Source organism: Ovis aries, chromosome 22, assembly GCF_016772045.2.
Source record: "Ovis aries strain OAR_USU_Benz2616 breed Rambouillet chromosome 22, ARS-UI_Ramb_v3.0, whole genome shotgun sequence".
In the NCBI taxonomy this organism is placed as follows: domain Eukaryota; kingdom Metazoa; phylum Chordata; class Mammalia; order Artiodactyla; family Bovidae; genus Ovis; species Ovis aries.
Genome location: NC_056075.1, coordinates 50942348 through 51079163, shown reverse-complemented (window position 1 = coordinate 51079163; position 136816 = coordinate 50942348). Strand labels below are relative to the sequence as shown.

The following is a 136816-nucleotide window of genomic DNA, read 5'->3' as shown; positions in this document are numbered from 1 at the left end:
CGGGTCGCGCGCTCAGCCGAGAGTCCTGCAGGGGGCGCTGCTGTTTCACACGGCAAATCGGGACGAGGTTTCGGTTTGCGGGGGAAAGAGGGTGGAGCCGGAGAGGATGTCCCCGCCCACCGGGGTAAGCCCCACCCCTCCTCCCGCCGGCCCCGCCCCCTCGCGGAGGCGCGCTCCGTCCCTGGGCGCTCAGTTTCCCGGCCCGGCCCCGCGGGAGGACGGGGGCACCACGTCCGCGCGGCCGAAGCGCCGCCTAGGAGGAGGCTCTGGAGAGGCCAGGGCCTCGGGAAAGCCGCCCGCCCGCCCGCCGGCCTCCCACTGGGTCGAGGCGGCGCTGCCCCGCGCCCTCGGCCGGCCTCCGGAGCGCGGACGCCGGGGGGAGGACAGAGTGGACGCGGCCGCTCTCCCACCGCCCCCAGCACGCAGGCGCCCCTTCCGGAAGCGGTTTCTGTCCCCGGTAGACGAGCTCTGACCCACGGGCTCCACCCCGGAGCCCACCCAGGCCAAGCCTGCCCCCCGCCCGATCCTCGGGCGCCCCGGCTCCGTGGCCGCCGCTGTGTATCCGGAGGGTCGGTTCTGAGCCGTAGGGAGGCGACGGGGCAGCACCGAGCTCCCCCGTGAGGTGAACACATCTCCACGTTCTTCATTTAAACTTTTTAAAGTGGAAATACACAGTCGACACCAGCTCCTCTTTCGGCCACGCAGGACCTGACAGGGAAGCGCAGAGGTGAAGCCACAGAAAGGGAACAACAGTCTGAGTCTCCTCCGCTGCGGACAGGCTCCTCGGGCTTCGGGAGCCACGGGATGTTCACGGGGACAGAATCCAGACGGCACCGCGCCGCCGCCGCCCCTGGGCGAACCTGCCGGACGCCAGGTGGCCAGCGAGCCAGCCGTCTGGAGGCCGAAAGAGGGCGCCCGGCACTGCGGAGTGGCCCCGGCGACCTCGCCAAACTGAGCGGGCTTCGTGAGGCGCAAGACGGGCTAACTTTTGACTCTCTTGCAGAACTGGGCTCCGAGGACTTGGGCCTGGACGCCGTGGGCACCAAGCGTCTGATCGCGGCTCATATGGAGGATGGGGGCAGCTCCTGGCGGGAGGGAGGAGTCCCAAGGGCCTGAGCAGGGAAAACTCCTATGGGAGGGGAAGCCCCAGGCCTGGGAGAAACGCCCCACCTGCCAAAGGAGTACACTGATGGATGGCTCTCCTCCCAGACCCGCCCCAACTCCCAACCCAGCCTGGGGGAGGGCCCCTGTACACACTCCTGGGGACTTCAGTGCCCCCGTGCCTATGGTCTCGGGGGGCTCCCCTGCTCTACACCTGGAGACCTCAGCAGGCCTGGCTGTGCCTGCTCGCCCGGCGCAGCTGCTCCGGGGAAGCCAGTCCACTGGGCCGAAGCTGCCGCAAAGGATGGAGGCGGGAGGCAGCGCCACTCACAACCTGGCTCTGGACAAATGGTGGGGCTGGGAACTGGGCCCAGCTAGCTGGGTGGGACCAGCCGAACACAGGGTTCTGCAGGGCTGGGCTGCACATACAAGCTCAGGAGGTGGGTTTACCTGGATGACCCAAATCCCCCTCCCCAGATAAACAGCACCTGCTGCTGCTGCTGCTGCGTCGCTTCAGTCGTGTCCGACTCTGTGCGACTCCATAGACGGCAGCCCACCAGGCTCCACATGCTCTGCAGGGGCTCACTCTGGTCACAGGAGCTGCCCCCAGATTTGAGTGGCAAGAAGGAAGGGGCCTGCTGGCACAGGGCAAGGACACGTCTGTGCCCGGCTCCTGGCAAGGGCCGAGAGGAAGGACAGCGTCTCCTGAGCTGCTCTGCTGGGCCGCTGCCCCGCGTGCCCTGCCCCCGCCTCCCAATCCTCCGGATAGCCAGGAGGGTGCAGGGGCTGCTCTACAAGCCCTCGGTCCTCGTCCCGGTGCCTGCAGCACTTCTCTCCTCACTGGATGTGGCCACGTCCCTGGTGCGAAGCTGGCCTCAGGGAAGTGGGTGGCGAGATGTGGGGGCTGGTGCTCCGTGGGGAGGCTGCCAGTCAGCCAGCCCTGTCTCCCCCAACCCTGGCCGGCCTGAGTCTTCCCCCTCCACGCCACCGGCAGACGGATACGGGGCGCGTCCTAGTTGACCCGCAGGGCACTGCTGCAGGAACCCATCCAGGGAGCCGCACCCTCAGGCAAACAAGGCCCTGCTGGCAGCTGGATCCAGCCCCCAGCCCTGAAGGCTTTGGAACGGACAGGGCGAGTCTGCAGCCTGGGCCTCTGAGGGTGCTGGCAACCAAGGCTGCCCCCCTGCCCACGTTGGCCCGCCTGGCTGCCTCGCTTCAAGATTAACACCCCAATCCCACCCTCAAGCACTCTTGGGCTTAGCAGGGAGCAGGGGCCGGGCCAGCGTGGTCCTTTACCTGGTGGGGTGAGGGTTGGAATTTAAATCCTTAGCCATGTCAGGTGGGGTGTCTCCTGAGATGACTGCAGGATGTCCTCTGAGTCACATGTGCCCGGGGTGCCCCCAGGATGCTCATGGACAGGCTCCTGAGCGCAGCTGTGGACGTGGGTGTCCCGCCACCGTGACAGCAGCCGAGCTGTGGGTGCTCGGAGTCCCTGGGCCGGCCGCGGTGCCTCCCCAGCCTCGTAAAGGGAGTGAGCCGCAGCTCCTGACTGCTCCAGGCGCACAGAACCTGCGGGACAGGTACCTGCTAGGTCATAGAGCCTCAATCCCCAGCCCTTGGGCCAGTACCGGTGCCACCCGTTAGAACTGGGTGGTACAGCAGGAGATGAGCGGCAGCTGGACGCGGGCAAAGCTCACCTGCCGCTCCCAATCCCTCACGGTACTGCCCGAATCAGCCTCCTCTGTGCAAAACCTGTCTTCCCCGGAACTGGTTCTGCGTCCAAAAAGGGTGGGGATCACTGGCTTAGATGAAGGGGAACGTTTGCTGGGAATTACTGCTGCTGCTGCTGCTCAGTCGCTTCAGTCGTGTCCGACTCTGTGCAACCCCATAGACGGCAGCCCACCAGGCTCCCCCGTCCCTAGGATTCTCCAGGCAAGAACACTGGAGTGGGTTGCCATTTCCTTCTCCAATGCATGAAAGTGAAGAGTGAACGTGAAGTCGCTCAGTCGTGTCTGACTCTTAGCGACCCCATGGACTGCAGCCCACCAGGCTCCTCTGCCCATGGGATTTTCCAGGCAAGAGTGCTGGAGTGGGGAATTACTGCATTGAGTAATGTCGGGCATTAACATGCACCATACCTTTCAAAACCGCTTTAGCATCTCTTCACTTCTGATCTTTCAGGGCCAGTCCACTGGCCTTTGGCCTCACAGGGCACCATCTGCCACAACCCCACCCCAGGTCTGCTGGGTGACCCCTTCTCTTAGGGGACCCATCTCTTACGGACACCCTTCCCGGCCCCACCCCGACCTCTCCTCTCGGGTCAGACGGCCCCTCCCTCCAGCGCGTGTGTGTAGACTCTCCTCACCTGGCTCTTGTCCCCTGGGGTCTCCCCTCCCCTCCGTCTACCCCGGGCAGCTCCGAGACAGCTGTTGCCCCATGGGGCCTCGGCTTCCTTACGCCTCCTCGGGGCCCAGGTGACTGGGTACGGGTGTGGCAGTGGCTCTGGGCCACTGGCCCCCAAGCCCCGGTGGCAGCCGACCTCCCACTGCACCAGCAGGGGCTGGTGGGGCGAGCGGGGGCTGGTCACCTGTGATCTGCAGCCGTCTACACGCCAGGGCCCTGAGGCTGTGACTCAGCCCTCGACCAGTCAACTTCCCACAGCAGCCCAGCTGTCTGAATTCTTGGACCCACTGGGCTCTCACCATCACCAACAGGCCGTGACTAGCGCCGGCGAGTGAGGCCCCCTCCCCTGCCCACGCCCCCCGAGGCCGGGAGGTCCCATGTGGCTCCGGCGCTGGCCCCGGTCCCAGCTCTCCTGTGCCCCGAGGGGCTCAGTCAGGGCTTTGGCCACCACGCCCCTCGCCCCCCTCGTGGGAGCCAAGAGGGCGAATCTGTGCCTCTAGTGGGGAGAACAGAGGTCGTGCCTCAGGGTACAGTGGCCACGTCCCACCCAAGCAGGGCGGTGGTCTGGGGGCGCCATCAGTTCCCGGGCTGCAGGTGTGGAGCCAGGCAATGGGCTGCCCCTGAGGACTGGCTCACGTCTGTCTGGGCCTCCCTGTCAGCTGGGTGGGCGCCTCCCCCAGGCCCCTTCCTTCCTAGGGCGTCACGTCGGAGAGCTTCCTGCTGCTGTGCCGGGGGCCCCAGTCCCGGGCTGGCCCCTCCGTCCCACCCACAGAGGCGGCAGCAGGGCAAGCCAAGTGGACAGGCAGGGGGGGCGGACCCCCGCCTCCCCCCTCCTCTCACCGTCCCTGCTCCAGTCAGCAGCTCAGAAGCGAGTCCCATGCCTGGGGACCCCCACGGCATCTCCTTGGCAGGTGGGGACCCCGCCACCCTCTGGCCTCGTGAAGACCTCTGGTTGGAAGGGCTGGGCCAGGCAGGGGCGCATGGTGAGGCCCTCAGATGGACAGACAGACTAGAAGGCATCACCCACAGCCAGACCCTGTGGCCTTGCAGCGGTCCCCCCAAGACAGAATGAGAGTGATGAGGGGGTGGGTCCCCCGTCAGTCTGAGGGACTCCGAAAGGGACCCCGGGTGACCCTGGAGGGAACCTTGATGAAGGTCTAACTCCAGGCCCTGGTCTTTGGTGAAACAGGTTCTGAAGCTAGGAAGCTGGAATCAACGGCACTGAAACAAGAGTTTCATGTGAGGCTGAACGTGGAGCTCTGAGCACATGAAGTTAAGTTGGATAATTTGGTGTCCCAGTCGCACAGGCCACGTGAGGCTGGTGGCGGCCGGGCTGGACGTCTAGAACGTCCTGGGCTTGGGGTCTCAACATGCAATCAGGGGGACGCGTTCGCTCTGTAACACTCAGCCCTGTGGTTTTTGGCAGACAAATTGGTCTAGCGCAGAACAGGGGAGGGAGGAAGGCAGCGCTATTGTGCCTCTTGGCACACCCCCTCCCGCTCTGCGCTCCCACAACGTGGGGAAGAGACTGCAGACGCGGCTGTGAAGAGAGCGGCGAGCTGCACAGACCGGGAGGCCCTGGTGAGGGCGCCGAGGAAACGCTGGCGGCAGCCGTGCTGGCCTGAGCACGGACGCGGCTGCCCACGGGCCCCATCCACATGGCCTGAAAAGGTGCAGGCTCACAGCCCGCCCGAGTCCAAGCGCCCCTCGAGTCCCCAAGGAGGAGACTGTTCACACGTCCAGCTGTGCCCCAGCAGAGCCCGGTACGGACGGTGTGGTCAGAGGAGCAGGTGCAGAAGAGACGGGGTCTGGAAGATGAGCAGTGAGAATCAGGACGGGCACTTCTGAACACTCCTGAAACACGAGGTGTACAGGAAGCTCGCTCCAGCTAAATTCAGGGACCATCTGGACACCAAGGACGCACAGGCAGAGCTAACCAGGTGGACTGGAGCCTATCCCGGGGCGCGGGAGGCCCTGCACTGAGAGGGCCAAGTGCCTCTTTGGGGAAAATGCATCCGGTATGAGGTTGTCCCATGTTACTGGAACACTGGTCTTCTAGGGCTCAACAGCACTGACCCTTGATGGGTGAATGTGCTGTGATAACCGCTCTCTCTGGCCCCAGGCCCGGAGGGACGGGAACTGGTGTGGCAGGCCGAGAGTGCTGAATGAGGTGGGGAGCTGGCTTCCAGCTCCTGGTGGCCCACACGGAAACAAACCGGGCTCAGGGGCGAGCCGGGTGCAGCCAGCCGGATGCAGCCCTGCGTTCCGGGGCGGACGAGGCCGAGGGCCCAGGGCAGTCCTCCGCATACACAACAGGAGCACCAGCCGGCTGTGCGGGGAAGGGGAAGGGGAAGGGGAAGGGCAAAGCCAGCCCCAGAGCCCTGCAGCTGCCGGGGTGGGGCGGGGCAAGGCCCAAGGTCATGGCTGTTGATTGTCCAGGCCAGCGAGGCCACAGGCCGCTGTGCTCAGCCCCACAGCAGGCGTGCCGGTGAGCTCACGCGTGCGGACAAGCGGCAGCTGGATGGGTCCCCGAGCGCCAGGGCGGGAGGGCACTGGCCACACTGCTGACCGGCCACTGCAACACCAGTGGTTAAAGGTACGAACCTCACACTCCCTAGGATGGCTGAGGTTAAAAAAAAACAGTAACACAAGTGTGGTTTGAGGATGTGGGGAAATTGGAACCCTCGTTCAGTGTTGGTGGGAATATAAAATGGGGCAGCGGCTGGAAGACAGTATGGAGGTTCCTCAAAAAATTAAAAATGGAATTACCACATGACCCATTAATTCCACTTACACACCCAAAGAAACTGAACACAGGGTCTTGAAAGATATTCACACCTCCATGTTCGCAGCAGCATTGTTCACAGTAGCGGAAAAGTGGAAGCGGCCCAAATGTCCACCAAGTCAATGGACAAGCAAAACGTGGTCCATCCACGCAGTGGGCTATATCATCCCATCTTTAAAAAGAAAGAAAACCCGCAGTGTGCTGTGTGTGTTATTCACAGCCTGGAGGACATTATTCTGGGTGAAATAAACCAGATACAAAAAGACAAATACTGTCTGATCCCAGTTTTGAGGTCCCCAGTGGCTCAGATGGTAAAGAATCTGCTTGCAACGCGGGAGACCTGGGTTAGATCCCTGGGTTGGGAAGAGGGCATGGCAACCCACTCCAGTATCCTCACCTGGAGAATCCCACGGACAGAGGAGCCTGGCAGGCTGCAGTTCACGGGGTGGCAAAGAGTCAGACACGGCACCCACGCGCATCCCGCTGGGGGCGGGAGGGGGGCTGCAGAGTGAGTGTCCAGTGCTTCTGTTTGGGAAGAGCAAGTTCTGGGCAGATGGGGGTGGCCGCTGCACAACGTGAACATCCCTGCACACTTGAAACAGGCAAGACGGGAGACTTGGTGCTCGGTGTATTTCCCCAGAGTGAAGGAGAAGGGGTGAGCCTGCTGGCTGGGGGGCCCCTGGTGACCCGAGGATGGGGCTGGAGGCTGGCTGGGCCGATGCCCACACAGGCACAGGAAAAGGTGTGCTCAGGGCAGGACGCAAAGGGAGGTGCGCTGCGCACCTGCTGAGTCCAACCCGGAGGCCGGCATGAGACCCACCTCCCCCACAGCCCCAGGCGCAGCACCCCCCACCGCCTCCGCAAGAACACCGCTGAGGCGGGTCTCCGGGGAGGGTGGGGAGCCGGGATCTGAGCGTTTCCACGTCAGGAATGGCTTAAGTCACAAATAAAGCCCCTAGCCGAGGCGCTGGAGTGAGACTGGCTCGCCCCTCCGCAGACTGGAAGACCTTGGCGAGGCAGGGAAAGGGGTGTACAGGGTCATCAGGCCCTGAGCAGGAGGGTCTGGACATGGCCCCCAGCCCGCCAGGCAGTATGGGCAGGAAGTCAGACAGGTTCTTCGTGCACCCCAATATCTTGGTCCCCAAAGACTCGGAGGCTTCCATGGATCTCAAGCCCCCAAACAGCCCTTTCCCGGAGCAGGGTCCCGGTGACATCGCCCCCTGCCCCCGGGGGCTTCGGGGACTTGCTGGGAAGCGGCCCAAGGCTGTCTCAGACCCCCCACCCTTGGCTCTTACCTTTGGGAGCGTGTAGGGTGTGCGGAATCCCCCTGCACGAAGGATCCCCCTGCACGCGAAGGATCCCCCTGCAGGTTTCTGCCCTCGGGTGGGCAGAACGGGGCAAGCACCGTCTCTCACAGCAGAGGCCAGCGTGTCCTCGAGGATTCGGGATCTTTCATACACAGCCCCTAGTCCTGCCGAACGGCGGGTGCACCCTTGTTCTGGCGGGTCCCTGCGGCTGGGGGCCCAACTGGGGCCTCTTAAAAGACATTTCCAGGAAAGGGCTGGGGGAGGGGCTGAGTGCTCGGCCGCCTGGAACCTCCGGAGGGCGAGAACTGCAGGGCGTTTGGAGACAGGCTTCCCGCTTACCTCGCCGACCAGAGCAACCACTTAAGTCTCTGAAAGATCCCCTAGCTGCTGAAAAGCCGCCGGGCATTCAGCCCGGAGGCGTATTGTTATGCGGGCCCGCGCCTCCGGCCGCTTCCTCCTCCCACCCGGCTGGGAGCACGTCCGGCCACGCCCAGTCCCCGCCGGGTCTGAGCCCCAGCGCAGGGTGGGGCCCTCAGTCAAGACTCGGAAAATGCTCCTGGGGCAATTTCGATAAAATCCTTTTCAAGCTGCACGAACCCTGGCCTCCGCCTAGGTGGAAAAGCTCAGGGCCGCGCTTCCTGCCCCGGGCCCACCCAGCCCACGCACCTCCGTGAACAGGAGGGGACCCCTCCCCGGGAGCGCGTTATCCTGGGAACCTCCTTCCTGGACGAAGCCCGGCCCAAGGCCGCGGGCTCTTCCCTGGACGGCCCGCGGGGGGCGGCCGGATACCGCTTACACCTCCCCCACCGGTTCCGGCTGAACCCGACCCCCGCCGGTTCCCCGGGCCCTCCCCGTGGCGCCCGGCCTCCTCCCAGCTCGCAGGGGCTCGCCCACCGCGGCTGGTCTGCGCCGGTGGGAAGTCGGGGCAAGCAGGGTCTCGAGACCTGGACAAGGCTGGTATGCGATGCGGGCCCCGAGCTCGGGTTCCACGTGCCCACAGCCCTCTTCCGACGGGAGATGGGCCTCCTAGGCCTGGTGGGGCCGGGCAGAATCCCAACTGGGTCCCTCCCAGAGGTCCCGAGGCCATTTTAACCTCCCAGTTTATCTCCAACCCTACGTTCCTACCCAGAGCGCAACCTGCACACAGGATTGAGTCAGAAAAAGCAGTCTTTTTATTGAACATACCTAGGTTTGGTTGGGGGAGGGGAGGGCAGCAGGTAGGGTCAGGGCTGAAGGGGCGGGGACCGCGAAGGGACAGGCCTCACGGGCGCGGGTCGGCCAGGACACCTCGCTCGGCCGCGGCGCTGCCCAGGATGAAGCCCACGGCCAGGGACACGGTCTGGTCGAAGGAGCCGCGCAGCTGCTCCACGTGCTGGTTCAGCGTCAGCAGCTGGTCACGCAGCGGGCCCAGGATGGACACGATGTCGCCGAGGTGCCCCAGGGTCTGCAGGAGGGCGGCGTTCAGCGACGGCGGCGAGGGCTGCTGGGGCGCGTGGTCCTCCGGGCGGCCGGGCGGCGAGTCGGGGTCTTCCCGGGCGGGGCCGGGGGACGGCGGTGGCGGGGAGCCGGGGGCGCGGAAAGACTCAGGCTCTTCGGGGCGGCCACGCGCGGGTGTGAAGGTGCAGGGGGCCGTCGGGGAGCCGGGGGCGTGTGGCGCGTCCGCAGACTTGGGCGGGGACGGGCTGAACCTGAGCGTCCACGCGGGATCCGAGTCGAGCTCTCGGGACGCGGGCAGCGGCGGGGCGCCTGGAACGCGGAGCCGCCGGTTGCCGGGGGCGCGCGCCCCCCTTCTGTCTGGGGCGCGCCCGCACCCCACCCCCGCTCCTCCGTCGGAGGGGCGCTCCCCACAGCCCGCTCCCCCCGCTCCTCCGTCTGGGGCGCGCCCTCCCCCACCCCAGCCCACCTACCCGGCTCGGCGGGCGCGGCGGAGGCAGGCCGGCGGCCGCGCGGGGGTCGTCCGGGCCCAGGGGAGCGGCGGCGTCCGCGCCTGCGCCCGTTGTCGCCGAGGAGGCCCATAAGCTGGCGGATCTGCGCGTCGAAGGGCCCGGGCGGCTGGCCGTGCGCGTCGCGGACCTTGTCCTTGAGGAACTTGTAGCGGCGGCGGCACTGCGCGGGGGTGCGCCGCACCTGCTGGCGGGCCAGCGCGGCCGACACGCGGCGGTAGGTGGGCAGCGCCTGGCGGCGGTCCAGCAGGAGCGCGCGCCACACGGCGGGCTGCAGCAGCGTGCCGAGCAGCAGCTCCGTCTCGTGCGCACTCCAGGGCGTGCGCTGAGCCGAGCCCGGGGACACGGGCGAGCCGGGGGACGCGGGCGAGCCGGGGGGTGCGGGGGGCGCGGGAGCCGCCAGCGCGCCGGGTGAGGCGGCTCTCCGGGGCGGGGTCGCCGGGGCGCCCCCCGCCAGCCGCGGCTCGGGGTCCGGGCTGGCGGGCGATGGCGGCTCGGGCGGGGGCGGCCGCCGCGGCCGCAGCAGCATCCCGGGGCCGGCGGGGTCGAGGCCGAGGCCCGGGAGAAGCCGTCAGGTCGCGCTCGGAAGACCCTGCGCGCCCGCCCTGCTCGCAGCCGGCGCGGAAGCCCCGCCGGGTCTACGCGGCCCTCCCCCTGCCCCGCCCCGCCCCGCCCCGCGCGCCAAGTTCAACCCGACCGCGGCAACGCCTGGTCTCCGGGCCGGGCTTCGGGGTCGGGGGTCTAGAGCTCCTGGAGCGAGGCTCTGCCCCCGCCCGCCTACCGCGAAAGCGCCCGCCCAGCCCCCTCGTCGGCACCTCCTAAACCGCTGGATCAAGTCCAGACGAACGTGGCAACGCGTGTCGGGCGCGCAAGGTTCCGGCCGGGTTTACGCATGTGCGGTGCCCTTTGACCGCTGCCTAGAGGAAGCCATGGAACGTTCTGGGTCCCCAGGCTCCTTTTCCCTCTGGTGCACCCTAGATATTCCTGAATGTAATCGTGTTCTGGTTCTGCCAGCCACCCAGACCCCCCAGCCCCTCTGCGGTTTTAGTTCGCGGAGGCGGTAGTGCTCGCCGCCATCTGCGGGACCTGATGGAGAGCTAGGCCCGACTTAGTGTCGGAATGTACACACACCGCACGGAAGGGGCCTTTCTTATTCTGATAAAGAACGGCCACCGCCAACATTGTTTACTGGAGTGTTAAGCCTTACCCCCTGAGATACTAAGGGTAAGAGAAAGGTGCCCAAAGTTACAGTTTCTGCTCAGTTCAGTTCAGTTCAGTCGCCCAGTCATGTCCGACTCTTTGCGACCCCATGAACCGCAGCACGCCAGGCCTCCCTGTCCGTCACCAACTCCCGGAGTTCACTCAGACTCACGTCCATCGAGTCCGTGATGCCATCCACCCATCTCATCCTCTGTCGTCCCCTTCTCCTCTTGGCCCCCAATCCCTCCCAGCATCCGCGTCTTTTCCAATGAGTCAACTCATCGCATGAGGTGGCCAAATACTGGAGCTTCAGCTTTAGCATCATTCCTTCCAAAGAAATCCCAGGGCTGAGCTCCTTCAGAATGGACTGGTTGGATCTCCTTGCAGTCCAAGGGACTCTCAAGAGTCTTCTCCAGCACCACAGTTCAAAAGCATCAATTCTTCGGTGCTCAGCCTTCTTCACAGTCCAACTCTCACATCCGTACATGACCACAGGAAAAACCATAGCCCTGACTAGACGGACCTTAGTCGGCAAAGTAATGTCTCTCGTTTTGAATATGCTGTCTAGGTTGGTCATAACTTTTCTTCCAAGGAGTAAGTGTCTTTTAATTTCATGGCTGCAGTCACCATCTGCAGTGATTTTGGAGCCCCCAAAAATAAAGTCCTACACTGTTTCCACTGTTTCCCCATCTATTTGCCATGAAGTGATGGGACCAGATGCCATGATCTTCGTTTTCTGAATGTTGAGCTTTAAGCCAACTTTTACACTCTCCTTTCACTTTCATCAAGAGGCTTTTAGTTCCTCTTCACTTTCTGCCATAAGGGTGGTGTCATCTGCATATCTGAGGTGATTGATATTTCTCCCAGCAATCTTGATTCCAGCTTGTGTTTCTTCCAGCCCAGCGTTTCTCATGATGTACTCTGCATAGAAGTTAAATAAGCAGGGTGACAATATACAGCCTTGATGTACTCCTTTTCCTATTTGGAACCAGTCTGTTGTTCCATGTCCAGTTCTAACTGTTGCTTCCTGACCTGCAGACAGATTTCTCAAGAGGCAGGTCAGGTGGTCTGATATTCCCATCTCTCTCAGAATTTTCCAGTTTATTGTGATCCACACAGTCAAAGACTTTGGCATAGTCAATAAAGCAGAAATAGATGTTTTTCTGAAACTCTCTTGCTTTTTCCATGATCCAGCGGATGTTGGCAATTTGATCTCTGGTTCCTCTGCCTTTTCTAAAACCAGCTTGAACATCAGGAAGTTCACGGTTCACATTTTGTTGAAGCCTGGCTTGGAGAATTTTGAGCATTACTTTACCAGCGTGTGAGATGAGTGCAATTGTGTGGTAGTTTGAGCGTTCTTTCGCATTGCCTTTCTTTGGAATTGGAATGAAAATTGACCTTTTCCAGTCGTGTGGCCACTGCTGAGTTTTCCAAATTTGCTGGCAAATTGAGTGCAGCACTTTCACAGCATCATCTTTCAGGATTTGAAACAGCTCCACTGGGATTCCATCACCTCCACTAGCTTTGTTCGTAGTGATGCTTTCTAAGGCCCACTTGACTTCACATTCCAGGATGTCTGGCTCTAGGTGAGTGATCACACCATCGTGATTATCCAGGTCGTGAAGATCCTTTTTGTACAGTTCTTCTGTGTATTCTTGCCCCCTCTTCTTAATATCTCCTGCTTCTGTTAGGTCCATACCATTTCTGTCCTTTATCGGGCCCATCTTTGCATGAAATGTTCCCTTGGTATCTCTAATTTTCTTGAAGAGATCTCTGCTCTTTCCCATTCTGTTGTTTTCCTCTATTTCTTTGCATTGATCGCCGAGGAAGGCTTTTATCTCTTCTTGCTATTCTTTGGAACTCTGCATTCAGATGCTTATATCTTTCCTTTTCTCCTTTGCTTTTCGCTTCTTTTCTTTTCACAGCTATTTGTAAGGACTCCCCAGACAGCCATTTTGCTTTTTCGCATTTCTTTTCCATGGGGATGGTCTTGATCCCTGTCTCCTGTACAGTGTCATGAACCTCATTCCATAGTTCATCAGGCAGTCTATCTATCAGATCTAGGCCCTTAAATCTATTTCTCACTTCCACTGTATAATCATAAGGGATTTGATTGAGGTCATACCTGAATGGTCTAGCGGTTTTCCCTACTTTCTTCAATTTAAGTCTGAATTTGGCAATAAGGGGTTCATGAATGAGCCACGGTCAGCTCCCGGTCTTGTTTTTGTTGATTGTATAGAGCTTCTCCATCTTTGGCTGCAAAGAATATGATCAATCTGATTTCGGTGTTGACCATCTGGTGATGTCCATGTGTAGAGTCTTCTCTTGTGTTGTTGGAAGAGGGTGTTTGCTATGACCAGTGCGTTCTCTTGGCAAAACTCTATTAGTCTTTGCCCTGCTTCATTCCACATTCCAAGGCCAAATTTGCCTGTTACTCCAGGTGTTTCTTGACTTCCTACTTTTGCATTCCAGTCCCCTATAATGAGAAGGACATCTTTTTTGGGTGTTAGTTCTAAAAGGTCTTGTAGGTCTTCATAGAACTGTTCAACTTCAGCTTCTTCAGCGTTACTGGTTGGGGCATAGACTTGGATTACCTTAATATTGAATGGTTTGCCTTGGAAACGAACAGAGATCATTCTGTCGTTTTTGAGATTGCCTCCAAGTACTGCATTTCGGACTCTTCTGTTGACCATGATGGCTACTCCATTTCTTCTGAGGGATTCCTGCCCGCAGTAGTAGATATAATGGTCATCTGAGTTAAATTCACCCATTCCAGTCCATCTTAGTTCGCTGATTCCTAGAATGTCGACGTTTGCTCTTGCCATCTCTTGTTTGACCACTTCCAGTTTGCCTTGATTCACGGACCTGACATTCCAGGTTCCAGTCACATCCACAGCTGGGTGTTGTTTTTGCTTTGGCTCCATCCCTTCATTCTTTCTGGAGTTGTTTCTCCACTGATCTCTGGTAGCATATTGGGCACCTACCGACGTGGGGAGTTCCTCTTTCAGTGTCCTATCATTTTGCCTTTTCATACTGTTCATGGGGTTCTCAAGGCAAGAATACTGAAGTGGTTCAGCCTTCTAGAAATCCTAGCCAGAGAATAAACCAACAAAAAGGTGTGGAAAGTATGGAGATAGCCAAGGAAGAAGTGATACAGTGCTCCTTGCACATAATATGGTGGTACACGTGGAAAGTGCAAAATCTTCAGCCACAGTCAGAAGCAATGAGCTTTGCAAGGTCATTGAATACAAAATTGAGCAAAAGTCAATTGTATTTCTGTCTACTAACTACAGTAGCTTTAGGAAACTCCTTGTTGTTGTTCAGTTGCTAAGTCATGTGCCGCTCTTTGAGACTCCATGCGCTGCAATACACCAGGCCTCCCTGTTCGTCACTATCTTCCGGAGCTTGCTCGAATTCCTGTCCATTGAGTCCATGATGCCTCCAACATCTCATCCTCTGTCCTCCCCTTCTCCTGCCCTCAGTCTTTCCCAGCATCAGGGTCTTTTCCAGTGAGCTGGCTCTTCACACCAGGTGGCCAACGTATTGCAGCTTCACGTTCAGCATTAGTCCTTCCAATGAATATTCAGGATTGATTTCTTTTTGGATTGACTGGTTTGATCTCTTTGCCATCCACGGGACTCTCAAGGCTTTTCCAGTACCACGGTTTGAAAGCATCAGTTGTTAGATGCTCAGCCTTCTTTATGGTCCAACTCTCACATCCACACCTGACTACTGGGAAATCGATAGCTTTGACTTGGCAAACCTTTGTTGGCAATGTGATGTCTCTGCTTTTTAATATGCTGTCTAGGTTTGTCAAAGCTTTCCTCCCAAGGAACAAGCATTTTTAAATTTCATGGCTGCAGTCACCATCTGCAGTGATTTTGGAGCCCAAGAAATTAAAAGCTGCAACTGTTCCCACTTTGCCCCCATCTATTAACCACGAGGTGATGGGACCGGATGCTGTGAAAGAGGAGAGTGAAAAAGCTGGTTTAAATCTCAACATTAAAAAAAACTAAGATCACATCATCTGCATATCCAAAGTCGACATTTCTCCCAGCAATCTTGATTCCAGCCTGTGATCCATCCAGCTTGGCATTTCCCATGATGTGTTCCGCACAAAAGTTCAGTAAGCAGGGTGACGTAAGTATGCAGCCTTGATGTGCTTCTTTCCCAATCTAGAACCAGTCCGTTGTCCTATGTCTGGTTCTAACGGTTGCTTCTTGACCTGCACACAGGTTTCTCGGGAGGCAGAGTAGTCTAGGATTCCCATCTCTTCAAGAATTTCCCAGCTCTCTCTTGACTCCATCTTGGCAGTAACGGCAGTGGTGTCTGTGATCGGGTTGCCAACACGCAGCTCGCTGCACCCAGGAGCTACACACTCCAGGTGACCGACCAGGAGACTGTTGCCCAGATCACGGCTCAGGTAGCCTTGTTGGAGGGCATCCCTCCAGAAGATCAAGTTCTGCTCGTGGCAGGCACACCCCCAGAGGATGAGCCTACCCCGGGCCAGTTTAGGGTGGAGGCTCTGAGCACTCTGGAAGTAGTTGGCTGCATGCTTGGAGGTAAAGCCCATGGTTCCCGCCAGGCCCATGCTAGGAAAGCCAGAGGTCAGACTCCCAAGGTGGCCAAACAGGAGAAAAAGAAGACAGGCCGGATCGAGAGGCACATGCCGTACAACCAGCGCTTTGCCAGTGTTGTGCCCGCCTGTGGCAAGGAGAAGGGCCCCAGTGCCAGCTCTCCAGTCCTTTGTAATCTTGACTTTCTCTAATAAAGCCGCTTAGTCCAATCCAAAAAATAAAATTTCCACAGTTTGTTGTGATCCACACAGTCAAAGGCTTTTGGGTAGTCAATGAGGCAGAAGTAGATATTTTTCAGAAATTCTCTTGCTTTTTCTTTGATCTGGTGGATGTTGGCTTTTTGATCTCTGGTTTCTCTGCCTTTTCTAAATCCAGTGTGTACATCTGGAAGTTCCTAGCTCATGTTCTGTTGAAGCCTACCTTGAAGGATTCTGAGCATTGCCTTGCTAGCCTGTGAAATGACTGCAGTTGTACAGTAGTTTGAACATTCTTTGGCATTGCCCTTCTTTGGGACTGGAATGAAAGTGACCCTTTCCAGTCCTGTGGCCATTGCTGAGTTTTCCAAATTTGCTGGCATATTGAGTGCAGCATTTTGACAGCATCATCTTTCAGGATTTGAAACAGCTCAGCTCGGATTCCACCACCTCCACTAGGTGTTTGCAGTGACACTTCTAAGGCCCGCTTGACTTCACATCCACGAGGCCTGGCTCCAGATGAGTGCTCACACCATCACGGTTTTCCGGGTCATTAAGACCTTTCTTGTACAGAGTTTTGGTGTGTTCTTGCCACCTCTTCTTAGTATCCTCTGCTTCGGTTAGGTCCTTGCTGTTTCTGTCCTTTCTTGAGCCCATCTTTGCATGAAGTGTTGCCTTGGTATCCTCAGTTTTCTTGAGGAGATCTCTAGTCTTTCCCATTCTGTTGTTTTCCTCTATTTCTTTGCATTGATCGCTGAGGAAGGCTTTCTTACCTCTCCTTGCTGTTCTCTGGAACTCTGCATTCAGTTGGCTATATCTTTCCCTTTTTCTTCTTTGCCTTTCACTTCTCTTTGTAAAGCCTCCTGGACAACCACTTTCCTTCTTGCATTTCTTTTTCTTGGGAGTGGTTTCGGTCACCGCCTTCGGTACAGTGTTACGAACCTCTGTCCATAGTTCCCCAGGCACTTTGCCTACACCAGATCCAATCCCTCGAATCTGTCACCTCCACTGCATAATCACGAGGGATTTGATTCAGGTCACAGCTAAATGGTCTAGTAGTTTCCCCTACTTTCTTCAATTTAAAACTGATTTTTGCAATAAACAGCTCCTGATCTGAGCCACAGTCAGCTCCAAATCTTGTTTTTGCTGAGCCTCTCCATCTTCAGCTGCAAAGAACAGAGTCAGTCTGGTTTCAGCGCTGACCGTCTGGAGACGTCCACGCGTAGCATCGTCTCTCGTGTTGCTGAGGGAGGGCGTCCGCTGTGCCCATGTGTTCTCGGCAGGACCCTGCTGCCCTGCTTCACTGTGTGCTCCAAGGCCAAACGTGCCTGTTGCTGCCGATTCCTCTTGACTCGCTGCTTTTGCACTCTAATCCCCTGTGGTGGAAAGGACACGTTTGTTTGGTGTTAGTTCTAGGAGGTCCTGTAGGTCTTCATGGAACTGCTCGACTTCAGCTTCAGCATCAGTGGTCAGGGCACAGACCTGGATTACTGTGATACTGAATGGTTTGCCTTGGAAACAAACCGAGATCATTCTGTCGTTTTTGAGACTGCACCCGAGCACTGCATTTTGGACTCTTAATTGACTCTGAGGGCTACTCCATTTCTTCTAAGGGACTCTTCTCACAGTAAATACAATGGTCATCTGGATTAAACTCTCCCTTTGGTGTCCATTTTGATTCTTAGACTCCTTCAGTCCAGTTCAGTTCAGTCACTCAGTCGTGTCCGAGTCTTTGCGACCCCATGGGTCGCAGCACGCCAGGCCTCCCTGTCCATCACCAACTCCCGCAGTTCACTCAGACTCACGTCCATCGAGTCGGTGATGCCATCCAGCCATCTCATCCTCTGTCGTCCCCTTCTCCTCTTGGCCCCCAATCCCTCCCAGCATCAGGGTCTTTTCCAGTGAGTCAACTCTTCGCATGAGGTGGCCAAAGTACTGGAGTTTCAGCTTCAGCATCAGTCCCTCCAGTGAACACCCAGGACTGATCTCCTGTAGGATGGACTGGTTGGATCTCCTCACAGTCCAAGGGACTCTCAAGAGTCTTCTCCAACACCACAGTTCAAAAGCATCAATTCTTTGTCGCTCAGCCTTCTTCACAGTCCAACTCTCACATCCGTACATGACCACTGGAAAACCATAGCCTTGACTAGACGGACCTTTGTTGGCAAAGTAATATCTCTGCTTTTCAATATGTTATCAAGGTTGGTCATAACTTTCCTTCCAAGCAGTAAGCGTCTTTTAATTTCATGGCTGCAGTCACCATCTGCAGTGATTTTGGAGCCCAAAAAAAATAAAGTCTGACACTGTTTCTACTGTTTCCCCATCATTCTGCCATGAAGTGATGGGACCAGATGCCATGATCTTAGTTTTCTGAATGTTGAGCTTTAAGCCAACTTTTTCACTCTCCTCTTTCACTTTCATCAAGAAGCTTTTTAGCTCCTCTTCACTTTCTGCCATAAGGGTGGTGTCATCTGCATATCTGAGGTTATTGCTATTTCTCCCAGCAATCTTGATTCCAGCTTGTGTTTCTTCCAGTCCAGCGTTTCTCATGATGTACTCTGCATAGAAGTTAAATAAGCAGGGTGACAATATACAGCCTTACTCCTTTTCCTATTTGGAAACAGTCTGTTGTTCCATGTCCAATTCTAACTGTTGCTTCCTGACCTGCATATAGGTTTCTCAAGAGGCAGGTCAGGTGGTCTGTATTCCCATCTCTTTCAGAATTTTCCACAGTTTATTGTGGTCTACACAGTCAAAGACTTTGGCATAGTCAATAAAGCAGAAATAGATGTTTTTCTGGAACTCTCTTGCTTTTTTGATGATCCAGCGAATGTTGGCAATTTGATCTCTGGTTTGTCTGCCTTTTCTAAAACCAGCTTGAACATCTGGAAGTTCACAGTTCACGTACTGCTGAAGCCTGGCTTGCAGAATTTTGAGCATTACTTTACTAATGTGTGAGATGAGTGCAATTGTGTGGTAGTTTGAGCATTCTTTGGCACTGCCTTTCTTAGACTCCGTGGTGTGGGATAATTCTAAATCTCCACCCGGGTTATACAGACGGCAAAGAGTGCCTGGTATCTTTCTTGGCCCTGGAACTTGGGCAATGCTGAGAAGTCGGTGGCTGCACAGCCCTGCTGACTAGACTGCGGTGCAGCAGGCCCCCTGCTCACGGCCCTCGTGTGCTCACAGCAGGCCCCCTGCTCCCAGCAGCCCCTCCGCTCGCAGCCATCGTGGGCTCCAGCTGTGTTTGGTTGCCCTGTGCCGTCAGTCTGCCCCCGTGGTCCTCTCTAGACCTTTTCCCCCATGTCCTTGACACTTTGAGGAGACTGGTGGGTATTTTGAGGCTTGCCCCTCAACTTGGGTTTGCCTAGTGTCTTCTCATGATTAGACCGGGGCTCGAGGGCCTGGGATGAGACCCCAGAAGTGACGTGCCATCTGCTTAGTGTGACCCTCCTCTGCAGTTAGGGTGAAGCCTGCATCTCCCCACTGTGAGGGCACCCTCGCGGGACCAGTCGCCAGGTGCCCCCAACACCAGCTGCCCCTCCCGGGAGCCCATTCCTGCTTCTCATTCAGCCGACGCCTGTTTCTCATTCTGCCGACGCCGGTAAGGGCTGACTTGGACCCTCGTCCTGGCCCACAGCCCGTTGCTGCCACGCGTGGGGCGCACGTGGTCGGCTCGGGCTGTGGGAGCAGCTTTCCCCTCTTGGCCTGTGTCCTCTGACGCGATCTGCCCCTGTCCCCTTCCTCCCTGTAGCTCCCGACTCGTGTGCTGTACTTTCCCCACCGCAGCCCTGGAACCGGCCGTTCAGCTGTTGCCTTGTTCTTTCTGGAGACCTGAATGTTACCTGGAAACCAAGATTTGGGGTGTCAGTGCTTTAGGGGCTGTGGTGTGGGGGCAGCTGTGAGGAGGGGGAGCGATGCTGCTGGCATCTGGAGGGCGGAGCCCAGAGATGCCAAGAAGACCCCCAGGCTCGGGTGGCCCCACAGCAGAGAGACCACCGCCCTGTGGTGCCTGCCAGGCCTGAACCACAGCAGCACGACCCTTCCTGGTGGTGACAGGCCCGGGCACCCCTCAGTCCCCCCGCGAGGACAAGCTGGCCGTCCAACCTGTGGGCTGTGGGCGAGGTCTGGGTGGCCAGGCCCCGGGATGGCAGGGTTTGTGGTGGGCAGGGGGGGGCTGTGGTGCCCGGAGGCCTCCGCGGGTGGCGACTGTGGGAGGCCGGCCGTCTCCTCCGGAGGCAGCTTGTAGGCCCCGGGGTGTGGGGCGAGGTCCTGGGGCCGCCTTGCCCCTGGCTTGTCACCCAAGATCATTGCCGCCCGCCCTCACGAGCAGCCCTGGAGACATCGTCGTGGCTGTGGGGAGCCCCCCGTGACCCGCGGGGCAGACAAAGTGCGGGAGCCGTGGGCAGCCGTCTTGGTAGAAACGGCTTTATTAGAAACTGGAGTGCGTGAGCGCGACATGCAGATGGGCGAGGGGCCGAGGCGGCCGCTCCCGGGGCAGAGCCGGTCTGGCTGGAGTGCGTGTTCACGCAGCCGCTGAGCTTTTGAGTTCAGTGCTGAAAACGCAGGAGTTCATCTGCAGAACAGAATTCTCACATGAAAGCCACGGCAGGGCCAGGCGTGCCGCACGCCTGTCGCATTTCACAGATGCAGGAGCTAGGTGTCGGGCGTGAACAGACGTGGGGACACCCTGACGTTAGAAATCCAGCGTTTTATCAGCTAACGGTTTTCCTTGTAATACTACCAGCTGGTTGCGCCGAAGAATCACTAACCCTAAAGCTCAAAAGAAGAATCTCGGGTCTCGCGGCGATTTGCAACGTAAGGATGCTGATGCCTGGGACGGTCCGGGGTGCTGGCCTCCCTGCCGCGGGTGTGTGAGGCCCAGCCCTGGTCCCCAAGCCGCTGGCCGAGCACGTCCTGCCTGCGCTGGGCAAGGCGACCCCAGCAGGCCGGTGGAAACAGCCCTGGGGAGCGCTCTGTGCCCCCGAGGCAGCAGGCGCCTCTCCTCTCCGAAAGCACAGTGGCAGCCAGCCACGGGAGGCGGGCACGGGTGTGCGTGCCGCATGCACGGGTGCTGAAGGCGTCCGGGACCACCCCCAGGCGCCCCACACCCAGCGGGGTCGCAGAGGGGCTGCTGAGGCTGTCTTGGCTTTGGAGCTGCCGTCTGAGTCCTGTGCCCTTGGACGCGGGGCCTCAGCACAGGGGAACCCGCCCCACGGGGCAGTGCTCTCAGTGGCGAGCGGCGGGCACCGGGGCCATGGGGCACGGGGAGCGGCCGGTGGGAGCTGCGAGCCACTGGCGGGCAGCAGGGGGTGGCCGGGTGAAGGCTGTGAGGCTCGGGCACCCCCACCCCAGGGCAGGGCGAGCAGCCAGCGCTTGGGACAGAGGGCGGGATGTCTGGTGGGGGAACTGTGAGCCCAGGGCTGGGCTGCGGCCCCTGGAAGCCTCAGGGCTTCACATGGAAGGTTCCAGAACCCTAGGAATCTGTCGTTAGCAGGGGGACCAGGGGTCCGTCTTGGCCCTCCGTCATGGCAGACACTGGCAGACTCACACAAACACTGCTCGGGGGCACCCGGGTTACAGTCCGAGGGGTGTGGGGCTCTGGGGGCAGGCTGGGCGGGAGCTGCTCGTCTGGGAAACATAATGAGCGTCCGGGGGTCGGCTCCTGGGAGCCTGCTCACCCCGGTCTGGTTTACATCTCACATCTTTAAATTTTACAGTCAGCCTCCCGGTGCCACCTCTGGGTCCGTGTCTGAGCCTGCACTCCCGTCCGACGGCCCCCCTGGGCCGCGGGGGGTCCCAGTCCACCCTGGGCTGCCGCCTCCGCTACTGGAACGTGGCTCTCATCCTCCGCAGCTTGTCCTGAATCTTCCGGGAGTGCTTCTCGCTGGCCGCCTGCCGGGGGCCCGCCCCGCTGTCCGCCGCCAGCACAGTGATGTCGGCCCCGCTGAAGCGGGCGATTCTCTGCTTGAGCTGAGACTGCAACTTGGGGTCGGGGGCGAACGTGTAGGGGTTCTCCTGGAACGCGTGGACCTGGCTCGCCACCTTGGCAATGTTTCTGTGTCGGGAAGAAATGGGACATGAGTTTGCGCGCGTCTCGGGGGCGGTGTTGCAGCTGGTGGGCACTGGCCAGTCCCAGCCCGGCCGCATCAGAGTTCAGACCGCGAGGGGCCACTGTTCATTCACAGGCCAGACCTCATTTCAGGGCCCAGGCATGTTTGTCCATCTGCCCTGCGTCTGTCCATCCCTCCCTCCCTCCATCTGTCCGTCCACATTTCATTCCACAAACGCTGACCGGAGATGTGCTGTGTGAGGCCTGGTCAGTGCTGAAATCCCCACGATAAGGAAGCGTGAGGCGGCCCGAGGCGGCAGACGAGCGCACACGGGTTAGTCCATCCGGGCGGGTTTGGTGCTCTGCACTTTGGCCCGGCCCCGTTCAATGACGTGGCGCCCAGGGAACCGTCCACGCGGGGAGCTAGCCTTTGCCTTCCAGAGCTGGGCGTCAGGCGGCAGCTGACACTCCACCGGGCGTCATCCGGAAAACGGGGGCCTCTGAGCTGTGGACCGGGGAGGCTGTGGACCCCAGACACATGTGCCCACCCTGGTTTTGGGTGAAGACGTGGTGTGTTCCACGCGAATGCCTCCATTGTTAATGAGACAGGTGTGCAAACACACGCGCCCATGAGCCGTGTCAGGAGGAGCACGCGTGAGCAGAGCCTGGCCAGGCCCTTTCTGGACTGTGGCCTTCCCTCAGTGCCCGCTTCCCCGTTGATCGCCATGGACCTCTTGCAGTTAAGTATGCCTTGTGGAGAATAGTGTTATCTCTAAACTACTGTTTTCAGGGACTGAAGGGGTCTCGCAGGCACAGGTGGAAATGTTGGGCTCCGTGCCCCCTGGGCCCTGCTCGCAAAGCAAGGCTGCTGTCCTTGACCCCAGGAGGCTGGACCAGCCTCCACCTGACTGCAGTGTGAACGGGCGGGCAGGGCAGGGCGGGGAGGACGGAGCTGTGGGAGGGGGTGCTCCTTGCAGACCCGCTGGCCCTGAGCTGGAGGCAGCGTGGGCCTGGGGCGCTATGGAGGGGCGATGTGGCCGGGAGCCCCTGGAGAGGCTGGCCTGGGCCTGGATGCTGAGGGGACTGGTGCCGCACAGACTGAAGTGGGCAGTGACCCTCTTTGGGGGTGTCTGAGTCGCTGGTTGGGTCACGGTGAGGGTGGTCGCAAACAGCGCCCAGTCTGTGCCTCCTGGTGGGTCCCCAGGGGTGCCAGCAGCTGAAGGGGCGGGGGCCTGACCAGGGTTCCAACAGGAGAGCGGAAGCGGGACAGAGGGAGGAGGCGGCTTCCGGGGGCTGGGGGGCGGCTGCACAGAGCTGGGGTTCAGGGTGTGCCTGCTCTCCCAACAGGAAGGGAGGTTGCAACGACCTTCGACCTTGGGGCGGTGTTTGGGGCCACGGATGCCAGCAGTATGGGAAATGTTTACCCCGCACTTGTGGAGGAGGAGGCAGCTGGGGGTCACCTGGAGGGAGCGTGTGGCAGCCTGGGCCAGGGTGAGGGCTAGGTGGGGGCATTCTGGTCCAGGCCTCAGAGGAATAGGAGGGATGGGGAGACCCCTCACCTGGCTGGCTTGCCTGTGGGCCCCTCACCTGCTTGCTCGCCTGTGGGCCCCTCACCTGAGCTTGCTCACCTGTGGGCCCCTCACCTGAGCTTGCTCACCTGTGGGCCCCTCACCTGAGCTTGCTCACCTGTGGGCCCCTCACCTGAGCTTGCTCACCTGTGGGCCCCTCACCTGGCTGGCTCATCTGTGGGCCCCTCACCTGAGCTCGCTCCACCTGTTGGCCCTCACCTGTGGGCCCCTCACCTGAGCTTGCTCACCTGTGGGCCCCTCACCTGAGCTTGCTCCACCTGTGGGCCCCGTTGGTCATGGTGAAGCCTCCCGTCTCCAGCTGCTGTATGTGCATGGCCAGCAGGTGGGCTGACGGCAGGGTGGGCTGGGCCCTGAGGCGCCGTCCTTCCATCAGACACAGGCTGTCGCTCTTCAGGAAGACCTGGGACCCAGACGGGCATGGGGTGAGCAGGGGCAAGGGGGCATCCCTGGTGCCCAGCAGGGCTGGCCAGTGCCATTTGATGCATGGGGCGCCACACCCCAATTTGCCATCCAATTCAAAATGCCCCTTGGCTCCCGGGCTGGGGGTCCAGGCTCTGCAGCGTGTGGGCACAGGAGGAACACTGACTCCCCAGAAAGACATGCGCTTCCTGCTGCTGAGGTGCTGGTTCCAGAAGCGCGCTGAGGAACCTCCACCCTAACGAGACAGCGGCAGGCCCCCAGCTGCTGTCAGCCGACGACACACGGGAGCCGTCCCACTGGCGGAGCTGGGCCTGGGCTGGACGCAGGCTGCCCCTGGCGCCTCGGCCCGTCAGCCAGAGGCTGTGTCCTTGCCGACCGTCTCGAGGGGCAGTCAGGAGGCGGTGGGCTTGGATACCTGCACCCCCAGCGGGAGTCAGACCCATAAGGCACAGTTGGCAGGCAGGGCTCCTGGAGCGCCCCTGCCTCTGCCGGTCCCGCCACCCATCACCCGCCGCCCCTGGGGGGACGCGAGCTCCCGGGAGCTCACGCACACCGGTACCTCCACAGCTTTCAGCTCCTCCATCACCTCTGCTATCTTCGCGGGCAGAATTCTCCAGGCCTAGAGTAAAAGCGCGGGTGAAACCCCGGCCCCGCGGGGCCCCCCTGCCCGGCCGCGTGGGGGACCCACCGCGCACTGGCGCACGGCCGCGTGCTCCAGGCCGCCCAGAATCTGCATGGCCGTGGCGAAGTTCCTCCGCTCGTAGCAAGACTTCGCGATCAGCAGAAACTTGGAGAGCAGGGTCACTTGCAGCTGAAACCAGAGAACGAGACACTCGCATCCTGAGCTCTGAGGGGTGCAGGGCAGGGTCGGCGTCGGGGTGGGTGGAGCAGGCGGCCCACAGGGACAGGCATAGAGGCAGGCCAGGTGCTCACTGTCCCCTGGACAAACCTCGGCTCAGGACAGACGGGGGCAGCGGGGCACGCCCGGGACGGGGGGAGGGGGGCCCACAGGGGCCCAGCGTCTCCTCCGCCCGGCCGGCGGGACGGGCTTGTGCTGCCTGCTTCACAGGGTCGCTGGTCCACAGGGCGGAGCGCTGGGTCGGCTGGGAACCCCCAGCACCACCCCCCACCCCCGAGGGAGTCTCTGTCCACAGCCCAGTGCAAGGCCCGTCAGTGCTTGGATTTCACACGATTGCGGTGACTTGGGAGATTCTGGAGGATCCAGCTGACCCTCATTTCAGCTGCACCCCGCGGACCGTCGCCACGGCCAGCACCATCCTTCGGGGGGGACACCACCTGCGACCCCACCGCACACCCTGCTGCTGCGCTTGGCCAGTGCCTGGGTCCCGGGATGGCCCAGGGGTCACTCAGCACGTGGCCGCCCCCTGCCTGGCGTGAGAACAGTTACACGCCTGCTTCTCCCGTTGACGTCTTTTTCTTCGCAGGTCTGGACAGACGCAAAGCGGGAGCCCCCAGCCACTGCAGGCAGAGCTGCCCCACACGGGGGCCGGCCTCGGATACTGGGGTCTTGTGGCGGTCTCCTCGGGCGGCCAGCCTCTCTCCCCCACACCAGGCTCAGCACCGTGGCCTGTGTCCCCGGCTGTCCCCACGTGGGGCTGAGTGACAGGCCCTGGCACGGGCAGTGGGCTGCACGGTCGGTCCATTCGCTGCTGGTGGACACGGGGTGGCCTCCTCATCGCAGCTGCTGTGTCCCGTGACTTCTGCGCCCACTGCTGAAGCCGGAGGCCTCGTTTCCCTTTGTTCCCACCGTCACTCGTCTAAGACAGGGCCTGCCTGGTGGCTCTGCTGGTGAAGAATCCGCCTGCGATGCAGGAGACCTGGGCTCAATTCCTGGGTTGGGAAGACCCCCCGGAGAAGGGAAAGGCTGCCCACCCCAGCGTTCTGGCCTGGAGGATTCCGTGGGCTGTGCAGCACCTGGGGTCGCAGAGAGGCGGGCGCGACCGAGCGGCTCCCTCTGTCAGACGCGCCCCGCTGCTTCCCTTTCTCTGTGCCCCCGTGCTCCCGCGTCCCCAGGGATGGGATCCGAACAGGGTGAGCTGCCACCTCTGAGGGCTTCTGTTCAGCTCAGTTCAGTCGCTCAGTTGTGTCCCTTTTGCGACCGCATGGACCACAGCACGCCAGGCCTCCCTGTCCATCACCAACTCCTGAAGCTTGCACAAACTCACGTCCATCCAGTGGGTGATGCCATCCAGCCATCTCATCCTCTGTCGTCCCCTTCTCCTCCTGCCCCCAATCCCTCCCAGCATCAGGGTCTTTTCCAGTGAGTCAGCTCTTTGCATCAGGTGGCCAAAGTACTGGAGTTTCAGCTTCAACATCAGTCCTTCCAATGAACACCCCGGACTGATCCCCTGTAGGATGGACTGGTTGAATCTAAGAGTCTTCTGCAACACCACAGTTCAAAAACATCAATTCTTCAGCGCTCAGCTTTCTTTAGAGTCCAACTCTCACATCCACACATGACTGCTAGAAAAACCATAGCCTTGACTAGACAGACCTTTGTTGACAAACGCCTCTGCTTTTTAATATGTTGTCTAACTTTCCTTCTGAGGAGTAAATGTCTTAATTTCATGGCTGCAGTCACCATCTGCAGTGATTTGGGAGCCCCAAAAATAAAGTCTGACACTGTTTCCCCATCTATTTCCCATGAAGTGATGGGACCAGATGCCCTGATCTTAGTTTTCTGAATGTTGAGCTCCAAGCCAACTTTTTCACTCTCCTCTTTCACTTTCATCAGATGGAGGCTCTTTAGTTCCTCTTCGCTTCCTGCCATAAGGGTGGTGTTATCTGCATACCTGAGGTTATTGATATTTCTCCCAGCAATCTGGATTCTAGCTTGTGCTTCCTCCAGCCCAGGGTTTCTCATGATGTTCTCTGCATATAAGTTAAATAAGCAGGGTGACAACATACAGCTTTGATGTACTCCTTTTCCTATTTGGAACCAGTCTGTTGTTCCATGTCCAGTTCTAACTGTTGCTTCCTGGCCTGCATACAGATTTCTCAAGAGGCAGGTGAAGTGTTCTGGTATTCCCATCTCTTTCAGAGTTTTCCACAGTTTATTGTGATCCACACAGTCAAAGGCTTTGGCATAGTCAATAAAGCAGAAATAGATGTTTTTCTGGAACTCTCTTGCTTTTTAAATGATCCAGTGGATGTTGGCAATTTGATCTCTGGTTCCTCTGCCTTTACTAAATCCAGCTTGAACATCTGGACGTTCACATTTCACGTACTGTTGAAGGCTGGCTTGGAGAATTTTGAGCACTCCTTTGCTAGTGTGTGATGAATGCAATTGTGCGGTAGTTTGAGCATTCTTTGGCATTGCCTTCAAGATTGGAATGAACACTGACCTCTTCCTTTCCTGTGGCCACTGCTGAGATTTCCAAATTTGCTGGCATATTGAGTGCAGCACTTTCACAGCATCATCTTTCAGGATTTGAAACAGCTCAACTGGAATTCCATCACCTCCACTAGCTTTGTTCATAGTGATGCTTCCTAAGGCCCACTTGACTTCACATTCCAGGATGTCTGGCTCTAGGTGAGTGATCTCACCATCGTGATTATCTGTGTCATGAAGATCTTTTTTTTGTTTTTGTATAGTTCTGTGTATTCTTGCCACCTCTTCTTAATATCTTCTGCTTCTGTTAGGTCCCTACCATTTCTCTCCTTTATTGAGCCCATCTTTGCATGAAATGTTCCGTTGGTATCTCTAATTTTCTTGAAGAGATCTCTAGTCTTTCCCATTCTGTTGTTTTCCTCTATTTCTTTGCACTGATCACTGAGGAAGGCTTTCTTATCTCTCCTTGCTAGTCTTTGGAACTCTGCATTCAGATGGGTATATCTTTCCTTTATCCCATTGCTTTTCACTTCGCTTCTTTTCACAACTATTTGAAGGCCTCCCCAGACAGCCATTTTGCTTTTTTGCATTTCTTTTCCATGGGGATGGTCTTGATCCCTGTCTCCTGTACAATGTCATGAACCTCATTCCATAGTTCATCAGGCACTCTATCTATCAGATCTAGGCCCTTAAATCTGTTTCTCACTTCCACTGTATGATCATAAGGGATTTGATTGAGGTCATACCTGAATGGTCTAGTGGTTTTCCCTACTTTCTTCAATTTAAGTCTGAATTTGGCAATAAGGAGTTCATGATCCGAGCCACAGTCAGCTCCCAGTCTTGTTTTTGCTGACTGTATAGAGCTTCTCCATCTTTGGTTGCAAAGAATATAGTCAGTCTGATTTCAGTGTTGACCACCTGGTGAGGTCTGTGTGTGGTCTTCCTGTTACATCCTCTGGCTCAGCTTTTGAGTTCTGACCGTTTTCTGAGAGCAAAGTTTACGTGTGGAAATCCATCTCCGGTTGTTCTGACGGCATAGCGAGCCACGTGCAGCGTGGGGACCGTGTGTGTTTCAGGCTTGGTCAGCACGTCCGCCCAGGGCTCTCTCCCTCATCCCTGCCCTGTGCTGCCCCTGCAGACCTCACACCGCCCCGCGAACAGCCCTCCCTGCACCGTCTGCTCACAGCGACACTGGCGTGGTCCCCTAGCGCCGCCCCGGGTGGGGCTGGAGATGGCTCTGGCCTGTGCCCGGGGCACCGGTGCCCCCCCAAGGCACCGATGCCCCCCCCACGTCCCCCCAAAGCACTTGGAGGCCCGTGTGATGCCCTTGATGGGGTGAGCGGAAAGTTGCAGGTTGGTGTCGCTCAGGAAGACATCAAGGATTGGAGCAGATGGGGGCGAGGGCAGGGTCCCGGTGCCCACGTCCTGGCACAAGTGAGGAGGGGTCAGTCTTTCAGCTAATAAACCTCTGAAGTTGGAAGATTGTCCCTGAAAGGGGAAAGACTGGGGAACTCTGGGTATGTTGGTGGGCCTTGGGGCTTCGTCAGGGGTCAGGGGTGGAGGCCAGGGAACCGCAGGGGCCCTGCCTTGAGTGCCCCTAGTGCTCGCCTGCTCCAGGGGCTTCAGCTTGGGACACTTCCGTGCACCCCCAGCAGAGGGGCTCGCCCAGGGAGGTGCCCTCACCGCTGGCACCCCGGACCCTGTGCTGGGGCTGGAGCCTCAGGCACCGACCTTGGAGGTGTGGCTGGTCACGATCTCTGCGGCAACCCAGGTGCTGACGTCATCAGCGCTTCTTAAAAGCTGTAACAGGTATTTGTCCTGGACGTAGTTGGGCAGAAATAAGCTGCAGGTTTTGGCTGACAGAGACTCAGAAGAGCTGGCCCTACAAGAGATGCAGGCACGGGTCCAGCGTGTCCCAGCCGGGACACAGCAGTGCTTGGGACCCTGAGGAGGGGGGTGGTGCCCAGCCCGGAACCCTGAGGCATTGCCCATTAGCCAGTGTCTGGAAAGGCATTTACACCCGGCGGAAATGGCCGGGTGGAGCCCCGACCCCCTTGGCCACCGCAGCGCCCCCAGCTCGCGACACTCACTTGGGGACCGCTGCACTTTTGTCCGTGACGCCCAGGGCCCGCGAGTTTAGGAAGTGGACGGGGTGACACTTCTGAAACAGCTCCTGCCAGGGATGAGGACACAGGGCAAGCAGCACCCCGTCTCAGGGTTGGGGCTCTGGGGGGCTCCCCACGTCCACCCGGCCGCGGCAGGGGGTGGGCGGCCGCTGCGTCCCTGTTCCTGCCGTCGCCTGCTGGGTGGCGGGGCCTGGGTCGGCGGGGGCTGGGGAGGGGCACCTAGGGGCTGACCGCCCGCCCAGTTCTAGCAGGAAGGGCCCTGGGCAGGGCAGGGCAGGGCGCCCCCCGCAGGCCGTGTGGGCCTGGCGCCCCCACCTGCTGGAGCAGCGTCAGCTGGCTGAAGAGCTGCTGGGTGCTGCACTCGGTCAGGAAGTAGGGCCCCTTCTCGCCGGCCTTGGTGTAGGGCCCGTAGAAGTCCTCCAGGAAGCAGGGCTTGGGCAGGGCCGACGCGATACTGTACTGGCGCCCCTTGTGGTGGGGCAGTGCCAACCCGTTGCCCCGGGAGAGCCGCCAGGGGAAACTCTGCAGGGTGGGTCCTTGGGGTCAGGGCGGCCCAGGCGGCCGGCGGCCGGGGGCCCCCAGCTTGGCTCAGACAGAGCCGCGGGGCAGAGCCCTGCCTCCCGCCCGCGGCCGCCCTGACCCCGGGATTTCGGCGGCTCCCCTGTGGACGGAGCCGTGGTGCTGCCTGCACTCATCACGGTGAGGCCCCCCCCCCCCCCGAGACCCTGCCCCTTCCCGGCCACATCCCACCCTGCCCTTGGCCCAGGGTCAGGGCGGTGGGGCGGTCTGAGCCCCTGGCCGGCCCTCTCGTCCTTGTCCGGGGCTGTGACGGGAAGTGCCCGCCTCACCGGGCGGCTGCCCCGGAGCTGCAAGACGGAGTGCGCGCGCGCCTCTGCCCGTCTGCTGCATATACAGGCATGCACGTGTCTTTGTGGGTGTCGCTGCGCCATGCGCGGGACTGGTGCCCATCTTCCCGGGAAAGGCCGCACCTTCCGGGAGACGGTGTCCTCTGAGAGCCTCTTACACAGGGCGTTGAGGGGCCTGGCGTCCTCCTCCACCTCCTTGGGGTCCTCCAGGTCCGTACCACGCAGGGTGCCCTCGGCCCGCCGCTCACTGCCCACCTCCAGCAGGCCCAGCAGGTGCTCCGCGGAGCCGTCCAGGGGCAGAATCTGGGCAGAAGCACGTGGGGTCACCTACCGCCTCCCGGGGGGTGCGTCCCCCCCGCCCCCCGCCTCACCTGGGAGGAGAGGTAATCCTGGAGCCTCCCCAGGAGCCCGGCATTCCTCACGAAGTCCACGGCGTAGCAGTCCTCCAGCCAGGCCTGCAGCAGGCAGAAGCTCCGCCTGTAGACCTTGGTGAAGGTGGAGTTGGGCTCCTGGTGGGCCCTGGAGGCAGAGGAGGCCTGAGCCGGGCAGGGCCCCCTGTACCATCCCCAGATGGGACGGGATGGGGGAGCGTGGCTCTGTCTTTAGTGGGCACCTAAGTCTCGCCCCATGCCGCCCGCCCGCCTGGGCACGAGAGGGGCTGCTGCAGCCACCGCCCCCTTCAGCCCGCCCCGAAGTTGGGAAGGTGTCCGGAGCAGTGGGGTGGGCAGGGCCTCCGTGAGTCCCCTCCCGGGGTGCCCAGCCTGAGCTTGTGCGGGCGTCTGGGGGCAAGGACAGGCCAGCTCAGAGAGGGCGAGAACACGTCCAACACCGCCCACCACGCCCTCCTGTGCTGACCCTGCCTGCCGGCTGAGGCCCTTGGGATCCCCCATACATCCTCCAGTCCATGGGGGTCCCACCTGCCTTGCCCCCACCCTGCTTCTCCCCCCCGGGGGCATCAGTGGCCGCTCCTGGCCCGTCTGCACCCCCTTCTCCGCCGCTGTCCTTGGCCTGGACCCTGGGGTACCTGGACAGGGTGCTGCTGATGCGGTCCAGCAGGAAGTGCAGGAAGTCGTGGGGGCTGCAGAAGTAGCGGAAGGTGTACAGGAACTGCTGCACGTAGCCCTCCAGGAAGGCGCCGCTGCGGGGGGCGGGCGTCAGCGCGGGCCGGCCGGCACCCGCCCGGGGTGTGTGCGGGTGTGCGTGTGCGGCTGTGTGCACAGATGAATGCACAGGGGTGTGCGTATGGGTGTGCGTGTGCAGGTGTGTGCAGAGGTGTACGTGTGCGGGTGAGTGCATGTGTGGGTGTGTATGGGTGTGAGTGCGGCTGGGTGCAGATGTGAGTGCAGCTGTGTGCACTTGTGCGTGAGTGCAGGTGTGTGTGGGGCTGTGTGCAGAGGTGAGTGCACGGGGTGTGTGGGTGTGAGTGCAGGTGTGCACAGGTAGGTGTGTGGCTGTGTGTGTGTGTGTGGGCGTTGGTGTGAGTGTGCGGGTGTGTTTGAGTGCTTAGATGTGGACACGAGAGTTCTGTGCTGGAAGCACTGGCTGGACCACCACTCAGAACCAATGAGCCAGGGGTGTGGGGTACTGATCACATTAGAAATTCCTCGACATTTTCAGTCTGAAGACTTTTAAATTTCATTTTTTTAAAGGATTTTTTTGCCTGCGTGATGCGGCATGCGGGACCTAGTTCCCTAAGCAGGGAGCGAGCCTGCGCCCCCTGCATTGGAAGCTTGGGGTCTCTACCACTGGACACCAGGGAGGCCCCTGAAGACTTTCTTAATCTCCGTTTTTCAGGTTCTCCCTGTCTCCTTGTAGAAACCGCTAATTCAGAAAGCTGAGCAGGTGCAGGGGCCCTTCCCCAGCTGCAAATCACTGTCAGGAAAAAAGCAGGGGGGGCTTGTGGGTCCTCGGCCTCAGGCAGGGCCCCCTCGGGGTGCCCCCGGCACCAGGAGAGCAAAAAGGAGGTGGGGGTCCAGGAGTGAGGCCCCACGGGCCACTGGTCCCTTGCTGGACCCAGCCAGACGCAGGCAGGACTGGGCAGCTGGGGTCCAGCTCCCCGCAGAGGGGATGCCCTCTTGGGGGTGCTGTGCTCACGTGTAACACGCGTGCCCCGTGACACACACATGATGTCTCCTGGAACAGTTCGGAGGGTTGTGGTGCTGAGTGACACCCCATCCCGCAGGGGAGGCGGATGAGGAGGCCTGAGTTTGAGGGGCAGCCCGGAGTGCCCCCCAGCAGGAGGCCCCCGGCAGCCCACTTAGGGAGGGCGACTTGGGGGGGCAGAGACAGCTGCTCCTGGAGGGCCCTGTCCCCCACTGGCTATCAACAGCCTCCAGCCCACAGAAGACCTGAGGGGCTCCGGAGCAGCGTGCTGAGCCCCTAGAAGCCACCCTGGGGTGACGCTCCCACCATTGCGTGGGAAGAGGTCTGTGTCCAACCTGCTTGGGCCTGAGAGGGATGGGCCCTTAAGGAGGCTGCCCAGAGCCTGAGCCCCATGTGGGGCTCGGGGGTGCACCAAGGGATGGGGGGTCAGGGGTGCCTGGGGGCCCCGGGAGTGAGCAGCCTGGCCCCTCCCTGCTGCAGGCGAGCCCTTGCGCCCGTGTTATTAGTTGGGGTCCCGTGAGCCTAAGGGGCCTCCCCAGTGGCTCAGCAGTAAAGAACCTGCCGCAGCGCAGGGACCACAGGAGACCCGGCTTCGATCCCTGGGTCAGGAGGATCCCCGGAGGAGGGCCTGGCAACCCACTCCAGTCTTCTTGCCTGGAGAGTCCCATGGACAGAGGAGCCCAGTGGGTTGTTGTGACTCAAGTGACTTAGCACGTGGCACATGAGCCTAACCCTGCTCACGCCCAGCAGCGCTGTGGAGAGCTGGCTGGGTGCAAGCTGCCCTCAGCTCTGGAGCCCCATGTCAGTTACTGGGCATCCGACCTAGGAAGCTGGGCGCAGTCACGGTGCCTCGGGGGGGCCCGGCTGTGTGGAGTCAGGAGCCCGGCAGGCTGTCAGTCATGGTGGCCGGGTTTTCCCAGGGGTCTCCTTCAAAGTGCCCCCTGCACACCTGACCCAGACCCCCAGACGCATGCGTGTGGGTCTGGGCCCCTCAACCAGGAGCCTGGCCAAGGAGGCCAGTGGGCGCCGACACAAACTTAGGTTTCTGACGGGAACTCCACACAGGTAGCATGCAGCCCCGCCTCAGGGGCGCAGGGAGACGCCCGCCTCCTCCACCCGACCCTGGGCCTGTGCCCCCCTGGTCTACGGGAGCCTGGGGGGCACAGGGGTCCCAGCGTCCCCCCCGGGCTGCACCTGGAGTACAGGTAGGCCATGAGCCCCAGCGGGGTGCCAGCCTGCAGGACGCGCGCCTTGGGCTGCCGGCCGCCGCGCGGGTGCTTGCTGACGTTGTAGAAGATGAGGGAGGAGGACTCGTCCAGGGGGCTGAAGTCCAGCGTGTCGCAGTGGGCGGCCGCGATGTTCACGATCACGGGCAGCGCGCAGGGCTCCAGGCCCCACTGCTCCGCGTACACGACCTGGGGCGCGAGTCAGCGCTGTCTGCCTGCCCGGCCGCCCGCTCGCTCCGCGCCGGAGCTGGGGCGGCCGCTCGGAGGCGGGCGTGTTTCCGCGCGGTTGGCGGGAGGAGCCTCTGGGCGGGGGCGGGGCCTTGCCTGGAGGTACTTCTTGGCCAGCCCGAGGAACTGCACCTTGGCCCGCATCTCCTCCAGCTGCCCCTTCAGTTTGGACAGCATGGTCTTCACCTCGGAGCCTGGGGGGGCACGCGGTCAGCACGAGGCGCCCGAGCCTCTCGGGCCGCCTGCCCCCAGCCCGGCCCTGGCCCAGCGAGGCCACCTCTGCTCCTCTTCTCCTTCTGCAGGAGCTTCTGGTAGAACTTCAGGGTCTTTCGGAAGTTCCTCTTCTCAATCGTGAGCTGCTGCTCCAGCTCCTGGGGAGGAAAGAGCTGTGAGCCCCGGGCGCCCACCCTCGGGTTCAGGGGAGGCAGGCTCGCCCACAGGGCCAAGGGGGCCTTCGGGACGTCCGCGTCGGCTCAGTGGAACTGGGAGACGTCTCAGTAGCGTGGGAGGAACCAGATTCGACGGACTTGCTCAAAACAAGGCAACCAAACGGGCGGGGTCGGTGACCACCAGCCCGCCCGGCCGCCCCGCAGCCACCCGGGAGGAAAGTGCCCTCTGGTCAGAGGGGTTGCCTCCCGGAGAGAACCCCAGGCGCCACGTCCCTGGCTGGGGGGACCTGGGCCCACGCCTCTCGTGGTTTCCTTGGTCTCAGGGATCAGCCGTGAGTGAGGGTCCGCGGGCACCTGTGGTTCCATGAGGCCCCTCTGTGGCCCCGGACCCACCCACTGAGGCCCCCCACCACACGTACCACCCCTCAGGACCCCTGTGTGATGTGGGCTGGGCCCCCCACGTGCTCAGCCACCTTGCTTGGGCACGAAGCTTGGACATGGCCAGCAGTACAGACCCCGAAGCCCACCAAGCCAGCCCTGGAGCCACGCGCAGCCCCCTGGAGCGCAGCCCCCTGGAGCGCAGCCCCCTGGAGCGCAGCCCCCTGGAGCCCAGCCCTGGGTTTCTGTGCAGAGCCCCAAGGCAGCAGGGGCGTCAGCCAGGCCAAGACCTTGAGGATAAACGCCTGAACGAAGATTGGCAGGGTGGTTGGTGTGAGCGGGCGTCAGTCCCGTGGGCACAGCCTGGCAGGCACACCGGCGGGCTCGCCCCAGGCGGGCTCGGGTGGTGGGTCTGCATGGAATACTGAGGGTTACTTCCTCCCGCCCTAACCCGACCAAGGGTTCTCACAGAATTAAAGGAGCATCTGCTCATTAGACCAATAAACGGGGATGGCCTGAGGTACAGTTTAGGCCCACTGGATTTACGTGGACCTGAGGTAGACAATAAATAAAACAGGACTCACAAGTCGGAAAGCCCAGAAAGTGTGGACAAAGAGAAGACGGAGGTGAACGTGATCGGTGCCTCCCACCTAAACGCTCGGAGCAAAGCCTTGTTAGGACAGCAAGCTGAGCAGAGACGCGCGCAGGCCGCGGTGCAGCGGGCGGACGGCGCCCCCGCGTGGTCAGCGGCGGGAGGTGACCGCGCTCCCTCCGGCGGCCCCGCCCACCCAGGCCTCACACACGCGCCTTCTGGGAGCAGATGTGAAATGTGTCCACGGGATTTTTATGCCTTTTGTGTTTTCCAAGGCCCCTGTTTGAAACGGACACGGTGGGTCTCCGAGTGTGGCGCTGGGGTCAGGGTCACCCGAGGCAAGAGCAGAAGTCCTGACCCACCTGCCCGCACTCAGGGTCCAGGGCATACGCCTTCCGGGGGCAGGAAGAAGGGAGAGACACCAGTCTCCCGCCCGGCGTGCCCCCGCCCGGCGTGCCCCCGCCCACCGTGCCCCTCGGGACCGGCCCCCGAGTGCACCGCCTGCAGAGCCGCTGTGGGACCCGGCGTGGGAGCCTCCTCCTGGCCGTGGGGTTGCCAGCGAGCAAGCCACAGATAGCGGCCCAGCGCGTCTGGGACCCGAGCTGGTCTCCCGTATACCTTTAAGGACCCTCGTGGGACGCGGGGCAGCCAGGCTCATCCATGGCCCAGTCTCCCTCCAGGAGCGGCCATGCCAGGAGAGCCTGGGATTGAGGACAAGGGCCCCGACGACCCCACCAGGCACCTGCCCAGGAGGCCACAGGCAGCACCCTCCCCAGCCCTGAGCACAGCGCGGGCTGGAAACAGGCTGCCTGTCCTCAGGGGCCCACACTGACATAATGCCACCAGCAATCGTGACCTGTGACATCCAAGGCTGTGACTTGTGGTGTCAAACATCATGACACGTAATATACGAGGACATGACCTGTGGTGTCAGAGGTCATGACCTGTGACATCCAAGGACATGACCTGTGGTATCAGAGGTCATGACCTGTGACACTGGAGCGTGTCACCCATGCCATCAGAGGACTCCCAGGCCAGCCCGCCGCCCTGCCCAGCACCGTTGAGTGGGGGCTGCTGGCAGGTCCGCGTGGAGCTGCCTCTGACCGGGCCACGTCCTCCTGGCCCCACCGCCCAGTGGCCCTCGTCTGGGGTCCTGTCTCTTGGTCCAGCTGAGGTCAGCGTGACAGCAGTGTTGGTGGGATGCTGTGGGTGCCTGGGCTCAGAGTTGAGGGGTGCCAGGGAAGCCCACAGGGTTTGGGGACCCCCACCCCAGGGTCTCTTCTCTATTAGATTCAGTTACAGTGCGTGTGGGGTTTCCCAGGTGGCACAGCGGCCAAGAGCCCGCCCGTCAGTGCGCGAGGCGGGAGTCCCTGGGAGGGAAGACCCCTGGGGTAGGGTGTGGCAGCCCACTCCAGTGTTCCTGCCCGGAGAGTCCCATGGACAGAGGGGCCTGGCAGCCCACAGTCCCTGGGGTCGCAGAGCCGGGCACGACTCAGCACACACACGGTGCGCGGCTGCCGAGAGCACAGGAGGCTGCTGGCTCTCCGGGACTGAGGCCTGCTGGGCTCCTCCTCTCCTGGCACTGCGTAGCCGGGTGCGGACACTCAGGAAGGTGGGGCTGGACGGTGCTGAGGCTCGCGGCGCGGGGCTGCAGGCGGTGGGGGGCGGGAGTGGGGTGCCCGGCTGCTGGCCGTTCCCTCCTGTCTGCCCCCCAGGGCCCACCCTGCGTGGCTGTCGCCCAGGTGGGAGCCTGGTCACTCAGGAGGGGTCCGCAGTCCAGGTCAGGGCTCCTGGTCGTGGAGGGGCAGACCCGCAGTGACTGGGCAGAGACCTGGGGTTCGGAGGGCCAGGCCTGGATGCTCTCATCCAGGACCTGCCGTCACCCTGCTGACCTGGGAGGAGCCGGGGCTGCGCCTGACCCGGAGGGGCATGCACAGTGTGCTGCCCACCAGAGAAGCGACCCTGGGGCCTGGCCGAGCCGACCCGAGCTGACCGCCACGGGCCAGGTGGTTCTCACCTGTCATGCTGACCCTGCTGCCCAAACCCAGCTGTGGTCCCCAGGGCAAGGTGACCTCCTGCCAGCCGGCCCCTGGTGGCCAAGAGCCCAAAAGAGAGAAGCTGCTTCCTGCCCCCGAGATGGTGGATGCACGCACATGAACACAAGCCCCCTTGGAGGACACACAGTGGGGGCCCTGCCCAGCATGGTGGCAGCGGGAACAGGTGGGAACTGGGAGCCCTGGCTCGGATACGTCCTCCTTGCCCGCAGCGCGTCCTCCTTGCCCGCAGCGCGCGGGGCCGAGCCCTGACCCCGCCCCCAAGCCGAGACAGGCGCGGGGCTGAGCCCCGTCCCCCCCACCCTCCACCAAGCGGAGATAAGCGCGGGGCCGAGCACCCTCCCCCCGCTCAAGCCGAGACAAGCGCCGGGCCGAGCACCGTCCTCCAAGCTGGGACAAGCGCGGGCCGAGCCCCGCCACCTCCAAGCCGAGAGAAGCGCGGGGCGGGGCCGAGCACCCTCCCCCCCAGCGGACGCAGGGCTCACCGGACTCTGGGCGTTGGCCGCAGGGTCCCCGGAAGCCTTCTGCCCGGCCAGCTCTTGCACGTAGCTGTGCACGTCGGGGCCGAAGCAGTCGGCCTCATAGAAGGCACTGCACCAGCCGGGGCTGCAGCTCAGCGCGCCCGGTGGGGCGGGGCTCACCGCCAGGCCGCGCTCAGGGGGCTGGGGGGGCCGGGACTCGGCCTCGCCACCCCCCGCCGGGCCCCCGCCCTGCAGCTGGGCCTCCGGCTGCCGCTCCCTCCCGGCTTTGACGGACTGCTGAGGCCGGAACCCCACTTCGAAGTTGCCCCGAGAGAGCTCATCCGAGTCCACACCCGGCTTCTCCTTCCCTGGACAGAGGAGAGGGGGTCACACGTGACGACGTGGGTTCCGGGAGACAGTCCAGCCCTGACTGTAGGGAGAAGCGTCAGGTCCCGAGGAGGGGCTGGGAGGGTCCTCGGGGTCCCCTTCCCAGTGGGCCGCCGTGCAGGGCGGAGTCAGGACAGAGATCCCAGGGAACCTGGGCCTGTTCTCAGACGAGGCAGAGGGACCTGGGAACCCGGGGTCCCCGCGAGCAGCGGGCTGTTCTCGGGCACCTCCACTGGCGCACGGTGCCGGAGTGCATGCGGTCCGGGGGCCATCCTGCGCGTGAGCACAGCCGCAACTGCCTGGCCCCTAGGGCTGGGACCCGTCCGACGGGCTTTGGGGCGTCATCAGGAGCCTGGGGCTCCAGCTGCAGGAAGCACCTCAATGTCTTAAATGGCTCGTGTCCAGTAAGGATGCCACTGTCACCCCGTCACCACACTGCTGCCCCAGCCCTCGCCCTTGCCGCCCACTGAGTGCCTGGGGAGCACTCCCCCACCCTCCCCCCACAGAACAGACCCCCTGGAGGAAGGTCTCACCCCAGATGCCGGTCTCCCCCGGCCCGAGGCACGAGGCCCTCCTGCTGGACGGCGAGCAGCTGCTCGGAGCGCAGGCCCCGCTCCCCTCGAGCTGCGACCCAGTCTCTTCGGAAGCACTGTCATCAGAACGGAGGACCCTGCAGGAGCCCCCGGGATCCCCCCCCAGTCTGACCGGAGGTGCCCCTGGGTGGAAGGTGGGGACCTTGGGACGGAGGCCCTGCCCGCACCTCTGGGACAGCCTGGCCGCAAGCACGGTGGACACAAGCCCTTGGACAGAGGACTTTCTGGGCACCTGTCTCCCCTCGAGGCCCCTCCCGCAGTGCTGTGAAAACAGGGCTCGGCTGGGGTGGAAGGCAGGTGTGCGTGGCCCTCAGTGTGGGGTGCTGGGGGCCCGGGAGGACTGAGGCTGAGACGGGGTTTGGGCTAGCCTGGGAGTCAGTGCGCCCTGCCCTTCCAGGCACAAGCCTGCCAGGTCCCCTGCCCACATCGCGCTCTGTGGCCCCCAGGAGGGGTTGGGCCACAGTCACCGGGCCTGTCCTGTGAAGAGTGGGGGCCAGGAGCGCTGGGGAGGGAAGCCCACCGGCCCTGACTCCTGCAGCTGCCACCTCCCCTCCAACCCAGGAGGGAGCTGGGCAGCTGGGGGGGGGGGACATGTCCCTGCAGGGGCGCCCGCCCACGCCCCAGGGGGCTGGCCCAGGGAGGGGAGGCGCCCCCTTCCCACCAGAGCAGCGGCTGCACAGGCAGCGCTTCGGCCAAAAGGGGGGCCGTGGTGGCTGCTCTAGGGAGGGCGCCCAGCTGGGCTCCGGCAGGAGGCGAGCCCCCGGGGCAGGCGGGGGGTAGGGGCCCAGGCGGAGGAGCCGGGGGTCCGCGCCAGGAGGGGTCTTACTTCCCGGAAGGCGGCGTCCGTCCGTTCACCACGTTGAAGAGGCTCTGCAGCAGCCTCTCGCCCCAGTAGAGGTCACAGAACTTTTCCGAGATGGCCCCGCAGAACGTGGCGTAGGTGAGGTCTTTCAGGGCGTAAATGTACTCCCCTGCGTTGGCGGAGGGAAGAGTCAGGATGCTGTGAGCAATTTTCCGGGTCCGGGGGCTGGTGGGTCTGGGACCCTCCTCCTGCTCCGCCCGTGCTGGGCCGCAGCGTGGCGTTGGGCTCCAAGGTGATCTCCCCCATCCCTGCGTGCCCACCCCGGCTCCTGGGCCATGACCCTTGGTACCCATGATTAGAGCCTCCAGCCCGCGGTCCAGGTAGCCGTCGAAGGCAAACTCCTCCTGGATGAGGCGCGTGGCCTCCTGCAGTGACGCGCAGGCTGCCCCCTCCGGGAGGGGCGGGGCGTCCACGCTGGATGGACACAGCTTGCGGTCTGCTGGCTGGGGCGCCTCGGGCTGGCCTCCTGGGGTGGCCCCAGGGCTGTCTGGATTCCCCGTGGCCGGGGAGGGGCCCTGTGCGGCTAATGGGGGGCTCTCAGGCTCCTGGCCTGCCTCCTGGGTGGTCCTGCTTCTAGGCGGCTCAGCTGGGGGGCGAGGGCTGAGGGGCGCTGTAGGGGGCCCAAGCGCATCAGAAGATGCTCGAATTGGGATGGGCTCCTCTGCCCCTCGATCCTCAGAGAACTCCTGTCTCTCCAGGGGCGGGGGTGGGGCTGGAGATTGTGGTGTTGGCATTGACGGCCCCTCTGGTGGGCTGGCAGGGGTCCAGGGGCACCCCTGGGCTGAGCCTCTTGGTGCTGACTCCCTGAGGGGCCCATGGGGGCTGGGCACCAGCTGCACAGCTGTCTCTGGGCTAGGGGCCGTGACGGCCTTCTTCCCATCGCCCTGTGGGTCCAGCTGGCCTCCTGTGGCTTCTGGGCTCTCCGCTGGCCCTGAGGTCAGGGCGGGCCTGTCCCTGTGAGTGGAGCAGATGACGCTCAGGGGGCGCCTGGGTCCCCTCCAGCCCCCAGGAGCGGCACTCACCTGGAGACAGCTGCATCCGCAGTAAGGACGGTGGGCCTGCAGTAACTGACTGGAGCGGTGAGCGCCTCTGGGAGCAGCACGGCCCCTTGGAGGCCAGAGGGCTGACCCGGCACTGGGCCCTGCTCGGCCACAAGCCTGCTGTCGTCAGCGATCCGCATGAGGTCTGGGGACAAACACGGGGTGACCGGGGTGGGCGAGGGCCTTCGTGGGGGCCGGCTATCGGGAGTGCTGGCCATGGCAAGTGTGGGCCATCGGGAGTGCGGGCCTTAGTGGGTGAGGGCCTTTGTGGACGCTGCCTTCATAGGGGCCGGCCATAGGGAGTGCGGGCCTTCATGGGCACTGCCTGGATGGGCCCAGCAAGCCCAGGGCCACTGCGAGGGAAAATCCAAGGAGAGAGGCTGAGGGAGGCGCGTCCAGGGCTGCCCCGAGCTGGCAGGGAGGGCGCAGTACTTGGCTGCATGGCTGGAAGGCTGGAACAGGTCAGTGGCCCGGCCGCAGACGGGAGGCTCTGTGGGCCGTGTGCTGGCGGGGTGCGCTGGGAGACATGGGCTGCGAGGCAGAGGCAAGTCACCCGCCCTGGCCACTGGACACAGGGAGGCCTGAATGCAGGGTCAGAGGAGCCGGGGGGTGTGAGGCAGGGTGGCTGGGGGCCAGCTCTGGACACGCCGTCTGGGGTCCTTGGCCACATCCAGCGTCCACACGGGGCTGGACTCCTGGAGGCAGGGGCGATGACAGGCCTGGGGCAGGGGAGGCAGAGAGGGCCAGTCCCAAGGCCCACCTGAGTTAGGCCTGGGTGCGGCTGCCAGGCTGGGGTCCACCTCAACCACCGAGAAAGCGCGCTGCAGACCAACGGTCTCCTCTTCCTGGTAAACCTGGGGCAGAAGGACGCGGCCAGCTCCGCAGGATGAACGTGAGGCCCTGGAGGCGTGGCCTCTGCAGCCTGAGCGCCCCCAGCGCCCACGGGCCTGGCTTCCGTCTCTCTGGAGCGGGAGCCCCGGGGCCATGGGCTTCTGGGAGCAGCGAGTTCTGCTGGTTCCTGGGGTGGGGGCCGGTCAGGCCTGGGGCAGCCAGGCCTCACGTGGATGAGGGTGGCGAGTGCATGTCGCATCCAAGGAATGGTGTCACCACCGTCAGCACGCCCGGAAGCTGAGGGTCACTCTGCGACCCCCAGGACGTGCCAGGGGTTCAGCAGACACCAGGGCGGGGGCCTGGGCCCCCGAGAGCGGCACAGTCAGGCCAGCGGATGGGGAGTGACCTGCTGCCCTGGCCCAGGGTCTCCTCCTCCTTGAGCAGGAAGAGCGGGAGCCTCTCCCGACGGCCCGGCGTAGCACAGAGGGTCTGCGGGGTCTGCCGCGCCCAGCTTACCTGGCAGGTCAGCGCCCTCAGGTGGGCCAGGATCTTGCGGCTGTCCATGCCCCGCTGCAGGAGGTAACCACTGCAGGTCTGAAAGCAAGCACAGCCCAGCATCCAGACACACGGCCGCGCTGTGCACTCTCGGGGCGAAGCCGGTCGGAGTGTGGGGTGGCAGCCGGAGGCCTGGGGCTTCTCAGCAGGAAGACCCCACAGCACCCCTTCGTGGGGAGAGCCTGGGGGCTGGGCTGCGATTCAGAGTCCCCGGCTGTCCTGGCTGTGGTCAGCTGGGACGCCACGGGTCGAGGGGCTACACCCAGCCTGGCGGACCCGTGGGGAAGTATGGGGAAGTTGGGCATGTGGGGTCCGTGCTCGGCCCAGGCTACCCCTTTCCACCCGGCCGGTGGATGCACTGGAGACCGGGACAGGCTGGGGGAAGGTCGTGAGATGAGCAGCAGGGGCCCCTGGCCGCCCATCCACAAATGAACCCACGTGCTCCCCGTCCAACCCTGACCTCCCCCCGAGACGAGAGCCTGTCCGGCCCCCCACAGTGCAGGTACCTCGATGGCTTCCGCGGCAGAAGGCCGCTCCTGGGCGCTGCGTCTGGCCATGTGCAGGAGGAGCGTCTTGAGCCTGCGTGGCAGGGCCAGCTTGCGGTCTTGGGGGACACTGAACTTGGCGGCCGTCCACAGGACCGCGGCCACACAATATACAGAGGCCTGGGTGGGGAGAAGGGTGGGCCGCGGGCTCAGAACTGCCCACGAGCGGGGGCCGTCCTCAGAGCCTGGAGGCCCCACCACAGACCCTGAGCTGCATGCCAGGCTCTGGCCTGGGGCTCTGACCAGTACCCACAGGCGTCAGAGCCTCAGCATGAGCAGGAAGACCTGGGCCCCGGCCACACCTTCCAGCTTGCTCTCCACGAAGGGACGGTGGCCCCGCGGGGGCCCGAGGCCCAGAGTCCCCCAGAATCCTACCGTGCTGCTAAATGCTGACAACAGGCTCCCTGAACAGAAGCACATCCTCCCGGTGCCCACAGAGGTCTGTTCTAGGATGTGCTGACACGAGGGGCGTGGCACACACACTGGAGGGTGTCACGGAAGGGCCGATGCTCCTCCCTGCAAGCTCGTGCAGTCGGCCGCTTCTCCCCGAGGGCCCCCCTGATTTCCATCTGACTCTTGTATCTGCAGCCGACCTGTGACCAACAGGAGCTTCCGACCTGCGTGGGGCCAATACCTTTGTTTCTCTCAAAAAGTGAAAGCGAAACCAGAGCCACAGCGCCCCTCTGTGCCGAGTCCGGTGCCCTTGCCGAACCCCACGGGGTCGTCCCGGACCCGACGCACTCTGGTTCAACCTTGTCATGTTCATCCCGCACAGCCGCCATTGAGTCCAGCCCACTGACAAGACGGGGAACCAAGCCCTGAGTTCAGCGCTGGTGGGTTTCCATGGTGTGAAGACTCAGCGTGGCCGGGTCCCAGCCGTCGGTGCAGTGGAGCCCGGGGGTGGGGGACCCGGGGGCCCTTCCTACGGGGCTCCTGCCCGGAAACACAGACACAGCAGACTATACCAAGTCATTGTCCAGTCGCTCAGTTGTGTCCGACTCTGCGACCCCATGAATCGCAGCACTCCAGGCCTCCCTGTCCATCACCAACTCCCGGAGTTCACTCAAACTCATGTCCATTGAGTCAGTGATGCCATCCAACCATCCCATCCTCTGTCGTCCCCTTCTCCTCCTGCCCTCAATCTTTTCCAGCATCAGGGTCTTTTCCAGTGAGTCAGCTCTTGGCATCAGGTGGCCAAAGTACTGGAGTTTCAGCTTCAACATTAGTCCTTCCTATGAATATTCAGTTGACTTCCTTTAGGATGGACTGGTTGGATCTCCTTGCAGTCCAAGGGACTCTCAAGAGTCTTCTCCAACACCACAGTTCAAAAGCATCAATTCTTCAGTGCTCAGCTTTCTTTATAGTCCAAGTCTCACATCCATACATGACCACTGGAGAAACCATAACCTTGACTAGACAGACCCTTGTTGGCAAAGTAACATCTCTGCTTTTCAATATGCTGTCTAGGTTGGTCATAGCTTTTCTTCCAAGGAGCAAGCATCTTTTAAATTCATGGCTGCGGCCACCGTCTGCAGTGATTTTGGAGCCTGTAGAGTCTGACACTTGGTCCCCTTCCCCACCTGTCACGTGGCCAGACGCCCTGATGCTAGGGTTTGGGTTGAGTTTTAAGGCAGCTTCCCCACTCCTCGTCACTCTCCAGAGGCTCTTTAGCCCCTAATTTAGTTCAGGTCGGTAGGAAGTTGTTAGTTTTGAGTATTTATCAACTTTCTTCTAATTTTGAGGTAAGTGTAGATTCACACAGCTGCAGGGGATGACCCAGGGAGGCCCAGGTGCCCTCCCCCAGCCCCGGCGGGGACACCCTGCAAGGCTGGGCACAGTGCCACAGCCAGGCCCCTGGTGTGGGCCCCACGCGATGGGGGCTCTGCTGTCACCAGGATCCAACCTGTCCCCTCCAGCCTTAGTTGCTGGCAACGATTCCTCTGTTCCTCAGTTCTTAATTTTGTCATTTCACATGAATGGACCTCCCGCTACACAGCCCTCGGGGCCGACGCTGCTCTCTCGGCTCCATCACCGCCGCCGCTCTGTGGGCCGCCCTGCGCCCGCTGCAGACATCTGAGCTGAAAGACCTCCAGGCTGGGGCTGTGGCCGGCAAAGCCGTGAACAGTCGTGTGCAGGACTTCATGCGAACACAAGCTTCATTCCTCTAAGAAAGACGTCCGGGTTGTCCGGGTCCCCGTGGCAGCGGATGGGCGTCCCCACTGCTCCTCGCCCTTGCGGGCCTTTGCTGTCGTCAGTGTTTGACTTTAGCCTGTCTGCCGAGTGTGTGGTGGGAACTCACTGCTCTACTTGGCATCCCGAGTGCTGGACAGAGTGCGACATCTTTCACGTGCTTACTTGCCATACGATACCTTCTTTGGTGAGGTGTCTGTTCAAAATTATTGTGACAATATACAGCCTTGATGTACTCCCTTCCCAATTTTGAGCCAGTCTGTTGTTCCATGTCAAGTTCTAACTGTTGCTTCTTGACCCCTATACAGGTTTCTCAAGGAGCAGGTAAGGTGGTCTGGTATACCCATCTCTTTTAAGGATTTTTGTTGTGATCCACAGTCACGTAATCAAAGGCATTAGTGTAGTCAGTGAAACAGAATAGATGTTTTTCTGGAACTCTCTTGCTTTTCCTATGATCCAGTGGTTGTTGGCAATTTGATCTCTGGTTCCTCTGCTTTTCTAAATCCAGCTTGAACATCTGGACGTTCTTGGTTCACATCCTCTCGAAGCCTAGCTTAGAGATTTTGAGCATGTCCTTGCTAGAAATGTGAGACGAGTGCAATTGTGTGGTAGTTTGAGCATTCTTTGGTATTGCCCTTCTTTGGGACTGGAATGAAAACTGATCTTTTCCAGTCCTGTGGCCACTGCTGAGTTTTCCAAATTTGCTGGCATATTGAGTGCAGCACTTTAACAGCATCATCTTTTAGGATTTGAAACAGCTCAACTGGAATTCCATCACCTCCACTAGCTTTGTTTGTAGTGATGCTTCTTAAGGCCCACTTGACGTTGCACTCCTCGATGTCTGAATCTAGGTGAGCGATCACACTATCGTGGTTATCTGGGTCATTAAAACCATTTTTGTACAGTTCTTCTGTGTATTCTTGCCACCTGTTAATATCCTCTGCATCTGTTAGGCCATACCGTTTCTGTCCTTTATTGAGCCCATCTGTGCATGAAATGTTCCCTTGGTATCTCTAATCTTCTTGAAGAGCTCTCTAGTCTTTCCCATTCTATCGTTTTCCTCTATTTCTCTGCACTGATCGCTGAGGAAGGCTTTTGTCTCTCTCCTTGCTGCTCCCTGGAACTCTGCATTGAAACGGGTGTATCTTTCCTTGTCTCCTTCGTCTTTCGCTTCTCTCCTTTTCTCAGCTATTTTTAAGGCCTCCTCAGACAGCCATTTTGCCTTTTTGCATTTCTTTTTCTTGGGGATGGTTTGGATCACTGCCTTCTGTACAATTTTACGAACCTCCATCCATAGTTCTTCAGGCACTCTGTTGTAGACTTTTAAGAGTTCTTGGCATATTTGGGATACAAGTCCTTGGTCAGATATGGGTTTTGCTCCCATCTGTGGCCTGACTCCTCACTCTCCTAACTGCATCTTTTATGGAGCACAAGCATCTAATTCTAATGGAGTCCAGCATCCACTGTTTCTCCCATAGACCATGCTTTTGGCTTTGTATCTACATTTTTCCCTAGATTTTCTCCTCCATTATCTTCTAGGAGTTTTATAGCTCTGAGGGCTATGGCCCATTTCGAGTCAGTTTTATGAAAAGTGCAAGGTCTGCGTGAGGATTCCGTTGCATGTGGGTGTCCTGCTGTCCTCGCACCGCCTGTTGAGAGACCGTCGCTTCTCCTAGGAAGGCCTTCGCTGCTTTGCCGAAGACCCGTTGACTGTGTTTGCGTGGGTGCTTCCGGGCAGTCTTGTTCTTTTTATTTGTTCCGTTATTATTTGCCTTTCCTTTTGCCAAAGCCACACTTGATTACCGTCGCTAACAATCAGTTTTAGAACTGGGTGGAGAAGGAAATGGCACCCCACTCCAGTGTTCTTGCCTGGAGAATCCCAGGGGCGGGGGAGCCTGGCGGGCTGCCGTCTATGGGGTGGCACAGAGTCGGACACGACTGAAGCGACTTAGCAGCAGCAGCAGCGGCGCCAGGCCTCTGACTTTGTTCTTCAGTTCTGTGTCTGCTATTCCGAGTCTCCTGCCTCTTCACATAAACCTTAGAATCGGTTCATCGGTAGCCACAAAATAACTTGCTGGAATTTTCACTGGAATTGCATTGAATCTATAGATCAAGTTGGGAAGAACTGACATGGTACTAACATTGAGCCTTTCAATCTATGAACAGGGACTACCTTCCCACTTTCTTAGCTTTTCGGTTTCTTTCGTATTAGTTTTGCTAGTTTTCCTTAGATGTATCTCACACACACGTGTGCATGCTAAGTCACCGCAGTCGTGTCTGACTCTTTGCGATCCCGTGGTCTGAGCCCTCCAGGCTCCTCTGTCCATGGGATTCTCTAGGCAAGAATACTGGAGTGGGCTGCCAGGCCCTCCTCCAGGGGTTTTCCCCACTCAGCGACTGAACCCGTGTCTTTTACGTCTCCTGCATGGGCAGGCAAGGTCTTTACGACTAGTCTCACACACATCTTGTTACATTTATACATGAGTGATTTTTTTGGTGCTACCATAAACGGTATTGTTTTTTAAATTTCAGATCTTAATTGTTTGCTGCTGGTAAACAGGAAAGTGACATTTGTATCTTCCCTCTTTTACCTGCGATCTTCCTATAACTGCTCTGTTCCAGATTCCTGTGAATTCTTCGGGATTCTGACATGATTTCAATCATCTCAGCTGTAAGCAAAGAGTCTTCTTTCTTCTTTCTCATCGACACATGTTGCCTTTTCTTGTCCTGTTGCTGCGTTACCTGAGCTAATACAGATCTGCACACGTGTAGGCTCAGTAGAAAGGCTAAAATCAATGTACCGTATTGAGGAATGAGAAGGGACATTCTCGCCTTTTCCCCAGTCTTAGGGGTAAATTATCTAGCTTCTCACCGTTAATTATCTGTTGGCTATTTTTGTCAATATTCTTTACCAAGTTGAGGACATTTCCTTCTGTTCCTAGTTTGCTGGGAATTTCTATTATGAGTGAGTGCTGAATTCTGTCAGAAGCTTAGTATCTCCTGATACAAACAGATGCCTTCTCTTCTTTAGTTCACGTGATGCATTACGCTGACTTCCAGCGGTTGAGTCAGCTTTCCACACACGGAGTAAATGTGATTTTGCCAATTTTAAATTTGGATGAAAAGTTCAATTTACCCATTTTTCCTTCTATGGAGAAATTTAAGGATAGTGCTTCCAGTGCCAAGTCTAACAACTCCACCTAGCCCTCCGTCCCAAATTTTTCTTTTTTCTTTTTTTTTTTGCCACGAGGTGTGTTTTATTTTCATTAATCATACAAATAATTTTCTATAATATTCCAGGGCAAACCGGAGAAATCAGGCAGTCCGATTGGAAGGTCCCCTTCAGAGACCCGCGGGCCGGTGGCGACGGCCCGGAGTGCCCGGGTTCACAGTGCAGCTTGTTGCTCGTGTGCATCTTCCAGGTGGCTCTTCCTCCACAGCACGGCTAGGGTCTCCAAGATGATGCGGTGGAGAATCCTCCAGGTTCGAGGAAAATCTCACTTTGCTTGCTTCTCCTGCTCAATGGTCTCTTTGGTCGGCAGGGTGTTCTTCTCCTGCGTCTCAGTCTTCTTCAGCTTGGCCTTATTGAAGCTGTTGATTTCCCCCATGTCGGGCTTGTCTGCCATTTTCTTAAAACAATCCGAGAAGTTCTGCTTCCAGACCGAGGTCCCGGGGTACCCACTCGCGTTGCTGCAGCAAAAGACCTCTTTTTTTTTTTTAATCAGCATTTTGTGGCCTTCAGCATACAAAGTCTGTACATTCTCTGTTTGACTTACATCTAAGTATTTCACTTTTTCGAGTGATTAAAATGTGTGATGTTTTTAATTTTAGTGTCCACATGCTCACTGCTAGTGCACAGAAACAGTACAGTTGATTTTTGAATGTTTACCTTATATGCTGTGACCTTTCAGAACTCACTTCTAAGTCGTGGGAGGCTTTTCTTTTCTTCTCTGTGGATTCTTTGGAGCGCCTTTGCGTTTTCTGTGGACACAGTCATGCCGTCTGCAGGCTGCCTTATTCGTTCCTTCCTGGACTCCTGCTTTCTCGCGTCGCTGCAGTGGCTGGAACTTCCAGGACAATGCTGAGTGGGGTGGAGTCAGCGGGCATCCTCCCCTTGTTCTGGGCCGCAGCCTTTCCACTAGGTATGGTGCTAACTGTATGGTTCTTCTGGTCGATGCTCTTTGAGGAAGTTTCTTCTATTCCTATTTTTCGTTTTTTTTTTTTTTTTTTTTAATAAATGGATGTTAGATTTTGCCAAATTAGAGTTCCAAAGAATAGCAAGAAGAGATAAGAAAGCCTTCTTCAGCGGTCAATGCAAAGAAATAGAGGAAAAGAACAGAATGGGAAAGATTAGAGATCTCTTCAAGAAAATTAGAGATACCAAGGGAACATTTCATGCAAAGATGGGCTCGATAAAGGACAGAAATGGTCTGGACCTAACAGAAGCAGAAGATATTAAGAAGAGGTGGCAAGAATACACAGAAGAACTGTACAAAAAAGATCTTCATGACCCAGATAATCATGATGATGTGATCACTCATCTAGAGCCAGACATCCTGGAAAGTAAAGTCAACTGGGCCTTAGAAAGCATCACTATGAACAAAGCTAGTGGAGGTGATGGAATTCCAGTTGAGCTGTTTCAAATCCTGAAAGATGATGCTGTGAAAGTGCTGCACTCAATATGCCAGCAAATTTGGAAAACTCAGCAGTGGCCACAGGACTGGAAAAGGTCAGTTTTCATTCCAATCCCAAAGAAAGGCCATGCCGAAGAATGCTCAAACTACTGCACAATTGCACTCATCTCATATGCTAGTAAAGTAATGCCCAAAATTCTCCAAGCCAGGCTTCAGCAATACATGAACCGTGAACTTCCTGATGTTCAAGCTGGTTTTAGAAAAAGCAGAGGAACCAGAGATCAAATTGCCAACATCCACTGGATCATTTAAAAAGCAAGAGAGTTCCAGAAAACATCTATTTCTGCTTTATTGACTATGCCAAAGCCTTTGACTGTGTGGATCACAATAAACTGTGGAAAATTCTGAAAGAGATGGGAATACCAGACCACCTGACCTGCCTCTTGAGAAATCTGTATGCAGGTCAGGAAGCAACAGTTAGAACTGGACATGGAACAACAGACTGGTTCCAAATAGGAAAAGGAGTACATCAAGGCTGTATATTGTCACCCTGCTTATTTAACTTCTGTGCAGAGTACATCATGAGAAACACTGGACTGGAAGAAACACAAGCTGGAATCAAGATTGCTGGGAGAAATATCAATCGTCTCAGATATGCAGATGATACCACCCTTATGGCAGAAAGTGAAGAGGAGCTAAAAAGCCTCTTGATGAAAGTGAAAGAGGAGAGTGGAAAAGTTGGCTTAAAGATCAACATTCAGAAAACGAAGATCATGGCATCCGGTCCCATCACTTCATGGGAAATAGATGGGGAAACAGTAGAAACAGTGTCAGACTTTATTTTTTGGGGCTCCAGAATCACTGCAGATTGTGACTGCAGCCATGAAATTAAAAGATGCTTACTCCTTGGAAGAAAAGTTATGACCAACCTAGATAGTATATTTAAAAGGAGAGACATTACTTTGCCGACTAAGGTCCGTCTAGTCAAGGCTATGGTTTTTCCTGTGGTCATGTATGGATGTGAGAGTTGGACTGTGAAGAAGGCTGAGCGCTGAAGAATTGATGCTTTTGAACTGTGGTGTTGGAGAAGACTCTGGGGAGTCCCTTGGACTGCAAGGAGATCCAAGCAGTCCATTCTGAAGATCAGCCCTGGGATTTCTTTGGAAGGAATGATGCTAAAGCTGAAAGTCCAGTACCTTTGGCCACCTCATGCGAAGAGTTGACTCATTGGAAAAGACCCTGATGCTGGGAGGGATTGGGGGCAGGAGAAAAAGGGGACGACAGAGGATGAGATGGCTGGATGACATCACAGACTTGATGGACGTGAGTCTGAGTGAACTCCGGGAGTTGGTGATGGACAGGGAGGCCTGGCGTGCTGTGATTCATGGGGTCCAAAGAGTCGGACACGACTGAGTGACTGAACTGAACTGGACTGGACTGGATGTGATCATGGGGTTCTTCTTTAGCTGGTTCCTATGTTGGACTGCACTGAGTGGTTTTCAAGTACTGAACCATGTATCCCTGAACTCACATCCCTAGAATACCCCTACTTGGTGTATAACTGTTTTTACACGTCAGTTTAAAAACATCTGTTTGTTTGCATCTGTTTGTTAAGGGCTTTTGCCTTTATCCTTGTGAGGAACACTGACCTATAGGCGTATTTGTTGCAGTATCTTTGGTTTGGGCATCAGGGTAATAACAGCTTCATAAAATGGTTTGGGAAGTGTTCACTTCTGTGCTTGGAATAGACCGTGTGGACCTGGCATTAGTCCCTCTTAACATGCTCAGCAGAGCTCCCAGGCAAAACCGTCGGGGCCTGGAGATTCAGGGAGTGTCAACTTGCAGATTCAATCACCTCAGCAGCTACGGGGCTATTCAAGGTCTATTTCGTCTTGGTGAGCTGAGGTAGCTGATGTCTTTGAGGGAGCTGATGCCCACTCCGTCTGAGCCGTCGCAGGTCAGGGGCCATCTGTGGTGTGCCACCTCCCTTTCGGTGCCTGCAGGGTCTGCGGGCGCGCCCCGCCCTTCCTGACGGTAGTTTGTGCCTCCCTGCACGTTCTGCTCTCAGCGAGTTTCTCGGTTCCCCTGGTCTCTCCGAGAGCCGGTCCGTCTCGCGCTGGTTTCCTTCCCGCTTTTCCGTCCGCACGTCGTTGACTTCCGCTCTCCGCTTGCCTGCTTCCTTCTTTCCGCTCTGGGTCTGGTTCGCTGTCCGTCTCCTTGGCGCTTGAGGTGCGAGCTCAGATCACCGCGTTGAGACGTCACTGCGCTTCCAGCTCTCAGCACACAGTCCTGTACTCGCTTTGTTAGACTGACAACTACTTCATCGCTCGCTGATTGTTGGAGGGAAGGTGGACAATGGCCAAGTCCCAGCGCTTCCTGAGGCCTCCTTGGGCCCCGCCCCTGCTGGGGGACGGGCGTCTCGAGGCCGGGAGGCCGGGGGTCACAGGCCGGCTGCTCAGCCTTCTCCGCCAGCACCTGGAGCGGCAGGCTGCCTTCCCCTCGTCCTGCCACTCTAGCTCCCGAGTATGGGCCTCCCCTGGGCTTGAGCAGATGCCCTTCCTCCTCCACGTGTGAGGCGAGCGCCCCTGGGCTCTCGGGACCACTGCTCCCGGCCAAGCCTCCCCGCACGCCCCCACCCCACCTGCCTGCCATCCACTCCCGCTTTACAAACCGTGTGCTTGGGGGCCGGTTAGTGGTCCTCACACCGGGCCCGTCCTCTGCCCTTTCCCCACCAGGCTCTCTGGACAAGGTGTGGGCACCATGGGGAGGGGGGTGCGGGAGGTCGGGGAGGGGGTGTGGAAGGTCAGAGGAGGTGTGTGGGAAGCCATGGCGGGGGTGCGGGAGGTCAGGGGAGAGGGTGCGGGAGGTCAGGGGAGGGGTTCGGGAGGGCACAGGAAGGGGCTGCGGGCGCCCCGGGGAGAGGCTGCAGGAGGTCAGGGGAGGGGGTGCAGGAGGCTATGGGAGGGGTGCGTGAGGTCAGGGGAGAGGGTGCGGGAGGACACAGGAAGGGGCTTCGGGCGCCCCGGGGAGGGGCTGTGGGTGCCCCGGGAGGGGTGGGAAGAGGCGAGGAGGGTGGAAGAGCCCTGGTACCTTTTCGGTCATCAGCTTCTGCTCTTCGACCTCGGGAGCCAGGAAGAACGCGTTGTAAGCGCCTGAGAGAGAAGACCCCAAACCCTGCTGAGCCCCCTTCAGCGCGGCTGCGGGTGCTGCCGCAGCCCCCAGGCAAGCCCGCTCACGCACCGTTGACAGGAGGCGGCCCGAACAGCACGGCCCCGTCCTCGGCCACCAGCACGGAGTCCAGACACAGGCAGGCTGCGGAGGAGGCGCGGGTCAGGGCCCCCGAGGGCTGGCCGAGCCGGGGGCAGGGCAGGGTGGCTGCCGGGGCGCAGGCGCTGCGGGAGGAGGGGGGGCAGAGGAACGGGCCCGCCCGCTGAGTGCTGCCCGGGAGGGGCCTCGGGCGAGGCCGGCCCTCTCTACCTGCAGCCGAGGCTCACGGGGCCTGGGGGTGGCCGCACCGCAGTGCCTGCCCTGTCTGTCATGTGCCAGAGCCACGGTGGGGCCAGAGACGTCTCTCTGCCTGGCAGGGCGGAGCTTCGGGGGCCACAGAGCATCACAGCACCCAAGACCACCCCCACCAGCCAGAGGGGACAGCGTCACCCCTGCTGAGAGGACGTGGGCTGAGCCCCCCACGCGGCTCCGGCTCCACTGCAGGGTCCCCGCTCTAAGGCCCACACATTTTAAGCTGCGCTCTGACCCCCTCGTTCCTGAGACCAGAGCCAACACCCCAGGCTGCCCCCGGCTCACAGGGTGGACACGGCTGCCCCACCCCAGGCTGTGCACACAGCACACGGGCGAGGGAGGCCACTCGGCCCCCAGGTCCTGGGCCAGATGTGCTGGGGTGGGCGGGCTGGGGGAGGACCCGCGGGGGGTGTCACCTGGGTGCTGGCCGAGCGTCCGCAGGGTGCTGAGGCACGCGTGGGACAGAGCCCAGAGCTCGTACTCCTTGAAGGGCCGGCCCAGCTTGGTCAGGAGGTCCTGCAGGGAGACGCCCTGGGGGTGGGGGAGTCGCATTCAGGGTGCAGGCAACTGGGAGGGGTTTACAGGGCAAGGACCGCCTCCAACACGGTGTGTGTGCTCCTCCCCCCGCACGACAGGCTGGGGGAGTCCCGGCATCCACACAACAGGTACTGGGGGCGAGTGGACAGTCCAGATCCCTGTGCACAGCCAGCGGAAACGTAAAACGCGCAACAGTGTGGAAACCGCATGGAGGCCCCTCAGAGAGCAGGTGCAGAATTACCGTCTGCTCCAGCCCCTCAGAGAGCAGGTGCGGAATTGCCCTCTGCTCCAGCCCCTCAGAGAGGCAGGTGCAGAATTACTGTCCGCTCCAGCAACCCCACTTAAAAGCGAGGTCTTGAAGATGTAGTTGTACAACCACGTCCAAAACAGCGTGATGCACAAGAGCAGAGACGTGGAAGAGCCCAGGAGCCTTGGGCGATGGACGGACAAGCATGGTTGGTCCATCCACTCGAGGGACATCGCTGAGCCCTAACGAGAGGGGAATTCCGACACAGCAACAATGCAGATAAAGCCCGGTCAGCGACACGCCAGCCACAGAGGGACGCTGATTCCTCACACATCACAGACTGAGGGGTCACAGCCAGAGGCAGGAAGCAGATGGGAGGGTGTCAGGGCTGGGGGAGGGGAGGAGGGGTCCATGCTCAAAGCGGGCGAGTTTCAGTTTGGGAAGATGAGAAAGTTCTGGAGGCGGTGGTGGTGATGTTCGCACAGCAGTGTGAGTACCTGCTGCCACCCGCCTGCATGCTTGAAATGGTTGAGACTGACTTCATGTTACGTATCCCCCTTTCCTTGTGACCCCTATCCCATAAAAGTCCCAGAATCAGAAGACTGACTTTAGCTGGGAGGGAGTTCTCTGATTTGGGGCCACGGGGGGAGCTAGGCCAAGCCACCACCCTCGGGCACAGACATGCGTGTTTACAGGAAGGTTCGGAGGTGGTGGCTTCACTGCTCCCGGGCTCCACTCTACTCCAGGGTGCAGCCGCCCTGGTCCTGTGGCTCCCCTCCCCAGTCTCACCCAGGCTGTGCCTGGCCAGTGGCCTGGATTTAGGGGCACAGGGCTCCCCAAGTCCCCTGCTGTATGTGGAGTTGGAGCAGCCAGCTTTGCAACCAGGACCTGCTCTCCAGAGATCTGGGTCCCTGACACCTGACGAGCTGTGGCCTGTGTGGGGGCCTAGTCACCAAAGGTCTTTGGGGCAGGAAAGCTGGTGGCTGAGACCATGGCTGGGCTCCCCATCAGCCATGGGCTCTGCCTCCAGACACCACCCACCCTCTGCAGGGTGGTCCCAAGCCTCAGTTCACCCATCTGGGACGTGGGCTGTCGTGAGGCTGTCGGGCATTTGAAGGTGAGTGGGGACCCTGGCTCAGGCCTGAGGTTTTTCACCCCGGAGCCTGGCTCTATGTACACAAGTGCGGCTGTGTGGGTGGACACGGTGGGGCGGGGCCGTGGGCCAGTGTGGGTGGGGTGGACAGCGTGTGGGCCTTGAGCACGTGTCAGTGCGTGCTGGGGTCTCCAGGAGGGATTTCCATTTTAAAGTAACCATATTTTTCATGTAAATTACCCTCAGGTGCTTGTCAGGATATGAATAAAAATGTAACTCAGTCAGCCCTCCCCTTGAACCTCTGGGTCAGCAGTGAAGTTCCTCAGCTGTATCTGACTCAGGGACCCCATGGACTGCAGCCTACCAGGCTCCTCTGTCCATGGCCAGAATACTGGAGTGGGTTGCCATTTCCTTCTCCAGGGGATCCTCCTGACCCGGGGACTGAACCTGGGTCTCCACCCTGCAGGCAGACTCTTACCATGTGGCCCACCAGAGAAGCCCTGGGTCACAGAGCGGGGTGGGATGAGGCGGGGGAACAGCACTGCCCCAAATACACCCGTATTTGGGCCACAGACCCCCAGGTGGCTTTGTCCCGAGATGCTCACGGGGACCCACCTGGGGGGAGTGACTTGCTGGGGCCAAGACTTCCGCCCACAAGAGGGCTGAGGGCTGCTGCAGGCCACTCAGATCACCCGCGGTCATGCTAAAAACACACAAACCTCCTGGACGCTGGCTCTACAGGCGTTCTCTGTCCTTCCCAGCTTGCAAAGAGACAGCGCCAGGACAGAGGAGCCTGGTGGGCTACGTTGGTAGGGTTGCAATGACTCCGACACGGCTGAAGGGACGCACGCCGGGTCTGGAAGATCACCGCCCCACCCGCCACCTGCCCTCCACCCGGAAGACCCCACCTCCTTGGGGAGACCCCACCCTCCTCCAGGGAGACCCCACCCCCTGGTCACGGTGGCTGCTCAGAACTCCGTAGGAGGAGAACGCGGCTCAGGCCCCATGGTAGAAAATCCGCCTGCACCGCAGGAAACCAGGGTTTGATCCCTGGGTCAGGAAGATTCCCTGGAGGAGGGCATGACAACCCACTCCAGTATTCTAGCCTGGAGAATCCCATGGACAGAGGAGCCTGGTGGGATGCAGTCCATAGGATCGCACAGAGTCAGACAAGACTGAGCGACTATCACCTTTCCAACCAAGCTTGACAGGTAAGCAACCTCAACCCACATTCTTAATTAATTTCTAATTTAAAGACGCCCCTGAGCACCAGGGCTGGCGAAGCAGAGCGGAGACAGCCCTTGGGCCTCGTCCTGGAAAGGCTGCTCCCTGCGCCTCTTTGAGAGAAAAACTAACCCAGCAAAGGCATGCCTGGTTCCCCGTCTTAAAGCTTGGAAACTGAGCCCAAGTGAAGCTGAAGCTGCCCTCCTTCCTTGGGGTAAATGACCAGCACTCGGAGGGCGCCCGTGAGCGTGCGCAGGCCCCACACGGCGTGCGGGACCCGGTCACCCGGGACCCGGTCACCCACCTGCTCGGCGGCCGCCCTGTCCAGCTCCCCGGCTCCGTCCGCAGTCCCCCTGTCAGTCTCCGAAGTCCCTGGGTCTCCACCCGCGTCTCGAGGGCCCTCGGAACCAGGCGGCGGACTTTCCCGAGCGGGGTTGCCGCTGCCCACCCTCTTGTCCCCTCGGCGACGGAGCTCGAGCTCTCGCTCTGGCCACAGTCTGGATCCAGGCTGTGCCTGGAAGCTGGAAAAGCCATGTTTCCCCTCTGGAAAGGCCTTCTTGGGGTCTGGAGAGAAGAATTCCGATGTGGGCAGCGGGGTTTTCACGTTGGTGAGCGACAGGCAGAGGGCGCCGGACTCGAGGCCGTCAGGCTGGAGCCGGGGGAGCGTCCGCACCTTTCTCAGGCGGCTCTTGTCCAGGAAGCCTCTGTCTTGGTCAGCCGCGGGCCGCTGGGCGTCCAGGAGGAGGCAGGCCAGCCTCTCGGGGGCCAGCTCTTCCTGACCCGGGCTCTCTCCGTTCTTCACAGGGGAAGACAGCAGAGCCTTGGAGGGCGGGGTCCCGGGGTGCTCCAGGCCTTCTCTGGTGGGGCTCAGGGGCCAGCCCTCCGGGGCAGGCAGGGCCTCGGGGTCAGCAGAACAGTCCCCCAGCTGCCTTTTGGGCCCTGCACCTCTAGGGGCCAGTCGCCCCCTCCAGGTGATGTCGCTGACATCTGGCGGAGAGCAAGGCATGGTCACTGCGGAGGGCAGCAGCCTGGGTGGGCCTCTCCCTGCCTCCGCTGCTCACGGCCACCAGTGAACGCACTGCTGCAGGACCCCTGGCCACACACAGCCCACCCCCCCGGACTGGTCCAGAGACGCCCTGGCCTGTCTCCTTAATCGCACCATCCTGGCTAATTAATGAGCCTCCAAGGCTCGGGTGCCCCACCCCCGCCTCCACCAAGGATGAGTTTCCCGCAGGGGAAACATTTCCTAAGCCCTGTCTAATCACCTCATCCAAAAAGCACATCGTTTTGCTATTATAATTACACAAGCGATCCTTCCCCAAGGAATAAATTAAACCTGGCTGCAGTCCCGCCTCATCTTGACGCACAACCTTCCCCGCGCACGTGTCTGTGTGAACCGCTCTGTGCCCTCCTACTCCTGGGGGCCTGCAGCCCCCTGCCCTGGAGCCTCCCTGCTGTTAGGACCGCCAGCGGGGCCCGGTGCCCCTGCAGCGCCATGAACGCCGACTTGGCGGGAAAAGCTGCTGCTTGGCTGGGAGAGGGGCCCTGCCGCCCCCAGAGGCTCTGCCTCCCCCAGGGCCCTCTCGGGCTCCGTGCTTCGAGCACAGCCCACAGCAGACGCTGGCACTAGTTCAAAGTGCCACTCGAGAGTACACCCAGAGCCGTGAAAGTCCCAGATGCTTCAGCAACAGCGTGCGTGGCAGGAGCTCGGTGGCCGCCAGAGGATGGTGCTGGGTCCAGGCCCCAAGGCCCCCAGAGCAGGACAGAGGTGAGGGGGCGTGAGCACCCACTTCCCAGATGCCCTGCCGCTCACCTCTGACTGGGTGTGCGTGTGTGCGCGTGTGGGAGCTGTGGGCGTGCGCTGCGTGTGCCTGCTGAGTGGCCTAAATAGGTGTGTCCGAGTTTGCACATGTATGTTTCTGTGTGTGCTGGGGGGCACATGTGATCTGTTCGGATACGCGTGCATGTAAGTGTGGGCGCTTCCACGGTGTGTGAGGACGCTGGTGCTGACGTGCACACACACTCACACCTGCACGGCTGCATGCGCGGTAGTGCCTGGGCACGCGTGCTGGCCCGCTGGCGGGTGTGCTCACCTTGGAGCGCCCCAAAGGACTCGATGGAGAGCACTCTCCTCCCGGCGGCCGACAGGCTCCGGCACAGGCGGCAGGACGACGTGAGCCGCATCTTCTCCTCGCACAGGGCGATGATGCTCTGCGGCGGGCGGTGCTCAGCCCGCGCCCTCGCCCCGGCGCGGCCCCCACCCCCGCCCGCTAAGCCTTCCAGGCTCTGGGGTCACGGCCCGGGGCTGGGGGAGCTTACGGATTCTGTCCCGCCCATGACCATTACAAGGTGCACCCTTAATCGCCGAAGTGGAGTAAAAAAGTCAGGAGCCCGGATGACCAGGTGGTGGGGGCGCTGCATGCTTACTGGGTGTGCGAGTGCGGGCCGGGGGCGCACAGGGTTCAGGGTATTTCCCGGGGTGAGGCGGGGCAGGCCTGTGAGCTTACCTGGAGGTCGGGCCGGTCCCCGGGGTCCTCCGCCTGCATCTGGCCCAGCAGCGCCTCCAGCTCCTGGCTCAGCCTGGGCTGGGGCTCAGGCTCTGGCACGTAGTCGAGGGCTGCCTTCAGCGTGGCCCCCAGAGAGTAGATGTGAGCCTGCAGCATCAAAGACCCGCTGGGGCCGGCGGCGGCGGGCCGTGTGGGCCATGGGACCATGGGCGGGGCATGGGGCGTGGGCGGGGCCGTGTGGACCATGGGCGGGGCACGGGGCGTGGGCGGGGCCGTGTGGACCATGGGCGGGGCATGGGGCGTGGGCGGGGCCGTGTGGGCCATGGGCTGGGCATGGGGGCGTGGGCGGGGCCGTGTGGGCCATGGGGGCGTGGGCGGGGCCGTGTGGACCATGGGCGGGGCATGGGGCGTGGGCGGGGCCGTGTGGACCATGGGCGGGGCACGGGGCGTGGGCGGGGCCGTGTGGACCATGGGCGGGGCATGGGGCGTGGGCGGGGCCGTGTGGGCCATGGGCTGGGCATGGGGGCGTGGGCGGGGCCGTGTGGGCCATGGGGGCGTGGGCGGGGCCGTGTGGGCCATGGGCGGGGTCATGGAGGCGGGGCCGTGGGTGTGTGGGCCATGGGTGGGGGCGTGGGTAGAGCCGTGGGGCGGTGGCCACGGGGCGGACCTGGGGCTGGCCCGTGGGGCGGGTGCGTGGTGGTGCGGGGCCGTGGCGTCATGGGCGGGGCCATGTGCGTACAGCCACCGGTCGCACGCGGTGTTGCTCTTCCGAGCCAGGAGTTCCCCTGATCTTTCCAGGGCAGCTCCCCGCCTCACCCCCACCCCCAGGACATCTCTGCTCTTGCCCTGACTGCTCCTTTTCAGGCCACTCGCGGACTTCGCTACTTCTCGGCTGAGCTGTTGCCGTTTGGGGTGCATTCCTGGTGGCTCAGATGGTAAAGAATCTGCCTCCCAATGCAGGAGACACAAAAGACGCGTGTTTGATCCCTGGGTCAGGACGATCCCCTGGTGAAGGGCAAGGCAACCCACGCCAGTATCCTTGCCTGGAGAATCCCATGGACAGAGGGGCCCAGCGGGCTGTGGTCCACTGGGTCGCACAGAGCTGGACACCAGTGAGGAACACCTTCCCTCCTCACGTGAAGGGGCTGATCTTGGGCTCTGCGTCACATGGATGTCCTGTCACAGCTTTTAATTTTGTTCATGTGTCTTTGACATTAAAAACTTCTGCTGTTTCATTGGTGAGATCTGCTGCTGTGACCATCCTCGCGTGGACGTCTTCATGCAACCACGCACGTTCACGAAGGCTCAGGCCCTACAAGTGGGGCTGCCGTTCGGGGTCATGGCCAGCTGCTAAGGAGCTTCACTCATGAGTGAGATCATTCTTTTTTATTGGCTTCCTTGGAGGGCCTTCCCTAGCCCAGGACAATAAAAACTGCTTACTTCTCTGCTTTTCCAGTACTTTTGTAGTTGTGAAGCATCGAGCTCTCGCCCATCTGGGATATGTCTTTTTGCTGGGCACTGCAGGGATGGGGGTTTGTCTCCTGGTGGAGAGCCACCCTGCACAGCTAAAGAAGAGCCCGCCGTCTGCCAGCCTGGGCCTCGTCCCGCACCTCTGCTCCCCAGGGCCTGCGCTCTGCCCTGCCCCCTCTCACTCTGGGTCTCCTTCCGTCCAGACTGTGCTCTTTGAACCATGGTAGCTTCAGACACACCTTCACACCTGGAGGACAAGTTGCTCTCCCATCTCCCCCCGCCCCCCGGGGAGATTATTCTCACATTGGTCAAGTTTATAAGTAAAGTTCCACCATTCCCATTTTTTAAAAAAGCCAGAATGGTTGGGATTTTGGTGTAACAGCACTGATGCTGCAGAATCTGGGAGGGCCACCGTCACACAAGATAAAGCACGTGGATACGGGCAGGATGGCTGTCTCTAGGTCGCACCGTCAGCAGCATGCTGATCCATCTGTGGACAGAAGCTCCCCTGTGGGAACTGTGGGATCCGGCAACATTTGCCAAGGGACCTGGCAGGGGTCGTGCCCACCTGTTCCTCAGGTGAGAGGCAGACATGCCTCTGGACCCCTTAGCTAGACTGACTAGGGAAACAAGAGAGGACTCAAGTTAAATCAGAAATGAGAGAGGAGACTTTACAACTGATGCCACAGAAACAAAGGATCATAAGAGACCCCTATGCATACACCAAATTGGATAACCTAGAAAAACAGGATACATTCCTAGAAACACAGAGTGTACTGAGACTGCATCCTGAAGAAATAAACTGAACTGTTACTAATAAGGAGATCAAACCAGAAATCAAAAACCTCACGACAAAGAGAAGCCCAGGATGAGACGACTTCACTGGTGACTTTTTACCAGACATTCATTTAGAGGAGAATTAACGCCAGTCCTTCTCAGATTCTTCCAAAAGTCAAATGAGAGGGAACACTCCCAAACTCATTTTATGAGGCCAGCATTACCCTGGCATCAAAGTTAGATAAGGCAATACAAGAGAACTACAGACCAACATCCCTGATGAATACAGATGTAAAAATCCTTAACAAAAATTAGCAAACTAAAGTCAAAAGCACATTAAAAAACATATGCCATGGTCAACTGGAATTTGTCCCTGGGATGCAAAGATGGTTCAACATAAGCAAGTCAATAAATGTAATTCACCATATTAATAGAATAAAAGTTAAAATAATATGATCATCTCAATGCTACTGCTGCTGCTAAGTCACTTCAGTCGTGTCTGACTCTGCGCGACCCCATAGATGCCAGCCTACCAGGCTCCGCCGTCCCTGGGATTCTCCAGGCAAGAACACTGTAGTGGGTTGCCGTTTCCTTCTCCAATGCGTGAAAGTGAAGTCGCTCAGTCGTGTCCAACTTTATGTGACCCCATAGACTGCAGCCCACCAGGCTCCTCCATCCATGGGATTTTCCAGGGAAGAGTACTGGAGTGAGTTGCCATTGCCTTCTCCAAAAAACCATAGCTTTGACTAGATGGACCTCTGTCAGCAAAGAAATATTTCTGCTTTTTAATATGCTTTCTTCTACCCATCAGCACACTGAATTCTCTCAGTGACTCTGCTAGGCTGGCAGTTATGCTCCCCATTTTACAGGAGGGGAGACTGAGGCTCAGGGGAAAGCACCAAGTCTCTAGTGGTGAGGCGTGAGTTTAGACAAAGCTGGAACTAAGACACTGCTATGACTGCTGCCCTGTGGACAGACGATGGCCCTGGGGGACGTGGCTGCCCCCCAACATGCTCACTCTGTTTCTCTGCCGGCTAGAGGGCAGGTTGAGAGCTGGATAAAGTGCTACCTTTACCCAAGTATGTGAGTCTTGGGAAAGTCATGGTCCCTGAAACATGGGCATCATGTGATCATCTCAATAGAAGCAGAAAAAGCATTTGGAAAAATTCACCATTTTCATGATAAGAACTCGCGATAAGTTGGTATGGTAGGGATGTACTTCAACATAACAAAGGTCACATACGACAAGCTCACAGCTAACGTCATACCCAATGGTGAAGTGCTGAACTCTAAGTTTAGAGCAAGACAAGGATGCCCATTCTCACAATTCCTCTTCAACACACTGGAAGTTGTTGATAGCCAGGGCGACTAGGCAAGAAAACGAAACAAAAGGCATCCAGGCTAGAAGGGGAGAGATAAACTTGTCTCTGCGCACCACGTGGTCTTGCATGCGGAAAATCTTAGCTTCCATCAAAAGCTTTTAGAAGTAATCAACAAATGCTGTAAAATTTCAGCATACAAAAGCAGCACACACAAATCAGCTACCTTTTTATACATTAACAATGAAATGTCTAAGCAAGAAATCAGGCAATCAGGAGCTTCCCTGACGGTGCAGCGGCTAAAGAATCTGCCTCGTGATGTAAGGGACGTGGGCTTGATCCCCGGCCATAACACTTAGAAGTGAATGATACTGAAAATGCTATGAGGCAAAACTCACGTTTGGACGGGAAGTCTTAGCTTTAGGCGTTGACCCTGATGTTAGGAAAGAAGGAAAGCTCAGACTAACGGGCTGAGTGTCTGACTCAAGTTAGGAAGACTCATTAACTTGAAACGAGCACAAAGAGGATGAAGCAGAGGCGCAGACTCGATGGAGAAGCCGCCACGCGGGGCAGGACCCAGCCCAGGGCACAGGCGGGCTCCCTGCAGAGCCGGCGGAGAAGCCGCCATGTGGGGCAGTCGCTCTGGCCCAGACGTGACTTGGCTGACCCGAGAAGCCTGTGTTTTTAAACAACTTATTTGACTGAAGTACAGTTGATCAACAACGTGTCAGCTTCTCCTGTACAGCAAAGTGACTCATTCATACACATCCTTTAAGGGATCCTTATCATGGTCTATCACAGGATGCTGAACGCGGTTCCCTGCGCTGTGCAGCAGGACCTTGCTGTTCACCGTCTCACGTGTGACGGCTTGCTCCCACTAACCCCGAAATGCAATCTTTCCCTTGCTGTGGTAACCATGGTAACCACAATCCGGGCTGCCTGGCTGTGAGTCTGTTTCCTGCCATGTTTCATCTTCCACATGTAAGTGCCACCATATGGAATTTCTCTTTCTCTGTCTGACTGACTTCACTCTGATGGTCATCTCTGGGTCCATTCGTGTTCCTGCAAAGGACGTTATTCCATCCTTCTTCGTGACTGAGTCGGATTCTATTGTGTATACGCGCCACGTCACTTTCTCCTCTTTTTTGGCCACGCCATGAGGCTGGCAGGGTCTCAGTTCCCAAACCAGGGACGAACCCAGGCCGCAGCAGGGAAAGTGCTGAGCCCCAACCACTGGACCACAGGGACATCCCTCCGTCTTCGCCATCCATTCACCTACGGCAGCTTTACGGCCTGCTGGACACACTTCATACGACTGCTTTAGCCACTAGAGCAGGGGATGCCTTTAGAATCAGAGTGGAGTTGCTGCGGCTCAGGCATCCACAGAGGACCCAGGTGGCTGAGGGTTCAGACATGTTCCTGCATCCCTGAGAACCTGGATTTCGGGATGCTGCTATCAGCCTCAGGGACACCACCAGCCATTCTCAAAACAGTATCTGCCAGCAGCTGCCAACTGCAACCTTACGTCTCAAGCCTCCCCGTGACTATGCAGGCATTTCAGACCCCAACAAATCCTGCTTAACCAGCATCCTTCCTTCTTGCAGCTCCAACCCTAATTCTTGACAGACAACTTAAGTAACTTTGTGGGTTTTGCCTTTAAAGCCTCCACATTTTGGACCCTGGTGACACTGCGCAGTGCTTCCTGACCGTGTCTTTCAGGCCGCAGTCCTCTGTCTGGCTCAAACAGCAGCCTCTGCATTTCTATTGGATTTCTCTGCATTTCTTTGGATTTCTCTGCATTTCTATTATGGATTGTTATTATTTCTGTTGACAAAACTAACAAAATAAAGGGTATAGAAAGGATGTACTCCTTCCTGCAAGACTAGCAAGAGAAGGCACAAATAAATCGAAGGGGGTACCTATAGTGAAAGCATCGATTAAGAAAGGCTGTCCCCTGCAACTCTACAAACACAGGTAAAAATAGGTAAATTTTCAGAAATATGTGGTTTATCAAAAGCTGAGTCAATAAGAAATTCAAAACAGGTAAGTCCTATAATTATTAAAAATAGAGCAGCAATTAACTCTTTGCTCCAAGGAAACAGATGGCTTCCTAAGTAGGTCTGACCAGACCTTCAAGGACCAGACTATTCCATTCTTTCCTTTACACAGCAAAGGAAGCGGGGGCGTTTGCACACGACAAAGATACTCCTGATAGCAACACATTCAGAAACATCGACAGAATGGAAAACCACCAGCCACTCATGGAAATACGCAGAGATGCAAAGCAGGCATCGGTCGATCAAATGCAACGGCGTAAAGAAAACACAGGACGCTGCCCGTTTAGGTATTTCTAAGTGGGAAAGGCTGACTTAATGTTAGAAAATAAATTCGGAGATACTGACATCTTAATAATCATTTCAAAAGCTGCAGAAGCATTGCACAATAGAACATGATGCCTCTGCACAGCAGGGGCCTCGGGCAGAAGTCCTGCTGGGAAGGTGGGAGGAGCTCTCAGGATGGCGGAGAATCACTGACCTGCTCACCCCTGCTCCAGCCCACACGGGACACGTTGCGCTGTGGACGCGGCACCAAAGCTTTGGACAGCAACACAGCCTGCCCCCTTCTGCTGGTGACTTGATCAGCTGCAGGCAGATTTTTTACCACTGAGCCACCTGGGAAGCTTCCCTGGTGGCTCAGACTGAAGAATCGACCTACAATGCAGGAGACCCAGGCTCAGTCCCTGGATCAGGAAGATCCCCTGGAGAAGGGAATGGCTACCCACTCCAGTATTCCTGCCTGGAGAGTCCTGTGGAGAGAGGAGCCTGGTGTGCTGCGGGCCATTGGGTTGCAAAGAGTCGGACACGACTGAGCGACTAACACTTTGATCAGTTAAATAGAAAGTTATCAAACATAATCAAATAATTTACCACAAGGGCTGATACAAGATTAAGCTGTTACAGTGAACTGCATTTCTGTAGACTTGACACGAAAAGCAGGAAAATGCGATTCCAAAGATGACGATCTGTTCACACAGTCAGAAGCATCCCGTGCCTGAGAGTGACCTACTAAAGGGCACTCAGGTAAGACACAGGAGAGGCTTCAAACTGCTGCTGAGACAGTAAATCAGAGCTAAGCAAGCGAAGAGGAATCATGTGTTTCTAGAGGAGACCACATAGGATGATAAGCTGTGAGTTCTCCCCAGACTGAGGTACAGATTCAGAGCCATTCTAGTCAAAATGCCAACAGAGCTTTTCTTGGAACTTGACACTAAATCCAAGCCTTCTGTGGAAGAAGAAAGACTTCAGAACAGCCAGGATGCTTCTGAAAGGAACAGGGAGTGAGCCCTTTCCCTGTGAGACACTGGGCTCCTTGTGGAGCTGGGATTGCTAAGAAATGCAGGGTGCAGACCCCCCTGGACTAGAGCAGAGGTCTGGGAAGTAGACCCACTTTTGTCTGGACTGGGGTGTGTGTGGCTTCGCTGGAGTTATGCCCAAGGCGAGCCAACAAACAGCTGGAAAGACCCTTTTCTACACAGAAAAGGATGAACTTGGATCCTTGCCTCACATTACATTAAAAAAATGCACTTCGGGTGGATTAAATGTGAACAACAAAACCTTTAAAACTCTTGGTAGAAAATGCCAAGTATCTGTTGGACCTTGAGATTGGGAAGGTTTCTTAAGGCAAAAAACAAAACAAAACAAAACAAACCGCTAACAGTGAGAGAAAACACTGCCACCTGCAAACTGGCCCCCGCAGTCCACTCCACAAGGGTTAGACCAGGCGCTGCTGCAGCTGCTGACCCTCAACACTCCTGAAAGGAGCTCGGGGTGGAGAGCAGGAGTGAGGCCCTCTGCTCCAGGGAAGGTGGCAGGACAGGTCTTCCGACAGATTCCGTCGGGACCCAGCTGTATGAGCCCAGTGTCTGCATCTCATTTCCAGAAAAGCACTGAAACCCTTCATGGTGGCGTCTGCTCCCTGTGACTAGCAGACCCTCCGCAAGGATACGTGCATGGGCTTCCCTGGTGGCTCAGCGGTGAAGAACCTGCCCGCTGATGCAGGAGACACAAATTCAATCCCTGGTTCAAGAGCGTGCAGGCAGTAGAGCAACGAACCCCGTGAGCCACGACTACGGGGCCTGTGCACTGGAGCCTGGGGGCTGCAACTGCTGAGCCCACCGTCCTAGAGCTCACGCTCCGCAGCAAGAGAAGACCCAGCAGTGAGGAGCCCGCAGACCGCCACAAGACAGCAGCTCCTGCCACAACTAGTGAAAGGCCTGCAGAGCCGACGAGCACGTGAATAAATAACAACATCTAAGAAATGAAAAAGAAGGAACAGGAGCTTGGCCGCACACAGGTGGCGCAGCGGTGAAGGATCCGCCTGCCAATGCGGGAAACGCACGAGACACGGGTTCCATCCCTGGGTTGGGAAGATCCCTCGGAGGAGGAGGTGACTACCGGCTCCGGTATGCCTGCCTGGAGAGTCCCACGGACAGAGGAGCCTGGGGGCCCCTGGTCCATGGGGTCACAGAGTTGGACACGACTGAACAATTGAGCGCCCACTCACGCCACTTCCCCTTCACCAAATCGCGCATATGCTGGCCTCCCCGCCCTCCGGAGCAGTTTCTCAGACGTGTCTCAAACGCTGTCTCCTGGGCTGCCGTCTCATTTTGCCCCAAATAAAACTTAACCTGCAGCTCTCACATCGAGCATTTTTTTAACGTCAACAACACCAATAACTTGACTGTTTTATAAATGACAGGGCTCCCTCAGTGGTGCAGTGGCTAAGAATCCACCTGCCAACGTAGGGGACGTGGGTTTGACCCCTGGGTTGGGGAGACTCCGTGTGCCCGAGAGCAACTAAGCCCATGCACCGCCACTACTGAGCTCGAGCTGAGCCTGCGCTCCCCCGGGCCGCGAGCCACAGCGACTGCACTCCCCCAGGCCTGCACGCGCAGCTACTGAGCCTGCACTCCCAGGGCCCGCCAGCTGTGGCGACTGAGCCCGCGCCGGGAGCCTGTGAGCAGCGATGAGAGAAGGCGCTGCAGCGAGAAGCCTGCACACCTAGAGGAAGCCCACACAAAGTGACGAAGACTTGCGCAATGAATTAATCAATCTAGAAAAGCTTCTAAACAGGAAAGACTGATAAACTTTTTTTGTCATCAGAGGATGCCTTCAGGCAGCTTTTCTCAAAGCATGGTTCCAGAGGCCACACAGCTTCACAGCGGAAGGCGGCGGGGGCTCCCTGGGCCGTGGGCTGGGCGCGGGCACGGCAGACTGACCGCATACGCCGCGGTGAGAGCCGGGCCTCCGCCAAGCTTTCGGGAGGTTTACAAACACGGAAAACAACGCCACTGCCCTCACTGTTTTTGTGGGGGAGAACACTGTCACTTTTCATGAACATTCGTCGTACGTGTTGGCAGGGAATGGGTTTATGATCGTGGTTATTAAATGAGTTAGCAGGTGGGCTTTTTCTGCATTTCTCCATTTTATCTGTAACACAGTGAGTCCCGGCAGGTGTGACTCACACAAAGCTCTTTGGATACTTGATTTCTAGGAGTATAAGGGTTCCAAGAACCAGAGTTTGAGAACTGCTGCCTCAAGGAAGTGAGACGTCACATTCCACAGTGAACACGACATCTGCAATCCGGACAAAACGGAGGAAAATACGGGAAGAAAAGCGGAACAACTGGAGAGAGATGGGCCTGTCAGGCCCCGCCCCACCCACAGGACCATCGTCCGGGGCCACCCCGCGGAGGCAGGCCTGTGGAGGCGCTGGTCTCTCCAAGCGGGGGGAGCGTGCCCCTGGGCCCTCCCGGCTCTGCAGTGACCGGGCTGGCAGCTCGTGCTGGACACTCCGAGGCCGCGCAGAGCAGCACGGACCCCAGCAGTCCTGCCCCCCCCGCCCCCGCCCCACGAAGGATGTGATGCCCAGTGCAGGAAAGGACGTTCCAGGGGCTGAGAGGCAGCGAGAGGCTCTTTTCAGGAAGCTGAACTGGCACAGCTGGGCCCTCCCCTCTCTAGGTCTCTGCCCAGGGCGTCCCTTGCTGGGGCAGGGCCTGGCGGCCTCGGTGACCTTGGCCCGAGTGTCCTTGGCGTGGCCGCGGCTCACACTCGTGGGGGATTCTCTGGGCCACAAGCCTCCCACAAGCGGCCCCGTCAGTCTTCAGAGGAGCTGTGACCCCCGCCAGCCACCACTGGTAATTTTAGGCGCTTTTAACATCTTCAATGCAGTCACTTCACACTCAGACAGCACGCCAGGCGCGTGGTGAGGAGCCGGCGGCCAGACGTGTGCTGTCACCAGAGCCCAGCAGCAGGGGGAGTGCCCCACGCAGCCCCTTGGGGGACCCCAGCGCTCGCGGAGGGGGCCAGGTGCTGGCCTCCTTGCTGCCACTTACCTCAAAGGTGTTCCCCGTCACGTCAAACTCTGGGGGCACAAAAGCTCCCTCAGGGTCATCTGGGGAGGGAAGAGAAGATGCCGTTCACATGGTGACCCCCAACACACGTCAGGTGAGACAGGCCGCCAGGCTCTTCCCAGATGGGGGCTACGTGCACCTGGGGCCCAGCCAGGACCACCCACCAGTGGGGCCCAGCCCCCGGCCTCCCCCCACCCAGGCCCAGGCAGGTTGCCGTGGAAACTCGGCTCCAGACCACGGCGCCCGGGGCGGGGCCGCATCCTCGCGGGCCCCTCTGGGCTCCCGTCGCTGCGCGGGCCTCACCGCTGAGCTGCTCCATGAAGCACACGTTCCCGCTGGTGTTGAAGGCCAGCGTGTCGGGCGTGATGCACAGGGTCTGGAAGATGGCCGAGTGGGCGACGCTGCGCATTGCCAGGCTGCACTCCAGGCACACGGCCCAGGCCTCCTGCTCATTCAGGCCGCTGTCCCGCAGGGAGAGGATGTCGGCCAGGGACACGTTCTCCTGCCGAGACAGCCTGGGCTGAGCCCTGGGCGCCTGTGGAGGGGCAGGGGGCCTGGGGACGAGACCCTGCAGCCGCCCTCACATCTGGATCTGACTCAGCTGTGGTCCTGCACCCACTTGTGTGCACACAACACACTAACAGTCGCGCGTGTGCACGCACATCCACCTGCTGTCCCCATACACGCACACAACTCTCACACATTAGCTGTCAGAGGCACAGGCACGCAGAGCCCGCGCGTCCACACAAGGCACGCCTGCACGAGCACATTCACCACAGGCGCACACGCCGGACACCCTGTGCCTCGCCGCCCTTTCCCAGGCCGTGTTTGATGCGCTGGTCAGCCCCGGTGTCTGTGTGTTCACACACCACCCACGTAAAGAAGGGACGGGACACAGAGGGAGCCAGACCGGGAGCTGAGCGGGGAGCATCCGGGCAGTGGTCAGGAAAGGGCCTGGACATCCAGCCTCAGAGTGGGAGTGGAGAGTCGGGTGAGCGGGGCTGGAGAGTAGGGGCCAGGGGGGTGAGCGGGGTTGGAGAGTAGGGGTGAGGGGGGTGAGCAGGGTTGGAGAGTAGGGGTGAGGGGGGTGAGCAGGGCTGGAGAGTAGGGGTGAGTGGGGTGAGCGGGGTTGGAGAGTAGGGGTGAGGGGGGTGAGCAGGGCTGGAGAGTAGGGGTGAGCAGGGTGGTACAGAAGAGAGGGCCCCAGCTTCCTGTCCCTACCAAGCTTCTGCCTGCAGCCTCCACTGGCCCCCCGCCCCGCCCCGGCAGCATGCAGGGGGTTCTCAGGTGTAGCCGAGCCCAGGTCCTGAAAGGAGCCTCCGCCTGTAAACTTCTACCCTTCCCCGCTCGGGTCCCCAGAGCCACGGCTGAGGAGGTGGAGAGCTTGCAGGGGCGCAGCAGGCTGGGAGGTGGTGTGTGCACGTGATGCTGGGGGATGGAGGCGGACGGGGCAGGTCTGCTTGGGTGCCTTGGTTTCCCCCACAGTCCACGGCCTTCTCAGCTCAGGGAGGGCCTCGGTGCCACCCTCCTGGGCCTGCCCTGCTCTCTCTGTTGGGCATGGCGTTAGGATGCGTGAGGATAGGGCAACCCAGGGCTCGCGGCTCCTAGAGCCAGTGGGGGGTGGGCCCGCGCCAAGCTCCGGCAGTGTGCGGACACTGCGGAGGGTGGATGGGCGTCTTAAAAGGAGAATCCTGAGCAAAGAGCAGAGCGTGCGGTCAGGCCGGGGCAGGAGACAGTGACCCCGCACCCGCCGGCTGCGTCTGGTTCTCCCGTAAGAGGAGGTCCACATTCGCCTCGTGCAGGGCCTGTCTGTCCCCCAGGACCCTGAGGACTCAGAGCCTGAGGCGCCCGGGGGCGCCGTGGGGCCTGCTTAGAGAGGTGCCGGGCACCCAGTGTGCACGGACACATGCCCACACACCAAGAGGCCCATGCACACGCACCCAGACACGCACAGACGAGCCCGAGGACCCCGTGGGCCTGGCGGTAAGGAGAACGCGTCTGAGCCGGCGCCGCTGCAGGGGCCTCGCGGACTCTCCCCGGCTGTGGCCACGCGGGCACCAGGCCCACCTGCTTACACAGACAGGCCTGCTGCCAGGACGAGGCGCCCAGGGCAGGCCCACGGCTTCTGGCCTGGGGCCAGGCCTCTGCTGCCCTGCCCAGTGGACGATGCTCTGGTCGGGGGAGACCCTCAGGGAAGCCAGAGCCCTGCACCCGTGGACGGGGGAGCCCCTGCGGGGCCTCTGTGTGGCTCCGTGGGGCGAGGCCCACAGGCCCCTAGTCAGTGCTTCCGTGCAGCGGAGCCCGCCCCACCAGGCGGGATGGTCTCAGACCCCCCGAAACCCCACTGCTGCAGCGGGAGGCGGGATTCAGCTGAAGCAGGTTCCAGCACACCCAGGGAAGGTTAGGCCCTGGGCCCACAGGCACCTCCCTCTGGGACCTGCCCCTCTGGTCCTCCCTGCTCGGGCCCAGGCAACAGGTGCCCAGTGGGCACTGGGCTGCATCTGCGGGTGGGCCTCGCAGGGCAGCTAGAGTGGGCCCCTGGCACTCTTATGGGCAGAGGCTCAGTGTCTGACCTGGCTGGGAGGAGAGCAGGGGGAGTGGGGGACGCAGCTGTCCCGGGCAGCCCTCTGCTGTCACGCTGGGTCCCAGACAGGGGTCTCCTGCCACCGGCCGGGCACAGTGAGGTGCTGGCCAGCAGGAGCGTCTGTCCCTCTGGGGCGAGCTGTGGGCCAGGCTGCCTGGGCCACGGGATCCCTCCACGGGCCATTCTGCACGTTTCAAACGCTGCCTCTGCCTGCAGACTCCCTGGCCCAGCCCAGCTCCCGGCCCACAGACACTGGGGAGACAGATGTCCCGCTGGTCTTCGGGGGCAGTAAGAACACTCCCTCAGGGGAGCCTCGGGACCGGGAGACCCTGCCCCCCGAAGGCCCCTGAACACCAGGGCCGCTTGCCGCCTGGTGGCTGACGTCTGCCCCTCCCGGACGGCTCTGCCTCTCTGCTCTGGCCTTTGCGGGTGCCGGAGTGAGGATGCTGCTTGCTGGTGGCCAGGGGCCGGGGGGCCAGGACCCTGCTGGGCGGTGCCGGCCTTGAGTTCTCATGCCCATCTGTCGCCCATGTGTCCCCAAGGCAGGTGCCCAGAGTGAAGTTGCTGGAACAGGGGGAGGGGCACCCACACCCCACTACCGGACCCCTAACTGTTTTCCAAGGAGGTCGGTCTGCTCCACGGCCCCCACCCCGCAGGGCGGGCAGCCTGGTTCTCGCCAACCTGGCGCTGGCGGGAGGGTAGTCATGGCCCTCTATCTTGTGTTCCCTGAGTGTAATGAAGTCGAACGTTTTCTCACATGTTCATCAGCAATTTGAATTTTGTCCACGGTCACAGTGAGGAAGGGACTGTCCAGAGGCTCCTGCTGGAGTCTCTGGCTCACGGGACTCAGTGATACAGTGAGCTGTGTAAGCTCCGAACACCCGCGTCTCCTGCGCTGGGTACCGTCCCCGCCGGAAGCTGCTCGCGTCCCCGCCCGTGGTCCCCCGGGGGCTCCCGCAGCCCAGCCCTCCGTCCTCTCACATGGGACAGCCTTGGGGAATCAACCTGACGGCAAAGTGCTGTCGCGGGCAGGCCCACGTCCCTGGCAGGGACTTCAAGCCTTTAATACTGACCACACCCACCGTGCGCAAGCACCAGAATCTGGAGCAGGGCAGGACCTCAGCTGGAGCCCCAGGGACAGGCCTCCGGGTTCAGAACACACCCAGGGCAGTGCCTCGAATCAGGAGAGGCTGCGGCGAGAGGGGCTGGTTGTCCGGATTTCCTTGCTGGACAGACCACCACCGCAGCCTCCCACGACACCTGGAGGTCATGGCCATGGACGGCAGGGGCCCCAGCCCCACGCACTGGGCTCAGCGGGAGCTACTCCATCCCCAGGGCGCTGCGACGGCTATCAGAGAGCATCAGGGCTCCACAGAGGGACAGACTGCAGGCTCAGGGTGGAGGCTTTGGGTCCAAACCCTGCTCTGCCTGCCCGTTTACTGGGCAGCCATCACAGCTCAGTGTCTCGGGCACCGAGGAGGCCCTGGGGGTGTGGGGCAGTCGGTGCAGAGAGGCCGTGTGGAGAACCACGTTCTGTGTCTGCCTCGGAGGGTGGTTTGGGGGACGTGAGGTTTCCAGCAGACGCTTTAGGAACCTGCCCTCCGGGAGCATCTGCAGGCTGTGCGCCAGGAGCACCCTTCACTCCGCCATAAAGCCGGGGAGACACCCACAGAGTTATTTATTCCCTTGTGGTTCCGTCGGCTGCCCTCTCTCTCACCAAATCCAGGCCATGGCGGGTGGGGATGGGGTGGGGAGGCAGCACCCCCCACCCTCCCCCTCGGGCACTGCCCCCTCCACAGACTCTGAAGGCCTGTTTCTAGGGCATGAGCCCCTCGGTCCTTAGAACCAGCTCGGCTAAGGGTGCGAGCAGGGGCCAGCTGGGGGCAAGGGCCCCAGGGCCCGCAGCGCCGGTTTCTGTGACCCTCCAGTTCAGGAGGGCAGGTGGGTCTGTCTTGTAGACCCCACAGACGGGCATGTGCTGGGACGGGGGCTCTGCAACGACCCCAAAGCCCGGGGAGCAGCTGAGCCGTCCAGCGGCCACCTCTGCTGTGGCAGGGACTGGCCTGTTCAAGAGCCATGGGGTCTCCATTCGACCCCGACCTACAGAGCTACCTGACGAACCCAGGGGCAGCTTCTCCGACGGGGTTGCAGGCAAACTGGCTCTCGAGGTGCTTGGCCCGGTTAGCGGCCAGAAGCCCCACGGGACAGAGCCTCCCGCCCTGGCGACCCCAGACGGGGGCTCAGGACTTGGGCTCCTGACTGAAGGCCCCGAGTCGGTCGTCAGTCACAGGGCCCCCAGCCCCCACACCACCAGCTCCTGGAACAGGCCTGACTGGGCTCTCTGCCGGGAGAGAGCCAACTAGGACCGCGGCGGCCAGGGGGGTCACCAGGCTGAGCCTGGGGCCAAAGCGCCTGCGCTCATCCCCCCAACATCTGTAACCCCGGGCCTCCCCTGCAGGACGCCCACATCCGCACCGACGGCCCACAGCTGCTGTCCTGTGGGGAGGGGACGGTGAGGACAGCTGCAGGGTCCCCTGCAGCCGAGACCTGGCCCGCGGGGACAGGGGCCTGGGGGTCTCTCTGCGAACCCCTCGGAGGGGGCGGTGGGAGTCCCGCCGTGGGGCGGGGGCTCACCTCGTCTTCTGGCAGAGTGGGGAGCGGCTCGAAGTCGTAGAAGTCCAGGTCCTTGCCGTCCTCCTCATAAAACGCCGCTGCGCCCCGGTCCATGGTCTGCGTCCTTGGGCGCGCCGCCGCCGGAGCCGCCGCGTCCTCGCCGCCCGAGGTCCGCGCGGCCGGCGCCCCTCCCAGCCTGGCCTCGCCGCCCGCGGCCCCGGCTCCCCGGCCGCCGGCTCTGCTCCGGGGCTGGCTCCGCGCTCCCGGCCGGCTCCGCGCGCCGGGCTGGTTGTGCGCTCCGGGCCGGCTCTGCTCGGGGGCTGGTTGTGCGCTCCGGGCCGGCTCCGCGCTCCCGGCCAGCTCCGCGCCCCGGGACTGGCCCTGCGCTCCGGGCCGGCTCCGCGCTCCCGGCCGGCTCCGCGCTCCGGGGACGGCTCCGCGCTCCGGGCCGGCTACGCGCGCCGGGCCGCCATGGCAACGCGCCCGCGCCCCCCCGCGTCCCCCGCGCCCCCGCCCCGCCGCCCCCGGCGCCCCGCCCGCGCGCTGCCGCAGTGTCTCCGGAGCAGGGCGGGGGTGGGGACACCTGGGCGCCGGGCTAGGGCACTCGGAGGGCCGCACTCACTTTGGCGGGCAGCTGGGGGCGCCTGGAGCCTCTAGGGGCCTTCCGGGGATTTTGTCCTTCGGGGATGGTGGCCGTTTCCGAGGGCTGCGCTGGGGGCGCTGGAGGTCCGTGCGCGGCGGGCGCCGTTCGGGGGCGGGGCGGGTGTTCCTGAGCGGTGCGTCGCAGGCTGCTGCGGGGTCTGCGCCCACCTGGGCACACGGAGCGGGGGCCGTGGTCCACCGCAAGGAGGCTGGCAAGCGGGTATCCCACCTTCCGCCCGTACCCCGCTCCCGCCCCCACCGGCCGAGGGCCGGGCTGCCGCAGTCCCCGCAGGGGGTGGTTTGGCGGCTGCAGAGGCTCCCGGGGTGGGTGGGGGGAGCCCGGGGAGAGGGGCGCCGGGGAGGGGGGACGGCCGGAGCGCGAGTCGGGTGGAGACCAGGCGGGGACCCGTGTAAGCAGCTGCGCTCTGGCCGGCGGCTTCTTCAGTTAGTCTGGTGGGTGACAGGTAGGACCAGCACTTAGAGCTCCATCCCAACCTTGCCCGCAGGCTGTGGAAAGGAAACCAGACCCTCAGTCTGGTGGCTTCGGGGCTGACCCTTCACCGCCCCCTTAGGCTCTGTTAGCCAGTTTCCTCCGCACCAGGGCCAGCCTTTCCCCAAGCTGGGAGCTGTGGCTGGGCAAAGAGCAGGACACCGCGACCCCAGCCCGGCAAAGATCCAGGGTGCTCCTCTTCCTGGGTAGTGAAGATCCAGGCCCCCACCACTGCCCACCGCCTGCAGAGATTCAGACTGCACAGCACCCCCCTTTCCCACAGGAGGGGGCATGGTGGTCTCCCCAGCCTGTGAGGGCATGGCTGGTTCCCTCCCCCCAGGGGGAGCGGTGGACCAGAGCTCCCACAGGAGAGTAGGCACTGCGGCCAGGCTGCCAGCTACACCCTGACAGCCTGGCCGGGCACACAGCAGTCACTCTGCACACACTGCTGCGTGGGGAAGTGGACTTGCGGCAAGCCCTGCGGAGCCCCAGGATGCGGGGGACAGATTCCATCCCGGCTCAGGGCTTGGGGCCTCTGGGCCCGTGATGTGACCCCAGGGGGGCACTCAGGTCAGAGGAGAGACCGGGGATAGTGAGGCCTCAGGCTGGTGGCCGGGGCTCCGGGCAGCCTCACCTGTGCAGTGTACCCCCGGCACCTGAAGCAGAAAGGGCTCAGGCTGTCTGGGTGCTGAGAGCTGGGCTCTCAGACTCGGTGTGTCTGGGCTGTGGGTGGGCACTGCCTGGTGTCTCAGAAGGACGGGCCCTGCTCCAGGGCTCCAGCTGCGGCCTGGCCCGGACCCTGTGTCTGCAGAGCTGGGCGCCCTGGCTGCAGGGTCCCCGTGCTGCGTGGCTGGGGCCTGCTGCCTCCCTGTCCCTGCTGGTGTCGAAGCGCTGCTGAAGCCCGTGGCCTTGACACCCTGGCCCACCGCCCGGCTTCCGCGCCCTCTGGGGGCCTCGGGCTGTGTGCCACCTGTCACCTGGTTCTTGGGTCTCTGAGCTGCCAGGCCGAGGGTCTGGGGGCAAAGATCACCCCCTAACTAAAGGAGCCGCCTCACTGTGGGTGCCTCTGGGTCTAATGGCGTCATCTGTTTAGGGAAGAGGGGCATCCGATTCGGGTAACATGCCGAGCACCCGGGCGCAGATGCTGGCTGAGTCAGCTCTGGCTGTTGCAGCCTACAGGTGCCCAGTGGGCATCACCCATCTCCGTGGTCAGGCGGGGACCGGGGCCCTGGGCCAGTGGGGAGGGGCCGGGGCCCTGGGCCAGTGGAGGGGCCCTGGGCCAGTGGAGGGGGCCGGGGCCCTGGGCCAGTGGAGGGGGCCGGGGCCCTGGGCCAGTGGGGAGGGGCCGGGGCCCTGGGCCAGTGGAGGGGGCCCGGGCCCTGGGCCAGTGGAGGGGCCCTGGGCCAGTGGAGGGGGCCGGGGCCCTGGGCCAGGTGCTCCTGGAAGGGCCCACGCTGCCCTTCCCTTGTCTCCTGGAGACTTGTGGCCGCCAGGCCTCGCTGCTCGGGGCAGTGGCCGGACGCCTGTGCAGCGTGTTCCGTGAGTCCCACTGTGTGTCTGCACACTTGCCGTGCTTACAGCAGGCTTTGCTCCCAGGAAGGGCCCTGTGCCCTGCCGTGGTGGGTGCTTGTCAGTGTGCTTAAGTGACTGTGACGTTGCGCTTGAGAGAGAGGGCTTCCAGATTGGGCCTCTCGGCCTCCCCAGAGCCGATGGGACGGCACAGGTGGGACAAGGACCTCCAGGCAGAGCTGGGCCCACGCAGAGTTAGTGTCAGCCCCAGACAGGCACGAGCCCTCACGAGCAGACTGCAGGAGGGGCCGCTTTGCCCTGGCCGAGGCGTCTCTGGACTCGCCTGGTGAGCTAGCCCACTTCCTGGGGGCCCTTGGTGCCGCCAGAATTCTGCAGAGGCTTCCAGCTGACCCCGGCTCCAGCTGCAGCCGTCAGCTCCCCGGATGAGGCCACGGCCCGGAGGGTCTTGCCTCCTCGTCCCTCTGACCCCCAGACTTGCTCTGGTGCACTGTCATCTCCTCCAAGACCCTCCGTTGGCCTCCAAGCAGGCCCTGGACTGAGCACCCTCCCCAGATGCCCAGCCTTTGGCCTCCCCTGGCTCCCTCCAGCTCAGTGACCAGGAGGACTGTGCTCCACGCAAGGCTTGGCCCTCGTCATGCGTGGACCCCGCCTGTTCTTCAGAGCCTGTCTCTCCTGGCTTCCGAGTGAGGTTCCTCTGAGTGCAGGGTTGGGGCTGGGAGGGGCACTGAGGGTGGGTTTTCAAAGCCTTGGCTCCTGTTTTCCCAGAAAGAATCTTGAAAAGCTGTCATGCCGCTTGTAGATTTTGAAATTGACATCCATGGCTTTGAAAAAATAAATGTAAATCATTGCAAAGAATGTAATTTCTGTTGTGGTATAAATATTGACATTTGGCAATAAAGCTGTTAGTCATTCTTGTAAATGTACCCAAGGAGCTAAAAACCAAAGTGGTTTTGATACCCGCTATCAATCAGTTAGAAAAAAAAAGTAAAAAACCACATGAACATGTTTTTCTTCAATAATCAGGCATCTCCACCATAGCATTTTCCTCAGACTCATTACAGGCATCTAACTTCGGCCAGAATTTCATCCTACTGTGGCAAAGTTTTATGCTTGAAAATTTCTGTAGATTCTCCATAATACGTTACAACAAGATGCATGTAAGTTTTGTTAAGTTGAATACTTCTTAGATAAAAAATTTTAAAACATTTTTGTTTTCAGTGACTGTAAGACTCCTTTTACAGTATCAAAATTCTGACCACACTTCTCCCGAGAGAGACGCGCACTGAGGACCTGGACGGCCGACCAGCTCTGCTCGGGAGGCCTGAGCTGGGCCGGGGCTCGGTGGCCGTCACTCCGTGCCTGTCGCTTTCCCTGTGCTTCTGGCCTCTGGGGGGCGGGTGAGGGCCTGGCCAGCAGGAGGAGGCCCCCTCCACTGCTCTTCCCTGGGGCAGGGCTGGTCCTGATTCCAGCTCCCCCAGGACTCCAGCCCCACGGCGCCCTCCTCAGAGGTCTGCGCCCCCCTGCCGTCCCCCCACAGGGAAGCCCCTCCTGCAGGTTCTGTCCACGGGGACCTGTGCCTGGCTCCTTCCAGCCTTGGTTCCCCGCACGTGGACTCTGTTGATGTTACCGGTGTGGCGGACCCCGCAGGGACCCAAACCACTTCCTTTCACTCACGGATGGCGTATGCCGTTGCAGTCACATAGCGTGCATCACGCTTCCCAGGAGACGGCGTGGCCAGGCTCGAGGGCGCGCACCTCAGGGCTTACGGCCTGCGGCAGAGTGCCTTGCCTTCCCAGAGGCCATGTGCCAGTGCTGGGGGACAGGATGAGGTCTCTGTCCACAAAGTTCCCCATCTAGCTGAGCCAAGCTGGAACATTCCAGATGGGAAGCATTCGAAGACCCCAGATGCGACTTCTCACAGCTAGGGAGCTTGTGGGAACCTGGGGTCCCCTTATGGATGGAGCCGGCAGGACGCCTGCTAGAGGTGGGCAGACTGGCAGGGAATCCTGGTCAGGAAACCGTGTCTCTAACACACTCTTCCCTCCCCAAAGCTGTGCGTTTCTGACGCTAAATCAGCCATCCCTTTAAATCTGACCATGGATGTCCCCTGGCCCTCTCGCTGGGGGTCCTTGCTGCCCCTGTGAACATCCAGGGGAAGTCTTGGCCCCAGAGCTCAGAGCTGGGCTGGAGTGCTGGGGGCCCACCTCGGAGCCCCTTGGTTCTTGCGCGCACACATGCCCAGCACCAGGTGTCGGCAGCGAGCCTGCCTTCTACTGGGACACAGATGAAGGCGCCAGCGTGCTGTGGGGGAGCAGGTCCCGTACAAGAGGGAGCCACAGCCCGCGGAGGGCACGTCCTGGGGCACCGGAGAAGCGGCTGCAGGACAGCGCACGGTCACGGGCGAGGGGTCCCCCGCGGTGAATCAGGAGGAGCAGCAGCGACCCCCTCATCCCCGCCCACCCCGAGCTGCGATGGCAGCCGCCGTCCCGCCTTGCAGAGGTGTTTCCTGCGCTCTTTCCTTCAGAGTTTCACCAGTAAGCATATGTTGTTAAACACATAATTTAGTTTTGCTCATTTTTTTTTCTTTTTGGTAATTTGTGTAAGTGCAATCACACTGCACATTTTCGTTTTTTGTCTGGATTCTCTCCCTTAGAGTTATTCTGGGAACAGGAATCTCGTTGTTACTGAATTGTGTTAAGTACGTGAAACCACCGCTGACGGACGTCTGAGCCGCCCTAGGTCTGGGGTGTCAGCTGGGACACATGCTGCTTGAACTGTGCAAGCAACCTGCACGTGTTCTGGCCGGGTCAGCCATGACGCTGGTGTTCAAGTCCATGCGCGTGCCCAGCCTCCTTCTGCAGGAAAGACTCTGAGTGTGCACACGTGTGAGTCTGCGTCCCGCGGTCTGCGGTCAGCCTGGCAGAGGCGCCTGTGGGAAGTCCCCACGCTCTGACTCCGCCCCCACCCCTCCTTTTCCTCCTGAGCGTCTCAGCGTCCTGGCCCATGAGAGTGGCTCCCGGCCGAGCCGTCCTGGTAGGGTCTGGCTGCAGTCTGCACGCCCCCAGGCCTGAGGGGCAGCGGATGTCCCAGCCCCCGACGTGGGCACCTCCCTGTAGAATCAGGCTCCCTTCTCATCTCTCATTTATATTCTGTGGTTTCCAGTGGGAGGACTGGCGTTTTTTTTACTGGATTTATCATGAATGTCGGATGTACTCTGGTTCTGCTGTAAATTGTTATCTTTGTAAGATTCTGTTTCCTGTTTAGCGCTGGCCTACAGGGGTCAGACTGGCTCTTGCCCACGACCTTGTGTCCAGCAGAGTGCTAACCCTACCGAGTAGTTCTGATCGGAACCGACCTGGGCTTCCTGTGGCGATCACACTCCCTGGGAGTCAGCTCAGCTTCTCTGTCTCCCATCTTCACCACGCCTTCCACCTGAGGACCGTGGGACCCAGCACAGCCTCGAGCAGGCTTGGCGAGATCGTCCCCTGCGCTGAGCTCCCAAGGTGAGCGGGGGGCCTTCACTTCATCATGGTCCAGGATACTCTTGCTGTCGATTTTGATACGTCAGTGACGTTCGCTTTTACTGCTAATTTGGCAAAAGCTCTGTTTTGTTTGTTTAAAAGGGGCTCCTGAGGTGGCCCTAGTGGTGAAGAGCCCTCCTGCCAACTCAGAAGGTGTAAGAGATGCGGGTACGATTCCTGGGCCTGGGAGGTCCCTGGAGGAGGGCATGGCAACCCACTCCAGCACTCTTGCCTGGAGAATCCCACAGACAGAGGAGCCTGGCGGGCTATAGTCCACGGGGTTGCAAAGAGTCAGGCATGACTGAAGCGACTTAACAGGCACACTTATTATTATTATTTTTTAAAGGAAACACTTTTCGGCTGAGTCTCCACTGCAGTGGGCGGGCTCCTCGCTGCAGCTCGGGGGCTTAGTTGTCTGGCAGCAGGTGGGATCTTAGTTCTCTCACCAGGGATTGAACCCATGTCCCCTGCATTAAAAGCCGGATTCCTAACCACTAGACCACCAGGCAAGTCCCCGCCAAATCTTTTAACATCACAAGCGGATGCTGAATTTTATCGAGTGTGTTTTCTGCGTCTGTGACGGTGACGGTTCAACCCCCTTTATTCTGTTAGTGCTCATGTCTCAGTCAGACTGGTCCTGTGCTCGGGAAGCGGACCCACCCGCCTCTGACACCTCCTGTCTTGCAGGTGTCCCTCATCTCTGTGGCTGATATTTTTTGTGGGGATTTTTGCATTTATTTTCACTGGCCACAGATTTGTTTTTCCCATGATGCCCTTACATCAAGGTTATGCTCACCTCATGAAGCAATTGGGATGTGCTTCTTCTTTTTCTATTTTCTGGAAGGTTTTTGTAAAATTCACATGATTTCTTCCTTAAATGTTTAGAGGAATTCTCTGTGAAGCCATCCAACTGTCTGGACCTGAGGCTTTTCTTTAATGGGAAAGTTTTAAATGATAGATTCAATTCTTTAATGGTTCAGTTCAGTTCAGTTCGGTTCAGTCGCTCAGTCATGTCTGACTCTTTGCAATCCCATGGACGGCAGCACGCCAGGCCTCCCTGTCCATCACCAGCTCCTGGGGTTCACTCAGACTCATGTCCATTGAGTCGGTGCTGCCATCCAACCATCTCATCCTCTGTTGTCCCCTTCTCCTCCTGCCTTCAATCTTTTCCAGCCTCCAGGTCTTTTCAGATGAGTCAGCTCTCCATATCAGGTGGCCAAAATGTTGGAGTTTCAGCTTCAACATCAGTCCTTCCAATGAACACCCAGGACTGATCTCCTTTAGGATGGACTGGTTGGATCTCCTTGCATTCCAAGGGACTCTCAAGAGTCTTCTCCAACACCACAGTTCAAAAGCATCAATTCTTTGGTGATCAGCTTTCTTTATGGCCCAACTCTTACATCCATACATGACTACTGGAAAAACCATGGCCTCAACTAGATAGACCTTTGTTGCCAAAGTGTCTCTGTTTTTGAATATGCTGTCTCGGTTGGTCATAATTTTCTTCCAAGGAGTAAGCGTCTTTTAATTTCATGGCTGCAGTCACCATCTTAGGTGATTTTGGAGCCCCCCAAAATAAAGTCAGACACTGTTTCCACTGTTTCCCCATCTATTTGCCATGAAGTGATGGGACCAGATGCCCTGATCTTTGTTTTCTGAATGTTGATCTTTAAGCCAACTTTTTCACTCTCCTCTTTCATTTTCATCAAGAGGCTCTTTAGTTCTTCTTCACTTGCTGCCATAAGGGTGGTGTCCTCTGCATATCTGAGGTTATTGATATTTCTCCCGGCAACCTGGATTCCAGCTTGTGTTTCTTCCAGTCCAGCATTTCTCATGATGTACTCTGCATAGAAGTTAAATAAGCAGGGTGACAATATACAGCCTTGACGTACTCCTTTCCCTACTTGGAAACAGTCTGTTGTTCCATGTCCAGTTCTAACTGTTGCTTCCTGACCTGCATATAGGTTTCTCAAGAGGCAGGTCAGGTGGTCTGGCATTCCCATCTCTTTCAGAAGTTTCCACAGTTTATTGTGATCCACACAGTCAAAGGCTTTGGCATAGTCAGTAAAGCAGAAATAGATGTTTTTCTGAAACTCTCTTGCTTTTTCAATGATCCAGTGGATGTCGGCAATTTGATCTCTGGTTCCTCTGCTTTTTCCAAATCCAGCTTGTCCATCTGAAAGTTCATGGTTCACATATTGCTGAAGCCTGGCTTGGAGGATTTTGAGCATTACTTTACTAACGTGTGAGACGAGTCCAATTGTGTGGTAGTCTGAGCATTCTTTGGCATTGCAGTTTTGGGGGATTGGATTGAACACTGACCTTTTCCAGTCCTGTGGCCACTGCTGAGGTTTCCAAGTTTGCTGGCATATTAAGTGCAGCACTTTCACAGCATCATCTTTTAGGATTTGAAATAGCCCAACTGGAATTCCATCACCTCCACTAGCTTTGTTCATAGTGATGCTTCCTAAGGCCCACTTGACTTCACATTCCGAGATATCTGGCTCTAGGGGAGTGATCACACCATCGTGGTTATCTGGGTCTTTAAGATCTTTTTTGTACAGTTCTTCTGTGTATTTTTGCCACCTCTTCTTAATATCTTCTGCTTCATTAGCTCCATACCATTTCTATCCTTTATTGAGCCCATCTTGGCATGAGGTGTTCCCTTGGTATCTTTAATTTTCTTGAAGAGATCTCTAGTCTTTCCCATTTTGTTTTCTTCTATTTCTTTGCACTGATCACTGGGGATGGCTTTCTTATCTTTACTTTGCAACTATTCTTTGGAACTCTGCATTCAGATGGGTATATCTTTCCTTTTGTCCTTTGCTTTTCACTTTTCTTCTTTTCACAGCTATTTGTAAGGCCTCCTCAGACAGCCATTTTGCTTTTCTGCATTTCTTTGAGTTTCTTTTCCTTTAATGGTTGCACAAGTCCTAAAGCTGCTCCTGCGTTTTCATGGGCCAGTCTTGGTGAGCGGCGGTGTCCTGGGGCTTTGTCTGTCTCCTCTCGGGTCTCAGGCTCGCTGGCTCCGCGCTGCGTGCACCCCCCCTTATCTTTCAGGGTCTCTGGGACCTGCGTTTGCTGCTTTATTTTGTCTTGATTAGATTTGCCAGGGCAGTGCTGATCACACTAAGTTTATTAAAGAATGTATATTTGATCAACATTTTACTTTCATTATTTCATTTAATTTACTTGGGGGAAAGTTCTAATTACTATTATTTTTCAAAATTCTTGAGATGGATGTGTGACTCACCAGTTTCCAGCCTTTTCCTATGCTGTTTTGAAAATCGTGTTGATTTTGGCTGCTCAGGTCTTTGTTGCCTCCTGGGCTTCCTCTGTTGCGGAGAGCGGGGGTGCTCTCTGGTCGTGCCAAGGGCTCTCCCTGCAGGGGCTTCTCCGGTTTCGGAGCATGGGCGTCAGGAGTTGAGGCTCCAGGCTCCAGAGCGCAGGCTCAGTAGCTGTGGTGCCCGGGCTTAGCTTCCCGGGCCAGGGAGCAAACCTGTCTCCTGCCCTGGCAGGCGGATTCTTCACCACTGAGCCACCAGGAAGTCCAGGCTTTCCCTCTTCTATAGTTTATTTAACGCTGTAACTTTTCTCTAAACACAGTTTCAGCAAGACAAGGTTTAAATTGTTTTAACTGAGGTAATTGCCTATAACGTCATGTGAGTTTCGGGTGTGCAGTATGGTTACTTTATATTTGAATGTAGCAAATGATCAGCACAGTAAGTCTGTCACCTCACGCAGTTACAGCTTTTGGGGAGGACTTTTAAGGTCTAAGGACAAGGCCTTCCCGATGTGCAGCCTTCTTGATTGCTGATCGGGCCGCGTGTCTGTGTTTCCGTTGGTGCTGCTGCAGAAAGCAGCCTTCCCCCTGTTGTGACCACCTGCTGCAGGGCCCAGCCCCAGGGACCTCTGTGCCCCCAGGCTGGGGGCTCGTGAGGGTCCTGATTGTGCCCCTGCTAGACAGAGATGGTCTTCTCACTGGGTGGCCAGGTAGATCTTCCCACTGGTTCACGGGACAGGCCCGGGTGTTGGGGGCCTCCAGCCCGCCTTCCCGCAAGCCCTCCCACGCTGGGCGGCTGCTGCCCTGACTGAGGGTTGAATGACTGCGACCTGCTGTGCCTCCTTTCAGGCTGTGAGTAGCTCCTGCCGAGGACAGCAGAGGCCTGGCACTCACGGTCGGGCTCCACTGCTTTCCTCCTGGCCAGTGGCCAGTGGCCTGGGGCCTCTCACTGGCCGGAACCGGGACCCTTCAAGTGCAGAGTCAGCCTGCCACCCGTGGGTGGGGCATCTTCCCACTCTACCCCCTCCATCCCCCCACGCCCACCCCGCACTGCTCTGGATTCTCTGCAGGCTTTCTGCTTCTTTGCCTAAGCCTAACCCCTTTGTGTTAATAACAGGCAGGGGGTCCCTTCATCCCACAGGCTCCACGGGCAGGCCCAGCTGAGACTTTCTTCGCCCCTAGACTAACACTGATCCATCATAAGCAAATTTTGATCATTAAAAACAAAATTACAGAATAAACTCAGTTAAACCCAGTTTAAACAAGACATTGCCAAGACACAGAGCTTGTTGGCTCTTTTCCCCACGTGAGACACAGCACTGACTTTATGCTGTGGGTCCCTGTGAGCAAGACGCTGGAATACCACCGTCTTTCCTGGATGGGTGTTGATGTCTCAGGTTTCTTGAAAAATAGCAGAGGCTCCATTTCTTTCACTTCGATGTGGTACATTTCTCAAAAAAAAAAAAAAAAAGCCGAGGCTCAGATTCACAGGAATGTTTCCCCTATTCTGCCTGTTTCTGCACGTACTGAACGCAACGGCCTCAGGGCCGTGGTGCGAAGCAGGACTCAGGAACCGTCTGGGGTCTGTCTCCCCTTTGCTCCAAACTCCACCCACGTTCCTGCCTTTGGGGGCCGCCCTGTCTGCTCTCAGCTTCCCCTCCCCCGGGTCTCCGCAGGGCGAGGCTGTGGAGGCTCCCACGCAGCCGGGGGCCTGGGCGGGGCTCCCGGGCCCGCTCAGGGGTCCCCGCCACTGGTCACTGCTTCCCACCATCCGGCTTGTGCGCTGGCTTTTCCCGTTTTCCCGGGGGTTCAGTTCCATTGTTTTCACTCAAACCCTGGTCGGGTCCTCCCCAGGTGGGGCCTGCTCGGCCTGCTGGCCGTGACCCTCCTCTGGTGGGGGTCGCCCTCCCCTGGAACCTGAGGCCGACGTTTCCTGTGCAGGATGTGTTCTTGCAGCTCGTGGAGAGAAGTCCACGTTAGAGAACGTTCCAAAAGGCGCCCCTTCCGGGCGTTTGCACTCACTGCCTCAGTTTCTGGAGCCTTTGTAGGAAACGAGAAGACTGCTTCCTGCCCGCCGGCTTCATCCCAGGAGCTCTGTCTGAGGCCTTGAAGAAGTCCTCACTTGGACATCCCCACCCATCCATCGATGCCACTTCCCTGGTCCAGGAGGCGCCCTGTGACATCCTCCCGTGAACGTGGCCCCCAGGCCCCTGTCCTGCCCTTCCGGGTTCCTAGCCCTCTCAGAGATGACTGGGGTCCCACAGCCCCCCACCCGCTTTGAAGCTCTGAGGACATGGATCAAGCAGGAAACAGCCGTGGACCGTGGGCCACAGGCGGTGAGCCGAGCCTGCAGCAGGCTTGCCGTGTGAAGACGGAGGGTCTCTGGTGGGGCCAAGCAAGCATGCTGTCTGAGCTGACGCCCCGGGGCCTCTGGGACAGTGGGTGGCAGATACTGTGAGATGCTGGAAGTCACTTGACTTCTCTGAGCCTGCTCCCTGGGCTTGATTCGGGCAGTTGACAGGTGATGCGTGAAGGGCTCTTGGCCCACGTGTTGGGTTTGGCAGAGCGGGGAGGACAGGTGGGGCGTGGAGTCTGTGGGTGGAGACGGGGTGGGCCCTGGAGGAGGTGGGAAGTGGTCCCTTGTGAACCCTGGGGGCGTGCTTCCTCCGGTGGGTCCTGAGTGGAGGCGGGGGGGAGAACAAAGGGAGGAAAGGGAGTCCCTGACCCATCCCGAGGGTGGGGTGGGAGGGCCGCTGTCCTCCATGAAGCCCATGTCTCCTGCACGTGCGGGGCTTGCTGGGACCCTGAGCTGAGGGGTTGGAAGGGGCTGCACACCCGTGTGGGCCCCCTCCTCCCCCAGGGCGCCCCCCTGCCCTTTATAAACTGTGGAGTGCAGTGCACACTTCCGGCCCCTCGCCCAGCCATGGGCTGCCTCTGCTCTGCAGGTTGATTCTGGCGTGTCCACCACATTCTGTCCACTGCGTCTGGCTCGGTCCGTCTCTCTGTCGGCTCCGGGTGGTTCTGTCCCTCTCCCTGTGGCCGCGTCGGTCACTGTCTGGGGAGGCCCTGGTGGATGCCGGCGTGGACTGTCCTCTGAGCAGCATGTCAGCAAGGCTTTCCCGACGCCCACACTGGGACCCCTGGGGCCCACCAGCAGCACTGATTCTGGCTCCTTTAAGATTTTGATGCTGGTCATCATGAATTTTTGCATCTTTTTTTTTTTTCAAACATTGTATCACAACCTTACTGGTCTTGATTACTGAGTGTGGGGGCCTCTGAAATGTTGCCCCGGGCATCTGCTCACCCAGGCCCCCAGGAGCTGGCTGCTTCTGGCCTGTGCTCCTCACTGGCCCCGCCCTCTCGGCCCCCCGGGGAACCCCCGCGCCCCGCCCCCCCCACCGCGCCCGGGTCTTGCCCCCGGGGCTTGCCCCCGGGGCTCTGGGCTCCTGGCCCCATTGGCCCCTCAAGCTCTGCCCGCTGCTTTGGTCCCCAGGCCTCCCCACCCTCTGCTGACGTTCCCGCGTGCTCCCCAGGGGAGGTCTCGGCATCTGACCAGCCGAGCGAGTTCTCCTGCTTCTGCGGGCCCCCCAGTGCTCATCCAGGATCCAGTGGTGACTGTGTAGACAGGCCACACGGAGCCCACTGGCTGTGCCGACGCCAGCAGACCCCGAGGTGCTCCAGGGGCTGGAACGTTCAGAGGTGGCTCAGGGGCTTCTGGAGAAGCTGGGGGATCAGCAGGGATCTCTTACTGAGCGCCAGCGCTCCCTGCAGTTGCGGGCTAATGCTTCCCGGGCCCCCGGCAGCTGGCTCCCCAACAGCGGACACTCGGGACAGACCTTGATGCTGGGGGTGGACTGCGATGCTGGGGAGACGGCAGCTGAGGCACCCTGAGGCCCCGCCGGCTGACGCTGTCAGAGCTGCCCTGAGGGGCAGTTAGACAGCGGCCAGGCCAGGGCAAGGGTGCTGCACACGCCCTCCGTGACGGGCATGTACCTGCACACACACGCCCACATACACGTGTACTCTCCTGCACTCACGTGTACCACACAGCCCTCTCCATGTACACACGGTTCACACACACGCACACGCATGCACTCACAAGCACACACACATTCACGCGTGCATATCTGCACACGCTCACTGCTGTGCTCTCACGCACACACCACACACTCAGACGTGCACACCCACCCAGCTCTCAGCAGCACATTCAGGAGCATGTGTTCTCACAGTGTACACACGCGTGACGTGCACAGACACACGTGCACACACACCAGTTTGAACGATGCACAGATGCACTCGGCACACGGGCACACGTGTGCGTGCTCTCACACGCATGCAGGAGGCACACTCTGGCTCCAGCCCTGCCTGTATGCCCTCCCACAGCGCTAAGAAGTGGCGACCCAGGGTTAGACCTCAGACAGCGGTCTGCAGCTTTGACCTCTGACTTCGCATCCCCTGGGGGGATCGTCCATGTGGGGTGCCCCCGGAGGTGGCTGTGTCACAGACTTTTATTCCTGGAGAACTTCACTATGGACTGTGTCACCACACTGCCCAGTGGGCTCGGGAGGCTGGCGCAGCCCCGGGACCCACGAGGTTCACTGGCTGCCATCCAGTCTCTTTGGTCTCAGGGATGAGCCGCTCTCTGCTCTGCTGGGGGCGGCAGGGCAGGAGGGTGGGGGATGCCTTCTGGAGGGGCTGGGGGCAGCCTTGTGGCTCCCCGGCCTGCCCTGAGCTGGGCACCAGGGGGCCTGCCCCTCAAGGGACAGAGAGGCTTGCAGATCTATGAACCAGCCTCACAAAGCACCAACGAGGGCGGCACAGAGCTGCGTCCACGGCTCTGCGTCCACAGTGAGTGCCCGGCGCTGCCCCGGGGCGCTGGTCACGGGGGCCACGGGCAGGCACCAGGCTGGGGGTGGAGACAAGAGCCACCCCGCGGGGGTCATCGGTAGCTTGTCTGGTTGTCTTGTGAGGATGCAGGTACTGGACACCAGGGTCTATTACAAGGTCACTGTTAGGTTTACAAGAACCCCGGGAATCGAGGCCCCTGCGCTGATATACTGGGCAACCTGCCTGGGACTCTGGGCACGCCCGCCCCTCCCCACCCCTCCAGCAGGTGCGGGGAAAGAGCTGGTCCTCCTGGAGCCCCCCGCCCCACACAGATGCTAACAAGCCTGGTGATGAGGCTGCGCAGGGCGAGGAAAGCTTGGCGCTCGGGGGCTGGAAAACACGCGTGTGCGTGGCTGCGCAGCAGCATGTGCACGTGGGCGGCGTATGTGCTGTGCGCCGTGTGAAGGGCATGCAACGAGCACACCGCATGTGTGCGCCCATGGCGTACTGTGCACACGTGCGGCGTGCGTGCATGCGGCCGTGCACACGCGTGTGCAGTGCACCCACACACGTGGGCGTGGGTGTGGGTGTGGGTGCACGCATGCACAGGCCCGGGGGGGGGGAGTCCAGGCTGCGCACACGCTCTCCCCTCGGGCCGTCCGGGCGTCTGCCTCTGCAGGGACTTGGAGCCCCTCCTGTGGGACACGCGGCTGCCGTCACAGGACTTTGGTCATTGGCATGTGTCCTCTGAGTTGGACTTTGCGCCCACATGTTCACGGAAATGCCAGACCCTCTCTCTCTGTGGCAGGGACTTTATTGTTCCCAAACGCCATGGTGGGCAGGCCCCGGTCCCGACAGTGCCCAGCTTCAGAAGTCAAGCGGACATCAGAGGGTGTGCGGTGGGCGTTTCCAGGGCACAGACCCCTCAGAGGCCCTGCTGGCCTCGGGGGAGGCTGAGGGTCCCCGGAGTGAGGCAGCTGCCCGGGGGCCTGTGATGCTCTCCGGCCGGGGGTGAACAGAGAGCCAGCCTGGGCTGAGGAGCGGGCTGAGTCCTCTGACGCTCCAGACCGACAGGCAGGCTGCCCGCCTCTAAGAACAAACCTTATCGGAACGCACACGTCAGGTACTGGGAGGCGGTGGCGGTGCCTCCTGCCGCAGCCAGGGCCATTGAGGCAGCAGGGGTCAGACGGGTGCACGCAGGCACGTAGGGCGGGTCCTCCGCCTGGCTGCCGGGGACGCGGCGCTGTGGGCTGGAAGCAGGTGACTGTGGGCAGCTGGTGCTCCTGAGCGTGGGCTCCGTGGAGGCAACCGCGGCCCAGAGCACCTTCCCGCTCATGTCCTTCCCGGGCAGGGGTGAGTGGGGGGTCTGCCAAGGCTGGGTCGAGAGGCGACCCCCACCCACCCCAGGGGCAGAGGGCTCTGCTTTGGGGCAGTCCCGGCCGCTACACCGTTGTCTCATTCCTCCAGGGGCCCGTGCGGATGTTGCCTGTGCTGTCCGAGCCGAAGTGGGCAGCATCCCGCACGTCGCCCTTGAGCAGCCCGTTCTGGCCGGGGCCACCGAAGGGCAGCGACTGTGTCCGGCGGAGCATCTCCAGGCGCGCCGGGCCGCGGGCCGCCTCCCTGCCGGGCCGCGGCGGACAGCTGTACAGCACGGGGCTGGGGGCGCCGCCCTCGGGTTGGCTGACCAGGGGGAAGGGGTCGCCCTGGGCACAGCAGGCCAGCGCGTGAGGGCCCACGGGGCCCTCTAGTGAGCTGGGCGGGCTTTCCGAGCGCGAGCTGTGTGGGCTGCCGTCCAGGCTGGACGGGATGTGGTAGGCGTACTCCTGCTCGGCCGCGGCTGCCCGGTGCCGGCTGAAGTAGTGCGGCTTAGTTCTGCCCTGGACACACGTGTGCAGGTGTGTGTCGTGCTCGAAGGCGTCCCCCGCGTGCACGTGGGCTGCCTCCTCCGTGAGCTGCTCGCAGTGCGTCTGGGCACAGCAGGGCGTGGCTGGCGACAGGCAGCTGACGTGGCCTTGGCTGGCCTGCAGGTTGGTCATCTTGCAGTGGCTGGAGGATGGGTGGCTGAAGCCCAACGCCTTGCCAGGACACGGCGAGTCCTGCAGGCAGGCCACGTGGCCCAGCGCGTCCCCGTTGGCGTCGAGGGCAGGGCGGGCGCTGAGCTTCGCAGAGTGGGGGTCCCGGCGGGCGGGGCAGCAAGACCACCAGCAGTGCCACACGTCATCACGCTTGGCACAGTGGTGGATGAGCACGAAGAGCCCCAGGGTCACACAGAAGGCGCCGTACAGGCAGCTGAAGACCATGTCCAGGAAGTTGCCCTGCGACACGGCCAGCGCCCCGAAGGCCCACGTGGCCGCGAACAGGAAGAGCGTGAAGGCGGCGGCCCGCAGCTGGGCCCGGAACGAGTGCTCGTTCTGCAGCAGCGAGGCGGCCCGGCCGTCGGGGGCGGGCGGCGCGCCCCCCGGGGTCCCAGGGCCACCCTCGGGGCCTGCCAGCCGCTGCTGCTCCTCCGTCCGCTCCCTGAGCTCGTACCTGCGCTCCGGGTGGCGCCGGAGCTGGACGTAGGTGCCAAGGAAGTACACGCAGGTGACGAGAGCGATGAAGGCCACCGGCCCATAGAAGGCGCCCAGGCTGGGCTCCCAGGCCATCCAGCAGCTGCGGGGGAGAAGGGGTCAGCAAGGGGGCGCTCCGGGCAGCCTGCTGGGCTGGAGCAGGGCTCACTGCCTCCCCGCGGTCACGTGAAGAGGAAACACCAGCATGGCTGGGCTGGGGCTGGGGCGGGGGCGCAGGCGGGACACAGCGGGGCCCCAGGGAGGGCCCAGGAGGCGCTGGGCCCCCGAGAGCAGGACGTGGGGCTTTGCCCCTGAGGGCAGCTGTGGGAGGAGCGCGGGGGACGGGCGGCTTTCTGGCCCCCCAGGAGGCTCTGCTGAGGAGGGCGGAGGGACCGCTGGGGCAGCCCAGGGGACCAGCCCCGCAGCCTTCGACCCACAGAGGTCACCGCCGGGTGGAGCTGACAGGCAGCCCCACCCTGCAGGGCCATCAGGGCGAAGGGCCCCATCCCGCCCCCGCCGGCCACAAGGGCCTCGGGCAGGCCGGGAGCGCTGGAGGGCGCGGGGCGGGGCGGGGAGCGGGGCGGGGCGGGGGCGGGAGCGGGGCGGGGCCGGGGCGGGGCGGGGCCGGGGCGGGGGGCGGGGAGGCGCGGGGCCGGGGCGGGGCGGGGCCGGGGGCGGGGGCGGAGCTGGGGGCGGGGGCGGAGCTGGGGCGGGGCGGGGCGGAGCTGGGGCGGGGCGGGGCGGAGCTGGGGCGGGAGCGGGGAGGTGCGGGGCGGGGCCGGGAGCGGGGCGGGGCCGGGGGCGGAGCTGGGGCCGGGGCCGGGGGCGGGGGCGGAGCTGGGGCCGGGGGCGGGGCCGGGGGCGGGGCGGAGCTGGGGCCGGGGGCGGGGGCGGGGCGGGGCGGGGCGGGGCGGGGGCGGAGCTGGGGCGGGGCGGGGCGGAGCTGGGGCGGGAGCGGGGAGGCGCGGGGCCGGGGGCGGGAGTGGGGAGGGGCAGATGGCCGCGGGCGGACGGCTCTGTCGGCCGTCTGGGCCCCGCACGCGGCTGGGGCCGCTCAGCCGTCCTGTGCCGTCCTTCGCAGCCCCCACCAGGCCCTCCCTGTGCGGCCAAACCAGCCCGTAGAGCGGGCGGGGTTGCGGCGGCGCCCGAGCCGGGGGAGGCGGCTCTGGGCCCCTGGGAGGCGCGCGGGGGACTGCGGCCCATCCTGCGGCCCCGCGGGGCGCCCGGTACTCACTACGCCGCATCCTCGGCCTCCATCCCGTAGTTCCTGATATTCGTGGCGGCCGTGACGCCGCAGATGACCAGAGGGGCCCCGCCGCCGACGAGGTAGAACCTGCGGGGAGGGGGCGCTCACTGCCCTCGGGGCCCCCGCACCCCAGGGCAGCCCCGCTCCCTGCGCCGCCCGCGGGCAAGGCAGGGGGAGGCCCTGCTCTCCGCTGTCCACGCGGCAGCAGCCCGGCCTAACTGAAGAGCGCTGCCGCTGTCCGGCCGGACCTGGCCTCCCCCGCGCCGCAGCCCCCACACCCCCTCCCCACGGCCCTCCCCCACTCATGTCCCCCATGCCCCTCCCCCATGTCCCCCGTGCCCCCTCTGCTCCCACACACCCCGTCCACGTGTCCTCCCTTCGCCTCTCTGCCCGCACAGAGATGACCCTGGCCGGACCCAGCGCGTGTGTCTGGGGGCGGGCGGGCGGGCGGCGCCCTGGTTCAGCAAGAACAGAAGGACGTGAAGGCCCTGGGCGGCGGTGGGCCGCGGTGGATGGGGCGGGGCCGCGCACCCCGGCGGACGGCCTGGCGCTGCGGTGGGTGCTTGCTCAGGTGCCCCCCTTGGGTGTAGGTGTCGCTGGGCAGCGCTGGACGCTCTCAGCAGGTGCCCGCCGAGTCGCCCTCCGCCGGGGTCCAGGCCACACCTGTCGGCAGTGTCAGTGACCCACGGGTGCGTGCGCTGGCCGGACGCCTCTGGAGGAAGTGCTCGGAGCCGCAGTTCCTCGAGCCTGGCAGCCGAGTCTTCTGCGGCCTGGGGCAGGTTCTGGCGTGTGACCCTTCCGGAGGTGCAGGGACTCATCCGGGTAGGTCCTACCTGCGGGGCCTTGGCCAACAGCTCCTCCCAAGGATGCTGCCCCACGTGGGATCCTGGGGATGTGAGCGTGGGTGCTTGGCCATAAGTATGTGGCTGTCACACACACGCACAGAGAGCAGCCTTGGGGAAGCCCGGGGGACAGTGCTGGACGACCCCCACAAGAGATGCCATTCTCAGGATGCCACAAGCACCCACATCACTTCGACGGCACCAGGCCCCCAGTGACAGGAACAACTCCGGGTCCAAGGAGGAGAGCCAGGAGACCTGCACGCAGTTACCCCGGTGATGGCTGGGCCCCTGCGCCCCCAGAAAGTCTACTCCAGAAGAAAGGGCAAAGGAAAACACGTCCCAGACAAAGACAAAGCCCGGAAGGGCCCTTGTTAGCTGACCTACACTTCAGGAAATGCCAGATGAAAGCTTCCAGGCTGGAGGCGCAGTGCACAAATATGGGCTTGGAGGAGCGGAGGCCGCAGGAAGCGCTGAGTATTTGGGTGAAGAGAAAACATCCCATTTCCTCCTAGCTTCTCTAACATATATATTACTGATGAAAGAAAGACCTTAACACTGCCCTGTGGAGTTTGCAGGACTTCCCTGATGATGGCTCAGAGGGTGAGGCATCTGCTTACAATGCTGGAGACCCGGGTTCACTCCCTGGGTGGGGAAGATCCCCTGGAGGAGGAAATGGCAACCCACTCCAGTATTCTTGCCTGGAAAATCCCATGGACAGAGGAGCCTGGCAGGACACGACTGAGCAACTTCACTTTCACTTTTACTTGTGGAGTTTACAGTATATGTGGGGCAACATTGATGATGTCTGTAGCGGAAAGAGTGGGGGGCACAGGGTCGCAAAGTTTCTAATTTTCATGGTTTTTACATGGAATAGTGTGACTTTCAAACTATAGAGATGTGAAAAGGTTGTGGTCACCCGTAAAGCAGCCATGAAAAGTAATAAGCAAAAAGCTAATAGATAAAATGAAATATTAAAAATAACTCAAAAGAAAAAATAAAAAAGGAAAGGAGGAACAGAAGAGAAAAAGAGAAAAAGTAAAAACAGAAAACAGAGAAATGGAGACAAAATCAAAATGCCACTAAATTTTAATGGATTAAGCATTTAATCGCTGTAGTTCAAAGGCAGTGATCATCAGAATACGTCAATACCAGCAAAACACCAAGACCCTGTTATATGTTGTCTACAATAGGAGAAAACATTTTAAACAAAAAGATATACAGTGGCTGAAAATTAATGGATGGATAAAGCTATCCACACGAACTGACTCTAAGAGGCCAGAGTGGCTGCGTTAATACAGGACAAAATAAACTTTAAGAAAAGACAGAAAGGATGGCATTTCATAATGACATCCATGTTGGTTCGTAGGAAGACATTCAACTGTAAATGTGGGGGGCCAGAGGGAAGATTCAAAATATGCGAAGCAAAAATGGACAGAAATAATTAAAGGGAGAAATAATTCCAAAATCACAGCTCGTGTTTTGAACTCCCCTCTCTTAGCAACTGATGGGACAAGCTGGCAAAAAGTTAATAAATAGAAGATCTGAACAGTAACATTAATCATCTTCCCCTAATGTTCGCTCTTTCTAGAAAATCATACCCAAAAATTGCACAGCACGAATTCAAGTGCACACCATCTATTAATCATTGCAGATGATATGATGCTTCATAAAGCAAGTGCTGATAAGTTTAAAAGCATTTAAATCATACAGAATATATTCTCTGAGATCAAAATGAGACTAAATTAGAAATTAATAGCAATAAGGTAACTAGGAAAACCACACATATCTGAAAAAATGAGATGTTATACTGCTAAATAATTCATGGATGAAAGAAGAAATTATAAGGAAATCTGGAAAATATTTTACCAAAGTGAGAAAGAAAGTTCAGTATAATATTTCTGGGATGCAGCTAAAGCTGGGCTTAGAGGGTCACTCACAGCTGTGAACACTCCCATGAGAAAAAAAGGAAGATTTAAAGTCCAGCGACTAAAGATCCCACCTCAACAGGGCAGAAAAATAAAAGAGCAAAGTGAACTCAGAGTAACCAGGAGAAAGGAGATGATAAAAACAGGGGCAGAAATAAATGAAAAAAGAAAACAAAACCAAAGTCCAAGAGCCAACTGCACAGCACAGGGAAGCCCACTCAGCGCGACGCGGCAGCCTGGGTGGGAGGAGTGTGGGGGAGGACGGACGCCTGTGTGTGCGGCCAGGGTCAAACGTCAGAGTCAGCTGGACGTGGGTGGGCAGGAGGTGGCACGAGTGATGTCGACCTTTTAGGCGTCAGTGAGCTAAGTGGACAAGAATGGGTAAATCTGACTCAGATGACCGCTCCTGTGGGAATTCCCAGGTGGCACTAGTGGTAAAGACCTGCCTGTCAGTGCAGGGGATGCATGAGATGTGGGTTTCAGCCCTGGGTGGGGAGGATCTGGAGTAGGAAAGGGCAACCCACTCCAGTATTCTTGCCTGGAGAATCTCATGGCCAGAGGAACCTAGGGGCTATAGTCCATAGGGTCACAAAGAGTCAGACACACTGAAGTGACTTAGCATGCTCTGTGGGCAAGAATCCCTTAGATGAAATGGAATAACCCTCATAGTCCACAAAAGGGTCCGAAATACAATACTTTGGTGCGATCTCAAAAACAACAGAATGATCTCTGTTCATTTCCAAGGCAAACCATTCAACATCACAGTAATCCAAGTCTATGCCCCACCCACTAATGCCGAAGAAGCTGACGTTGAACAGTTCTATGAAGACCTACAAGACCTAGAGCTAACACCCCGCCAAAAAAAAAAAAAAAAAAGATGTCATTTTCATCATAGTAGGTTGGAATGCAAAAGTAGGAAGTCAAGAGATACCTGGAGTAACAGGCAGGTTTGGCTCTGGAGTACAAGCAGGGCAAAGGCTGATAGAGTTTTGCCAAGAGAATGCACTGGTCATAGAAAACACCCTCTTCCAACAACACAAGAGAAGAGTCTACACATGGGCGTCACCAGATGGTCAACACCGAAATCAGACTATCTTCTTTGCAGCCAAAGATGGAGAAGCTCTATACAGTCAGGAGAAACAAGACTGGGAGCTGACTGTGGCTCAGATCATGAACTCCTTATTGCCAAATTCAGACTCAAATTGAAGAAAGCAGGGAAAACCACTAGACCATTCAGGTATGACCTGAATCAAATCCCTTATGATTATACATGCTTATACAGTGAAGGTGACAAATAGGTTCAAGGGATTAGATCTGGTGTAGACAAAGTGCCTGAAGAACTATGGACAGAGGTTTGTAAGACTGTACAGCAGACAGTGACCAAAACCACCCCAAAGAAACAGAAACTCGAGAAGGTAAAGTGGTTGTCTGAGGGGACCTTATAAATGCCTGAGAAAAGAAGAGAAGTGAAAGGCAAGGGAGAAAGGGGAAGATATATCCAACTGAGCGCAGAGTTCCAGAGAACAGCAGGGAGACACAAGAAAGCCTTCTTAAGTGAACAATGCAAAGAAATAGAGAAAAACAACAGAATGGGAAAGACTAGAGATCTCTTCAAGAAAATTAGAGATAGCAAGGGAACATTTCATGCAAAGATGGGCTCGATAAAGGACAGTAATGGTATGGACCTAACAGAAGCAGCAAATACTAAGAGGTGGCAAGAATACACAGAAGAACTGTACAAGAAAGGTCTTAATGACCCCGATAACTGCAATGGTGTAATCACTCATCTAGAGCCAGACATCTTGGAGTGTGAAGTCATGTGGGCCTTAGGAAGCATCACTATAAACAAAGCTAGTGGAGGTGATGGAATTCCAGCTGAGCTATTTCAAATCCTAAAAGATGCTGCTGTTAAAGTGCTGCACTCAATATGCCAGCAAATTTGGAAAACTCAGCAGTGGCCACAGGACTGGAAAAGGTGTTTTCATCCCAATCCCAAAGAAAGGCAACAGTTAGAACTGGACAGGGAACAAAGCACTGGTTCAAACTTTGGAAACCAGTATGTCAGAGCCATACACTGTCACCCTGCTAATTTAGCTTACATGCAGCGCACGTTATGCGAAACGCTGGGCTGGAGGCAGCGCAAGCTGGAATCAAGACTGTAGGGAGAAATGCCAACAGCCTGAGATGTGCAGATGGCGCCCCTCTAATGGCAGAAAGTGAAGAGGAGCTGAAGAGCCTCTTGATGAGGGTGAAAGAAGAGGGCGAAAAAGTTGGCTTAAAGCTCAACACAAAAAACTACGATCATGGCATCCGGTCCCAACTGCGGTGCTGGAGAAGACTCTTGAGAGTCCCTTGGACTGCAGGGAGGTCCAACCAGTCCATCCCAAAGGAAATCAACCCTGAATATTCATTGGAAGGACTGGTGCTAAGGCTGAAGCTCCAATACTTTGGCCACCTGATTCGAAGGACTGACTCATTGGTAAAGACCCTGATGCTGGGAAAGATTGAAGGCGGGAGGAGAAGAGGGCGACAGAAGATGAGATGGTTGGACAGCATCGCCCACTTGACGGACACATTGCTGTCAGTCTCCCAGTCCCGTCTGACTCTCAGCAGCCTCTCCGACTGCTGCACCCCAGGCTGACCTGCCCTTCACCGCCCTTCACCATCTCCTGGGGTTTGCTCAGACAATGGACACGAGTTTGAGCAAACTCTGGGCTTTCCTGGTGGCTCAGATGGTGAAGAATCTGTGTGCAATGAGGGAGACCCAGGTTCGATCCCTGGGTCAGGAAGATCCCCTGGAGAAGGGCATAACTACCCACTCCCGTATTCTTGCCTGGAGAATCCCATGGACAGAGGAGCCTGGCGGGCGAAAGTCCACGGGGTCGCAGAGTCAGACGCGACTCAGTGACTGAACAACAACAAGAAGCCAGTCTGTCCCCGGACGGTGAGGGGGTGAAGGTCCCCCAGGGTCAGGCAGGGGCAAGGTGACCATGCCTCTGGGCCTCTGAGCATCTCCCGGATGCCAGCACGTGACGAGGAAGCAGAGGAACAGACGTGCCAGTGAGAATGCCGTCAATGCCCTTCCGTCCGCAGGCGCCCCGACCGGCTCCCCGAAAACCGCTGCGGCGGCTCCAAGACAACACCTTGGAATCAGGAGCGAGTCTAGACGGCTGCCAGCCTATCGCACAGAGACCAGTCACCAGCTTATAAAGATCAGTCACCAGCTTATCACAGACATCAGTCACCAGCTTATCAGAGGCATCAGTCACCAGCTTATTGCACAGACCAGTCACCAGCTTATCGCAGAGATCGGTCACCAGCTTATCGCAGAGACCAGTCACCAGCATATCACAGTCACGGGGGAGACAAAAGTGCTGTTTGCAGTGACATCAGGTCAAAGCCTTTGACTGTGTGGATCACAATAAACTGTGGAAAATTCTGAAAGAGATGGGGATACAGACCACCTGACCTGCCTCTTGAGAAATCTGTATGCAGGTCAGGAAGCAATAGTTAGAACTGGACATGGAACAACAGACTGGTTCCAAATAGGAAAAGGAGTACGTCAAGGCTGTATATTGTCACCCTGCTTATTTAACTTCTATGCAGAGTACATCATGAGAAACGCTGGACTAGAAGAAACACAAGCTGGAATCAAGATTGCCAGGAGAATTAGCAATCACCCCAGATATGCAGATGATACCACCCTTATGGCAGAAAGTGAAGAGGTGCTAAAAAGCCTCTTGATGAAAGTGAAAGAGGAGAGTGAAAAAGTTGGCTTAAAGCTCAACATTCAGAAAATGAAGATCATGGCATCTGGTCCCATCACTTCATGGGAAATAGATGGGAAACAGTAGAAACAGTGTCAGACTTTATTTTTTTGGGCTCCAGAATCACTGCAGATGGTGACTGCAGCCATGAAATTCAAAGATGCTTACTCCTTGGAAGAAAAGTTATGACCAACCTAGAAAGCATATTCAAAAGCAGAGACATTACTTTGCTGACTAAGGTCCGTCTAGTCAAGGCTATGGTTTTTTCTGTGGTCATGTATGGATGTGAGAGTTGGACTTTGAAGAAGGCTGAGCGCTGAAGAATTGATGCTTTTGAACTGTGGTGTTGGAGAAGACTCTTGAGAGTCCCTTGGACTGCAGGAGATCCAACCAGTCCATTCTGAAGGAGATCGGTCCTGGGTGTTCTTTGAAAGGAATGATGCTAAAGCTGAAGCTCCAGTACTTTGGCCACCTCATTCGAAGAGTCGACTCATTGGAAAAGACTCTGATGCTGGGAGGGATTGGGGTCAGGAGGAGAAGGGGACGACTGAGGATGAGATGGCTGGATGGCATCAAGGACTCGATGGACGTGAGTCTAAGTGAACTCTGGGAGATGGTGATGAACAGGGAGGCCTGGCATGCTGCGATTCATGGGGTCGCAAGGAGTCAGACATGACTGAGCGACTGAACTGAACTCAGGTCAAAACCCTGGAGGCTCTTTTTTCTAAATTGAAAATTTATATGGGGGCTTCCCTGGTGGTCTAGTGGGTAAGAGTCTGCCTGTCAATGCAGGGGACATGTGTTCAGTCCCTTATCTGGGATGATCCCGTGTGCTTCGGAGCAAAGAAGCCTCCGTACGGCGGCTAAGCGCACCTGCCTGGAGCCCACGCCCCACAGGAGGCCATTGCACCACACCTAGGGAGCAGCCCCGCCCGCCGCAGCTAGGGAAAGGCTGTGTGCACAGCGGTGAAGACCTGCTGGAGCCAAAAATAGGATAAAATAAAAAATAAATAAAATTTAAAAATAGCTTATATGGAAACATTAAGGGCTCGGGCTATCTGAAAAGCAGGCAGCGTGCCACACCCCTGACTGCAGGGACGGACCCTGACGGCCCAGCATCGGGACCAGAGGGAAGGCTGACAGCGGGCGGGGCGCTCAGCTCTGCCCCATCAGGCTGGCGAGGGGTCTCCCGTGGAGACAGCAGCTAAGCACGGCCCCTTTGCTGGGAGCCTCCCTTCCTGGGGCGAGGCTGGGGCTCCTCACAGGAAGACAGACCACCTGGCAGGGGCCTGTGGAGGCGGCACTTTCAGCCTGGTGACAAGCAGTGACGGGAGATAAGCCCCCAGCCCCGGCCTGGGCCGGGCCCCCCGTCGCTGCCTGTAGCCCCTCCGGGCCTGCTCCCACCTGGACGTCCCACTGTCCCTCTCCTGAGCATGGTCCCTCCCATTGCTCTGTCGCCTGCAGCTCCAGGTCCAGCCTTACCCACCGTTGTGTGATGCCCCCCAATCCGCTGCCCGCCTGGCATGACTGTCTGCACACGGTCTGTGCTGCTGCAGGGCAGCCGCCGTCTGCAGGTGAAGGCGCCGCGGTGGGGCAGGGCCCACCCTGGCCCAAGCTCCTCCGGCCATGAGCTCCGAGGGCCTCCTCTTGGGCCCTGGGTGTGAGCACAGGCCACGAGACCAGCCTGGAGGGAAGGAAAAGGGCAGCGACGGGCCCTGAACAGGCCGGATTCGCAGGATCTGCTGCAGGCCAGCGGGGCCCGGCCGACTGAGGTGGGCCCACCCTGGTCCCACCTGGGGGCCGGACGCTGGAGCTGCCCTCACCGGGCAGGGCTGCGCGAAGGAGGGGCCTCTGCAGACCCCTCGGGTGCAGGGAACAGCCCCCAGGGCTCCAGCTCAGCGCCCACCGGGGCCACGCCAGGCCAGACGGAGCTCCAGGGACAACGGCTGGGCGGCCTCAGGGTGTGGGGAGGCCTCAAGAGAGCCAATTCTGCTCTGGGCGCACAGCAAACGGACCCGCCTGCCGGACCCCCGCCCCCTCCGCTGCCCCGCCCACCACGTCCCCCAATGCCGCACTGGGCCCAGCATGCCAACACGTCCACGGAGGAAGCCCTGGGTTTCGATGAAGAGGCTCCTTCAGCACGTGGTGAGGTGACGTTGCAAGCGTGCAAGGGGCCTCTGCTCAAGTGTGCAACCCACAGCGGGCCCAGGGCCCAGAGCCCCTCAGAGGACCCCAGCCACCCAGGGACAGCTCACCAGGAGACCCCGCTGCCGGCTTCACCTTGGGCAGGTCGGTGACCCCTCCTCTCCCTTCCCCGGCACTGCCCATGGGTCCAGATGGGTCCCCCAGCTCGCCCAGGAGGAGACCCAACCCAGCGGGGGTCTGGAGCGCTGGGCGGGCTTGGCCCGCCTCCCCCCAAGGTGGACAGTACCCCCAGCCCCCGGGGAGGGGCTGCCGCCTGGGCCAGGCTGTGCGCCGGCCCTGGGGTCCTGCAGGTGGGCTCTCACAGCCTCCCGCCGCCCCTGGTCGGGCCCCTGCAGCCCGCCGCCGCCCCCTCTGCGGGGAGCCTCGCCCTTCTCCGGTGGTTCGGCTCCGCGTCCAGCACCTGCGGGACGGCGGCCGGCAGAGGGCGCTGGAGGCCCGGGGCGCTGTCCTCGCGGCAGCCGCCTGGCGCCCGGGCCGGTGCGAGGCCCTGCCCTGCCCCCGCCGCCCCCGTGGACTCGCCTGCTCCGCCTCAGCTCCCGCCCCCGGTGGACCCCCGCCCGGCCGCTCCAGTGAGGGCGTGACCCCAGGGCCGGGGCGGCCGCTGCAAGAAGCGGGAGCGTGGAAGCCCGGGTCAACCCTGGGGGCTCCGGGAGGGCCCGGCCCGCGCGCCTGGGTTAGCCCGCTGGCTGGGTTCGGATTCCAGCGCTGGACTGCGTATGATACATTTGCCTGCTGCTAACTGTCTGACTGACCGTCGTGTCTGACTCTTTGCGACCCCACCGACTGCAGCCCGCCAGGCTCCTCTGTCCATGGGATTCTCGAGGCAAGAATGCTGGGGTGGGTTGCCATGCTCTCCTCCGGGGGATCTTCCTGACCAGGGGCAGACCCGGGGCTCTTACTTCTCCTGTGTTGGTAAGGGGGTTCTTAACCACCAGCGCCACCTGGGAGGCCCTGACGATAAATTCATGGCGTTTCAACTTGTTCCCATAGGAGCAGGAAACTAACCTGGTCCCCAAGCTCACACTACCCGAAAGTCATGTCCCAGCAGAAAGCACAGAGTTGTAAGTGGAGTCACAGGGCTGAACCTGCGAGGCACGTCACCGGGAAGGGTGGGTTTGTAGGGGGTGCAGTGTTGGAGCCCAGGCTCCTGCTTCCGGCTGGGGGAGTCGGAAGGACACCCGTGACAGGTGATGCGGGGACCTGCCTACCTAGTCCTACAGCAGCGGACGGACGGACGGATGGACAGACGGCCCAGAGGGGGACGGGAGGAGGCTGGGTGCTCAGCGGGGAGCGCAGATGGGACCCCAGAGCCCTGCTCCCAGGAAAGATGAGCAAAACCTGGGGGGATGGTGGGGTCACAGGCCCCCCCGCCGCCCACCAGGAGCAGCGTGACTACAGCGCCTGGCCACTTATCCGCACCACGAAGCCAGATGGTGACACAGTTTCAGACACGGGTCTGGAAAGCACGCTGGGCAGTGAAATAAACCTGATAAAAATATAAAATGAGCGAGTCCATGTGTATACGGCCCCAAATCAGTGCAGACAAATTTGGGTAAAACTATAAAAAAAGGCGATAGAAGTCATGAGTCAGGACGGGGGTGGGGCATGGCCGAGTTTCCTGCAGAGGAGGCTTCTGTTTCTTCCTTTGAAGGGCACAGGACTGTTTCATAAACCTGCATTGATGTTTTCGGCTTTTGGGGGGGTATAAATGTTCTATTTCTCAAAAAAAAAAAAGCTTTTTTAAAAGGAGGAAGGACCAGCCCTCCCCACCCCGAGCCTGGGGTGGAGGGTGGAGGTTCCGGCAGCTCTGCCCACCCGCCCAGGCCCCTGCCCGCCCTCTGTTCTGTCTTCAGGGCCTGGGCTGCTCTGCACACTCCCCTGGTTGCTGACTGGATCCCACGTGCAGTCAGGGTGCACCGCTCCCGGGACAGGGAGCCCTGGTCGGTGGGCGCAAGGCCCAGGTGGAGGGTGCTGTCCCTGCCGAGGCCCCTGGGCCCTGTGTGGGCATGCGTGGTGCCCGCCGGGCGTCCCTGTGGGTATCGGCCAGCTCCACAAGCCCCAGCCGCCCTGGAGGCCTCACAGAGGGGGCTCCAGCGACCTCTGGGTGCTGGGGTTTTCTGACTGTGACCCACGGGCCCTGTCTGCTCCAGCTTCAGTGTTCAAGTGGGGCATCTGTTTACCGACCTCGCGTCCTGAGTTTAGGGCCCCTGGGAAACTTGACTTTGAAATCCCAGCAACCGCCCCCGGTGCCTGTCTTGTGTCAGCTGAGCTGGGCAGGCCCTCTTTCCAGGTCACGGAGCCCATGCTTCCCTGACTGTCCGAGGGGCCACAGGAGAGGACAGAGGACTGCAGAGGCCAGATTCTCCTGCCACGGCTCAGCGACCGGAAGGGACCAGCAGGGGGAGATGCCCACAGCAAGAACCCGGGAGGAGAAGCTGCGTCAGGCTGTGAGGAAGGACCCGAGGGCCTGCTGGCCGCTCTGTCCACTGTCCAGGCCAGGCAGGCCCGCCCCCAGGATGGCCTGAGGAGCTGCCATCAGCTGGCAGACGCCGGCTGGTCCATGCCCTTGTGGAGCCTGGGTCTCTGTGGATGAGATCTGCTGACGTGAACGGAGGGGTCGCTGCTCCTGGGCCCCCGTATCCTCGAGGAAGGGGGGCTTCACTTGGAGGAGGGGTGGGCTGGAGACCTGGAGCAGTCCAGAGTCGGGGCCAACTGCCTGTGGACCATGGACGAACCAGGCTGTGGGCACCACCAAGTGGGCTTTTCAGGCCTTGAGACAGGAAACTATTCGGGGCCGCTCCGTCGGGAAGGCGGGGCAGGCTGCACGCAGCTGAATCAGCCTAGACGCCAGCAGTCACAGCCAGAGCTGTTTGATGCTGATGTTTCGGTGGAGTCCCTGGACCCGAGTTCCCCCGTTGAACTCTCCCCCCCGCTGAGATGGCGGTCTCGGGAGGGGGTCTTGGTTGTAGGGGGGAGCCGTCCGGAAGCGCTTTTCCAGAGACGGCGGAGAGCCTCCTCGCACCTGGCCTGGCGCTGTGTGAGGACACAGTGGGAGATGGGCCCCAAGGCCAGGAGGCTGGTCCCAGCTCCGTGTGCTGCTGGTTCCCGCCGCTCGGTTGCTGTCAGATCAAGTTTCCAAAGTCCCCTGCGCGACGCCCTCGAGTGCGCCCCTGCCCCGCCAGGCCGCCTGCATGCAGGCCAAGCCCTGGGCCGAGTCCGTGTCCCCACACGGCCCCCTCGTGAGCGCGTCTGCATTTCCTCCCGGGCTGTGCCGACCGCTCACCCAGCACCTGCCCTCCTGGGAGCCCCTCCCCTCCTTGCGAGCCTGCACGGACTGTCCCAGACTCAGCCTGAGGGTCTCCTCCCCCTGCAGCCCCTGGAGGTCCTCCTGCAGAGCCAGCCACCACCTCCTCGCTGAGCACTGGGATGGGGTGGGGGGGTTACCCTGAGGATCTCGTGATGACAGCTGAGCCTTGGGTCTACAGCCACACAGCCATCATCTCTGTGCTGAGCACTGGGGTGGGGTCCCCTGGGGGTCCCGTGATGACGGCTCAGCCTCTGGGCCTCACGTCAGAACACAGTTAGCCTGCTTTCCGCCAACAGCAGCTCAGATCAGCATGGACGTTGCGCACACCAGGCCCAATTAAACAGTATTTACTGACTTGGCGTCATCTCTCGATAGTGGTTTCCACGTTTAATGAAAAGGAGCTGTGAGCCCAGGTCTGAGGACACAGGGGCAGGGCAGCCCCCCAGGTCCTGCGGGAGGACGCAGCGAAGCCTCCCTTGGATGAGCTGCGGAGGCTGCTGACAGTGTTCCCCAGGTGGGAGAGCAGGGAACCCCTCCCGCAGGAGCAGAGGGAAGGCCCGACCCGCTAGGCTGAGGGGTGGCACCCCTGTATCCCAGGTAGTGATGCCCCAAAGGAAAGCCCTGGGCTGGGACTGACAGGCCAGGAACCCAACTCAGACTCAGGTCACAGCCATCAGGGACCCACGAAGGCCTCGACTCTGCCTGGTGACCCCTGGGAGGCCCACGGCCCGAACTGAGATGCTTCCTGGAGGCCCCTGGGGCCACGCCCACCCACCCTGCTGCCCGTCCCCCACAGAGAAAGCAGATGCTGACTCGGTCCCGCGCCCGCAGCAGAGCCCGCAGGGCCGCCTACCCCAGCCCGGACCCTCGCTGAGCCCCAGCCCTGCCCTCGGAGCTTTCTAAACACGGGAGGGATGAAGTGGCTCATTCCCACCCCTGGGATCAGGGCCCTACCCTCAGCCACGTGGCCCTCCACTCACGCAGAGCTTCCCCGCCTCTAAGGGTCTCAGCATGGCCCTAGAGCAGACATCCCCTCCCTCCACCGCCTCCTGCTGAAAGCCTGATGGTCTGGGGGACACAACACGGTCACAGACAGTAAGCGGGTGGAAGGAAAGACCTCACGATGAGTGAAGTGAGCCCACAGCACGCAGACCTCTGGGTCAGCAACAGCAGTGCCCAGGGGGAAAGTCACGCCATAGGTTCTACAGTCAGAACAGACAGATCTCAAATTGGGAATCTGACTTGACACTGTAAAGAACCGGGAAAGAGGAAGAGAGAACCGAACTCGCATCAGCAGAAGGGAGGGAGCAATGGAGACCGAGCAGAGATGAGTGCGGTGAGGCGGCCATAGTCGGCTGCTGGCGTGTGCGCTGGGGCGGCTCGGAGATCTCTCTGTGCCCACGTGTCCTTATTTTGTAAAACAGAAAGTCACCTTCCCTCTGAAATGTGTGAAAGCACTTTGTAAACTATGAGATCTTATTAAACTTACTTTATGTCGGACACCTTTTCTGTTCTGAACTAAGTGCCAAATAGCTGTAAAGCCCATACCAGCACTTGGGCAGAGAGCCTGATAGATATGTGCTCAGTAAGTCCCCGATTTCAAAAAAGAAAAAAAAACACAGAAAGTCAATGAAGTCAAAGTTAGTCCTTTAAAAAGCTTAACAGAATTGGCCAACTGTTGGCCAGACTAAGAGAAAAAGAGAAAGGGCTAACGCAGTCCTGCAAGTCCCCACCAGGGCGATGAGGCGAGAAGAGAAAGGAGAACGTCCAGGCGGAACACGAAGCAATGAAACCCCCGACGTGGAGAGGAAACCACGTGTGCGTGTGTGGTCCCAAAGGGCCCCCTGAGAGTCCCTGGGGCTAGCAAGCAACGTGAGCCGCCTCCAGGACACACACCAGCAAACAAGGTCAGCCGCGTTTCTGTACACAAGCGGGCTTCCCTGGGGGCTCAGATGGTAAAACAATCTGTCTGCAGTGCAGGAGACCCAGGTTCAATCCCTGGCCAGGAAGGTCCCCTGGAGGAGGGCATGGCAGCCCACTCCGGTCTTCTTGCCTGGAGAACCCCATGGACAGAGGAATCTGGTGGGCTACAGTCGACGGGGTCGCACAGAGTCAGACACAACTGAGCCACTAACACACGTACGTAAGCAATGAACAGCCTGAATACGAGATTAAAGAAACAATCCCATTTACAACAGCATGGAAATACTAAGGAAATAATTCAGCCACGAAGCACAAGATGCGTGCGCTGAAAACTGTGAGCATTCCCAGGAGGAACGAAAGCCCTTCGTGAATGAGCGACATCCTGTGCTTACGGACTGAAGACTGTTCGCAACGTTAAAATCCGCTGGATCACAGAAAAAGCTAAAGAACTCCAGAAAAACCTCTACTTCTGCTTTACTGACTCTGCCAAAGCCTTTGACTGTGTGGATCACAACAAACTGTGGAAAATTCTTCAAGAGATGGGAATACCAGACCACCTGACCTGCCTCCTGAGAAATCTGTATGGAGGTCAAGAAGCAACAGTAAGAACCGGATATGGAATAACAGACTGGTTTCAAATAGGGAAAGGACTATCTCAAGGCTGTATATTGTCACCTGCTTATTTAACTTATATGCAGAGTACATCACGTGAAATGTTGGGTTGGATGAAGCACAATCTGGAATTAAGATTGCAGGGAAAAACATCAATAACCTCAGATACATAGATGATACCACCCTAAGGGCAGAAAGTGAAGAAGAACTAAAGAGCCTCTTGATGAAAGTGAAAGAGGAGAGTGAAAAAATCTGACTTAAAACTCAACATTCAAAAAACTAAGATCATGGCATCTGGTCCCATCACTTCATGGCAAATAGATGGGGAAACAATAGAAACAGTGACAGACTTTATTTTTCTGGGCTCCAAAATCACTGCAGATGGTGACTGCAGCCATGAAACTCAAAGATGTTTGCTCCTTGGAAGAAAAGCTATGACCAACCTACACAGCACATTCAAAAGCAGAAACAGTACTTTGCCAACTAAGGCCCATCCAGTCAAGGCTATGTTTTTCTCAGTGGTCATGTATGGATGTGAGTGGTGGACCATAAAGAAAGCTGATGCCAAAGAATTGATGCTTTTGAACTGTGGTGTTGGAGAAGATTCTTGAGAGTCCCTTGGACTGCAAGGAGATCCAACCAGTCCATCCCAAAGGAAATCAGTCCTGAATATTCATTGGAAGGACTGATGCTGAAGCTGAAGTTCCTATCCTTTGTCCACCTGATGCGAAGAACTGACTCACTGGAAAAGACCCTGATGCTGGGAAAGATTGAGGGCAGGAGGAGAAGGGGACGACAGAGGATGAGATGGTTGGATGGCATCACCGACTCAATGGACATAAGTTTGAGTAAACTCTCGGAGCTGGTGATGGACAGGGAGGCCTGGCGTGCCGCAGTCCATGGGGTCACAAAGAGCTGGATGCGACTGAGCGACTGAACTGAACTGAATAATGTTAAAATGCCGACACTTCTCAACGTGCTCTCCAGATTCAGTGCAGTCTCTGCCCAGAGTCCAGTGGCCGTTCGTGCAGAAACGGAGAAAACTATTTTAATGTTAGTGTGAACCAGTGAAGTTGCTCAGTCGTGTCTGACTCTTTGCGATCCCATGGACTGTAGCCCCCCAGGCTCCTCTGTCCATGGAATTTTCCAGGCCAGAATACTGGAGTGGGTAGCCATTTCCTTCTCCAGGGGACCTTCCCAACCTAGGAATTGAACCCAGGTCTCCCACACTGCAGGCAGACGCTTTACCGTCTGAGCCACCAGGGAACAGTAATGTTAGTGTGGGATTTTACAGATGTTTTTAGTTCTCATCAGAAAGCCGCGGAACTGAGTTGGGAGAACTCAGGGCTCTGCCCAGCGCGGGGCCTTCCCCAAGGCCCCGCAGGATGTGGCGTGCTCTGCCCGCAAGGGGCCCCGCAGCACGCTCCTCCCAGGAGGTCCCAGGCGCTAAATCCTCGCTGCAGTGGGTGAAGCACAGTTGACTTTCCCGTCCTGGGGGTTCAGGATGCAGTGAAGCGACGCCCCCGGCGGCCCAGCGGGGAAAGCCCCCTGACAAGGATGCTTCTGGGTGGAGGAGAGCAGGACGGAGGCTCCAGGGCAGAGTTCAAGCCCCAGCGGCCCTGGAGGGAGTGCCTCCAGCCCCTGACAGTTCCTCCTGGTCTCTGCGGTCCCCGCCGTCAGCCTCTGTCCTCTGGAGAAGGTCCAGGCCCACGGCACCTGCTGCCAGCCCCAGGCCAGGCTGGGCCAGAGACAGCGGCCGGGCAGGGGGGCAGGTAAGTCTGAAGCAGATGTCCTCCCCCTGACAGCCACACCCGTGGGGGTGCGTGCCGATGACCGAGGGACCCTCGGGGCCACCGCACTGGGTGGGCGGCCTTCAGCACCAGGCTTCTTGTCCCAGGGGCAGCAGACGCAGGCGGGTGGGCGGCAGAGGTCCCCAGGAGGCACTGGGGGGAGTGAGCTGCGGGTGTGACCTTGGGCCCCTGCCGCCATGACACAGAGCCACAGGGCCAGCCGGGTTACGCGCATTCGAAGCCACCGCATTAAACCACAGCTTGCTCCACCCCATTCTTCAAACCACCAGGCAGCTCTGCAATCAGTTTCAGCTCCGGAAACGGAAACACATTTTGAGAGTGATTTTTAAACCTGGGGGCCTCCCTGGCAGGAGATAAGATGAAGAAATCTTATCTCCCTGGCCCAAGCTGCAGCAGAAGCCACCAGCCCTGGTTGCCACGTGGCAACGTGTCTGCTCCACGTGAAAACCAGACAGTGTCGGGAATGGGGGTGGGGGCTGGGAGTCACAATACTCACTTAAACAACAGCGTTTTTATCTGCCTCACCGGACGCCTCTGCGGGGCGGACGCTCACGAGGACAGGCCAGTGGCCCCTCAGGTTCGGAGCCCGCTCCAGGGGGGCTGGGCCCCACGTACCCCCAACTCCCGCCCTGCACAGGCCACGACCCCAGGAGCCGCTGCCCCTCACGGGACCACTTGGGTGCGGCCATGCCCAGGATCCCAGGCCAGGGCCCCAGACACCCAGCACCATCCCACTCAGGAGCTCGGGCAGCCCCTGGCGGGCTGAGCGCCTCACGGCGGTCATCAGGGCGTCCAAGGCCCTCTGAGCTCAGGCGATGGCCTGGAGACAGGCCAGGTGATGGTGCTGGGCAGCGGGCACCCAGGATCTGGCCACACAGGCCGATCTGGGCCTGGCTCCTGCCAACGGCCGATTTGGATTCAGTCTTGGTTCAGGAAATTGGAGGGCAGAGGCCAGCAAAACATGGATTGCTGTGCACCGCTGCCTGGGTGGAGCGGGCCCGTCCTTGCCTTAAGGGGCCGAGCCGCGCTGTGGAGTCTCCCGAGAGGCACTCCTACTGCGGCCCAGATAGGATGCTCCCAGGCGCCCCAGGCCGAGTTCTGGGAGGACATCTGGGGGTCCCACTGGCCCCAGGCCTGGTCCCACCATGTCCACCCCAAACCCTCCCAGTCTGAGGAGGAAACAGGGACGACCAGCTGGAGCAGGGGCCCCATTCAAATCCACGTCCAGCCGTGTGGTCACCTTGAGGTCAGGTTCCCCCCTGCTCACCGAGACCCGTGAATAAACCAAAGCCGAGACCAGGACCCTGGCCCAGCGCAGAGCTGTGTCCACCTGCCCACCCACGGCGGGCGCCGGGGGCCTCCCCACACTGACTCGGCGGCACCAGAGGGCAGGAACCCCACAGCTGGGCGTCGACCCCATCCCGGCTCCCCCGCCCTGGCCGCCCCAGCCCTGGGCACCTGGGCCTTCCATCACCCCTGGGCCCAGGCCTGCCCATGGCCAGCTTGCCGAGAACCCCCAGGAAGCCCAGGGCTGGGGGTCAGACGCGCTCGGTACCTGAGCAGGGGCTGCCTGGGGTGTGGCGGCTGGCCTGCCCCCGGGCACAGCGGGGCCTTCCTGGTCACCTGCTTGTAAATGTTCCTGGCGGTCACCCCGATCCACAGCAGAGCAGACAGGGTGGAGTAGTGCAGCGCGATGCCCACCTGGGGGAAGAGCCAGTGAGAGCCCGCCCGCCTGCCAGCGCCCCCGCCCCGAGTCTGAGCCCGACCCCCACCCTGTCCCCCAGCGCCCCCGCCCCGAGTCTGAGCCCGACCCCCACCCTGTCCCCCAGCGCCCCCGCCCCAAGTCTGAGCCCGACCCCCACCCTGTCCCCCAGCGCCCCCGCCCCGAGTCTGAGCCCCGACCCCCACCCTGTCCCCCAGCTCCCCCGCCCAGAGTCTGAGCCCCCTGACCCCTACCCCGTCCCCCAGTGCCCCTTCCCCGAGTCTAAGCCCCCTCCCTGTCTCCCTTGCCAGCACCCCTACCCTGGGTCTGAGTCCCTCCTCGTCAGTCCCCCAGCAACCCCCCCCCACCCCCCCACCTCCGCGCCCTTTCCCCGAGTCTGAGCCCCGCACCCTGTCCTGCTACCCCCTCCCACACCCTCAGGAAAGAGCTCAACAGCCACAGGAAGCGGGCCTGGCAGGGGCCCTGGGGTCCTGGGGCAGACACCGGGCTTCACAGGGACTCAGAGCTCAGGGAAGATGCGTGGGTGGCCGGGACCCTGAGCCAGCTTGGCCTCCCGCAGGGAGCTGTGGGCAGCCCCCCCCCCCCCCCCCGCCCTGCCCCCCCCCCCCCACCGCCTGGTCCTAGCGGGGAGACTCCTCCTGCACAGGGGGCCATGTGGTCAGCGAGGCTCAGCTCCCGAGGATGCCGCAAGAAGGGAGGGGCGGAGGCACGGGGGTCTCCGGGTTGCTGTGCCTCGGTGATCAGAAGCTGAATCACTCCTTGCCTGTCGGAGTCGCTCTTTATTATGGAAAGAGCCCCGAAGCCCCTGGCGGCTCTGCTTTAGCTAATTGGGCGTTCATTCCACACCCCATCATCGCCATCCAATTCTGTAGAATGAGGCTACCTTTGAAGTAATGACCTGACGTTTTGCGATGACAGGTAAAATATGGTTGCGATTGTAAGGATGTCAGTGTTTAAGGAATACAGAGATTTTCTAAACAAAGGTAACATCGCACCGTTGTAAGGATTTGCCACATGCAGAGTTCAGCTTCAACTTATGAGAAAGCCCCGTAAGGACGGGTGGGACTGTCGTGAGAACGCTGGACTGCGTTTCGGTCGCTGCCCGCGCGCGGGAGCGTCCAGGCCTTCTCTCTGCCCGGCCTGGGCCTCTTGCCTGGGAGCCGGAGCCGCGACCCCCGCCTCCGGCCGAGAGGAGGGGGCGGACCTGAGCCGCGTCCTCGGGGTGGGGCCTGGGCCGGCCCCGCCCCCGCCCGTCTTCCCCGAGGCCCGGGACGTGCCAGCCTGCGGGTGACGGGGAGGCCGAAACAGCAGGACCTGCCGGACGCCAGCCTCAGGTGGACACGTGCAGAGGTGCCAGCCTCAGGTGGACACGTGCAGAGGTCGCCGCAGGGCCGTCACGCCGGCGTCCACACGGCCCTTGAGCCGCCCCGGCCGTGCCGGGCTTCCGCGGGGCCATGGAGCCGCCGGCGCGCGTGGTGTCGCAGCCTCCGCGCGGCGCGCGCGGCTCTGGTCCCATAACGACCACCTCTCCTCTCCAGCCCCCAGCTCTGGGCCCGAGGGCCCATCACGGCCCTGGGGCGCGTTTCCCTGTGACGCCCGCTGGGGTGGGGGCGCCGCTGGCTGTGGGGGCCGCTGTTGAGCCCAGGTGGTGGTGAGCTGGGGTTGGGCACGGTGGGCCAGGCTGGCTGGCAGGGGCAAAACCGCCCTGGGGCTGATGAATCGTACCCCGTGGCGGGGGCAGCGGAGCGCCCAGAGTCTGCAGCCCGCAGGACGGCCAGCTGTGCGGATTCAGTCTGAGCGGGTCTGGAGGCGGGAGGTCCCTGCCCAGAACACTCATGGCTCTCCCTGCTCAGACGTCTGTCCGTCTGGTGCACGCTCTTGGGGACCGACAAGGCTGACATTGGGAGGACAATCCGCTCTCCTGGGCCGCCGCTTGAACGTTCATTTCACACGGAAGCACCCTCACAGACGCCCTAGGAGGATGTTTGACCGGATGTCTGGGCACCAGGGCCAGTCAGCTTGACACTGGACAGCGAGCGTCACACCTTCCAGCCGACCCGGCTCTGAGCTGTGCCCCGGGGTCCCTCTCCTCCGGCGAGTACGGGGTCCACGGTCACGGCCTCCTAGCCCTGCACCTGTCCTCTCTTCTGACTGTCCCTCCGGGCGAGCCTGGCCTGGGGGCCACGGGCCCTCTGCTGGAATCTTGCCCTCTCTGCCCCGCACCAGAGCCGACGTTCGTGTTCAAGTGAGCGAGTGGGGCCGCAGTTCCTTCTGGAAACGTGGACTCGGAGCTGAGGGGGGGCTGTCACCACGAGGTGACCAGCAGGACTTCTGAGGCCCTCCAGGCATGTCTGCCCCTGCCCGTGACACACTCAGGGGTCCAGCCTGCTGGCCTAGCCTGGCCGTGGCTGCCACAGGGATGCCTGGCCCCCTAGCCTCTGTCTGGGCAGAAGGCTTGGGGACAGTTCCCGGGTTGGGGGCCCCCGGCCGGGCTCTTGGGACTGTAGGGGTCGTGGTGCTGAGGGTAGCGGCCCCAGGTCCCAGGGCTCCCCGCAGTCCATTCTGCTGCTTCCAGACGGCTCCGCGTCTCAGCAGGTGTTCAGAGGCGGATGGCAAATTCGATTTCCCGGGGCTCCCCCGCGGGTGTTTCTGCAATATCGAGAGGCCTCCGGGAGCGTGTCTGCCCTGCGTGCGGTGCAGGGGTGTGCTGGTGAGTTTTCGGCCAGGCACCAGGAACAGGTGCAGAGTCGGCCTCCCGGTGGGACGGTTGGCATCCACACGCGTTTGTGGAAAGCTGACCTCTCTTCTGTACTCAGGAGCCTGGGGACGCTGGAAACTGGGCCCTTACATCCTGCCGCACAGGCCTGGCACCTTGTTTGCAGGGGGAGCGTGTAGGGGCAGGAGCTCACAGACAGTTCCCCCCGAGGCAGCCCTGCCCAGTGGGAGCAGACTCTTGCCCTCTGACACCCAAGAGTTGCCAGCAGCTGCCGTTGGTGCAGGACAGGTCAGTTCGTGTGGACAGAGGAGCTGAGGTCAGCAGGCACACACGGGAGCCAGGGAGTTGAGCTGAGGCAGCCTCCACGGCTGTCGCCACGCTCTTGTTGAATTCACACAACCAAGGCCACAAGGGGGGCCTGTGACCTCGTGTGCTGGCCAGGACACTTTCTCCGTGTGGTCCTGGCAGATAGACACCCACTAAATGAGTCCTTGGTGAGGTGCCCTGTGGTCCATGGGGAAGCCCCCACCTGGCCCCGGATGAGTGCTGTAGGTGTCTGCCCGCCGGGAGGGGACTGTACCCCCAGAGGGGACTGTCCATCTAGAGGGGACTGTCCTCCTGGATGTGTCTTCCTGCAGGAGGGGACTGTGCCCCTGGAGGGGACTGTGCCCCTGGAGGTGTCTGCCCACCAGGAAGGGACTGTGCCCCTGGAGGGGACTGTCCGCCAGGCTGAGCCGAGGCCAGGTGTAGGTGGGCTGTTGAAAGGCTGGGGGGAGAGAGCAGAGGGTCTCGATGCCCAGCTGCACGGACCCTGGGCCTTTGACCCTGACTCGCGGCTGACGGAGGGGCCTCTCTGGCTCTGTCAGGACCAGGGGCTACCTCATACGCGCCCTTTCTTTTTTGGCTTCGCTGCGAGGTTTGTGGGATTATTTCCCAACCAGGGATCAAACCCACAAGCTCTGCAGTGGAAGCTTTGGAGTCCTACCCACTGGACCACCAGGGAAACCCCTTTCCCCTCTTTCTAAGAAAGGCCAGGCGGAGCCACGGGGTGGGAAGAAGACCCCCCCGGACTTCTCCCAAAGGCCCCTTATCACACAAGAGGGCCAGACCTTCCAGTCAGTGTGAGAGCACTGGGTGCCTCGTGGGGGTGGGCACCCCCAACCCCTGGTGACCCGGCAGTGAGGGCGGTGTCTCCCTGGTGAGGAGCTGAGACCCCTGGGCCAGGACTATTACCTGGGCCCAGGGAGCAGGCCCCGCCCCTGAACTCCTGCCCACCCATTTGCAGGAGAGGCAGGTCGAGTCCCTACTTCTGTGATCAGCCAGTTTGTTGGAAATTGACTGTCTCGTTAACATGTCACCAGGGGCTTGGAGAAAACTAGTCCAACTGGAAAATAAACTAAATAACGTGATCAGGCGCTGAGCAGATCGGTCAGACTCACACAGGGGAGGAACTGTGATACAGGCGCGCTGGGTGCTAGAGTGCCCGGCGGGAGAAGCCCCTGGACAAACGCTCGGATGTCGTTTCACTCAGGACGATCATCACAAATCTCCCCCTTGGCTGGAAAGTCGATGAACCCTTCAGACCTGGCAGCAAATGAAGACAGCACTCACCGCCTGGCACAGGGTCGGGAATCTGGTGCGGTTGATGCCGCCGGCGAAGGCGGAGAAGGTCAGGGCCGCGTGGAGACAGAAGTTCAGGAGGGTGTGCCGGCCCAGGCGGCTGATCCGGATGGCGCTGCGGGGCGAGACCGCGGTTAGCAGCGTCTCCCGGGGCGGGGCGCGGGCGGGGCGCGGGCGCGGCGCGGGCGCGGCGCGGGCGCAGGGCGCCCTCTGCTGCACAGGCCGCGCTCTGTCCTGCCGGGACCGGGACCGGGCTGGAGGCCTCGGGTGGACCGGGATCGGCTGGGAACAGCACGCTAGGGAGAACAGGCCGGGGGTGGATGGACAGACTTGCTGTCCACTCTAGTTTGTGGCCTCGGGTGCTTGGTGTAAAGTCACCCTGGGATGCTGGGCCTGGTCGTCTCCAGTCGTCATATAAACGAGGACCTAGAGGCCCTGGAACCTCACAACTTGTCCGAGGTCCCCGGGGAAGGTGCGGGGTGTGTGTGTGGGGAAGCCGGTCTGGCTTCCTCATTCCCCGGGTGGGGTTCTTTGCATCTGATTGAGTCTGCACCTTGGGAGAAGGCTGTGGCTGACTTACGACCCCACAGCTGTGACTGCCGCAGAGGACGCTGCTTGGGGTGGAGTCCACGCCCAGGGCCAGCCCGGCAGGGCCCACACTAGGCTTCTCAGTCTGTGCCTGCAGCCGTGACTGCAACCACAGCTTCCCTGCAGCCTCGGTCACGCTCAGGCCTCCACCTGTGGCCCTGGCCCACGACGTGCCCAAGCTTCTCCCCTGACCACAGTTATGCCTGTGGGCCAGGCTCTGCCCACGGCTCTGCCCATGGTTTGGCCCCTGATGGTGGCCAGGACTCCTCCTCGATTTTCCCAGGTCATCTTTGAGGGACGTAGAGAACCCACTGGACTCCCCTGTGGCCGGCCAGCCCAGGGCAGGGCTGCTCTGAGGGTTGTGCGGCTACTCGGACCTCCTCGGGGCGCGCCCTGTCGGGGCCCTTGGAGGAAGAGCGCGTGTCACCTGACGGGATGAGAACGTGAGGCCTGGGACATCCGTCCCCCAGCACTCAGCCACCTGCGGCCGCCAGGGCCACCGGGGCCCGTGAGGCACCTGCCCGGGACTCCTTTCTACATGAGGACGGAGAGGGGGCTCACCTTTGGTGGACGACGTAGGTGGCGGCGGAGGCCAGCAGACACAGCAGCATGACGGCCGTGCAGGCATACACCACGGGGTGCAGGAGCTCCCCTGGGGACGGGGGCAGGGAGAGGACCGTCCTCAGATCCTGGAAAGGACACGGAGCGCACGGCGTGACTGGCGTGGCCGGGCTCTCCCAGGACCAGCGTCCGCCCTGCAAGCTCCTGGAGGCCATTCCTGCACCAGCAGACGTGCTGGGAACGCCTAGGGCAGGGGCAGGGCCCCTAACCCGGGGAGCGCTCAGGGCCGAGGTGCCCAGCACTCGGCTCAGCCGCCGGTGTCCCCGTGGGCTCTGACGGCCGCCTCCCCAGGGACAGCGCCCTGCTGGGCTGGGGGTCGGCCCGCCAGCCTCCCTCCGTCCCGGGGGCGCGGGTCGCCCGGAGCCCGCTGCCGTCAGAGGCACCTGTGTGACATTACCGCCCTGGGAGGCTCCTGTCTGGTTGCCCCCAGGTCCTTCTGTGGGCCGCACACCCACTGACGCACTGCTGGGAAGGTCTCCCAGGAGAGTCTGTGCCCAGTCTCAGTGGTCCTGCTGGGTGTGAAGCCGCCCCAGACCCTTGTGGCGCCCTGCCTCCTCTGCACATCACACGAGAGCCCTGCCGCGGGCAGCGGCCCCACAGTCCAGGGGCGCTGGGCTTCAGGGACCCAGCTCAGGTCAGACACAGTCCTGGGGTGGCCCTGACCCGAAGGGGCCAGGGTCTTTGTGAGAAGGAGGATCAGCAGGAGAGGCCACAGTGGCATGGGGGGGGGGGTGTCTACACGGCAGGGAGCGGCCCCAGGACACCAGCCTCCTGGGGAGGAGGAGGAGGCGCTGTCTACACGGCAGGGAGCGGCCCCAGGACGCCAGCCTCCTGGGCTGTGGTTTGAGCCTCCTGCTCTTGGGGCTTTGCCACAGCCCTCCAGGGAGAGCCTCTGCCTGTGGAGCGGGCGCTCTGGTGCCCACTGCCCAGGTCAAGGGCGGGGTCCGTGCTCCATGCTCTGAACCCGCTGCTCTGCTGGCACAGCTCCAGGGGATGTGCTGGGCTCTGGAGGGCACACTGGGGGCCAGGCTGAGCCTGTGGAGTACGGTCCAGCGGCCCTGTGAGACCGCCTGAGCTGCCCTGGCGTGCCCACAGGGCTGGTGCTCAGGGTTGGGCTCTGCCCTGCTCCCCAGACCGCAGAGTGTCCATGCTGAGGCGCCTGCCCCAGCCGAGCGGGCAGCAGAGGCGGCTGATGGAGCCTCCAGGATGCAGTGGTGGGGGATGGAGGGGCACCCCGAGAAGGCCTGGGCCTGTCCACCGCGGGAGGTAGGAAAACTGCTGTCCTCAGGCTCAGGCTGCTTGTCTCCCGATGGACGTTTCTCAGCCCAGAGGACACGAGGCCTGGCCGGCCAGGGGCGAGCTCAGAGATGCCACTCTGGGTCCAGCCTGGCCTCTGCTCCCTGACTGCTCTGATGCAGACTTGGGTGAGAAGGTTTCTGTCACCGTGGCAACGGTGGATGGAATTCAGTCCCCTGGGAACAGGCACTGCGTGACCTGGACGCCAAGGGGTCCTGAGCGTCTGGCTGCCCAGGGGCCCAGCGGATGAGTCAGGCAGGAACAGCGCCCGTCCCAGAGTGAGCGGGAGGCCAGGAAGGCGCCGTGCTGCTTGCAGACCCCAGCCGGACACGCGCTGTCCACCAGCCCCAGTCCTGACCATCCACCAGCTCCAGTCCTGGCCATCCACAGGCCCCGAGGGCCCCTGTCTGATGTGCACGGGCTCAGGGGAGAGGCAGGCAGGGGACACGGGCCTCAGGACGACTGGGGAGTTGGCTGTGTGTGCCGGGGACCCTGCTCCAGCACCGGGAAGGTGGTGCCCCGAGGGGCTGCGGTTAGACCCTGGCAGGACTCAGGCCACATCCCGAGGAGCCCCTTCCGAAGGCATGGAGGCCGTTGGGCCCGTCCTGCGGCCAAGAGTCTGCGCCCTGGTGACGGGCCTCCCAACAAGGGCAGGATGGGCTCTGGTGGAGAGCAGATGCCTCATGAGGGGGCGGCGGGGCGGATGCCAGCGCTGGGGTCTCGCTTTCGGGGTGTTGGGCTACCGCAGCCCACCCCCAGGGCCCCGCGCATCCCGAACTCTGAGTGTCTCCGCCGGGCAAGGGTGGGAAGGGGTCTGGTGCCCAGGAGTCCCGTGGTGTTTCTGCACCTGCCAGGCTCCACGGGCACTGGCCTCCTGCCAGACACAGCTCACCGAGAATGTTGAGAAGAGACAGGTCTTCTCAGTCAAGTCCTGATACCAAAGGGTCTTTTCTTCCTGGAGTCCTCGGCTGTGACGGTTTGGCTTCAGGTCTGACGGGGCTCTGGGGGCGTCCCCAGGCCTGCACATGAGGCTCCTCTCACGGGAGACGACAGTTTGGCTCTCTGGGGACAGCCTCATGGGCTGGGGCCGCCTGACTCACCGTGGGGGCACGCTGGGGCCTGTGTTTCTGGTTTACATCCACGTGCGAGGGCCACTGCAGGTCCGGCCCGGCCCGTTCTCCCAGGGACCCAGTTGGGACCCACACCCTCACATCTCGCCTGGAGCTGAAGGGCCAAGGGGGGGCCAGCCTCCCCGGGGGCTCACAAGTCCCTTCCCCACCTTCTCCGGGCACCGTCACTACCCCTCAAGACTGAGGTCAGACCTCCGACTCTTGTCTAGGGGGGCAGGGACGTGGGGGTAGGGGTGGTTGAGCAAAGCAAGCCCGTGCTTCCGGGTGCAGTGTCCGCCTGACGACTGCGTCTGTGGAACGCCGGCCCAGCGGGGCTGCGACGGGGGAGCCTGTGCAGGGCCTGGACCTGTGGCGGAGAGCTCCCCTCCAGCGCACGCAAGCTGCCGGGTCTGTCCACGCAGGGAGACCGCTTTCTGCTGCGCCGAGGAAGAGCCAGTTGGTTCTGGACACAAAGGTGCTTCCTGGGCCTGACGCCCACGTGGCCTTGGAGCGCGCAGGGTCACCCCACCTTCGCACCCCCTCCTTTCCATCCACGGGCCCACTTTTGAGGCTCCGTGTGGTGGTGTGGGGTCTTTGACCGCCAGCAGCAGCACCCACAGTATATGCTTCGGGAGAGACAGATCGGATTCCACTCGGGCTCCTGTTTCCGTTTCCTTCTCCAAATCAGACTTGTCAACAGCGCTTTCTACATTTTTAGAGGTGACATTTAAAATTCAAACTAGGTAATGCAAACGGCGATGCATTCCATATTTTAAAGTTCGCACATGTACAAGCGCCTCAGAAGAATCCACTCTGCAAACATTCCACCAGCAAAACCCTTCTGACGGTCCAGTACCTGTTCAGATGGCACCCGCTGAATAAGGCCCGTGGAGGCTGTGGGGCCAGCCATGCGCTGGGACCGGGGACCTCGGGTGGAACATGGGCCTCCGGACCGAGAGGCATCCAGAGAGCCCAGGGAGGAAGGGAGGCGAAGCAACCCCGGTCTTCTTGCGAACGAGGCAGCCCACCAACTGCTGAGAGCCGCGGGCCTGCCCCAGCTCTGGGGCCAGGGCTAACGATCCCACTCACGTCTTCGCTCACAGGACGGCCAGTTGAGACCACAGTGGGGTGTGTAGAAGCCGCGGTGGGGTGTGCAGAGGCCGCGGTGGGGTGTGTACAGGCCGCAGTGGGGTGTGTACAGGCAGCGTCGGAATGTGTATAGGCAGCGTCGGGGTGTGTACAGGCCACGGCGGGGTGTGTACAGGCCACGGCAGGGTGTGTCTTGTCCTGAGGACCTGGGCTTCGCCGCCCCGTGGCGCCCGCAGGCTCTGAGCGGCGGTCCCGGGGCAGCGGTCTGGCTCGTGTTTCCCCTTCACGTGCGTCTTGTTGTGATTTTCTTGGATGTGTCCTCTCTGTTATGTTCTGCAACCACATCAGGATGTGGAGAAAGATAAGAAGATAGGAGGACGCCGTCAGGTCAGGCATCGCCTGTCTGATCACACGAGGCGAAGTGGCCTCTCCGGGCTGTGGGTCGGACTGTCTCTGGGCGTCCATCCTGTGTGCTCAGACATCCAGGCTGGGCCCGTGGGCAGCTGGAGGCAGGCAGGACAGGCCCTTCCGCCCGAGGTCGTCCCGACCCAGACGCTCCCGGGGGCCCCTCGTCTGCCGACCTCTCCCTCCTCCCCGAGGGAGTCCGGGAGCACAGACACACAGGGCAGGAGTCTGCCCGATCGGGGCACACGCCATCCTGACAGGGGGATGCTCAGGGGTGTGCGGCATCAGCTTTTGAGGGTGTGCGAGCTGGCTGCACGACGAGGAACTCTGAAGAAAATACATTGAGAACTACCACGGGCTTCCTTCCGGACCAAGGGTCACGTGCGTGAAACGGTCCCCACCAAGGGGAACCAGCAGGGGGCGACACGCTCTGAGACACAGGCAGGTGCCTCAGCTGTTGGAAGGTGAAATACTGGCCCGAAGGGGACGGGACATGGCAGGCGGGAGGGACCCACTGGTGCTCTGGGGAGCTGCAGGCGTGGCGGGCAGGTCAGGTCAGCTGAGCCAGGGCCTGAGCCCCTCAGGTCTGGCCGGGTCTCCCTAGCCTGGATGGAGCCCCTGGATGCCCTGTGGGCCCCCTACCTCCCGCTGCCCCTCGGCTCCGGCTTCCTGGCCCCTGCCCTGCTGGTCTCTCTGGGGTTTTACCTCCATCCTTCTCGGGGGAACGTGGGTGCTCCTGTGTGGATCGGGGCCCCCACGCACGGTCTGGCCTTGGGGGGCCTCTCACCCTGTCCTGGCCCCTGGGGACGGAGCAAAGGTCAACGCCGCTCAGACCCAGAGGGGCTCCACTGGGCTTCCCCTGGGCTGGGCCGGGCCAGGCGCGCCGCTGAGCGGTCCCCGAGGTGCTCGGGCCCCAGGGTCAGTGAGCTCAGCCTCCGGGCCACGCTCGAGGCCACAGGGCTGTGGGAGGCACACGTGCTAGCCCTGCCGCCCGCCAGTCCCCAGAGGCAGGTGTGGCCGGCCAGCCATGCCTACGGGACCGCCGGGCGCCGCACGCAGAAGGACAGAGCACCCGGCCAGGACGGTTTTCACTCCCTTCCAGGCCTGTCAGTGTGCTCCCTGGGAGAGCTCGTTCTCTGTGGTTTTGGTGAGGATCACGGGGCTGCTCGAGGGGAGTGTGGACGGGGCCGGCGCAGCAGCGGTGGGGCAGGTGGCCGCTGTCAGCCTCGGCACGAGGGTCAGGGCCCTGAGGGCTGGCGATGGGGCCCGACTTGGCCTGAGGAGGCCGGGCTGTTAGGTGCAGGCCCCCTGCCCCCAGGGGTGTCCGCCGTCCCGAGGGCGCACAGGAAGCTTGCTCAGAAGGCAGCACGGGCTCCAGCAGGCCTGCCCGAAGATGCTTAGGGCTCAGCAAGGTTCAGACGTGGCCACGGCCTCACTCAGGGCCCAGAGTCGGGGCAGCCGACTGCCAGGCCCAGGGCCGAGCAGGTGGCTGGAGGGGGCAGCCTGGGCGCGGGGCCAGAGCCACTGGCCGGCCAGCCTTCCTCCCCACAGCCCCCAGGGCCCTCGAGCAGCTGCCCCGCGGGCTCCCAGACACGTGCAGGAACATGCTCGCGCCAGAGCCGGAGGCTTGGGCTTGGGTGCAGCCGCTCCTTTCAAAAACGCTCCCCAATGTGAATGTGACTTCTTAGGACTGGAACCAGTGAGCCACTAGGTCCAAGCTCTCTGGACAAGGGCGCCCCAGCTCTTTCCTCCTGTCCTAGACGCCTACGTGGCATGGGTGGGAGCTGGGGGCAGGATGTGGATGGACTTGCCGCGAGGAAGGCGCTTGACAGGTCAGAGAGGGCCAGAGACGAAGGTGAAGACGGGCCTGACGCTGGGGCACCTGGACCGGCAGCTGTGGGGCCCCAGGGCCCACCCCCAGGCAGCTCCGTCCAGCCTTTGCCGACGACGGGACCCAGATTGCAAATGAGGATCTGAACTCGAGGAGGCAGAGCTTCAAACACAGCCGGACTGAAGTCCTGACCGTGTTGGGGTGCACCCACGGGGCAACAGGTGCCTGGCTCAGAGCTGGGGGCCCGGCCGGGGGCCCCGGGACGCACACCGCTGGACGCTCAAGAGGCAGGTGCCACCAGCTCCCTGCCTCTGAGCCCTCAAGATGACGCTAACCTTCAGCAAAAGGCATCGCTCTTGTTTGGACATTTCAGATCCAACCAGAAGGGAACCAACAAGAAGCTTGGATGGCCTCTGCTTGTGGAGGCTCGGGTCTGCATCTTCAGCCCAGACTTGGGGTCCGAGCCCTGGCCATGGGGGTGCCATCCTCCGCCATCGGCATTCTCTGCACGCGCCGGCCGCTGCCCGTCACAAGCGGGCACAGTGTGTCCTTTATTGGAATCCAAACCGGCTGCGAACGCAGGGAAGGGCCCCGGGCCTGCAGGCCGAGCCCCCGCACGTCGGCCGTGCCCCCACACGCCGGGCGCGCCCCCTGTGTTGGCGAGGGGCCTCCATGCCGGCTGCGTGTGCCGCTGAAGCCCACCCACGTCCCCTGCCTTGCGTTCGCCAACTTTCCGATGGGAAGGGCTGCAGTGGGAGGGAGGGCCGTGCGCAGGGCCTGGGGCCAGGAGAGGGCGGGACCCCAGCGCCCCCCGGGGGCCCCCAAGCCTGGGGTCCAAGAGGTTTGCACAGGTGGAGGGCGAGGCCGGGGCAGGCCGCCGCCTGCCCTGACTCGGTGATTCAACATTGCAGCGCGCCGCTAATTAGTATGATCTCCGCGAGCCGCCGCTGGAGAGCCGCGGCGGAGCAGCAGCCCGCGGCCCCCGGCGCGGCCCCGCCCCCTCACGCCCCGCCCCCCGGGCGCCTCGCCGCAGGGCCGGCCGGCGCCCCCCGCCCCGCGGAGCGCACAGCAGCTCGCGTGCCCGCGTGCGGGGCGGGCGGGGGCCTGAGCCCCGCCGCCGGGTACTCACCATGGGCACAGCGAAGTTACTGAAGTGTGAGCAGGGGTGGAACGGCCCGGCCGCCTATGTCGCTCCCTGCTCCCCGCCAGCCTCCATGGCCGTCCGGAAGGTCAAGCTACCCCGCAGGGGCCGCGGGGTCGAGCCCTGGGCGACCGCGGCGATGGGGAGGGTGCAGGCGGGAGAGGCCGCCCCCATCTGTGAAGGCAGGGAAGGCCAGGTGGTGCGGGGTCCTCCCCGCATCTCGCAACCCCTCTCCCCCCGCCACCGTCCCCGGGCAGCCCCGCCTCCCGCGCAGCAGCAGCAGCGCCCCCCGCAGTCTGCCCCGCTCTGGGCTTCTCTCGCCCCAGCCAGCCTGTTGGAGTGTCCGGCTCCAGGCGTCTGGGTCAGGCAGAGGCTCGGGGACGACCCGGGGCCTCAGGGGCCTTGGAGGGATGGTGCCCCCGGGAGCGCTTCCTTCTCCATATTTAAAAATCGGCCTCCGCTTGCCATCCAGCGCAGGACTCTCAGCCCAGTCTCAGGCTGCAGGAGTCACGTAGAGCATGTCTGTCAGCTCAGCCAAGAGGCTCCAACGATCCCCCACGAGCAGCCAGACCCGGGCGGGTGAAGCTTCTGCTGCCTGGATGCAGCCACAGACCCTACGGGCCGGCCTCTCCCCACACAGCTCGGTTTCCCCGGTGGATGGGTTCCGTCAGCAGAACCCAAAGTTGTTCATAATCTGCGTTTGCAAGAGCAGGCACAGCCGGCCCCTGGCAGGCGCTGATGCCCCGGGGGGCGGCCTGGGGAGCCGACGCTGCGGCCGGAGGGCTCCGACCTGCACCCCTCCCCAGCCGTGTCCTGCTGCCTCCCTGGACGGGGTGGAGGGGGGGCACCTGCGTGCAGACCCTGGAGAAACGCAGCCCAACTTCTCACCTATTTTGGTGAAACGAGCTGGAGTGGCCGCAGTCCTGTGCTTCCCGCTGGCGGAGAGGTGGGGCGCGTTCCCGGGTCTGGGGAGCCGCTGTCCATCCAGGGGCAGCGCGCCGGCTGGAGAGTGGAGTTATCAACAGATTGCAAGACCGCAGCCCGGCCAGCCCGGCCAGCCCGGCCTGCCGGGGGTGAGCCGGAGCCAGGAGCGCACGCTGGCGGCCGTTCTCAGCGGGCGGCTTCCCGAACTCCGTGCGAGGATCGCCGGCGGCCGCTGCGCCTGCCCCCGCGGGCGGGCGACGGCCGGGGACGGGCCGGTCGGAGGCAGAGCCGTAACCATGGGGACGGGGGAGGCGCTGACGCGCACGCGGCGGCTCCCTGCGGCAGCGGCGATGGTTCTTCCCAGCCAGCCCGCCGGCCCAGGCTCCGCAGAGCCGATTTAAAGAGACAACCGGCGGTTTCGTCTTCGTTGCCAACAGAAGCGGACAGCTCCCATCAAAACACCCCCTGGGGGAGGCGGGGAGCGGGGTGGGAGCTCGGTGTTTTTCTGGCAGGAAGCCCCTGTCCCTCTAGGGCTCTGGGAGCACAAATAAGAACAAGGAAATTGATTTCGGAGGAGTTTTCACAGTTCTTGTCTTAAAATATTCTCAGATCCAAAGATGGCCACAGTGAGGTCAGCCCACAGCGCATCCCAGCGTGAGTCAGCAGGTGGTCCTGCCCTGTCGGTGGGCTTCAGCTGTGCAGAAAGAACCCCCGACCCCGACCCCAGATCCCTACCCAGTCCAGGGCCCCGGACCCTGCCCAGGGCTAGAGCTGGTGACAAGCTCCCAGCAGAAAGCTGAGCAGGTGAGGGGAGGATCACAGGGGTCCTGCCTGCAGGGCGTGGGGTGGGGGTGCCGCTGGCCAGAGGGTCTCTGAATGGGGTATTCCTACCCTCCTGTCCTTGGTCCCACCAACATCCCCAATGCTTCTGTCCCCAGGGGCCCGCTGATCCTGTTGCCCCTCCGTAATGGGTCCTGAGCTTCAGCCGAGGGACAGAGACCCCCGAGGGGTGAGGGGTCATCCGGCTGCCCAGTGGGTGCTGTCAGTGCTGACTGGAGACCCTCCTGCCCATGCCTGCCCACCTAGCGTCCTGGGGCGGCTCCCTCAGGTGCTGGCGGGCACAGCGGAGGTCCCCAGGCCAGGTTGATGGTCCTGGACAAGGGGGGCAGGGGGTGGTGGGAAGGCCATCCTGGACTGGGGGGATGTTCTGCTCAGACTCCCCAGGGCTGAGGTGGACCCCATGGGGCGTGCGTCCACCTGCAGCTCCGTCCACAGACTGTGCCGGGAAGGGGCTGATGGACACAGGTCAGCTCACTACCGCCTCTGGGCCCCCAGCCCCGAGATGACAGAAAGGTCATGGGGCCAGGCATCCAGGAGGCCGCCGGGGCACCGGGAGGAGGCCCGGGGCTGACCCTCTGTCCCTGGGCCCTGGCCACAGCATGGAGACCCACCCTGGCCTCGGAGCAGGGGGAGCGGAAGCAGAGGTCACTTCCAGGCGATGCTGAAGGGACACAGAGGGCGGGGGGCCGGCCTGGAGGAGCCCCTCCAAGCCCAGGCCTCAGCCCCACGCTGGGGCCCGTGGGCTTCAAGGCAAAGGCTGGTCGAGCCCAGACTCCCCAGGGGTGCAGGTGGGTGCACGGAGTGCTCTGGGGGCGCTTTGGGCAGACGGGCCTGGCTGGCTGCTAACATCCTGACCCTACACTTGCGGCTGGACGCGGTGCAGCCGGCTCTGAACCCCAGCGTCGGCCTGGGTGAGGGCCGGGGTCTCCTCCGGATGAGGCCACCCTGGGAGCCGCATCTGCGGGCTTCGGGCTTAGTGAGGGTTGGGGAGCTGGGCCCCCCACTGCTGCCCCACCGTCCCTCCTCGGGATTGGGCTACCAGTGCTCTGGCACCCAAGCTGCCCACGGAGGGTCACGAGGCAGCGACCCCCCTACCCAGCGGCCAGGCTCTGTGCTGGCCCAGGTCAGAGCGGAAGGAGAGCCGGTGCCGTGCCCACAGCAGCCACGGGCACCTCAGGGCCTCTCCCTGACACGGTGGCCTCCGCTCAGAGGCCCCAGAGGGCCCCCTGACGATGGGTCATGAGCGCGAGCTTTGTGATGGGACCTCAGGCAGCTGGGCTAGGGCCGCCTCGGGCCCCCTCCGTGCCCTGAGCGTCTCTGCCGTCCGTGAGCGGAGCCGAGGCTTCCTGGAGTTTGCAGCTGACCGTGCGTCAGGCTTGGTGGACTCTTGGGCCCTTCCAGTTTCTAATGAACCAAGACTGTCTTCTGAGCAGACACGCATCTGCTCAGGCCTCCCGCAGGCACTGGGAGTTCACTCCCGAAACCTGCGTGGCTTCGCAGGAAAGCAAGGGTCTCTGACAGGGCGGGCTCTGGGCCACCTCACAGCACTGCGTCTTTGCCTCCCTTCGCGAAGGCACGTGTCTGGCACATTCTGTGAGCTCAGGACTCCCCAGCAGGAAGATCTTCCAGTTGCCAACAGAGCGGGCAGCCCCGACCTCCTTCCAGCAGCCCCTCAGCCCTTTATCTGGCCCCCCTGGAGAGAAAGTCACTTTTGATGAAGGGGTGACCACAGCTCTCCGTGGGGGGATAGGATGGGGTGGGAGCAGGCAGGGAGGGGAACCGGGGTGGAGGGCAGGCAGGCAGGAGGGCAGGAGGGCTGGGGCCCTGGCCCCCACGGCCAGAGGATGTCAGGAACCTGCTTATGTGAAGCCAGGAGACAGCCTGCTGCTGCTGCTGCTCCAGACAGTCGCAGGATGGACGGGGTCACAGGTCAGCGGGGGTAGGGGTCAGCTTGAGACGGCGCCCCACCCCACCTCCCTGGGCCTGAGTTGGGCCTAGGGCCAAGGAATCTCAGGCTGGACCTGCCTCCGGGGTGAGTGCTGCAGGGAGCCTCAGGCTGCCGGCTTCCTGGACATGGCGGTGTGGGGGCCACGTGTGGGATGGGGGTGGCGTTGGTGGCGTTTCCGGGCTGGCCCCTGAGGCCGGACGCATGGCCGACTATGTGCTCAAATCCACTGAGCCGAGTGAAAACCATGCTCCAGTTGCCGTGGCAACCAGCAATCTCCCCCAACAGCGTCAGTTTGAATTTGTGCAGAACATTTCTAACAAAGATTTACGTCAACAAACTCACTCTGCCCTGAGGTCAAGCTGAGTCTGAGAATAAAAGCAAACGCAGTGTTCCTGTGGCTGCCCTTCCCCCCCCCAAGGCTCTCAGAGCCCCCGGAGAGCCAGGCCACGCCCGGGGCGACCTCCTGCTGGCCACCAGTGACCCTGGGCAGCCTTGGGGGTTTCACGCTGAGAGCCTTGTGGGGTCCGTGTCCGCATGCACACCCCTACAGGGCTTCGGTGCGTCCAGGGATACAGGCCGCCCCCTCCACAGGGCTTCAGTGCGTCCAGGGATACAGGCCCCCCCTCCAACGGGGCTTCAGTGCATCCAGGGATAAAGGACCCCCCTACAGGGCTTCGGTGAGGCCAGGGATACAGGGACCCCCTACAGGGCTTTGGTGCGTCCAGGGATACAGGGTACCCACGGCCCGCCTGAGCGGGTCCACCTCAGGCCCCACAGGCTGCGGCCCGCGGCCCGCCTCTCTGAGCACCCCTGCTGGCAGCGGGGCCAGGCCTCCCCAGCCCCGAGCTCTCAGCCCCTCACCTGCCTGCGTCCTTCAGGCCCATCAGAAGGGCCCCTGAGAAGACGCCTGAAGGAAGCGGAAGGGTGAGTGGCGGTCGCTCAGTGCCGCCGATGCAGCCCGTCTCTGCTTTCCTTTCTGGCAATCCCTAGCTCACCCCATTTTTCATTTCCTTCCGCCTCTCAAATCACATCTGCTTTCCTCCTTCACAGCTTCAGACCCTCCTGGAGCCCAGACCCTCCCTCCTTCAGGAGCAGGTCCTGGAGCCACCGTGGGGTGCTGGGTGGGGAGTGAGCTCAGCCCCCGCCGTGCTGGGGGCTCCCAAGGCGCCGTTTGCCTGGAGGATGTTCTTGGAGGAAGAACAGTTCAGAGGCCGCTGAGGGCCAGGAGGCAGCTAGAGCCTGAGGATCCCCTGCTGGTTCTGCCGCACGCGGGTCGGGGGTGGTCCAGGCTGGTGTCGGGGAAGCAGCGGGCAGATCGGGCTTGCCCTTAGCTTCACAGTGAGGCTGGATGAACTGCGACTGCGCTGGGGCTCCTGGGGTCAGCCTCCTCATCTCAGTCTGCCTCTCCTGATCCCCACTTCCTCCTGAGGCCACAGCCCCCTCGTCCAGGACGCAGCCTTTTTCCCGGTCTTGGGTGAGCCCTTCAACGGGACAGCCGTGGTGACCAGGCTCTCAGCAACACGGGAGGGCTGTGGGAGCACTGCTTGAGCACAGCCACGTGGGAAGGCCCCTCCCCTGAAAACAGATTTGCTAGAGACAGTCTGGAGGCAAGAACACACACCTGCCCTCTGCCCTCCAGACGCAGTCTGGGACCCACGACTCCGAGCTGTAAACCAGCCTGCGTCCACCGTCACCTTGGGGGCCTAGGCTGGACACCCACATGATGGCCCCGGAGACACCTGGTCCCTCTACATGGGGTCGGGGTTCAACAGACACAGGGGCTCCCCCGCAACGCCTGGTGGGGAGCAGACACCAGCACGCGTCCGGGCACGGCGGCATCCTGACCCCCCTTCCGTGGAGGCCGGCAGGGCTGACCACGGGCAGGGCAGCCAGGGGTCCACGGGGGACACAGCTGAGCCCAGCCCTGAGCCAGCTCTGCAGGCGTGAGGAGCAGGGCAGAGGCCGCGCTCTCAGGAGGAACCTGGGTCCAGGCTCCTCTGCTCACCCCTCCTCCGGAGGGCGTCAGGGCCGCCCACGCCGACCTCAGACCCAGGGTCAGGACAGATGCAGGAGCCGCCGGCGGCCGAACAGCTTCATGCCTGAGGCTGAGTGGGGTTTCCAGACCTCGGTCACCAACCACACTTGGTCACCAACCACACTTACTATTTCACGGGAACCTTTGGCCTCCTGCTGGGGCAGTGTCTGGGGCGCCTGGGGGTCTCTGCAGGGCTGAATTTGCCTGTGGGGTCCCTGCAGGGCGGGAGGGTCTCAGGGAAACCCCTTCAGGGAGGTCCTGTCCCTGCTGTGCCCCTGCAGCCTCTGATCCTGGGGCTGTGGACTGGCATGGGGTTGTGGTAGGGCGGCAGCTGGGCCGTCCTGGGTGCCAGCCTGGCCTGGCCTGCCACCCTCACCCGCCCCCGGGATGTGCCTTCCTTCCTGCTGGAGCCCCTGTCCCCTCTGACCCTCCCGTCCCACACACCCGGCTCCGACCAGCCTCCCTGGCCTCCACTCTCCTCCCCGGGTACCCACTGCCTTCTGCCCAGTCCCTGCTCCTGCTACTGGGGCCAAAGCAATTTTATCAAATTAGATGTGGTCAAACTTGACAATTTTGCTAAAATAATGATTTGTTTGAGAGTTAATCTTCCCCAGCCTCCGATTTTCTGCTTTGGTGCCTGGCAAGACAGATCCCAGTGCCTGTGTCTTGAAACATCTCTCCTCTTTTCAAAACATCCCTAAAAGGACTCCTTACCATTTTGATATCTAGTCACTTCCAGCCAGTTAATCTTGCTTTGAGCTTCTGGAACAACAGAGATCTGGAACAGTCTGAGTCTGACGGGCTGGGCTGGAGTAACTGACACCTGCCGGCTGGTGGCTGGTCGGCGGGCCTTGGAGAGGAGTCCTGCAGATGCTTTCGAAGCCGCTGTTCACAGACGTGTGACAGGACGCCTGTGATGGCACGAGTGTGCACCTGTGCGTGTGCGCTGGAGCCATCTGGGGGCCCGGGGGTGGTGTTGGTGCCCGCAGCTCGGCAGGATGGTGACCGCTGGTCAGCCTACTCTTCTGCATCCCTCTTTCAGATGTGGCTTCCTTGGCCATGCATGGCTTTTTTTTTTTTTGGTAAAGAGAAACCCCAATAAAATCAGTTTAAACAATAAAAGTGTGAACCATTATGAGTAGTGACTTTGGAGTCTTTGATTGACTCCTTAGCTGTAGCCGTTTGGTCTGCTCCACGGTTTGCTTACATTACAAAGCAGGCCGAGCAAAATAGCTAAAATCAGGTGCAAGTGAAAAAAAATCAAGAAATGAGGGGAAAGCAAGCTTATGACAAAGAGAAACAGAAGTTCAAAATCCTTGAATTTTGAAAAAGGATCACAGTTTGTGAATATGAGCAAACGTTTTCAAATTTCCCCTTTACCCAAGCTGGGATCTTGTGGAAATAGCGGGCAGGTGTCCTGGGGTGTGCACCTGTTGTGGGGCAGGGACGCTGCGACTATGAGGCCCGCAGGGGCGGGTGTGTGGGGGCAGGCATCTGCAGGGGCGGTCACATGACAGCCCCCCATCAGATCAGGGCGCCCTGGGCCCCACCACGCCTGCAGGGCAGCAGTCAGCTCCACCAGGGGCTGACCTCCTCAGCTCCGGTCCTTTTCTCCAAAGTTTATAAAAGATCCTCGTTATTTCAAAACAGGGCTCATAGACCTAACCGTCCACCTGCATCACAAACTCTGTCTGCAGGAGCGGCAGGGGCTGGGCGGGGCGAGAGGAGGGGCTTGTGGGCAGCGGGCAGAGGGCCGGCGGAGCCCAGCTGGGAATCTGCCAGGCCGGCCCGCCCTGTCCTGCTGGCCCAGCCTGCCACCTGGAGGCTGGTCCGGGGCCCAGGGGAGCAGACCCTCCCGGCTCCCACCCTGCCCCCAAGAGGCCAGCGCCCCTTCTCCCCTCTCCAGAGCTTGCACTTCCTCTGGGGACTGAGGTCCCACTGGCTGCAGGGTCCTCCCCTCCTCCACCTGTGCCCTGGGGCCCTGCCTGGCACCCTGGGCACCCGAGGGCTCACACCTCCTCTCCCAGCCCAGACTTCCTGGAGCTGCCTGGAGACCACAGTGGTGGGCAGAGGCTCTCGGCCCCGGGGGCAGTCCCGTGGGCCTTGCTGGCGACCATGTGGGCTGTCGGCTCCTCTCTGCTCAGCTCCTTCCAGGCAGGCAGAAGTTGTCCCTGTGGTGGGCTCCAGCCTGAACACCGGCTTCATCCCTGTTCCCTGCACGAGCCCCCTGCGAGCGGGTCCTGGTGGGAAGAAGGGGCGTGTGGTCCTCCCTTGGGACAGCCCCTGGCACCCCCTTGCTGCAACCAACTAGGGGGCTGGCCTGGGGTCGGGGTGGGTGGCAGCGATGGAACCAGAACCCAGGAGGGCGGGTCAGGGCCGGGGCCCCAGTAGTCGGAGCGGCGTCTCCCTGGGCCTAAGCGACCCCGCCTGGTGCCTCTAATTAGAGAGACAGGGACAGGGACGGGCTGCTCAGGGACAGACCTGGGCCGAGCTGGGCTTGGAGCACACTGACACTGAGGCCAGACTGGACTTCTGTCTGCTCATCACCCTGCAGGCCCCTAGAGACACGACCGGCGGGGACAGCCTGCAAGAAGACTCCATTTCCACAGAGAACCCCTTGGCTCTGTGTCTCAATCCGAGTCCCTCCTAAACCACTGACAAGATTCCGGGTGAAGCATGTCCTCCGGGTGCAGTCCGGACACAGCCGGATCCACGCTTCCACGTGCTCCTGCGAACGTCCGCTCCCTTCTGCTCCCCGGAGGAGCCAGCGGCTCCGATGCTGCAGGGGGCTCGCCAGTGGCCTGTGTGGCAGGGAGGAAGCCAACTCCGCCTCCACTCAGAACGTTTCTGTGACTTGCTTTTCGTTGCTTTTGTTATTATAATGATACAGAACGGTTGGCCCTGGAGAATCCTGCCCCTCTGCCTGGCTGCTAAACCACAGGCCTTCGTTCAGAGCCCTGTCCGCCCCGCGGATGGGAGGGAGGAAGACATGAACACACACCCTGCCTGAGGCTTGCCCTTCTAGACGTGTGCGAGGTTAACGGCCCCTTCACTTGGCCTCCTCACCTCCCCTCATCTCAGATCTGTAAGACGACCTGGCACCGGACGGGGCTGGCCTGCCGCCTCCCCAGTACGCCTCTTCCTTGCCTCAACACCTCGTCTCTGGGGCTCTTTGGCCTATCGCGTGGCGAGCAGAGCAAGCTTGGACACAGTGACACCTGCGCCCGTGGGCCCAGGACCCGTGTGTGCAGAGCCAGGAGGATGAGCCGGCCCAGGCCAGTCCCCTGGGTACCCTGCAGGCTGTGTCTCGGGACAGACCCTGAAGAGCTGAGGTCCGGGCCAGGGGGAGGGGCTTGCTCTTGGGGGTCGCCTGGGGGCCCCCTGTTCTCAGCCCCGCCTGTGCCTGCGGTCAGGTCCTGGGACAGCACTGTGCCCCCCGCCCCCTGCGAGGCCCCTGTGCTGCTCCCACAGGGGGCGTGGGCTTGGGGTGCTGGGGGTGGCAGGCCCAGCGCCTGCACCTCGGCAACCAGGCCCCTGGCTTCGGGCAAGGCCTCGGGAGCGGAGGCCCCGTGGGCCCGCAGGGGTGGCCCTGTGAGGATGCAGGCCTGGGCCCTGGGCCCTGCGGTCCCCCTGCCCCCGCTGAGCTTCAGCATACACCCTGGAGGCCCGTAGCCTCCCGAGGGACGGCTCTGGACGGGCCGCAGGGGCCTACCCACAGGTCAACCGCGCTCTCAGGGAGCTCAGACGGAGCCGTAGACACAGGTCGCTGGAGGCGTCTGCCCTGGGAGGCCTTGGTGTGACTGGTGGCCACCTGGCAGCCTGGGCCTCGGCAGCCAGGCCGGGCGCTGGTCCCTCCAGAGCGTCTGGGGAGCCGCGGCCAGTGAGCCCTGGTCTCCCTGTCCCGGGGCTGCCCTCTAGCAGGGTCTCGGGGGCATCTGCCTGGTAGTGCCTGCCTTGTGGCCTTCGGCGGCTCTGCACCCCAGAGGAGGTGGGCAGTGCCCCCGCCATGTGAATGGGCCCGCCTGCTGACCGCTGCCTGGACACCATGGTCCTGTTGCCCCCCTCGCCCCCCTGATGGCCCCCAGGCCTCAGGGCCTGACATCCCCTGACGGCCAAGGGCTACGTCTCCCTCTGGGCCTCCTCGGGGTGGGGAGGCGGGTGGGGGTACAGGTTGGGGATGCCCACAGCCTCTCCCAGGTCAGGGGAGGCTGGGAGGCCCCCGCAGAGGGGCTGAGAGCTTCAGCAGGCTGAGTGGGGCTCCTGCTTGGGTCATAGGAAAGGACAGGACATGTCAGTCATGACTGGAGAATTTCAAGGGACAAACACATGATTTCAAAAATGTGTCCATAAAGGGGGGCTCCCGCCCTGCCTTCCTGTGAGTGTGCACTGGGGAGGCCATGGAGACAGTGGGCATGAGGACCCCCTTAGGGAGCATCCAGGCTAAAGGAGGGACAGGGACCGATGTGTCCTGCAGCCCCGGGGCCCGGGTGACGTAGGCACGACCGTCACAGGGCGGGCAGCTGTGCACTCCCAGCTGCCTGGCGTCAGGAGCGTCACCTGCAGACAAAGTGCGCCGGGCTCCACCGCGAGGCCAGACGCAGAACAAAGGAGCTCGTCTCCACAAAAGCGAGCGAAGAGAGAGAGACGTAGACAGTCACAGCTCGCGGACCTCGGACCCGATCTAAAGGGAAGCTCGAAACTGCACGATGGTCTGGAAGATGGGAACACGGGCTCTGATCGCAACCCGGGCTTTTCTCCGTTTTACAGGGGCTGGTGGAGGCCTTCCTGGGGGAGGTACCCCTGGCTGCCCTTGCCTGGTGGGGTCAGAGCTGCAGCAACCTCACTGTCGTCTTGGGGGCTGAGGGACCGCCCTTCACCCTGGCCCACGCAGTGGGGTGTGTGCGTGTGTTTACAAAGAGCCGCCGTCTGTCTGGACCCCAGCTCTGTGAGTGGGCCCCTGTGAGACCCGGGCTCTGACCTCCACATCTCCTCGAATCTGCGTGGCCCTTTGCCACCTGCTGGGATGGCTCAGCGGCTGGGCGAAGCCTCTGGTGCCGTCTGTCCCACAGTCTGCAGCTGGACCAGCCTCTGGCCACTGACCTCTGCTCAGCAGCCGCAGCCCTGGCCCCAGACACGCCCCTGCGTCCCCATGGCCTCGGGTCGGCCCCAGGCCTCACTTAGTGATTGGTGTGCCTATGTGCAGGGTGTTCGGGCAGGGATGCAGCGAGACGGATCCAAGACAGAAGTAAAAATAACGCTGTTCCCAGAATCAGTCTCCGCAAGTGAGTCTGCAGCCCTGGTTATCTGTTGCCGAGGAGATTCAGGGAAACAAAGACGCCTGTGTCTGAACAGCTGCGTTTCCGCATGCAGGGCCGCGCGCTGCCGCACAGCAACAGCCGTGTCCTGGCCGCGTGTGTTCGGGGTGGGCGCCAAGCTGGCGGCGCCCGAGACTGGGCTGGGAGAAGCACGCTGGATGGATGACGTGAAGCCAGAGTGAAGGTGAAAAGCTTGACACACTATGCTTGTAAATGAGGTCTTTGTGGTTCTTAATTCTCAGTGAGGTATGAAAATGTACATCAGCTCGACGCTCTGCATAGACGCCCGGGCAGCTCCTTGCAAACAGCAGCGGGGAGCCCTGGCGCCCTGAGCTTCTCCCCCGAGGAGGCTCCCTCTGTGTCATGGGTCCCAGCCTGTGGCTGGCGGCCCGTGATCACCATCATCCTGGGGCCAGGGCCCAGCTTGCCCCGCACCGCACAGGGAGACAGGGACGCAGAGGTCAGCGACCCCACTGCCCCTGGAAGGGCAGTGCGTGGCCCTCGGGGGCCTCCCAGGAGGAAACCCTGGGCTGGGTGGTGGAGGGAGCTGTGGGGAAGGCCCGTGAAGCCCGAGTCTGCACTGACCCCCGCCCGTCCTGTCAGCCGCTGCCCACGTCCACGCGCGGTTAGACCTCCGAAGGCCTGGGTGCTCAGGCCCCTGCACTTGGCCTCCCAGAAATGTTTCCCCCGGGGGAGCTGAGGTCGCTTCCCTGGGCTGGGAGGGCCTCAGGCCGCGTGGTCTGCGTGTGTATTCCTGCACTCCCAGCATCCAGGAAACCACCGAGCCATGGGCCCTCAGGGTCATAAACCCCCGTGTGACCTCTGCTTGGCGGTGCCATGCCACCATCAGTGGTTTCCATGGTGATGCATCCATCCTGGCAGGGGGCCGCTCGTTTTGAAAGGGCCAATCCCCAGGGAGACTGGGGAGGGGGGCGGTCTCCTCTTGGGTCTGCAGAGCCGGCGCAGGACGCTTTTCTCCTAAGCTGCTCCGAGGGCCGCACTGTCCTCCTTCTGGGCCTGGAGGCCCATCCAGTGCCTGCAACAGGTCCCACTGAGGATGTAGAGCCCTGCCTCTGGGGGAGAGACAGGGTGGACAAGACTGCCGTCTGAGGCGGGATAGGGGTGAGCCTGGGCACAGGGCTGTCCATTCTGATGGGGAGGAGCAAGCCGGGAGGGCTTTCAGGAGGGGGCGACCAGCAGCCTTGGAGCTGAGCCTGAAAGGTGATGGGGAGCTCACTGCGTGGGAGACTGTGGGGTCAGGGCATGGAGCAGGCCGGGCTGGGGTCTCTGCAAACGAACCTGGCCCGCTTGGGCTGTGAGCATGTCACGGCTGAGGGCAGGCCGGCTCCCCGGACGCCTAGGAGGCCAGCGGGAAGGGAATCTCCTAGGGGCAAACGAAGCTGCCTGACACCCCAGGTGCAGGAGCCGCCGTCAGAGCTGGTCAACAGCAGACGGCCCGAGGCCGGGACTGGCGTGAGGGAGACGCGGCTGGGTGGCCAGCAGCCCTGCCCGGAGCCCTGTGGGGGTCGTGGGCCCAGAGGGGGCCCTGAGGCTCTGACAGCTCTGGCTCCGACTCGGAGATAAGGCCTCCCCAAGCCTCCTTCCCTCCGCACCTCTGCATGCCTTCCCGGGCTGCACCCCTAACCCCCAATGCACCCCAACCCCCCTCAACTCCCCTTAACCCCCCTCAACCCCCAGCCCCGCAACCCCTCTCAAGCTCCCCTTAACCCCCCAACGCCCTCTCAATCCCCCTCTATCTCTACCCTCAACCCTCAACCCCCTAACCCCCCTCAACCCCACTCAACCCCCCTCAACCCCTCTCAACTCCCAACCTCAACCCCCACCCTCAACACCCCCTCAAATCCCCCTCAACACCCCCAACCCCACCGCTCCCACAGCCCAGGCCTGCGTCCCTGACACTGGGTGACCCCAGCCCAGAGGCGCCCCAACCGGCAGCAAGAGCCGCAAGAGGTGGGTCCTCCATGGTGGCCAGGACATGGCCGGGCGGCCTGTCTGCACAGGGTCTCCAGGCGCACGGCCAGCCACCCACAGAGCTGGGAGCCTCCTGGCGGCCTTCCCGGAAGGCGCTCCAGCGGGCCCTAGGGGCAGGCTGCCTCCCTCCCTCTCCTGGGTTCCTGGGACGAGGCCCCAGGCCTGGACGGTCCCTGGGGTGGGGGGCGGGCAGGGCCGCAGAGGGTCTGGACGCTCGAGACCACAGTCCTGGCTGCTGAGCCTGGACCCACCATAGGGCAGGCTTCCCTATGTTGCTTCGGGGAGATTTCAACAGCCCTTGGTAAATGCAATTAAAATCATCAGGTACGTTTCTCACAGTTGTAGGAAAACCTCAGACCTGTTTCCAGCCCTCTCATGCTCAGCAGGTGTCTGTTGACGGTGCTTTTGGTCGAAGTGGGACACTTCAGAGTCCCCCCTTAGACCCCCAAGGATGGCCGACTGGTGAGCTGTCCGCCCTGTTCCCTGGCCGCAAGAGCAGCAGCGGGGCCCGGAGTTGTCTCGGGCCTGGTGGAGGTCACCTTCTCCGCTCCAGGCAGCGGCCCTGCCCGGCTCTGGTGCTGAAGGACAGTTGGAGCCTCTCAAGACCCCGGGGCTTCTGGCCGCATCACTCAAACGTAGACGGACAAGTTTATTGGTTCCTGTCAGAAGCAGGTGAGAAGCACCCTGGGGTTCTGCAGTAATTAAACACCAGTGGTGCTGGCTGCCGGTGTGACGGAGAGGAAACATCTCTTCCACCTCCCGATGGGCCCCAGGCCTGTTTTCAGAAAAGAGCCAGGAGGGTTGCCGTTGGCACGACAATTAAAAGAAGAGTGCCCGGAGCTCGGGGCGTCTGGGAACACAGGGAACGGGCAGGCCGGGGGTGAGTGCCACGCCGCGCCTCAGGAGGACGGCTCCTCTGAGCATCTGAGCCTGCAGGGCTGTGAGTCGGGGGTGACCTGGGGCCAGGAGGCCGCCTCGCGGGAGGCCCAGGTGGTCCCAGACCCCACGCAGGGTCCAAAGCCACCTGCGTTTCCCCAAGGAGCACACCATGACCTCCAACCTCTGCGGTCAGCTCTCCTTCACGTCCTGAGCTGGAGCTCATAGGGGCCGAGTGTGTAAAGCAGATCTGAAGGCCGTGAGGTGCCCCGGTGGGGTCTTCAAGGTCTAGAGCTGGACACGAGTGGATGGCCAGCTCTCCAGTGACCCTGAGAAAGGCCACACTTATCCCCTCTGGGTCTTGCAGGGGGAAGCTACCCCTGAGCAGTGAGGGGGGCTGGAGGCCCATCCCCAGGGGGACACCGGGCCCACGGCCATGCCCCTGGTCAGAGGCACAGGCTGGAGCTGAGCCCAGCCTGAGCACGAGGACCCCCTGGCCTTTTCCTAGCTGACCCTCACTAAGAGCCCCAGCCCCTCACAGGGGTGGGGAGTGATGTCCTGGAAGGCCTGGCTGCCAGGCGGGCCCCTCCTACTGTGGGGGCCTGTTGGAACGGGGCAGTGTGCACAAGGGGCTCAGGGTTGGGGGTGATGGCGTGCCCACGGTGCCCTCCTCGTGGCCTTTTGGGCCTGTAGGCTCCTAAGCCCTTCAGAGGAACTGCTGCCCGGGACCACCTGACCGACACGGTGCCTGCTCTTGGGGCTCAATGTCCGTCAGGACAGCGGGGTGGGCTCGGGGCTGCTCCACACCGCCCTCCCACCCCAGGCATTGCTGCCGCGCCACCAGGGACAGGTTGGGGACATGGTGGGGGGCCCCATCCCCCGAGTCCGAGGGACCCTCCATCCTAGGAGGCGGGGGCTTGGCCACCCCACGGCAGGGGGCTGGCAGGGTGGGCAGAGGAGGAGGGTCTGGGGGGCAGGGGCT

The 136816-nt window shown here is 60.8% G+C and overlaps 5 protein-coding genes across 7 annotated transcripts; all 5 read right to left on the bottom strand.

Annotated features, from left to right (window-relative positions):
• Window positions 1-639: 639 nt before the first annotated feature.
• Window positions 640-8041, bottom strand: LOC132658437 (uncharacterized). Its single transcript, XM_060404880.1, has 3 exons — window positions 7936-8041; window positions 7585-7760; window positions 640-2670 (listed from the first exon to the last, which is right to left on the bottom strand). Exons 1-3 carry the CDS (start codon window positions 8000-8002, stop codon window positions 2437-2439), a joined length of 477 nt encoding a protein of 158 aa, XP_060260863.1. The 5' UTR covers window positions 8003-8041; the 3' UTR covers window positions 640-2436.
• Window positions 8042-8745: 704 nt separating this feature from the next.
• UTF1 (undifferentiated embryonic cell transcription factor 1) lies at window positions 8746-10170 on the bottom strand. The gene is made up of 2 exons (XM_027960209.2): window positions 9504-10170; window positions 8746-9342 (listed from the first exon to the last, which is right to left on the bottom strand). The coding sequence occupies exons 1-2, from the start codon at window positions 10066-10068 to the stop codon at window positions 8858-8860; spliced, it is 1050 nt and encodes a 349-aa protein (XP_027816010.1). The 5' UTR covers window positions 10069-10170; the 3' UTR covers window positions 8746-8857.
• A 9752-nt stretch (window positions 10171-19922) lies between these two features.
• Window positions 19923-73412, bottom strand: KNDC1 (kinase non-catalytic C-lobe domain containing 1). 3 transcript variants are annotated; one of them, XM_027960304.2, is made up of 30 exons: window positions 73307-73412; window positions 68392-68590; window positions 68071-68129; window positions 58111-58257; window positions 57697-57814; window positions 55908-56590; window positions 52919-53033; window positions 52224-52295; window positions 52074-52135; window positions 42121-42279; window positions 41576-41653; window positions 40989-41082; window positions 40211-40373; window positions 39478-40142; window positions 39153-39297; window positions 38267-38403; window positions 37371-37714; window positions 33750-33843; window positions 33569-33666; window positions 33213-33433; window positions 30940-31053; window positions 30287-30434; window positions 30039-30218; window positions 29365-29571; window positions 29014-29096; window positions 28655-28805; window positions 24260-24382; window positions 24131-24190; window positions 23394-23551; window positions 19923-21568 (listed from the first exon to the last, which is right to left on the bottom strand). In XM_027960304.2, the coding sequence occupies exons 1-30, from the start codon at window positions 73397-73399 to the stop codon at window positions 21337-21339; spliced, it is 5202 nt and encodes a 1733-aa protein (XP_027816105.1). In that variant the 5' UTR covers window positions 73400-73412; the 3' UTR covers window positions 19923-21336. The 3 variants fall into 3 exon arrangements, with proteins under 3 accessions (XP_027816105.1, XP_042094449.1, XP_042094450.1); XM_042238515.1 differs by having other exon boundaries at window positions 38267-38382; XM_042238516.1 differs by lacking the exons at window positions 19923-21568; window positions 23394-23551; window positions 24131-24190; ... (1 more) ...; window positions 28655-28805; window positions 29014-29096 and having other exon boundaries at window positions 29469-29571; window positions 30074-30218.
• Window positions 47574-48054, bottom strand: LOC114110275 (thymosin beta-10-like). The gene has a single exon (XM_042238517.2). The coding sequence runs from the start codon at window positions 47973-47975 to the stop codon at window positions 47847-47849; it is 129 nt and encodes a 42-aa protein (XP_042094451.1). The 5' UTR covers window positions 47976-48054; the 3' UTR covers window positions 47574-47846.
• Window positions 73413-88374: 14962 nt separating the features above from the next.
• ADGRA1 (adhesion G protein-coupled receptor A1) lies at window positions 88375-123097 on the bottom strand. The gene is made up of 7 exons (XM_027960332.2): window positions 122793-123097; window positions 121893-122078; window positions 114974-115101; window positions 113816-113939; window positions 109321-109466; window positions 91362-91460; window positions 88375-90230 (listed from the first exon to the last, which is right to left on the bottom strand). Exons 2-7 carry the CDS (start codon window positions 121893-121895, stop codon window positions 89021-89023), a joined length of 1710 nt encoding a protein of 569 aa, XP_027816133.2. The 5' UTR covers window positions 121896-122078; window positions 122793-123097; the 3' UTR covers window positions 88375-89020.
• Window positions 123098-136816: the final 13719 nt, after the last annotated feature.

Excerpts from the sequence above, each read along its gene's own strand:
- KNDC1 (XM_027960304.2), bottom strand. The coding sequence starts at position 73,399 with ATGGACCGGGGCGCAGCGGCGTTTTATGAGGAGGACGGCAAGGACCTG. Across the intron at positions 40,374-40,988 it reads CGCACCCAGGCCTAACTCAG|ACCTCATGCGGATCGCTGAC; the intron begins GTGGGCCTTGGG and ends GTTTGTCCCCAG. Across the intron at positions 33,844-37,370 it reads CGGCCAACGCCCAGAGTCCG|GAGCTGGAGCAGCAGCTCAC; the intron begins GTGAGCCCTGCG and ends TTTCCTCCCCAG.
- LOC132658437 (XM_060404880.1), bottom strand. The coding sequence starts at position 8,002 with ATGCCCGGCGGCTTTTCAGCAGCTAGGGGATCTTTCAGAGACTTAAGT. Across the intron at positions 7,761-7,935 it reads TGGTTGCTCTGGTCGGCGAG|GACTAGGGGCTGTGTATGAA; the intron begins GTAAGCGGGAAG and ends GCCGTTCGGCAG. Across the intron at positions 2,671-7,584 it reads CACCCTACACGCTCCCAAAG|GTTCTGTGCGCCTGGAGCAG; the intron begins GTAAGAGCCAAG and ends CCTGTCCCGCAG.
- UTF1 (XM_027960209.2), bottom strand. The coding sequence starts at position 10,068 with ATGCTGCTGCGGCCGCGGCGGCCGCCCCCGCCCGAGCCGCCATCGCCC. Across the intron at positions 9,343-9,503 it reads CGCCGCGCCCGCCGAGCCGG|GCGCCCCGCCGCTGCCCGCG; the intron begins GTAGGTGGGCTG and ends TCCGCGTTCCAG.
- LOC114110275 (XM_042238517.2), bottom strand. The coding sequence starts at position 47,975 with ATGGCAGACAAGCCCGACATGGGGGAAATCAACAGCTTCAATAAGGCC.
- ADGRA1 (XM_027960332.2), bottom strand. Across the intron at positions 109,467-113,815 it reads TCCCGACCCTGTGCCAGGCG|GTGGGCATCGCGCTGCACTA; the intron begins GTGAGTGCTGTC and ends CTCTTCCCCCAG. Across the intron at positions 91,461-109,320 it reads CCCAGGCAGCCCCTGCTCAG|GTTCTACCTCGTCGGCGGCG; the intron begins GTACCGAGCGCG and ends CCCTCCCCGCAG.